Source organism: Psittacula echo (assembly GCF_963264785.1).
Source record: "Psittacula echo genome assembly, chromosome: 1".
Taxonomy (NCBI): domain Eukaryota; kingdom Metazoa; phylum Chordata; class Aves; order Psittaciformes; family Psittacidae; genus Psittacula; species Psittacula echo.
The window spans coordinates 34839685-34983863 of NC_137735.1; the positions used below are offsets into that span (position 1 = coordinate 34839685).

The 144179-nt window shown below is 39.5% G+C and overlaps 4 protein-coding genes across 4 annotated transcripts; all 4 read right to left on the reverse strand.

Moving 5' to 3' along the window:
* Positions 1–20240: 20240 nt before the first annotated feature.
* LOC308226519 (coagulation factor XI-like) lies at positions 20241–38778 on the reverse strand (the record flags this gene model as incomplete). Its single annotated transcript, XM_080628298.1, is given in 18 exon segments — positions 20241–20396; positions 22297–22436; positions 23742–23837; positions 24150–24325; positions 26208–26382; positions 26768–26883; positions 27022–27181; positions 27270–27379; positions 28156–28315; positions 31737–31846; positions 32420–32579; positions 34192–34298; positions 34965–35127; positions 37890–37948; positions 38524–38564; positions 38684–38712; positions 38715–38730; positions 38734–38778. Coding segments are annotated over 18 exon segments (2019 nt in total).
* Positions 38779–44761: 5983 nt separating this feature from the next.
* Positions 44762–58395, reverse strand: CYP4V2 (cytochrome P450 family 4 subfamily V member 2; the record flags this gene model as incomplete). The annotated part of the gene is made up of 11 exons (XM_080631994.1): positions 44762–44937; positions 46552–46731; positions 46888–47022; positions 47374–47476; positions 48943–49134; positions 50795–50921; positions 52599–52668; positions 53108–53298; positions 54572–54657; positions 55530–55642; positions 58185–58395. 11 exons carry the CDS (start codon positions 58393–58395, stop codon positions 44762–44764), a joined length of 1584 nt encoding a protein of 527 aa, XP_080488120.1.
* A 4023-nt stretch (positions 58396–62418) lies between these two features.
* Positions 62419–93389, reverse strand: FAM149A (family with sequence similarity 149 member A; the record flags this gene model as incomplete). The annotated part of the gene is given in 15 exon segments (XM_080636400.1): positions 62419–62478; positions 62480–62484; positions 63286–63369; positions 64305–64449; positions 65220–65340; positions 65661–65888; positions 66094–66194; positions 69460–69614; positions 71116–71306; positions 72776–72952; positions 73124–73249; positions 74478–74620; positions 75781–75913; positions 76677–76787; positions 93076–93389. Coding segments are annotated over 15 exon segments (2094 nt in total).
* Positions 93390–97035: 3646 nt separating this feature from the next.
* On the reverse strand, positions 97036–104711 carry TLR3 (toll like receptor 3; the record flags this gene model as incomplete). Its single annotated transcript, XM_080635643.1, is given in 6 exon segments — positions 97036–97264; positions 97939–99758; positions 101396–101587; positions 103007–103455; positions 104520–104595; positions 104598–104711. Coding segments are annotated over 6 exon segments (2865 nt in total). The 5' UTR covers positions 104697–104711.
* Between the last annotated feature and the right edge of the window lie 39468 nt (positions 104712–144179).

Sequence of the window (144179 nt, forward strand, 5' to 3'; positions counted from 1 at the left end):
ATTATAGCCAAAAAGCTGTCTATTAATAAATGCACAGGATGCATCCCACCACAACAGTGACCTACTATTTTCAGTTTTTGCAGCCTGAATCACAGGTGTCTCAATATTTGGTGTTCCTTTGAAAGCTGGAGTCCTGGTATGAGAACTGCTGCCATAAAAACAGTGCACAAGTAGTGCCTAGCATTTAGAGTTACCATGTAAAAATATAAACACAAGCATTAAAAAGATTGCAAATTAAGCAAATTCAAAAGGAAAAAAAAAAAAAAAAAAAAAAAAAAAGTAGTATTTTGAAACTAACCTCAGTATTTTGGTGTTATTTTTCCACTGTTGTAAGAAATGAAAAAATCATCTGCCCTATTTTCAGCCTGCCTTAATCTGCCATTCTGTAGGATTATGAAAAAGTGCCTCATTTTAAGTGGTATCCTTGAAAGTCATGCTTATTCAAGCTAAAGTTTTCTACCCTAGTAATCAAGGACTTCCTACATGCCTGAGAGTGTCTTCAGGAAATTTGGTGCTTTCAAGTTAAAACAGATTCCAGAAACATCAAAGAAGTCGAGAAAGGAAGAAAAGTCTTTTTTTCATATATATTATTCCTGTCATTGTCCATTAAGATTTGATTAAGAAACAAACAAAGAATTCGTATATTTTAAATTTGTAACTGTCTGCTTCTTCCACTATTAGAGAAAGAAACCTAGGAACCCAAGGAGTGATAGACAGTAAAAAGGAAAGGAAGTCTGAGTTTTCTGGATATATATGCAACTAGATAACTGGGTGAACTACTCCTTTTTAAGTAAACATGCTTAATTGTAATTGGGATATGATCCCACATTTGTCAAATAAAATGTGAATTCATTAGTTGAAGGACAGCTTTTTGTACTGTGTAGCTGAGGAAGATTCAAATAGACTAATTGTGCATTCCATAATTCCCAGGGATTTGTAGGGGAAACTGATATCTAAATAGTGAGAATTAAATTACCATACTTAGAATTGCCATTTGGGTTTCTATCTCATATGATCAGAAAGACTTTGGAAAAAAGCTGGCAGCTTATCTCATGGTCTTCAGATGCAAGAACTCTGACTTCATTTACAAAAACGAACATTCATATAAGCAAACACAAACCCAAAACCTCATATACATATAGGACCTCTTTTCCAGAGCTTCTTGCAGCTGCTCTTTGTCCATGGGTCTTATGAGACAGAAAGAACAACAGCTAACACACATATAGTCCATTGCTTGTTCTGAAAAACCTTGGGTTAGGATTTTATGCATTTTTTGGTTCATGTAGATTTATATAACAATGACAAAATAAAACAAGTAGATCCTTTGGAATCACTTTGATTTCCAGTAGTGGCATCCAGTAGGCTTTGTATTATCATTTATATCTCTTCTTATCATGTTGATGCTATCCTGGGTTCAGCAGCAGCAGTCAGTTTTTCTCCTTCTTAGTAGCTGGTGCAGGGCCGTGTTTTTGACTTTCGGCCCAGGAATAATACTGATAAAGCTGATGTTTTCAGTTGCTGGTCAGAATGTTTACCCTGACCAAGGACTTTGTGAGTCTCATGCTGTGCCAGGGAAGAAGGGAAGCCGGGAGGAAGCAGGGACAGGACACCTGACCCAAACTAGCCAAAGAGGTATTCCATACCACAGCACGTCATGCCCGGGATGTAGAACGGAGAGTCCCCGGAAGGGCTGGAACTCTGCGGGGTGGGGGTGAGGTACCGGTTGGTGAGTGGTTGTATTCTCTTCCCTTGTTATTTCACTTATCATTATTATTATTGGTGGTAGCAGTAGTGATTTGTGTTGTACCTTAGTTACTGGACTGTTTTTATCTCAACCCGTGGGAGTTGCATTCTTTCGATTCTCCTCCCCGTCCCTCCAGGAGCGGAGGGAAGAAAGGTGGGGGGGGAAGTAGACTGCGTGGTTCTAATTTATGGCCTGGGCTTAAACCACGACAGATGCTAGAAAAGGGAAGGTAATTCAGCGCTTACACTGCCTGTACAAATGTCACCAGGATGTCAGATAAGCTGCAATCCGTAGGATTGTGTAGAGGAGGAGAGATCAGGAGAGAAAGATGCCAGACTTTTTAAAAAGGTGCACATGATTGCCCCTGCAGTTCTTCTGGGAAAGAAGTTATTCAAAAGGATTTTCTTTTTTAGCACTATAGCAATGGAGTTTTCTTAAAAAAAAAACCCTCTTTGGAGCACTGTGAAAAGATGGGGACTTTCTGACAAGAAACATGATTCATGTTTAAAATTATGATGTGATTTCCAAAGCTGAAATATGCAGGTGGATCTGGTTGGCTTCTAGGGAGAAAAAGGGGGATAAATGAGACACAGATAGGAACATATTATGGCAAAAGCATATCCCTCACAAAAAAAAAGAACTGCAAGAGAGAGGGGGAATTATTTTCACTGAGAAAAATAGACAACCGTAAGATGCAGCATACCTTTAAGTTACAACTTATATGTCTGTTACTACATTTCTTCAAGTATTTATTTACAATCATTTGCCGTGAAAAGTAGTAAGGATCCCCAAAAGCTTCAAAAACCTTTTGGAAAAAGATCTCAAAAAGTTAACAGTATAAATAAGCCATCCAAAATTGGTAGGTATTTAAAACTTAATCTGGTATTAATGTATAGTGAATTGAAGAAAGTTTCCCAGATTCAAATAGTTTAAAGACCAATAGCAGGTCTTTTTTCAGGTCTTTTTACGGAGATGGTTATTTCCAAGGCATTTTTCAAAGGACAATAGTTTTAAACATGACATTACAGCAGCCCTAAAAACACTATTCAAAATGTAGTTTTTAAGAATATAGAATGAGAATGCCTGTGTGATTAATTTTTCCAGACTAAGCCACCATCCCAGTAAAGTTTAAAAGGTAATCACCTGATAACTCACACAGTCTTGTAACCAGATAAATCCTTAGGATTTCCTTCTATTACTATGAATGTTACTTTTCTGAATTGTATTATTAATTATCTTTAAGCATGCATAGTGAAATTTATTCATCAAAAGCCCTCAAAAATATCCATGCTTCACAATTTTTTGTTCTAAAACTAATTTCAGTCTTGCTGAATCTTGTGAAATTGTTAGAAGTCCCGTAATTATTTTTTTATTTCTCTTTATCACACAAACTTCTTTAGGCATAAGAATATGTAAATGATATGCCTATAAAGTAAATATTATATCAGAGCCAAGGGACCCACAAGCACTTCCAAGCTCCCACACTTTGGAAGCACAGCACAGATTCAGACTATGTCAGGATGAGACCTGTGGACCAACCATTCCCCTCCTACCTGCTCAAAACGTGGTCCTCATCTCAGGTCCAAGGTCTCTCTGTCTTATTCAATGTTTCTTCACGTTTTTGAATATGAGGAAGTCTTGACATATGCATCATTATGTTTAATGAGGCATTAAACCTCAGAAAAGTTTTTAACAGTCATCCCATCCACTGAAGTTAGGTTTTCAGAGGAGATGGCTGTCTGAAGTTAGGTTTTCGGAGAAGATGGCTGTCCTGGGTCAGATATATGAAATACCTTGGTGAGATGTGGAGACTTTGAGCTAATTCTTTTTATCCAGAAGTTATACCATATCTAGTGAAGTGTTTAGCATTGATTTTTAAAGCTTATTTCAGAGTAGTACCCTGGTGAAATTGAGCTGGTTCAGTCAGGCACCTAGCTATCGACATAAACTTCGTAATTTCTAAAGGCAGAGTTCAGCCTTTGGAATGTGTATCTGAGGACTCATGCTATATCATCCAGGAATGGATTTAATTAATTCTTCTCTGAATTCTTAAAAATGTTTCTTGCACTTAAATGTACTGCAACAGCTAACAAATGTTCATTCAGTTAAATGAACATCCAACTTCCTCAGCCAACACAGACAAGGTCAGATGAAAGACAGAAGCTCTGCTGAATAAGTAATGATGAAAGTTCATGTGCTGAGAAAGATAACTGATAAACTACAGATAATTGAAAAGAGACGCTTATCAAGCACAGCTCATGGTTACTTGTGTAGGCAGTGGGGAAGGTTCTACGTTGTAGGCATACTGGTGCAGTGCAATTTAGCATCATGAATAAGCATCCAAGCTCTGAATAAGCACCAAAATAAGCAAGTGAGAATTCTGTTGCATCAGGAGTGTGCTGAATAGAGACTAATTAGCCTTGCTATTTAGTGAAACTAATTTACTCTGGAAGAGAGCTTAATTGCTCCTGGCCCCCAGGGGGGCCCTTTGCAGCACACTGGACAGCCCATGGCACCAACCAGACATTTCAGCTCACATAGACCTGTCTCAGGGATCATTTACAGTAACACAGACTGCAGCCCTCTCCTGTAATACAGCAGAGCTTTCATAAATTATTATGTTGATGCCACTTTGCAGCATAGAGAAGATATAGGATAATATGCTGCAGAGAGCAGCTCTGGCCTCACTAAAGGTAGAGGTGACCAACTCTCTGGCTTGAATAAGGCCAGAATTTCCCTTTCCTTATAGTGAGTCCCAAGCTGTTCAACTCGGCATCAGCTACTTTTATAGTCATTAGACTTTACCTCTGAATTCACTCCAGCTGGAATGTTCTGCTTAATACATATGGATCATCTCAGTCACATCTGAAGTGCTCTGACTCTTTGGGTTGAGAGGCCACAACATTCATTTCTTTCTTATGACATCTCAAGGCTGGCTTTCAGACAAGAAATAAAAGGAAAATTCTTCAAAAGAAACTTCAAATAAAAGGTAGATGAGGAGAATGAAAATGTAGCCCTGGCTGAAATGTAACTGAGGCAGTTCAAGTTGGCATCTGTATATTTTGAAAAAGTGCCAGAGTAACCACAGGCGGTGGTGCTCCTTATTGTGTTTCCTTGAATGCTGAACTTCCATCAGCAAAGTACAATTTGTACCACTACTCTTTCATTTTCTCTCTGCATTATATATGTTTATATATTAACTTAAGGTTATTATATAGCTGATGGACAGAGTCAGGCCTCTGTATTTTTTCTTTTTTTAAAGTATTGCTTTTTCTTGTGCTTATGGAACAGTTAGAAGTCCGAAAGTCTGCAGTACTTCATCTTCTCATTTTGCTTGCCTTATTGTATGTTTGCATACTTCAACTGCCAAACTGTATTTAGCCCTCACAGACTATCTCCATTCTTTATTCCCATCAGTAATTTTTTTTTTTTTTTTTTTTTTGCTTAAGCTCTTTCATCTATCTTCCCTTGAGCCATAAATTTTAATCTTTTCTGCAGTTTAAAATTGTACTGGAAGGGCAAATATTTCTACAGGTACTGCTTAACATCAGCATCCCGTTCCTTCTAACTCTGTCCCTGATATCAAAGAGGTCTGCCAACCTCCCATTTTATCTTTAAGAAATAATTATTCCAGCAGATACTTGTTCAATCCTCTCAGACAAAATTTTTTGCTATACTGTTTACTGTCTCCATAAACTCATATGATAGCGGGTAAGCAACTGAGCCTTTCATGTATAAAGATAACTTTGATTTTAAAAATGGTCTTTGAGTTAAGGGTTCTAGTGCAGGAGATGAAGTGATGATAAATAAAAGTGTAGAAGTTCGAAAGGTTATTTAATGTAGCTGTCTAGGCTTATATTCTTACAACTGCATGCAATATATAGAGGAGGAATTTATCAGAGACCACAATGGCTTAAGAATCCTATTTACTAAATAAAAACTATGTGGTCAAAGCTGAGACCTAACAGACACACTGAAAATCTGACTTTCCACGTACATCACTCAGGTTTTTTTTCTTTTTCTATAAGTCAGTTGTCAATAGCATCACCATCTGCAACTTCTGTGCCTCAGGTGAGAGCTGTTCACAAGCAGGATGTAAGGCAAGCAAGAAGCCTGCTCCCATCTCTGAGTAGGTGCTTCATAGTCCAGTATTAAGAAATTTTTAGCATTTATAACAGCCATGTTGTGGTTGAAAATTCAGGGTTTCTTGTTACCCCTGAGAGGGCTCATATGCATGCATGATGAGCTTACTTGAGACTTGTGGATACAGCCAGAAAAATAAATATATAAGTAATAATGGAAATTTGCCAAGGTGGATTCAAAACAAGTTTTTTATAGCATTTTCAAAATGTTAACTATTTCCTGCACTAGGAAATACACAGTCAGGTGTTCCTTGTTCAGTAAAATGGACACAATAAAAAAAATATAATTTATGAATCAAAACATTACCATTTCTTTTTGCTTACAGTCTTTGTAGAAGAAAATCTGCATTTAATCATAAGAAAAAACTGAGCAACATCAAAATTTAAAAAGAATGATTCATTAAAAAAAATTAGTTTTACAATGGTTTGATCTATCCAGTGGCCTGAAAAAATTGACATTTCTTAAAATAAAACTGAGCTCAAGTGTTAAGAAAACCAACTTCATATAAAATTAATATTTTCTTAATATACATAATGAAAATGTCATAAACTTCTGATTAACAATGTTTCCAGTCAAAAAATAAAGAACATCCAAAAATCCACTTTGTTTTATGCTTACCTTCTGCCCCACTAGCCTAACCACAGAACACAACAGCAAAGCTCATATAATACCTTATTTAGAAGAGTTACCAAGTACACTAATTCAATTATCATCTCTCCAAGTACTTAGTCTTTACTTAGAGATTTTTTTTCTGTGTGCTTCTCATGTGCTTACAAATTTAACAGGTAGTGTTTCAAAGCAAAAGTTGTCCATAGATGTTACAAAGCTGGCTGGGCTATGCATTCATTCTACAAATTGCAATAACTCCTTTTACTGTCTTTACCATGCTTAGAAAAGCCTTTTGATTCATGGGTAATGTTTCATACACTAAACATTAATGAAATGGAAAATTAAATTACCCCAACCAGTGAAAATACCTGTTGACTGTACATTACAAAGAAGATGAATAAACAATGCTGAACAAAGCAGCAGATCTATTACTTACAAAACTGATCACAGCATCTGAAACACAAGTTCACTATTCATCTCTGATATATATTTCAGTAAAGTGGCAGCAGCTGATTTAATATTGATAGTTTAATGTACATTCTTATGCTATTTTCTGAAAAATAATAAAAATATGAGGACTAGTTATTTCATGCAAAAGATGCCAACACATGCACATGAAGAACTTGTTCATTATCCCCTACATTCATCTGTCACTTCTCTTTTATCGTAGTAGAAATAATCCATTTCACTACAGAATTGCCTATTTTATAATAGCCTAGAAAATTTAATTCATTTCTTTTTTTCCTCCTATCTATCTTAAGGAAACATAATTGTACCTCTATTTGAAACATCATCTTTAACTCATCAAAAGCCCTTCACTGCCCATTCAGCTGTCCTTAAAATGTTTTTCAATGCTTTACCTAGAGATGAACAAAACAAGAATCAGATTGATAAGAGTTAGAGAAGTGAGCTGTACTCAAAGAGTGCCCATCAGTACCCATCAGGTCCAGACATAGATTTCTTCAAATATGGGGGAATTTCCAGCATGTGACGTCAAATCCAACAGTTAAGCTTAGTCCATTCATAATGATTGGTTATCCTGTAACCACTTGGTACTACTAAGAAATTGCATTCTTAACAGCATACTAAATCCTTTCCATTAAGTTCACAGGATATAATCTAGATGTTTGGTTGAATATATTAAACATCATGTGTTAGATATGTTATTATAAAATAGAATCATAGAATCATAGAATAGTTAGGGTTGGAAAGGACCTTAAGATCATCTAGTTCCAACCCACCTGCCATGGATAGGGAAACCTCACACTAAACCATGCCACCCAAGGCTTCGTCCAACCTGACCTTGAACACTGCCAGGGATGGAGCATTCACAGCCTTCCTGGGCAACCCATTCCAGTGCCTCACCACCCTAACAGTAAAGAATTTCTTCTTTATAAGCAATCTAAACTTCGCTTGTTTAAGTTTTAACTCATTACTGAGGTAACCTTTTGCACTGCATCAAAATATGCACCAAAAAACCTGGCTGTTTTGGTGCCACATATGTCTGCAAGTAATAAGGTTCTGAAAGCAACTCATTGAAAAATAAATGTCTCACTCACCAGGAAGGCGTGAGCCATTTTGCCATGGGTATCCCCTGTGGTCAGACAATGCATTTAGGAAACATGAGTTATCTCTCTATAATCTTGTCTGCCCTAAAGTATTGTAGATGGTCATCACAGTGTCATAAGTTGTCATGGTTTAAGCCCACTTGGCAACCCAGAACCACACAGCCACTCACTCACTCCCCCTTCCTCCCCCTGACTCCTGGAGGGATGGGGAGGAGAATCGAAAGAACGTAACTCCCACGAGTTGAGATAAGAACAGTCCAGTAACTAAGGTATAACACAAAACCACTGCTGCTGCCAACAATAATAATAATGATAAGGGAAATAACAAGGGGAGAGAACACAACCACTCACCACCCACTGACAGATACCCAGCCCGACCCGAGCAGTGATCTAACCCTTCCAGGTAACTGCCCCCAGTTTATATAGTGGGCATGACGTGCTGTGGTATGGAATACCTCTTTGGCTAGTTTGGGTCAGGTGTCCTGTCTCTGCTTCCTCCCGGCTTCCCCTCCTCCCTGGCAGAGCATGAGACTCACAAAGTCCTTGGTCAGAGTAAATATTACTGAGCAGCAACTAAAAACATCAGTGTTATCAGTATTGTTCCCAGGCTAGAAGTCAAAAACACGGCCCTGCACCAGCTACTAAGAAGGAGAAAAATGACTGCTACTGCTGAACCCAGGACACATATGTGAAAAATACAATTTAGAGTCTCTCCATCAAAGCACAGAAACAGCAGCTGAAAACATTCCTATAATTACCTAATGATAAAACAGTGTTGTTATTTACTCTGGAGACTTCTTCCAGCCAGGCTAGAGCAAAGAAGTGTAGAGAGGCATCATAAGTGATAGTCTTGAAGCAAAGAAAGAGTAACAGATGTGCTTCAAATAATCAGCTTTTTCAAATCCCAATTTTAATTGCAAGATTACCCTTACATATCTCTTTTCCACGTATGCTACTCTCAACGTAATTTTATGTATCTGTATTTCTGGATAGTGTTGATAGAGTTCATCTGTGGTACAGAAACGTAGCGCCAAGCACTGGCATATCATCTGTGGCCTGCCTATTGAGGCTGCTCTCAAGTTTAGAGTATTTCAGCATTGTACATTGACCTTGAAGAAACCGATGCCAGTGACAAATCATTTACGAAGTTCTGTGTTATATCTAAAAGGGAATGCCAGAAGTTCAGGTCAGATTTTGCTGAATTTAAGTTCTGATGGAACATTTAACCTACATTTTCAGTTCAGGAGATTTGCCCTTCATCTTGTCTTAAGTTTTACATAGTATTGTCAGTGCCACACACGTGACAGGTGAGAGTCAGATCTCTGAAAATAATGGAAAAAAGCTTTAATATCAAGAGAATTTTTGTCCAGAAAAACTGCTTTCAAATACTGATGGTAGCTTGTAAGTCTCTAGGATGGCCATAGGTCATGTTTCTCAGCTTTTTTCTCTGCATCCACAGGAGACAGAAATGTACTTTCTATGTACAAAGGTGACCTTCCCACCCAGACCTATGCATCTAGCAGCTGCAGCTTTCAAACAAATCTCAAATACAAGACATTCTGTAGAAAATGAAAAAATAATACTGAGTACAAAATCTGTAAGTCATTATCAACTGTATTTACAAAGACCCTATGAGTTATTTATTTTACCAATGTTTTTTTCATTAGGTAACACTGGGAAGCTAACAAAGATGTGTTTCCATTGTATTATGCACAGTAATCTAAAAGTACAGAAGCAACAGAAAGAGTTGCAAAATAAGTGATTTTTCTTGTTGTTTAGTGAATAAAAATACTCCAAACTAAAGTTCTGCTACCACCTTGAGAAGGTTTTCTACTTTTTCATTGCATGCCTCCATAACCCAAGATAAATTTCCATTTACTTATTATCATACTGAAAAAAATCTTGTAGGCGAAAGCGGAGGCACCACAAATGCACATTCAAAATGTGTTGCCAGTCCAGCTAAACAATTTAACAGCTTAATAATCCATGTTCCAATTAACACAGAGAAGCTTCATTAATAACACAGGAAAAAATGCTGTAGAAAGAAAATAGGTCTTCTCTATCGTAATCTTTTTCTCTGGTGTGTGTTTGCCTTTCCCATGTCCCCTTGAGTCCTAAGGTCAATGGTTTCAGGCTTTCTTGAGAGGCTTTCAAGGGGAATAGGGTGGATGGGTGTTGTGTGTACAGCAACCATCAGCTTCACCAGTCCTTCACGAGGAGGAGAGTATGATGTTCATGGCGGGGATCCCAAAGATCCACTTCAAGTTATCTTTTTATTCTTTTTATCATAGTCTGCTTCTTTCATTTTGCTTCCCAGCTGAAGTTTGAAAGATGCCTCCTCAGCGCTTTTATCCCAAGCAGCTGTTGTTTGTTACACACTGGTTCCCTAGGGTTCTTTGGCTCTTACTGCATACAGTTTTGAATTGCTCAAGCTACAAGAAGTCAGAGAGTAGTCACTGACCACTGTATAGCTGTTAAACCAAGCTACAACCAGCTCAGGCCCAGTCATTTACTGAGCTAGCACAACTAACTCATGTCTTTATATTAGTCATGTTTAGGTCTATACTATCTTCTCCTTCTTCTTTATTCTTTTCACTTTATTATGATTTTAAATGGACTTGAGTTTTCTGGAAGAACAAAATTGCAGGGAAGGAAAATAAGTCCATAATAAAAAATTTTGTTTTCTGCAGGAGAATTGAAGGACTAAACCAGCTAAAGAATGGGCGAGAAAAATAAACACACAGATATTCTTCTGATGATATTTCAAGTTCAAAAAGACACACGTATTACAGAAAAAAACCCCAAACCCGTTATTTTGTATCATTGTTGATGATCACAATCAGCAGCTGGAAGGAATATTGTTCAGTCTACCTCCCCTTTGTAGGCAGAGCCATTTATACCACAGTGTAACCTAGCCCTAAATACTTCCATTGATGGAAGTTCCACATTATTCTCAACTGCCCCCTGCTTCACTCTTTTTACCCCAGTGAGTTTTTCTCAGCATCTTTCTTGCTTTAACTTAAGGCTATTATTTCTTCTTTAATTCACAAATATCTCTAAGGTTTTGGTTTGTTCACTGATGCGCATAAAGACCATCTCCTTCCTAACTGGTGCAAGTTTTACTAAGATCATGAAGAATTTTGAAGCAATAGAGTTGTAGTGAAAGGGCAAGATATTATTTACCTTTCTGCTTCTTGAGAACCTGTAGTACTTGGGACATAATTTGGCATGGTCCACTTTGGCTGTGTCCCAAGCAAATGCTGGAGACTAACAATTCAGATTGTCGTCTCTACCCAATGGCAGGACAGGGACATGAGCAATTTACCTATTTTAAACAATCTCACTATGGATTTTTCCAGACATGAAAATCTGGCAAAGGAATTCTTAACAGCTAGGTATATTTTTGGTGGTAAGAACTGGTTATATATTATTAAAATACTGCTTAAGTTTGCTTTTGACTGCAAAACACGGTAGTGTGTGAGGTCCAAGCTCACAGCTCACGCAGCTGAGGTTTCCCCCAACACTGTCTCCCCCAGTTCTGTGATTCAGGGCCAGACAAGTGCACTGTGCCCAAGCTGGCCTCAAGCCAAAGCACCCCAGAGTAAGCAGATGTGCTCAGGGCCTTGACTGTGGCTTTCAGTGCTTTTGATGCCTATTTATTAAAATGTGAAATACTGTGGGGTTCCATAGGCAGAGAACTGTGGCCAAATAGCACTTGTCCTGCCATGTGTTCATGTCCTGCTGTCTCGTAATTTTCCTGTGCCATGCAGAAAAGTGGAGCTAAACATATCTGCTGTCTTTAAACTCTCAGAGTTCTACAAATGAAGATGCTAATTTAATTATTTACTGTTATTTATTGCTATAGGAATGAAAATATCCTTCTTAGATGTACTAATCACACTTACTCTAATCAAAGCTATACTAGAAAAGGTTCATTTCCCTGCATTTCCCATAGCTTTCAAACATAAAACAAATTAGAGCAAAAGTGCCACCTAGTGAGAAAACTACTGAAAGTTATTTTAGAATTCATGAAAATGCTTTTATTTTTCCCTGAAATTTTAGCTGAACATGCAGAGAATGTTAAAGAAACCAGAGGCTTACTGAAAGCCATACAAACCTTTCTGTAGATAAGCAGAACAACTTTACTCCAAAGAAATATACAACCTTTTTATTCCTGTTTTTCATGTTTATAGTTATTTCGGTGCTTCCACAAGCCCATTCTGCCCATCTTAAACTTCTAGACTCTTTGAAGTCTAAAGTTTTGGATTATATGTGTACTCATCCAATATGAATTATGTGTTTTATTAACTATTCACCACAGTTCTTCCAACAAGAGAGGTATTACGTTAATGTCATCAAGTCATCAGCAGCCAAATCCCAGGAAGCCCAGAAGAAAGAAGCAGCTCTAAATCTGACATACCTTTGTCTTTTCCCTTCTATATCTTCTCCCCATCCCCCATGGGGTGCTCCTCACTGGTCCTCCCTCCTTCCCCAATCACATTGGGTGATCTTTTGAGTATATTTTGTTCCTTACTCAAACTGTTTGGCACAACTTCAAAACCAAAATGCTCACGCTTACAGTTCTTCAATGGTGAACCATGTAGAGAAGAAAGGTGTTACTCATGGAGCAGAAACGCAAAAGCTTCAGGAGTGCTATAGATGGTATTTGTGTAGAAAGAACCTTTCCATAAGCAGCACTCAACCAACAGGAATGACTAAAAAAGTGATGCTGTACTAGGAACAAGCCTCAGGGAAGCTACATCACCCATTAACATCCAAAAATAGTGGTTTCTAGTGATTTCTCAAATTTAGTGGAAATAGTAATTTCCTCAGATCTCCTAAGATAAGCACAATCATACCATTCTACACAACTGCCCTTGCCTGTTCGGAAAAACCAAGCAATTTGATTATATTTCAATAAACTCAAGGGAGATTTTTAAAAGGTACCTCTATATGTCTTTGTGTCTCTGTATGTGTGTGTGTGTTTGTGTGTATAAATTACTATAGCAAGTGTAGCAAATTCTATTGACTCATTTTCAAATCTTAAGATCCGCTTTAAAACTATAGGCTGCTGCTGGGTGAAAGCCATGTAAAAATCCTCTCTGTGGTGAATTTGTACACTTACAACCCTTTAGATTTAAATCATTGACCAAGTTTGAGAGTAAGACTAGAGGCAGTCTCACTTAGGCTCTGTTGGGACTTTAGAAAGCAACGGGTCTATTCTGAACCTCATGACTCAACAGGAAGATTTCCTTATTCCCAGCATCTCTTCCATTAGACATACACTGTTGACCAACTCTGAGACTAAGATTGGACTCAGTTGCACCTAAGCTCCACCAGAAATTTCAAAAGCAGTGGGGTCCACTCTGAACCTCATGACTCAGTGGGAGGGTCTCCCTTACCGTTTCACACCTTCAGTTTCTATATACGTAATTTTAGCTTGATTTTACCTTGATTTCCCTTTGGTCCATTCCGTTAGGCAGAAATCATTGACCAAGTCTGAGGCTATGACTAGACCTACTGCACTAAGGCTTCATCAGGAGTTTAGAAAGCAAGGGGGTCTATTTTGAAACTCATGACTCAGTGGGAGGTCTCCTTTACACTTCCGTGCTTTGGTCTCTGTATTAGTCATTTTAGCTTGATTTCATGTCAATTTGCCTTTGTATGTATCATCCATAAGTACTAGGGTGAATCTTAGAATCATAGAATAGTAAGGGTTGGAAAGGACCTTAAGATCACCTAGTTCCAACCCCCTGCCATGGGCAGGGACACATCACACTAAACCATGTCACACAAGGCTCTGTCAAACCTGGCCATGAACACCGCCAGGGATGAAGCATTCACAACTTCCCTTGCCAGCTCATTCCAGTGCCTCACCACCCTTACAGTAAAGAACTTCCTCCTTATATCCAATGTAAACTTCCCCTGATTAAGTTTTAACCCTTACCCCTTGTCCAGTCCCTAATGAAGAGTCCCTCCCTGGCATCCTTATAGGCCCCCTTCAGATACTGGAAGACTGCTATGAGGTCTCCATGCAGCTTTCTCTTCTGCAAGATGAGCAGCCCTTGCCCCCATCCCCTGATCATCCTCATGGCCCTCCTCTGGACTTGCTCCAACAGTTCCATGTCTTTTTTATGCTGAGGACACCAGAACTGCACACAATACTCCAAGTGAGATCTCACGAGAGCAGAGTAGAGGGGCAGGATCACCTCCTTCGACCTGCTGGTCACGCTCCTTTTGATGCAGCCCAGGATACAGTTGGCTTTCTGAGCTGCGAGCGCACACTGAAGCCGGCTCGTATTAAGTTTCTCATTGACCAACACCCCGGAGTCCTTCTCCTCAGGGCTGCTCTGAATCTCTTCTCTGCCCAACCTGTAGCTGTGCCTGGGATTGCTCCGACCCAGGTGTAGGACCTTGCACTTGGCATGGTTAATCTTGCCATTGAACTCTTAAGTCACGCATTTATAAAATCATACTAAAACTACCATTGCTAATACCTTTGATGATCATTCTTTGAGCAGTCCTAAGCTACTCTCCTAGTGACAAGTTGGTGTAGTTGGCAGGATGGCAGGTGATATCACTGATTACTTATAAAAGCATGGAATAATTCCAAGCCCCAGATTCTCAGAATAATGGGCGCATGATAACTGGCATGATTGGAAAGCTGCGGAAGAACAGATCTGAGAGAAGAAACAGAAGGCAGAAAGGCAGCCAAATTATTACTATCTTTGTAAATGGGGCAGCTGCAGAAACAGTTACAGGAAGAAGAAAGAACTAACGCTGGAAGAAAAGCTTGTATGATGCTCATGAGCCTCCCAGTTCCCCTAACATTGTACAGATTAGGAATTGAATTGTGAAGAATGGGATGGAACATAAGAGGTGACCCCAACAATAGCAAACTGTGGGAAAATGATTCTTTGTTTACCTCAGATTCTGCTCAGTATGAGGTTAGACCAATACAAGCAAAATACATTCTGATTCCACCTGGACCTCAGTGACAACTGGTAATATTCCTAAATAGGTGTGGGAGCACAAATTTCAGTATTAACACAAGAGGACATCAAGATGCTGGGTGTACAATCTGGACATCAAAGAGTTAAAAACGCTGGCGTAAACAGGGCAAGTGTTACCTGCCAAACTGCAAAAGATGATTTATGGCTCCCAGCATGAAGTGCATGTCATCTGCTTGCTTCATGGTCAAAGGTCACAACGGAAATAACTTGGCTGTTCTTGAACAGCCGAACCTGGCACCTTCCTGAAGGCAGCATGTGGTTCTTTGGTTCCAAAGTTGACCTTAATCCTAATGAAAACTGGGAGGCGATGATACACCTGCTCCACGCAGCACCTGCACTCTCTGATTCAAAGATTACTAATGTACCACAATGCTCAATTTCTGCTGCATCATGAAATGGAATTTCTGAAGTCATAGCTGATTTGGAGAAATGACAAATCATCTCCAGAGCCCAATCTTCATATTAACTCACCAGTCTGGCCAGTCCGAAAACAGAATGGGAGATGGTGACCTACAATTGATTACTAGTGCTTAAATGCCAACACAGCCCCACTAACAGCTGCAGTATCCAATATTGCTACCCTAACAGCCACACTACAGCAACTACAAGCAGCCACACACCCAAGGATGGCAGCACTAGATGTAAAACGTATGCTTTATATGATCCTCTTACAAGAGGAGGATAAAAGAAAATTTACTTTTACTTGGGACTGTATACAATATACCTTTAACAAACTTCCACAGGCCTATAAACATTCACGCACAATTGCTCATGCTGCAATTGCTGAACTTCTACAAACAGTCTCACTTCCTTAGAATATGAAACTGTACCAACGTATAAATGATATTCTAGTTGGAGGAGGTTCCTGAAACCTAAGGGAAGCAGCAACAGCAGTGTGGCAAGCACTCCATAAAGCACAAGTTGAGATCCCATCTGAAAAATACAAGGAATCAAGAAGAGAAGTAAAATTTTTAGGTACTAGGTGAATTGAAGTTAACGCAGCAATTCCACCAGACACCCTAAGTGAAATAGAAGACCTGCAAATGCCCCAGTCTAGGAAAGAAATACAACAAATTACAACAGTTAATGGGAACTATAGGATACTGGAGGAGACACACACCTCCATTTTTTTTGTAATAGCTTGCCTACTATAGTCACTTTTATGAAAGGGAAAACCATGGAAATGGAAGCCAGAACACAAAGAAGCAGTCAAGACCCCAAACCACTAACTTCACAATACACTGTACATGTCCTCTGGGGGCAAAATTGAGCAAAGAGGTGACTGGGAGACAAAATCTGCCAGTTTGTAAAATCAGTGGGAAAAGGAGTGGAATTACAGTCATGAGGCTGAGAATTTCGACTGGTACATCCATGCAGAGCCACAAATCATAGCAGAGGTGTGTGGCAATAAGCTCAAGTCTGAGCGCAGCACATTCATGTTAACGGCAGCTTTGTGCTTCAGACAACTCTACAACTTATTAGCACACAGAGTTAGATAGCCTGTTTCTGCACCATACTTCATTAATCTTCAGATCCTGGGATATGGTTGCGTGAACCTGGAAGGGGTGTCTAGATGCTCCATCACGTTTTTAGTTCCAGGTGCCCAGATGATCACCTACAATTTGGGCTGGTCTTTCTTCCACTTGCACTGATTTCTGTTGTTTCTTCCAACTCTTCTCTCAATAACTTACTTCAGCTTTAGTTCTTATCATCTCCTCCCAATCTTTTCTTGTAAGACCTATGCATATAGTACTCTTCCTTTGGTGTCATCATCTGCCCTTCCTGGTCTTTACAAACAAACCAGCTAACAAAAAACTGGGAACTGAGTCAAAATTGGCTAATATCACACTGTGATGTGAAAGAATATCAAGTGTATGAAGGGTGACTACAGAAAGTGAAAGAAAAAAACCATTGACAACTGTAAAAGCCTAACTTCTCCATGTTTCCCATTTCCATGGTAGGTAGCACAAGAAGTACTAGAATTAAACTGCAGGAAAGACTATTTAAGTCAGTGACAAGGGAAAACTTTGTAGTGGTAAAGATCACTGAGCACTGGAATAGCTTGTACAAGGTGACTGTAGAACCTCTGTTGCTAGAAGCTGGAGAAACTCTAGTCATGAATAGCATAGGGGTTCTTGATTGTGCATGAGAGCAGGATGGTGCACTACTTAATCTCTAAAGACCTTCTCTATATTACTTTTCCAGGATCCTTTGAAAATTAAGAAACATTAAGAAGATGCAAAACAAGTGTTTTGCGTCTCCACTGCATAGGTCTCACAAGAACAAGTCTTGTAACATATAACACTCCACAGTAACTCTAATATGTCTATATATACTTATAACATGACTTACAACACAAAGACCACATGAAAAGAAGTAATTTACTATTCAGCAAATGCTTGACTAGAAACATGTAATGCTTAATATGTGCTATTATTGTTCAAAGATGCAAAATAATATTGGCCTCAATTTGAGGTGGAAATGCATTTTTAATACATCATAAAGCAGATATTTCATCTAAAAAAAAGAACGAGCAATAGTTTTCCAAAGAATTTTCTATACATACTGGAAATTTGGCATTCACATTTTAATTTAACTGCATGAGTTCTCCTACTATGAAGACCACCACCATGAATTATTTTCATTCCATCCAGTTCCTTATTTTTCAGCACTTAAGATGCATTTTTCATGACAGCAGATTAATGATTTTTCACAGAACAACTAAAACTTTCCCCAGGAACAGCTGTTTCCTTTTACATATTGCTGTCATGAGGTATACCTCTGAGAAACAAGAGGGAGCTCCAGAGGCCTACAAAACATTGCTGAGCTGCCATTCCTCTTCATTGCTCCAATAGCCAAAACTTGAAAAGCTGCAGAAAACAAAACAAAAACAAACAACAAAAAGAAAAACACACACACACACACACAACAAAAAAAAAAAAGGAAATAAAAAGAAGGGAAGATGGGGAAAAAGAGGGGGAAGAAAAAAGCATATGCATGCTGCGTGCATTTCAAAAAGAACCTGACAGCATTATTATGAGAAAGCATTAAAGGTTATCAGTTTGACATTGGATATGCACTTTTGGCAAATATACAGCTTGAGTATTGGCAGACAGATATTTCGGATGGTCTCCTGATGATTCTTCTTTAGGGAGTTTCAGTCTCTGTTTTCATACTGAAGCAATTCCTTTGTTTCTCCCGCAGTCATTTTTCAGCTCTATTCCTTCCCCATGAGGACAGAACCACATTTGAATGTCAGGAATCTTTCTTCTTTTGCTGTGTTGTTTTTGGATTTGGTTGGTTTTTTTTCTTTTTCCTATTCTTTCTCAGTCTCTTATTTGACTCTCTAGGTTTTTGACAGCATGTCTGATGTTTGCTGATATTTTAAACCAGTTGTGGATTAAACAGGGCATGGGAAGGATGTCAGCTCCCACCTTTATCTCCTGTTCTGCTTCTGTAGTGCCAGTGAAAGGTCCCAGCACAGTGATAAGCCCTCCCTCTCCCCCTTGATCCAATCCCCACACCGCATGTCAGACTTTGCCTGTTGGCTTTCTGAACACCCACAGCCTGCACTGGGATTCCCAAAGCGGGAGATGTTCAGCACTGCACACGACTTTCTGATGCAATCCCCCATCCTCAGGAGCCTAATGTAGGGTGGAGGGAAGGCAGGGCCCTTCTTTCCGAAGACATGCCTGCAGCAGCACCATTCCCTCTCCCCTCCTGGTACACTTAGACTGTTTTTATCCCTGCTTTAAATTTTGATTCTTTAAAAACAAACAAACAAAACCAAACCCCAAGCCTCTGAATGCAGCTTTGGAATTTCAAGTGTGTTGTTGGCTGAGGTCAGCTTAGTACTGCACACCCTGAGAAGCGCTCTGGCCCCAGGGGCTCTTTGGGCAGTTAGGCACAAAAACAACTGTTTGTAAGCTTGTAGTTGTGAAATTACATTTTTTCTCGATGTTATTTGCAAATAAAGCATCAAAAGGTAAACTGAGAAGTCATTTTCAGCAGCTTGATTGCTTTCTCCCATAAGTTTTATACGTTTAATTTCTATTACCTCATTTACTTGTAAAGCCACTCCTGCTCTTTATCTCCACAACATATCCCGGGTGGCTGTGTGGCAATCATGAATAGTGCTCTAGAACACAGTTTCAGCAATTCATGTAATGTAGATGATTAGGAAACAAGCTCATTAAGACTGGCAAAGACAATGCCATATCCTGCACCTACCTTTCTGATACAGTGTGAAATGCTGCTTCTTTCTATTGGAAAGTAATAAATTTTTAACTGCTGTTTCTCACTGTTAATTTTGGCCACAAATAATGTTTGCTACTTGACACAAAATAAGGAGAAAGGATAAAAGGAAAAAAAGAGACAAAGGAAAAGGAGAAAGCTGTTTCTTTAATAAAGGACAGCTAGGGATCTGGAAAATAAAAATATCTTGTGCTAAAGAGCAATGACATATGATGTCCCTAAAGGGGATGATTCTCTTGTTGACTTTCTGGATATACTGCTCCAAGGGAATTAGACCCACATTATCATTCTTGCCACAGAAGTTTTCACAGATGTTAGAATAATATAAGTGAAAGACAGCGCTATTACCATACTTGCAAAATTGTTGCTGAAGAGCTTGCCTAGGCCTCTGCTTTTGTTTTCTCAGTTAGTACTGGCATGTTTTTGGTGAATTCCATAAAGAAGCAAGGTTTATACAACTGTATAGACATCTTCATGGCTCATCTTCCTTTCTGCAAGCCCCTTAGTAACTTTGTAACCAATTGTCCCATTTCAGCCAAATTCAGACAAGGGAGAGAAATCTCTATTACTGTGTCCAAAAGTCAGAAGCAGTTTCCAGCTCCTAGGTCCATACATGCCCTGCAAACTCTTCTAATCCCATTTTACGCTAGCAAGGACAGAAGAAACCTATAGTTCAGATATATGGGGTTTTTTCCCCTGCCGAATCAGTGACCACAGAGTTTATTTTTATTACTGCTTTTTATTCAATAAAGTCAAAGTTAATTCATTCCTGCTTTTCTAGTTTTTCAGTCAAATCTTTTACATTCCAGGCTAACAAGAAATACCATTTAAAAAATGTTAATACACTTCATCACATTGCTGCTTATTTTTCCACACTACCTCCCGTTGAGCCAGTCGATCACTCCCATGTTATGTAGTTTTTTCTAAAATCCAGTCTGAATAATCAGCAACTTTTGTGTAGACACCTGGCTGCCTGCGGCGAGCGCATCCTTCGCCCCAGCTGGTGATGCCCACCAGATACCACACCTCCTCATGCTTGCATGACAGCGGCCCTCCTGAATCCCCCTGTGCCAGAGCAGAAAAAGACAGAGAACACAAGGAAGAGCACTCCTCAATATTTCTCTCTCACAGAAAGTCTTAATTAAAATCAGTATCATTCAATGTAAACACCAGCATACCTGCCTAGATTTCAGTCACTTTTCCTTAAGACTAATTGAAACAGTACTGACTCATTTTTTCTGTTTTTCTAGTAAATTGACTCCTAAATACTTTCCAGTTCTTGCAAAAAATTTCCACTTTCCATCAAAGGTTCAAAACTACCTTTTATTTTTTTCTTTATTTGTTTTAATTTATCTACATACACTGATTTAAAACCCAATGAATACTACATGCACAAGTGAGAAATACAATAAACTTGCCAATGTTTTCTCTTACGACCCTGGTTGCAGTATACAACCTGGTTGTAGTTGTCTGTGTGGCTTATCTTGTTTGAGAGACTCTGTCTGTCAAACAGAGGCAGAGTTTGGTTTTGCCTTTATAAAGTTAAGGCAACTTCTCCTCTTTTGCCTTAATAAAGTTAAGGCAACTTTTTACCAAAACGCCAATGTATATATTTGAGATCCATCATCTTTCTGCATATAAGGTGTCTCTGAAAACAATGAACAGATTCCCTCATCCACACCATGCTCAGCAAGTCAAGTGTCTCTTCTTTAGGGCCTTACTAGAAACTGACCTGCTGGCCCCAAACGACCATTTGCAAGGTCCAGGAACACATGTTATTCCTTTTTTCATGAATTTCAGTGTATGATATATGAAAGAATTAGTCCATACAAATTTCATAGCTCTACAAGCCTACAAGTAGCGTGTACCGCCCTTCTAAGAAAAAGGCAGAAGGATCAGTTATGAAGACGTAACTGGGAAGGAGCCAAATTATTCCTACCTAAGGAGGAGTGAATCTACAGGATTTACAGTGAATCTACAGAATCTGGAGTGAATCTACAGAATCTCTCTTTGAGAGACTCTGTCTCTCAAAAGATAAAACACCTCTCTCTCTTCCTTTTCCTATTCCTAACTGATCTTTCTGAACATAACATAATGCTCAGTATAGGTGGTATGAGTTGTTGAGACAATAGCAAGTGTGTTATTTTTATAAAGCAGCATCTCCATGTTCTAGTACAATGCATCACATAAAGAAAGCTTAACTGGCATAGAGAAAAAATTACTTCCCACATCAAAGTATTTTCGCTCCTAATTACCCAATACCAACTACAGTAACAGTAACATTTTAACATAAAAATGTTAACTGTCAAACGCTTCAAGTGAAAATACTGTATCAGCAGAGAATTCAGTCTTACTAATCAGACTATCTTTTCTTGCATAAATTAACTCAGAATATTGGAATTAATGGAATTGCATGAATTTACACCTGAGCAGAGAATTCAGATCACTAAACTCATGCTGCTGTGCCATTTTGAACTCTAATAATGAGCAGACCTGTCTGTTGTCTTTAGTGTTCCATTCCCCATGCATTTTAGTAGCATAGCTAGCATCCTCCCTTCTGGTTTGTGCACAGTGGATGCCTTAAAATAAGCTTTCATGTACTGTATTTCATATCAAGTAAAAAAAACCAGTTTGAATTGGAGAAATGCTTTGAGATACTATACTTGCTTTCTTTGGATTTCTGATACTCCAAAGGAATACTGGCTTATTCCCGAAATAGATGAGATATATCTATACACATTCAGACTTTTTTATCTATAGAATCTATCCACCATGATTTCAACATCACATAAGAAATGTTTTCCATATACATTAATTTTCAGTGCTTTTGACATGCAAAAGTGACAAGTTAATTACAAGCTCTATTGATAACCATATTTTTTCTAATGATAATTAAAAAATCACAGTATTCAGTTATATATTTGAATAAATAGTTGGAATATATGACTATATACTGCCTCATTACCTTACAAGCATCCCTTCCACCTTCATCATAGCCAGCACAGATCACTTTGTCCCCTATTCTGTGTTTTCGGTACCTTGCCTGGCATTCTTCTTTTGACATGAGGGGAACAGTAGCCTTCTGAAGAATATCTTGTACACGACCTGCGGAATAGGAGGTATAAACAGAGAAATATTTGCTTCTAACAAAATTAAATTTTAAACTAAACTCTAGAAATCCCCATACAGTGATATTGCAAAGTTGGAGGCCATTGATTTTAGAGCGTTGTTAGAGGTTCATGACACTGATTTTCCTTTTTTTGTGTTACTAAACAATGTGAGCTGTCTGGTAATTTGAATGATTTCGTAATGCCTTTTTACGACTCATGTCTGAGCAAACTTCAGAATTCCTCTGTGATTTGCAGTGAATCCTTGTATGAGTATGGCTTTCAGGACAGTGGCCCTTGGAGCATTGTCATCAAAAGTATTGCTTTGTGTTACTAACAATTATTTCTTAGTAATGTGTCACAATAGACTTGGAATCTCTCATTTGCCAAATCGGTGCCGCTCCATGCCCTAGTAGTTTACAGGATGGAGAAATTTGCAGGTAGAGTAAATAACAGTATTTTAGAGCATCCTATTCTTAGAAATTAACAGAAAAAACCAGCCTATATGATATCTCCCTAAATTTGTTTGATTTCATATTGGACTCTAACCTTCAAATAGGAAGGTGTATAAAGGAAAGAACTCTGTTTAAATAGGTGTGTGTATATATATATACACTACACACGTAAAAATATAAATAAATACATGCAAAAACATACTTTGATAATTAACAGTTGTTTGGCCTACCTCCATGTAAAATCAGAGGAGTTGAAATCCCATGTACTACCAAAAAATCAAAGTTATTGGCATTGTTTATAATCAACCTTCAGAATCATAAAAGCAACATACTTCAATCTGCAATTTCTAAAGTCATATGAATACAATCAGCGTAAAAAAAGAGAAGCATGGGTTATGCACAAACTGTAATTCAAAACCTTACAGTACAATGATAAGACTGTTGGCTTTTTTCAGCTGGGAGCATTCCAGATATATTCTGGTCTTTGCCAGTAGATTAAGATAGAACCTCAGAAAAAGTATTTGAGGGTTGTACAAGATATGCTTAAGGTTGCATTCTTACACATTCCAAATTATTGTATCAATTTATAAAATCCAATTTCTGTGTCAGAACGTGGAGTTATTTAACGGTAACTTCATCTTTCATGTATGTTTTATGATGTCTTAATAGAAGTACAGTCTAATTAATTATATTACAGTGTTAGCCAGATAGCAATAATGCTACCCAAGAACATGTAGCATTTTCTTTAACAAAAGAACATAGGTTTCCTTCTTTTTTTTTTTTTTTAAAAAAAAGGGGGTGTGAATTTTGCAAGTAAAAGAACTCAGTGTTTAAATATTTATCTGTACCTTTTTCTTTTCTGTAACCCCATCCAATTACCCAACAGTCAGCATAAAGTACGTTAGTGTCTTCTTTCGATGGCAGGCAAATAGGCAGTTGAAGATCTAAAACACAATAGAAATATTAGTTTGACCAGCAAAGGCAACTGCAACATTAAGGTTTTGTGGGCAACCTACACAGTCCCTGAAGATAGGCTGCATATTATGCTTTGTTCCTTGCACTACATATCATTCTAGTAAATAAATATAAATAAAAGCCACCCATTTTCTTTTCAAAGCCAAAAGAATGAGATTCTCCTCAAACCCCAGCAACTGCACGTTAACGGAAGCCAGCCCAGGCATCATGCACATCCATACCAATGCCAGCCCTGTGTGACCCTGCACATTTTCAGAATTCCTCTGAAATACACTACATACCAGTAAAATTCATAGGCTTATCAAGTTTCATTAAAGCAATGTCATATCCAGTCTGTGCGTATTTATACTGAGGATGAACAATAATCTCTTCCACTTTGAAGAAGGGCGTATCCGCATTTATTTCAGATTGTTTTAAAATACCAGCATAAACACGCCAAATGTTGGGATTCTCAAGACTGAGGGAAAAAGACAAACAGTCAGTCTGTGGCAGAAGACTTGCACTGATTTAGAGTTTGCGTGCAGATGCCAACATCTTCCCTTATTCCTGAGTGTGCAGTGAACAGCACTGAGGTTACTGTTTCAATTCTTTATTTTCATACTCTCAAAATAAAAAAAAAGAAAGGTTTGCTTTGTCCATCCCCTCCACTTCTTTCTGTTCCTCTCACTATTCATATTTTCATTCGCACATCAGCTTTCTCCTTTATGTTCAGACTCTCATTGTCCTGATCTTTCTTCATCCTCTTTGCCCTTCTGCCTTCTTTTATTTTCTCTTTTTCTCCTCTCATATATATATATACTTATGCACACACATACACATAGATATATGTACTATTTTGAAGGGCATAATGCAAACCCTGAAGTAATACATGAGATTCTTTCTTTCATTCCAACACAATAGCTTTTTTAGTAATGAAAACAGGGTTGGGAATAAAAATTCAAGTAGAGTCTATCCTGACAGTTATTTGTTAGGAAAATTACTCTAGCCAAGTAAATATAAAGCGTAACATCATAGATCTGTATGACAAGTTCCAGGTAATCTTTGTGGTTCTGACTTTACTTTTTGAGTAAGTTTAAGGGCTATTTCACTGTGATATTCTACCATCAAGGCTACCTAGAATTTTTGGTATATGCAATAAAGAGGATGCAAAACTTATCTTAAACTTTCAAAAATTTTTGAAGATTTTATGTACACATTTATAAATATCAGTTAGGCTTGATACTTTACAATTAACAAAGTCTATTTTTTATTTTTTCTTTTGCAAACATGTCTTCTATCTTTACCTTTTATAGTACTGGTAACTTCTACACTGGATAGCAGGTAGAGAATATTTTTTATACAGGGTTTTTTAGAAACTTCCACAAAGTTTGCCACTGGAGGCAAAGTATTGGCAATACCATCATGGGTAACATACTACACTGTATAAGTAAAAATACCAAATTTTGGACCAGATTGCTGGGTTAACATCCTCTTCGAAGCATTTTATCTGTTACCTACCCCTTCTCTCCCTATCAGACTGCATTATAGCTTTACACCTTTTATTCTGTAAATGACAGGATAATCTAGTTTACAGGTGATGACGATCTAACAAAGTAAATTAATCATCTGCATAACAAATCATATCTTCACAAGTAATTTCATGACCCAAATTTGATGGTAATTCAATTAACAATACAGACTATACTCATCAATGCTAAAATCTGTGTTAAAAATAGGTTATTAACTGACTGATTGATAGATTTTAGGAAAAAATAAGTACCCAATCAACCAACCATCCAACCAAAAACACTGTTAAAGGAAATCCAGAACAATTGGAATCTGGATATTTCATATAATGCAGATGGGTAGCTCAGGTACCAGAATAAGGCTAATTGGACCCCCATAGAGATTTGTGTCCTGATCAAATCAGTTAACTTGCACCCTGCTGTTGAAGCTATCAGATTGGTACCATTTCTCAAGTGTCATGGAGAAACCTCTGAGATAAGTAATTTGAAGTTTATGAAACGGAATAACCTAACAATAGATTTTTCAGTATTACAGTAAGAAGCCTATATCACATGAGAATGTCTAAGTTTCCATAGGTTTCTGATATCTGCTTTAGAATTTCATCTATATTCATTAAAATAATTTAGCATCAGGAGTAGAGTACTATTTTACAAAGGGAGTTCCAGTTACATTAAGGATATTAATATTTTACCTTAGAAGTTCACTTTTGGTTGCATTAAAACAGTTTATTTTATTCTAGTCCTCATTTTTATCTTTCTGAAAGGTAGATCTCAGCTGATCTCATGCTGGATGGCATTTTGGAGTTTATTTGTACATTTACACTTAGGCCTCACCTCATGATGCAGTGAGCAGCTGTAAGAATCCACTGGCTGCTGATGATAGAGCCCCCGCAGAGGTGTCTCTGACGAGACAACTTCACATGCAGGCTAACTTGCCACGGCCATTCACCAGGAACAGAGTCTGTTCCTCCAACAATCCTAATAGTTCTTGCAGAATGCTGCATACACACTAGAGAAATAATTGAAAACTTTGCTTAAAGATAATTTGCACTCACCAATAAAAAATGAAGACTGCTGCTGATCCCTGAAGAAGGATCAATCTTTTGCAAAGAAAGTGATACCTGATGCAGTTTAAAACCTTTAGGACATTTATTATCATAAAGTCTACTGAAACCAAGTTCAAAGTGTTATCGTTATCATTTAAAATGTGCAGACCTAGCCAATGTCACATTTTCAGAGTCCTCTTTAACTTTACAAGGCATCTCACTGGGACACTGCAACCAATTCACTTAAAAAAGAACAACAAAAACCAAATCAACAAAAAAGAGGCTTTGGCCTCCTGTAATGACGTCAGTTAAGCACTGTCTCTTTTACATGAAAGAAATTTTACTTACCAGTACTGGCCTTTTTTTTACATAACCTTAGTGAATATCCAGAGATCCTTCCTGGCCCATGTACTATTTCCACTGGAGAGCCATTCGAGGACATTTTTAGGTGACACTCACACTTTCTGCCAACGAATTCATGCAAAAATTCCATTTGTACTTTTTTTCTTTTCATGTGGAACACACGCGTCCCCATTGCACATTGCAAGTCTGTGCAATGATTATTTCAGCAATCTTTGAACATTTTAAAAGATATATCTCACCTTTCCTCATTGCATGCATCTTGGAGGGGATAGTAGGTAAAAAACTGGCAGCGGATCACATCTGTGCAAGCCTGCTGACAGGCTCTGTGTCCTTTAGTGTAAGTGACATTGAGTTCATCTCCCAAAAAGTTCATATGCATGTAAGTGCGAGAATTGCAGGCTGTAAGAATGAGAGCATTCCAAGCATCAGAAAGTCTATCAATTTGATTAATTCAAAATTAGTATTTTTATTGTAATTTATTGTTTACCAGGAAATGATCTTCTGCAGTTTAGGAGACCAAAGCCTGATACAGCATTCTCTCGTGAAATAAGCGCCTCTGGTATACCACTTGTTGATGTCTTCAGAAGGCAAAGATTTCTAAAATGGAATTCTTTTTATAATAACTAAATCTGTTCTCACATTCTGAAATTCATTGTTTAAGTACTGGTAAGGAAACATTCTTTCTTAAATGTGTTTTTTTCTCCCAAGTCTCTATATGTTAAAGTATTTCATATGAAAATGCATTCAATTAAGTTCACTAGTTTACACTAAATTGAGGGGGCTTTTGCAGTTTTGTGAAATGGCAGATGACTGTACTACTAAAGGTTGTACAACGTTTACACAAATGTAGAAGTGGTGATTTTAGGTGGTACATGCCATCGCACTTTTACCTCTCCCTGAAACTCCTTTGAAATTTTATGCTTCTGTTTTGTGTAGAATGTAGATTTTTTACCTATGTTCACTACTAAGTACGAAAGAAGAAAGCTCGATAGAAATATTATTAAACCTGTTAACTTTATCAAAAATCTTTTCAAGTAAATAATACTGCTGGGAAACCAGATGACTTTTCTGTTAACTTCACAAAATTCAGCTTTAAGTCATTAAAGCAATCACTGTTTCTTTGATGTGTATAATTCTTTTCAGATTAGCACTAGATATGCAGCTCTTCCCTGATCACACTGGAGAACAGATTAAATGCCCACAGAAAATTATAAACTTATAAATCCAAAACCTAAAAAACTGTGCTTTACCGAAAATAACCTTTTAACAAAACATTCCACAGGTATAAAGAAAACAGTGGTTAAGAAAAAGACTATATGGATGGGTTTTTTTTAAAGTCTACTTAGAAATTTAAAGTTAGATATCATACTCACCTTTGTGACTTTATTTGCCATTCCCTGGTAAAGAATGTAAAGAACAAGCACTTTGGAAAATATGTACAAATAGTTTGGCAGACAGAGATATCTGGAGTGAAGAAACTTGTAATATTCATTCCTGAAAATTCTTGACCTTCAAAAATGTCCATTTGACAGTCTGTATAAAACAAGAACAAAATATGAAAATTCCAAACATTTCATTGTGTCATCAGAAGATTAAGGCTTACAGATTATTAATTTCAATCCTTAGTCACATCTTCCTTCCTTTGTGACTGATAAGCTAGAAAAATAACACCATATTTTAACCAAAAATTATTTCTCAAGAACATTTTTGAGTGTGAAAACTCATGGAGAGGACTGCTGAGTGGGGATAAGGTTCATATAGAGAAGAGGAGAAATCACAAAGTCACAGAATGGGTTAGGTTGGAAGGGACGTTAAAGATCTTCTAATTCCAACACCCCTGCCCTGAGCAGGGACACCTTTCACTAGACCACATTGCTCAAAGCCTTGTCCAACCTGGCTTTTAACACCACCAGGGATGCGGCAGCCACAGCTTCTATGGGCAACCTGTGCTAGTGGCTCACCACCCTCACAGTGAGGAATTTCTTCCTTATAGCTAACGTAAATCTACCCTTTTTCAGACAGAATACAGATTTGTTGATCTAATAGGGAATACTTTCAGTTAGGAGCAGTGGAGATCAGCGTATAAATTCACAGTTAGGAACAAATCGTTGTAATCTAGGCAAAGCCTAAATAATTAAGGTAATGGGTATATCTAAAAGGATCATGAGAAGATTAGAAGAAAAATAATGAGATTATCATTTTAACACTTTATTTAATGTTATTTGAAAAGTAGGCAGAATGAGCAGGAGTAATGTAGTCTACCCTCTGACATTACCAAAATAACAAAGCAGAGGCTTGGCAGGATAATTCACACAACCAGACTATATAGCAGCTACAGAAAATGCTAGCATGTTTAGAAAGAGAAAAATGAGTTGCCTCCTCCAATGACATACTTGAAGTCTTAGCTAAAATCCCAGTGGAACAATGAAAAGAGGATAAAAAAGGAAGCACCAACATGGAGGATGTTTCTTGAAACTATCAAGCTGTCAGGACAGTAAAACAATATAATTATCCAAACACAAAACTATGGCAGCAGAGAACTTCAGCCATACAGAAATTACAGTAGACAAGACAGCACTTCCCAAATACTGGGAACATCTTACAACAAAAAGGGAAAAAGAGTAAAAAGGAAGGTAGAGCTTAATGTGGCTCCTGTTAATTTGGTGATGTTTTCAAAAAACATAAGTATGGAAGGACAACAACACTGGACAGTAATTACACAATAAAAACAGGAAAAAAGATCAGGACACTAGAAAATAAGGGTCAATGAATTCTGAGAATTAGTAGGTAAGATGCCATGTGTTAAGGGGAAATTGAAATCAGGAGAATGAATAGTTTCTAAAGGAAATTATATTTAAAGCATAAATATGGATCCAGAAGTTCAGGGAGCTAACCCATGATCTCAGTGGTTATGTTCAGTGATTGCTTGTTCAATATTCAGTGAACTCAAGGAATGTACTTTGAAAGAACAGAAATACAGATGTGCAATAGCATGTGTGTTTAAGGACAAAATCAGAAAGGCAAAGGCACAAAATGAAAAGCCAGATAGGAGGGAGCAAACTGTTGAAACACAGAATGCCATTCAGTTAGCAGTAAGAAAGGAGCTCAGGTTTTGCTCAGGGGAGATTGAAAGCTAATGGCGAACGGCACAAGAAAGGCTAAAGAGCTACCTTTTCTTAACTTTGTCCTCTTCATGAAAACAAACTACACTTAGATGGTCGACAATATTAGTGTTACTGAGCAGAGGAGAGAGGGCATGGCAAACCAGGAAACAAATATCCCATATTGATGATTTCAGTGGCCTTAGAATCTGACTGAAGTAATCTCTAATATTTTTGGTATAATTTAACTTCTGGTGTTTACAGAGGACTGCTGTGATTCCATAAGCTTTGATAGGAGAAATGTCTTGTTTTGAAATGAGGACACTAGAACATAAATGACATAGGACTAGTCAGCCTAAATAGAGTCAGAAAAAAACCTAGAATTATTTAAATAAACTCATTTCAGATATTTGCAACACAACAAGGCAGAAGGCAGCATTGAGATTTAATGACTGCATTTGATAAATTTCTATCTGGATAAGTATAAGTGATCTGCCTTGGATTAGGACAGATGACCTCTTGATCCAATAGTACTATGTATGCTTCTATGATCCCATGGTTTATTCCTTCTCTTTCTCTCCTCTTGCCTTTCTCTCTAGACATAGAAAGCAAAGAAAGACTGGTAGGAACAAGACTGACCTCCATGTACTTTCAAGAACCCTAATTTAATTTGTGACGAATCATTACTGCTTTATCATCATTGTCATAAACCATAAACATCTTCAGTAATGTCTCAAATGGCTTTCGATTTCTTTTTTTTATCTTAAAATCATATTGTTTGTGCATATGCCACAGTTCTCTGATTCCTCTCAAAGCCAGTGAGCGGTAATCTCCTGTGATTTTTCTTTTGACCACAAATACATGTCTTTCTAGTATATCTTTAATCAAGAGTTTAGAAAAAGACCTAATCTTCCCTCCATGCTCTCTCATATATATAGCGAGGGAATAGTTAATTTGTTTTCTTCTCCTTACAAACCTTTTTCTTTCTTTTATCATTCTTCACACTTAAAGAAAAATGAAGTGTCTTCATTGTTAAGATCTGAACAAAACTACTTTTTTGATAGTTTCCAAGGTTTATTCCTGCAGTATGACTAACAGAATTTGAAGGAAATGTATTGATATAGAAAAAAAGATGCAGTGTCTACAAAATGTGATTTATATGGAAGAAATGGATTATCTGTGAGATAAAATAAGGCTATATCGAGCAGAACATCATCATCATTAAGAAGGGAAAATACCACACAGCAAGGCAAGGTGGAGGTAGATTTTCTTTTTTTAAAGGTGTTTAAATAGTGAATAAGAAGGTATAATACACAATGTTTGATCTTACACTTGAGAGTTTTGCCTGAGTGATGATTGCAGGAACAAGCACAAACACTGCTTTCATTACAAATCATCCGCAAAACACAGATGCATCCCTCTGTATTGGCCAGTTGTATTAGAAAGCTGCAGGTCTTCATTAACAATTTCAAAGTACGTACAAGATATACAAACAGAATTTAGAGAGCTTTATAGTCTTCTGATCTTTGACTTTGATGAGACTTTATCTTTCATTTTTGTATCCATGTTACAAAGATAACATGTAATTTCATCAAGTTAATCTTATGAAAGAATTCTTTAGATCTTCAAAGCAGAGAGCTGTTTGTGTAAGACAAATGATAAAATGGGAAAATAAAAAAGATCTGAGCCTCCTTTGTGCCTGAGAATATTAACTATATTTGCAACAATAAGTTTATATTGGAATGATTTTACATAATGAAACATTTATACAAAGGACAAATGTCAGAGAGAGACTGCACCTTGTCATCCACAACCCTTAAAACTAAACTGAATCAGAGATTTTAAATAGTTACCTATTTCAGAAAGCTGGCATGGTTTTAAAGAGAATCCAGACACAACCTCATCAAGCACCTTTATGCTGGTTGGAGTTCCTACACTGGTATGTTTCAAGAAGCATTTTTTACTGAGTGACAAAGAATAAAAAAAGTGGTAAGACAGCAGGCCATCTTCCTTGCTCTACACCATCCTCCTGGCCCCATAATTCCACGTGCATGTTCTGGCCATAAACCAGAGCAATCTCTATTCTCCACAACAAACTTCAAATGAGGAACAGAACTAGCTGAACAATGCTTAACTTTTAAAATTGTTCAGATAAACAGCTCAAATATAGGTCTGATAAAAATGAAAGAATGTCTCTGGCTGTTCTGATAGTTTTCTTTTCGGAGCAATAAACACAGCAAGTTTTAACGGACCAACAGAGTTGCACACCTAGCAATGTAATCTGCATGTAAGTATCTCCAAAAGATTTTGATTTTATTCAGTGCTATGATAATGAAGTTTGTCTTTCTCACCAATGGAAAATGAAAGTTCATTTACTTCAGATATTTTCCTGTCTGTAAGTCTGAAAAAACATTGCAAGGATGACAAGTCAGGAGAAATAATTTTCTTGAATAAATTCTCACACCTTAGACTGCTCTGAAATCTACACTACCAAAGCACAGCACTGCCTAAGGAAAGGGATCAAACTTGTGCTTACCGAAAGCTTGCATCATGAAATGTTTCTGAGGCATATGTAAAAAAATGACAACGATTGTCATTGGTACATCTTTTTTGACACTGTTGATAGCTGTCAGTCATAGTAACATCATGAATTTGCCCTTCCATATCCAGTCCTATGTGGACATCTGGACTGCAAGCTGTGGAAAAAAAAGAGAGACCAAGTTCTGATAACATGCTTCTGTTCTCCTCCCCAACCTGCATCCCAAGCTGCCCAAAAGATAGAAGTTCATATGACATAGCCCTCACAATCCAGATTCCACCTCCCATGCTCACTTCAGTTACATCATATTTCACATATCCTTTTGGTAACAAAATCAGAAGTGTAGGTACAGTATGGTACTGCATGTCAGAGGGAAAAAACAGCAGACTTTGACAGCGCCTCTGCCTACATGAAAGAGGAGCTCTGATAGCTACGGCTGAGACCAATATGGCATTAAGCAAAACAAGAACTCGGGATTAATACTAAAACATACTTTCTCATTTCTTAATTCATAGAGCAGTTTAAAGGTGAATTCTGCTATCATAAACAACAGACATCTCCCATTTGAGTCAGAAGATGTAATTTACACTCTACAGAGGGAGAATAGGGTCTGTGGGGTTTGAAATAGCTTTCTCCCCATGTCGGATGCATGTGTTGCATCATGGTCAGTGGAGTCTCCTTACAGAGCACAAGTTAGCCGAACACTGGAGGTATTTTTAAACATATATGGGTAGATTTCCCTTTTAGCGACATTAATCTGATTCTAGAGTAACTCCAGTGATATCAATTTGTCTATATAGCATAACAAATAACATCCCATTGAAATCTATTTTGCTGGGCCAAAGCTACTCACAAATATGAATGTGACAGGATGTTGGCAGGAAAAAGCTTTTAAAAGTCCTGACTGCTCCGAAAGGCAAGTGGCCAGAAGAAGCAAGCACAACTGATTTGTCAATAGCTGCAATAGAGAACTTGCATAAAGAAAGACCCATTTAACCCTGCAATATTGAGGTGTTATACTTATAAAACTGAAGAATTAGCTTGACACCCATGAGACACTATTTGGTCTCAAAGTCAGAAACTGAATAAATGCATTCTTATTCTGTTTTTCTGCAGTATCACGCTATGCTTGGTACTGCAGATAAAAGCTTAAAGCTGATCTTCTCTTAATGACATCATTATGTAGGTAGAAATTTAAAATATATTTAAAACAAGGCATTTAATAGGCTTTATATACTCCTGCTGGTAACTTGCAGGTATGGCATGCTGACACTAAGACTGTGCATAGCACACATACACCAAAAGATTGAGCTGCTAATAAATTATTGCACAGAATCATGAAGGTAACAATAGCACTTTGTGACTGTGCAATTCTGCTTTGCTGGACGTCTGCTCTACAAAGCTGTAAAGCAGGACACCATGAGCAGCTTGCTGGAGTTGAATTGTAGTGGTCAATTAATCTTTAGAACTGGAGCTACTAGTTAAAGCACGTGCTCCCATCTGCCTCTAGCAAATGAAGCAGTGACCCCAGGAGCATAATTTCCCTGTTACCTTTTCTGGGGATCCTTGGTGGTGGATAATTGGGGCTGAAGGGTGAAACCAGTAGAAGATTTTGTAAGCTGTGTTTGAAAGAGATCTAGCAAAGAACATAACAAAATACTGCTTGGCTGCTTTCCTGACTGTATTCCTGCTTTCAAAACATTAATTTTCTGATATCTGCTATATGATAGAAAGCATAAAATACATAAACATGAATAACCATATCTTACCACTAATTTGGACGTCACACTGTTTTAAAGAATGTCCAGAGATAGCTCCTTCCATATCCACTTTTGGCAGCATTTCTGTTTCACTGTCTTTCAAATAGCAGGAAAACCTGTGTTTTAAAATGCAGGAATTCATAGCTTTTGCAGTACAGCACAGACTTTCATAATTGGTACTCAGATGAAATGCAGACTGCCCAATATCCCTCAATGCTAAAGATTAGACAAGTACAGTTTGGAGAAAGATAGGGTAGAGCTGCATCTGCTTTGTTGGCACTAGTGGTAGGTGAGTTTACTCAGCGTATGTGAGAGCTCCAAGAGGTGTCATTAAAGCCAGAAGCAGCTCCCAGGTTTTGGAGGACAGAAATGCAGTGGCCATAGAGAGAGACGACAGCCTCATCCTCTCAGGCTGCTGAAGTTCTTTATTATTTGAAAAAAATGCTAGAGAGAGAAAGTGGGATACAGGAGCAAGGATCACTGGAGATACGAAATGGCTCACATTGTTCCCCAACAATAAACACATGGCACAGAGGAGGAAGTGCACAGTCAGTTTTGTTTCCTTGAAACGGCTGGTATGTGAGTGTGAAAGATTGGGCATTACCACAATTTATCTTTTGAATTTAAGCAAATACTCTTTTAGATCACCAGTTTTAAAGACACATGACATTGTTTTCCATGGCAATCCTTTACCTTTCCCTGTGTGCCTGTGTTCTGTCAAAACATTACCAAGTTCCTAAACTTGGAGACCAGCACAAGCCATGTGAATATGAACATTCTACCTTTTTTCAGGATCCTTAGTCCATGTTGCTGGCAAATAGGTGAAGAGCAGACAGGTGGGATGGAAAGTACACACTACTTGGCAGAAATTGGCACTTGGTGTAAAAACTGTAGTGAGGTCTTCTCCTTGGAAGTATGTATCTTCATAGATCTGAGTCACACATTCTGATACAGAATAAGAAAATATGTACATTATAAGAGATTAGAGACCCAGAGTTCACCAGGAGAGGGAGAAGCCACTGATCCTTTTTATCATTGACCTTGCTTTTAAGACACTCCAGCAGAAGAGGGTGAGGATGAGTAGCACAGTTCCTTTGAGTCTTATCTTTGTCTTATTCACTCTGTCTATATTCCTGAGGAAATAAAGCTCTCTGAGGTGTCTCCCCTCTGTTCCCTGCCTTGTATCCAATACTGGAACAAGGCAGCTTGAGCCAAGGCAGAAGCCAGAGCAGCAGGATGTGCCACAAGGCAGATCTGCGTGGCAGAGAGGAAGAGACCTTCTCATGGCAGATCTCAGGAGGAGCAGAAGCTCTCCTTAGAGAAACCAATACGGAGCACCATTAAAAGGAATACCAGAAGGAGGCACAGAGACCAAAAAAGAATCAGCAAGTTGCATGTCCTATTTTGTTTAGGGATGGTCTGAGACCAGAGTCCCAGGCAGTGCTACTGTTCAGAGTTTCAGTGGCTCCCAGCATTTGTGTACCTTCTGCTCCCTGATATCCACCCTGAACCCACTCTGACTTGTTTCACAATAAAGAAAATGCTGTTACAGGAGTGGTATCTCAGGAACTGTCCAGAATAAAAATGAGCCCAACTACTACCTTGCATCTACAGGAACTCATCATCAAGCTCTTATTAGACTCTATAATGAAATCCACTCTTGCTGCAGAGCCATACACTGAAGATACCTAAACAGCAACCTGTTCCTATTTTTCAAACTGAAGGTATTTGCAAGATCTCCATATTAAAACACACAGGAGGGCTGGTTTTCCAGAGGAGCCCACTCTCTTCTCGTATTTTGCCCTCCAAAGGGGTAGCAAATTGGCAAATATGTCAATTTTTATTCCTTTATTTACAAAAGTGTTTTTCCTTAGCTAAATGATAAAGAGAAAATCCTGTATTTTTACAGAATGGGAGGACACCCAACTGAAAGCATTTTATTTAGCTGCTTAATCTGTTACTACAAAGTGATTCTACTTTATCAAAGGCTGTTTGAAATGAAAACAAATGGAACAATCATATTGGATTTTACAGTTTTAAAATATAACAAGCCAATTTTATTTGTTAATGTGATTATAAACTAGATTTAGGTAATTCTATGTTTCCCGTACATGTGTAAAATAAGTAATTTACCTAAAAAAAAGAATTATTAGGCATATGTGGAAGATACACTAATATATTTAAAGATTTCTTGTTAATACAAAATTTGCATTTTATATGCTTCAAAATTTTCTGGTGTCTGTACTTTGAGGATCTTTCTCTAAAAATCTGTATTTATTGGTCTCAGTAGAGTTTCTTCACCCAACTTTGTCATTAACAGAAAAGCATTTTCTGTTAGAAAACTCTAAGTGAATTTTAAAGTCAAAAGAAAATAATATTGCAATTGTTTGCTTTATCAGACGTTTTGTATCTTATTTACCTTCTCCTAGTATAAATTAACACCAAAAAATATTTATTTACACTGTAAAACTATGTAAAACTGTAAGTTCTGAAAACTGTAATTTAATAAAATTATGTTTCCTAGGCCTCAGAAATGTTCCAAACTTTTAGTTTTGCTGAGATTTTAAGCCATATAAAACATTTCCTTAAATAATACTACATTTATCAAACGGAATTTGCTACAAAGCTGTTATCAAATTGTCCTCCAAGAAAACAGTTAATACATTACTGAACACAAACTTGTGCTAGGCCTGAGTCAGAATTTATCAGCTCAGCACATGGAACTTCAGGGAAATGCAAGGCAATTTTGTAGTTTGATTTTTGCTAACTGAACAAAGTAAATCATTAACACAGATTGACGTTGAAAAACAGACACAATCACTGATGTTCCAGTGTATCAAGAGAATTTAAAAAGTCCCCAACATTTACAATAAAACAACTGGTTCGGGAGTTATTCACGCGTGCTGCAATCGTCTTTCAAGCATGATGGTACGTAGGTGTTTATTAGGTACTTTTTACATCCTTAATTTCACACAAGCAGAATGTGTGAATAAGACTCAAGTGTGGTGGGGTTTGTTTGTTTAAAAAATATAAAAAGGGCTGTTGGCTCTGAAGCTCTGTTGGCTGCTGTCCCCCAGGGAGGTGGCTGGGCTGAGTGCATCACTCCTGCCTCCTACCCCGAGGGCAGCCTCTGGGGAAAGGGCTAAGGTTCCTCTGCAGCCAGGAAGAGGCAGCCATTTTACCCCAGCACTGCCACGGCAGCCTGCAACAGCCAACACACATTACTGCAAAACTTCAGAGAGCTGTAATTTGTGCTTGGGGGAACCAGGTTAGTGCAAAGTCTGTCGAGAAGTATGGGACACCACCCCACCTCCTGCACACCCATCTACTGCAAACGGCTCTCTTCCTATGCTGCTGCCAAAGCTGCTAATCTTGCTGTTGGCTGTAGGACACTGAACATCACACCAAATTCACAGCTATGAGCTGGATGCAGTCTCAGTCTGACAAAGAAAATCACCTATAGCATGGCCCCATGCATGCTAGGTGAGGTTACAGCATGAGGGGTGAACAGGGCAATGTCAGTAAAGCCCTGTTATAACATTCCATTAAAGCAACAGGGTTATGTGAGTTACCCAAACTTGACTGAGCACAACCCAGCAGAATCAAGACAGCTCTTGGATGACCATACTGTAGTTACTCATCATCTCCCCCTCTAGAAGAGTTGCATTACTCTGTGTGCCTATCTTAAGAATTATATATTTACTTACCACTGTAAACGGAAGCAAGTAAGAAAATGAAATAAAAAGTCTGATACATCCCAATCATCCTAAAAAACACAAAATCATTCTTTAGGATTCGTTCAATAAAGAATGTATAATTAGTTTTATAAAGTACCACAAGGCATATCACTGATTTACACTTGTACTTAATGCCATTAATTCAAAATGACATTGAGAATTACAAATTACAGCTGTGATATGCAGTCGAGTGGTATCTAAAGTAACTTATAAGAGAAAAAAAAGCTTATTTTTACTATGGTTTCAAGCAAAGCTTATAGGCACTCAGAGAATTTCTGCTTTGTTTTACAGCTGAATATTTATTCTTGCTTAGACTGGGAACAATATTCCAACAAAATGCCATTATTAATCCTGACTCTGTCCTGTTAGTTAAGTGGGTACTATTATCAATACAGCAAACAAATAACTTGCACTCACTGCTTCTGGTATATGTTATATGAATTTTAAACCTTTTCTTTTCTTCGTACGCTGCAATTAAGTTACCAAAGAATCAAATAAATTAACCACAGAACACAACCCATAAACCGATCAATGTACACTGTCTTCCGGCTATGAAAACCTTCCACTGAATATCACTTGCGAAGTTGCAATAATGATTACATACCTGAACATACAGCAGGTCTGGATGAATGGATAAAGCTTATGATTTAAAAAAAAAAAAAAAAAAGAAGTCAACACTTTATGTTAAATATAACTATGCCTGCAGTGCTAACTTATCTTTAATGTTTACTTTGAATGGGTACTCTTTCTGTCAATATTGTTACTGACCTTGGGCCATTTTCAAAGCATACATATCCAGACTGCACTGAAATCAATGCCCAGGTTTCACATCAGCTGAAGATCTGCCTCTTGATGACATTTGAAAATAAAAGGAAATCCCTGGGTCTGAACAGCCAGAGTATCTGCTACTAGCGCAAGAACCTAAATAAACAGGGAATGAGATCTCAAGAGTAAATCCTGAGCTGGGGCAGGGGGAAATCTGCATGAAATCTGTAAGACTGGTGACTCAGACCCAAACAAATGACACCATTAAGAAACTTCTGTAACCAAGGACAGAATCATCACCTATGTTTTCTTACTGTAACACCATTTTCTAGATACATTCTCTTGGCAAAAAGAGATAGCTATATTCTTCAATTATGTATTTTTTGCTGTCTTTTCTTTCTCAAATTCTTATTCCTCCTTTTCAATACTCTGCAGAGATTATCCCATCTACATCTTCCAAATAGTTTTACTGTGGTCCTTTCTATGCTTCTAAGAGCATCTTGAGTCTGCTGAAAGTCCATGACTTGTGAGCCAGCAAGGTCCTCAGCTCCTCCTTACGGAGGAACTGTCTCAAAGAAAGTCTTCATACTCTCCTGTGTATCAATTTGCTTTGTTCTGACATGCTTGTAGGAGAGGACTCAAATATTTTCAGTGCAGCAGCTTTCATTTCTATGTGCTGTTTTCTGTTTTAATGCGTAACAGTGACAACGGAGAGTGCTAGAAGGCTTTAATGCAAGACACGTTAATAGTTTATTCCTGTACCATGAAATGTCTTGAGACTAAGATGCCTGTACAGCTCTCACATTCAGCTCTGAAGAGGAGCTTTTCCATTGGCCGTGACGTGTTTATCATGGGAGTACAGTTCTGGGTGAGAGCTCCAGTCAACATGACTGAAATCTTCCTGTGCAACCACAGGTATGTCACTTAGTGTCTCTTTTCTCATCTGTAAAATGATGATAATCTTTTACAGCTCTGTAAAAATCATCACTTTTACTTCAAATTACAGAATTTTCATAATCATGAAAGTAATCACAAAACCTACCATGTATATTTATAGATGAAACAAGCTGAACTTTCATGTTTGTGCTTCTCAACCTGCACTATTATTCGATTAAAATATTTTTTTTTCCTTATTTTGTGTCTGTGCATTTCACTTGGTGACACAAAGGGATCAGAAATTCTCTCCAAGGACTTTTACTTCATTTTCATTTCTCATCCAGGCTTTCCAGCTCAGCTATAAGGAAGTGTTATCCCAGTTCAATACTGTTTTATTAATAAACAAAACCCCAAGAAAACTCCAACCTCAAACTTCCGGAAAAGTAAGGTATGCAGTTCAAATCTGCAGAAGAAACAGGGCAGATTTGTCATCAATTTCAGCAAGATCATGTGTCTCATCATACAATATGCGGTCATACCCATTCTTCAGAAGCTTCTGTAAGATTTCATTTCTATAATACATTATCTCTGTTCTAGAAATGTCTCAGGAAAAGGAATCTTTTGGTGATGCCTTTTTGTTTCATAAGCAAACTAGTGTGGGGGGAGAAAGACAAAAAAGACTTTCTTAGAGTAGTAGTTCTCAGTTAGGTATCACACTCCTTCAAAAAGTCTAAATCATTTTAACTGCACCTATATGCACATCAGCTGGATTTGAAAATCTGAGAACTAAGGAAGCAATGCTATTCAAAGACAATCGTAATAAGCACACTCATGTTGGAAAATAAATGCATTTTCTCTCAGAGGGCCTGCTACTCACTTGACAAACACTTCCCTGTCTACACAGCTGCACTGCTGCTCAGATCAGCAGAGCTCTGCTTGTGTATGGAGACAAGAATGTGTTACAAACTCTAAGTTAATGAACTAATTACTCTTTATGATATTATAGGACATATTTACTACATGGCAAATTATAAAATATGCTGAGACAGATTCTTAGCTGGTATCATTTTTCTGAGTTTCATTGAAATCCAAAGAGATTACACGATTTAAACTAGGAGAACAGCTAAAAATTCAAATTGCATAGAATACAAAAATTATTTAACATTCTTTAGGCTCATAAAGGCTCCACACATAAGATTACTGTTGTCTGAATTCCCTCATTAGGTTCATTTAGCTATCAATAATATTCTGGCATCCAAATCAGGATATTGTAATTAAGAGTCAGTAATTCAGATGGCAGAGTTAAAAGAAGAGCTTATCAAAACACTGATAAAATGGAAACATTTTTTGATGATGCAAGTGCAAAATATAGATCAATCATCTGAAAGAAAAAGGATTGCTTGTTTCTGCTTTGAATATTTCATTTTGACTTGGCATTTAAAAACAAAACAAAACCTGCTTCAGCTTAAGATGTCACCAAGTTCTTCAAGATTAAATCTCCCTGGCAGTGTAATTACCTACTAGATTGATACTGCTTTCTGCCTATTCCCACTGTGATTTATGCAAAATCTCATTCATCTGCAAAGGTGTCAGAAATTAATGAATTGTTTCACCTCAGAAAAAGAATAAATGGATGTTACTCTGAGTCAGGTCTAATTCTGCCTCATAAAACAAAATCCCACATCTCTTAATGGCAATCCTATTCAAAAAGCAGCTTCAACATGGGAGGTAAATCTACTTTCTGTGATGAGATACCTGACAATCACAACATGGAACAAGAGGAAGAGCATCTCATAGGGCATGAGGGAAGGAAGCGACCAGCAAGGCAAGAACAACACAGGGTTTCATTTTGATATGGCTTTGTGGACATCCTTCCATTTGAAAGAAGATGCTATAATAATATGAACCTAGTTCTGAATGCAGTAGGAAAACCAAACAAACAAACAAACAAACAAAAAAAACACAACCCAAAAATCCAAAAAAAAAACACTCAACAAACCAAATAGTCTAAAGCATTCTCTGTGTATCTTTAATTCTCCATGGTTATAATTATGTTCATAACAAAGAACAGAGTGAAATAATACTGCTAAAACAAGTTCTAGAAATTAAATCTTGATCTTTCCTTTTTACAATCAACAACCTGGAACCTTTTCATCTAAGTCCAGATGACACTGTCTGAGTGAAGAATCCACTCTCTCACTAAGCCAGTCTTCTTGTGTTTGACTTAATTCCACCCAAAATGGCTGCAAAAAGATGTTGAATAAGTTAGTGATTTGTAGGAAGTGCTGGATTGCACATTGTACTGAAATAAAAGAAGTATTGTAGTTCTATATCCTGCAATTACATGTCAATAATAGTCTTGCTAGAAATACAGCCCAGAAATAACTACACACCAGATGTCAAATAAAATCAATCCAGACAAAATTCAGGATGATATTAATATTTATATATTTTTATATATTTATATTTTTATATATTTATATATATAAAAAAAGACAGTTGCAAATATTAAGCAACAAATCACTGTGGGTTTTTTGCTTGGTTTTGCAAAAGGGCTTCATTTTTTTGTTATAAACAGATAATCACATTAACTGCACAAGGCCTTGCTGCTTTGTAGCTAAAACACGTGCTGCTGGTTACTGTTAGACACTAGAGAAGACAGAACGTTTCAATGAAGGGTCTAGTGTCTGGACCACGTCCTGTAAATTGTCAAACAGTAACACTTGAGCAAGTTCTATATGAACAGGGATCCCAGCCTGGACTTAGGTCTGCAGGTTTGGGCATACTGACTGCCTCTCTTTGCCCAAAATCATTTGATTTTTCAATGAACACTTTCCATCACCACAAGCTACACTCCAGGCATGGATCAGAAAAGCCCATCTATTGAGCAAAAGATGGAGTTATACTTGGGAAATAACTCCCATTTTCAGAAGAATCTGATTTTTTTTTTTTTTTCTTGTAGAAAGTGAGTTAGTTTAATTTTTAATCCATGCAAACTATGAGAATTATCTTCCAAATATGACCTGACTACGAACTGGGGTAGGGGTAGTACTATCCTGGAAGGTTTGGCAGGGGATGGCACCAGTACTACTTTTAGAAAGGAAAGTGGGGTAGGATTCTTCAAAGGCTCTTTGAGTCTTTTACCTACTGGAAGAGAAGTATCAGTCAGATGACATGTAAGATCACGTATGTAGGGACCTACTACTAACACCTATACACGAGTGTTTTGTCTTCAGCATGAGGATTAAATTCAGAAAGGCAAATACCTAGTAAGCACTAGTAGTCCATCTCCTGCATGTGTCTCAAACATGTAGCTTTCAGAGCCCAAAAAGCAGTTTGTGTAAAGATGGCTAGAAACCTCTAGTGCCTCTGGGGCAGCCCTGGAGACACGTTCAAGCAACACCACCCCAGAGGTCAGACAGGGCGTTTGTTGTCAATTTTCTTCATAAGGTCTGTAACCCATGATCCAGAAACACTCACACACTCTATTTCATCATCCCAGTACAAAGTTGTGTTCTTTCTGTCACCATGGAACAGGGATCTTTAGCCTTTTGAGACAAGGCTATCAACTTCTTACAGCAAGGCACTCATATTTCAGAAACAAAGTCAGCACCACCCCATGATTAGCATCGAGATTACCTTATATGAACCATTACTCAGGAGTAATATTTGGGTTTAGAGTTCAAAGGTGTCCTGGCTTCAGCTTTAACAGTTATTTTTCTCCCTCTTAGTAGCTGGTGCAGTGCTGTGTTTTTGACTTTAGCCTGGGAACAGTGCTGATAACACACTGATGTTTTCAGTTGTTGCTAAGTAATGCTTACTTAGCTTAGTAATGCTTACTTACTGTTTAGTCTCATGCTCTGCCAGTGAGGAGGGGCAAAAGAAGCCGGGAGGTAGCAGAGACAGGACACCTGACCCGAACTAACCAAAGGGGTGTTCCATACCACAGCACATCATCCCCAGTGTATAAACTGGGGGGAGTTACCCAGAAGGCCCAGACCACTGCTCAGGTCAGGCTGGGTATCAGGTGGGGGATGGTGAGTAACTGTATTGTGCATCACTTGTGTTTTTTGGTTTTTCCCTTTCTCCATTTAGTTTATATTCTCTCCCCTTGTTGTTTCCCTTATCATTATTATTATTGGTTGTAGTAGTAGTGGTTTTGTGTTATACCTTAGTTACTGGACTGTTCTTATATCAGTCATGGAGAGTCTGCTCTCCAGCTGTGTGGATTGTTGCAGATTTTGACCTGTCCTGACGATACAGTCAGAAACATTCGCAGGTGCTTCATTCCATCATTGTAATTCCTTTTTAGCATCAATTAGCAAGAAATTCTCTGTGTTGCCTTCAGGACCACAGAAGGCAAAAGCAGACTGGCACATTGTTTCAGCTTTAACTAACCCAGTAAAATCTGGTCAACTGATCACCCTGGAGGAACTGATGATTAGAAATAATTACCCATCATTAATTTACCTGCACCCAGACGTGTGATTTTTACAGATACAATTTCATTCCATATTGATGCATAGAAGGAGTTTATTTTCAAATTTGTAATAATATAGTGTTTCTGTCGACAAGAAATCTTGTCTGTAATTTGCACACTATTTCATGGTATGATTATACAGATTAATGCTTATGGTACACTTTCTTAAAAAATAATTCAGAGCACTCAATGCTTAAGAACTACTGTAAATGCTTCAAAAGAGAAGTGAAACTATCAGAGATGTCTGTTCTGTTTTCATAGATGCAGTCATCACCAAAACAGATAAGCAAAATTTGCCAAGTGGAAGAATTGTTTGCTTCTGTCCTTCAGAATCAAAGAACCCTGAACAGTATTACAAAGGCTTGAGACTATCAGTTACCTCACAAATATTATAGAATATAACCAGATCACTTCATCACACTCATTACTGGGACTACCATAATTTAAAGTTTTTTGCACTCTTCTAATAAAGTAGTTTAATTTGAGTAGATAAGGCCCTGAGATTTGACATTTAAATACTTGCACTACAAAGATGAATATTAAGTTCATATGAACTAGAGAAGTAGAGCAATTTAAGGCTATTACATTTTCACTAATGAAACAATCAGTAATGACTTTAGTTTCAACAAATTGCTGGACTGCCATCAAAATACCAAATTTAAAAACATTTCTCAGCCTAGAGTTTGTAAGTTTTTAGAAAAATAAAATCTTGAATTTTCTCTCATTCTGATCCCGCATTTTGCCTCCTCTTCAGCTTAATCCAGATGCCATTATTTGGGCGAAGAATCAGTCCTCCAGTTACACCAAGCTCTTCCGGCTTTTGACATGATTCCACCCAAAAGCGTCGCAAGATGAGAGCTAGAAGAGCTTTCTCCTCCATTTGTGCAAAACGCTGACCTACAAATTACAGGGTAGTAAAAAAATAAAGATGCTATTGTTGGGTTGTATCAACAGTTGCTGCATTTGCATGCTCACAATGATACCCCATGGAACACAGAAGAGCAGGAACTGTGCCTTGAGAACAGAACTTGATTTAGGTCAAAACTGGATGCTCAATCTAGTACTTTTACCTGCATGACAACTCTGGCTTTCCTAGCACAATTCACAGCCCACCTTCCTTCCCAAAGTACACAGAACTCAAACAACACAGAGTCAACACTTTACATGGAACTAATACAAAACACAGCCTTGTCATGTCTCTTGGATGGACTTGATAGGAGGGAATGGATGACAGGAGAAGATGCAGGAGAGGATACAGCACAGGGACTGTGAGAAGAGACAAATCCATATTTGCAGAGGAGCAAAGGAGATACAACTCCAACAGAATGACAGACATACCTTCCTTCAATGAACACTTAAGCATCACACACATCAGTGACTTGGTAACACAGAGGGCAAAGTTCATTTTACACTTCAGAGAAAGGTGGAGAAGGAAAAGGGAAAACAGAGAAATGTGAGGGAAAGCAAACAGTGTCACTATAATCCAGTCAGCTCATTTAAACTACACTGAAAATAGGATCAGGACACAAAACTCAGTGCTCAAAACTTTTTCTGTTCTCCCCTCTGTATAAGATGTACAGATGGGTATCTGTACAATTGTACACAGTGATTTATTTCTGCAATTATATTAGTGAATCATGTCTCCTGCACATGTTCCTGTACACCCAGGAACTAGACATGTAAAATTAGACTCCTCTTTGAAACATGGGAAAATCTAGTCTGCTGGTTTTATGGGAAGAGTACCTACTCCCAATAAGACTAATTAAAAATAAACTAACAAACTCCAACAACTCCACCCCCCAAAAAAAGATAACAAATAAAACCAAAAAACCAGAAGAAATCAGATTTCTTGTTTTGGAAGTAGCATGACAATTGCTGAATGTTCCCCACCTGCACTTAAGATCAGTGAAAGGAACAGTCTTTTTATGTGTTCTGCTATATTAATAACAATGCCCCTACTCTGAGCTCAGCCAAATGCCAAGTATCTCAGTGCCACCTGATGAGCTAACAAGTTCTAGGATGCCAGCAAAAACACCAGAGCAACAATGGCGTAAGAAAGAGGGAAAGAATACATCAGTTGCAGACTGTACCTTTGGGACACCCAGCTGAGAACATGAGATAAACAGATGAGTTGTTTACAGAGCAAAGCACGCACAGGAGATCTGCCTTCCCTCACTCTGTCTTGCAGGCACTGAGAATCAGAAATTTGGAAGCAATCCTATCCTAACACAGGAGCCCATTAACATGCTGCCAGGCTGCATAGGCAGTGAGTGTCTATCATCATGATAGACATTGGCCCTGGGAAGAAAGGAAACCCTGAGGAAGAATCAATGTGGCAGCTCAAGCACCATGCTTGCAGGGGAGACACTGCCCAGAATGTGGGGCGGAGCTGAAGCAGCAGCTTCGGGGAGAACAGGACATGAGCAGCAGGCATATCAAAACTTACATTTCTCATACACATGCTGCTGCCAGTTACCATGCTACACACAGCGTTTCCTCTTCAGTACATACCAATGCAGTTCCTGGGACCAGCTGAGAAGGGCACATAAGCATATGGGTGCCTTCCCTTGCAATTTTCAGGCAAGAATCGCTCAGGCTTGAATTCCTCTGGGTCAGGGAAGATCTCAGGGTCTCTATGCAAGGCATAAGTTATAACAACAACATTTGTGCCTTTTGGTATTTGATATCCTCCTAAAGAGAAAAGGAAAAGGGTTAAAACAACAGCAAATAAGTGACTTTCTATACACAACAGCACAATGAAAAATAAAACAATGCTGCCATTTACTTGGGAAACACTTTGGGTTGATGCTAGCAGGATAGGACTGGCAGACTCAGGACACTACTTACTAATAGAGCAATCCTCTCTCAAGGCACGGGCAAACAGCGGAACTGAAGGGAAGAGCCGAAGGGATTCTTTCAAAACACACTCAAGGTATCGAAGCTCCTTCAAATCGTCCATTGTAACAGGACGCTCAGTGTTGCCTGTCCAAAAAGAAATAACGGGATGAACAAGACCAAAAATCCCCATTTTTGGTCCAACAAACTCATCCCAGCTCCCTCCAGGAACTTTCATCATGCACCAAGACTACATAGAAGAAGGTGCTACACATTGACTAAACATGCATGCTTTGCCCCAAGGACATAAGGTTGGTTGTACTCTCCTACAGACCTTCTGGCATGCATCCCAATCACCTCTGGCTATTGAAAGCTCCAGAAGTGCCACAAGGCATGTTCCTACCTCCCCTTCTATATCTAGGCTTATAATGTATCACATCCCCACTCAGAAATGCAACCACCATCACAACCACAATGAAGGGGGAAACCAAAACATACCAAACACCTCATCCAGTTCTTTGTGAACCTTCTTCTGGGCTTCAGGATTACGTCCGAGTAAGTACAGGGCCCAATTCATACCAGCTGCTGTTGTATCATGGCCCTAGAGGTCCAGATTTACAAAAAGACATTCACTTCAACACCATTCCTGTGCACAAGTAAGTTTTGTAAATATGTACATATGCAAGCAGTAAATGATAGACAGTGACAACTATTACTTCCATGACCACGAAAAAAAAGACCAAAACTCTACCCAACATGCTGATTATCAGGATGTAAGACAACCCATGATTCTGTCAGGCTGAAAACTGAACAAAAGGGAAAAGTGCTGAAATAACCCAAGCAAATGAACCTCTCCTCTACCTTCCAGAAGTTGCATGAACCATCAGGATATCTACAAAATGAAACAGATGTATATGCACCTTTTGATTACTGAGGGGCCAATGACTACCACAAGGGAAATACAATGGACACAATCTGTAACCTTCACAAATTATCCAAAAGAGGGTCTAATGAGACACAGTACCGTGACCGTAGGAGGGAATACTTTTTCATCTCCTATGAAAAGGGGATCAGCTACTACTGTTCTCAGCACCTCATGAAAACTTGGAAACAAAGGGAAGGGGAAGCAAGAAAACAAAACTAAACAAACACCAAAACAAATAAACAAACACACACAAAAAAACCAAACAAACCCCCAAACCAACCAACAAACAAACAATCAAACAAAACCTCCCCCCCAAAAAAAAACGGGAACAAAAAAGGGAAAAGTTGACCAAAAAAGGGATTTTGGTTCTAAAAAGGTGGACTTGCTGGGAAGTTCAAGATGCTTCACCTCTTCAAAGTCCAGCTAGAGAGTAGTACAGGAATGTTAAGATATAACCTAGAGAAGCTTTCTTCCCATCAGCAGTAATACGTCTCTGAATTAAGGTTTTCTGAGATGGAATGCAGGTCCACATAATGGAGGTTTGTGGAAGACTTGTGAAAGTCTTGTTTAGATCCTTCACTAGACAGGGAACCAGACGTGGGAAGACAGTACACCAATCCACAGCTGATGACAGAACCAGGAGGTTACAGTCAACTTGGCAAGGGACAAGTGTGAGGAGAACTGATAAAATGCAAGGCAAAACACTAAAACCATTTAGAGCTCTCTTTCACATTAATAAGGTTTGTAACAGGAGCTGAGAGCCCATGGCCCACGTCAGCTATTAAGCTCTCACTACTTACCTGCTATCATGAGTACAGCCTGCTCACACAGGCAGGGCCTGCCACATATATATTGTCCAACATTTTGCCAGGGTACTGGATCAAATGTTTCTATCCTTCAGTAGTTTCTGTCCTACAGAGATTTCCTCTTAGGCTTCCAGGGTTAAAATTGCTTCATACTAAAAGCAACCTCCTGAACTAAGGAAGAGTCACTACCTGCAAATGGTGAACCTCAGGATCTCAGGTTCTGGGGAGAGACGAAAAAAAGGAAAAAAAAAAAAGGGAAAAAAACCCCCGAGGCAAAAACCCCCACAAACAAACAACCCCCCTCCCAACCAACAAACCAATGGGTTCCTTGGGTACCTCAAACATGAAAGTATCCACTTCCTCACGAATATCATTGTAGTCCAACTTCTTCCCTTCATCATCTGTTGCATTCAGCAGCATGTCTAGGAAAGCTTTTCTCTTTCTGGACCCACTTTCTTCACAGCTGCCATTAGTATCATGTTTCTTTTGCTTGGCATTTTCAAGTTCTGCAACTTTTTCTGCAATGACCTGAGATTAGAACCATTAAATTGGATACGATGCATGCAGCACATGTGCAGTTTACATCACACAGGTTTGTCCTAACCTTGAACAGCTTTTGTGAGACTAAGAAAATAGATAGTCAAACCATGCAAACAACTCATTGATCACCAAGAAGTGCAAACACATCCAGAAAATCTGGAAAAAGCCAGTTGTGAAGGCCAACATTACTGACAGCAAATCACAACACATCACCATGATTTGAACAGACTTACCATGAAGAAGACAGTCTTTATCCAATAACTAAGGAAAGGATGACAGACTGAAGAGAAGCCAGGACACTCCACAACCCTACATCCGGACTACACATAGCATAGCTGGAACTACTATACTAATGCTTCTCAAATTTTCTTCAGTATGACAGTAATGCTTGAGCTTCCCTTTTTAGGTTGAAACACAGCCTCAGTGACAGAGATTTCACGCTGTCACCACCATTGTAACAGCAAAACAAAACCCTTCAATAAACTGGTATTGCTCTCAGCAACTACAACATAATTTAAAAATAAAGGCTGTAGAGTATGTAATTCTATTGAAAGAAAGCACTGAACAGAAAAAAAATTACTGTTATATACACACACATTGTTTCCCTCACTGAATGTATACATATGAAGACGCATCTGAACCACCTTTTGTCTCAGTGATACATTAGGTGATGTTATTACTTACTGCTCCCTTGTCTTCCAAGGGATATTATTATTTACTGCTCCCAAATTTTCTAAGATTTGGCTTCTTATATCCAGTGCACCAGCCCATCATGGAAAAAAAGCAAGTGTTACCTTCAGTCCCTTTATGAACCTCTCTTGTGCCACACTGCTGTAATTCCCATTAAAAAGAAGCAAAACATGAACTACTCAAAAACAATGCAATGTGGATCATTATATGTAGTGAAAATTCAGATATTATTTCCTTTGTTGTGGGCATTGATAAAATGACATTGTGGGATACACACATCTCTTTCAGGGAAAGCAGCTTCTCTGGTAAGATTTTAACAGTAGATTTCGGAAGGCAACCACTGGCAAGAATAGCATGGGAATTAATTGGTGAGAGAAAGGAGTGTTACATGCACAGTCCAATATGGTGATAGAATGCTGCATTTTATGCCAAGTCAGTGATATATGCTTAATGGTTTCTGTGTCAAAGCATCTTACTGCTGATGTGGGGACTTCCATGTGTTCTCAGCAGTTCTCCAAATAGGGGAAAATGAATACAGACTTCAATTTCTAAGAGCTGGACCAAGTGGTATTACCACACAGAACCTTATGCTTACTGCTACAGACCTGGCAGTGAGCTGTTGCAGGCAATTCAGTTGTGGAGGATCTGGGGCAGAAAAAGAGTTTAATGAATACATGTTGTTTGTTTTGGTTGTCAAGGACCTGCAAGTCCTGTTACTCCCTTGGAGTTGTATACTCCTTTGCTTAAATACAACAGAGCCTCTGACAGCGAAGTCAGCTGTTGTCTTCTTTTCAGGGAATTCCTCAGCATCCAAACAGAGAGAGTGTTCTCCCTTTAATATATGCATATTAAGGGGGCTGAGCCTCACCATCATTTAGAAACTCTACTGAGTGCAAGTCTTCATTCCAACAGCTAAAATGTACCATTAAAAAAATAAAAATAAAAAAAAAATCTATACTGTATCTGTAAAATTGTGAAGGATCTTGAGGTTCTTCTCATGCTCTCTTCCTTCCTTGAACAGCGAATATACAAGATCAGGCCAAAGCCACGGGCTCATCTGTCGCTGTTGGATTAGATCACTCATCCTAGGGACACAATAATTACATCATGTAACATTCCTTGACCAATAAAAAAAACCCCAAACCCAAATTTACAGCACACTTTCAAGAACAACAACAACAAAAAAGTTCTACTTCCCCCAGTGAAGTGTAGCTTAACATATTGTGTGGGTTTAAACCCATTCATCTGAAGGGAAGGCTGTTCATATTTGTTTCCTGATTTTAATTGTCATCTGTCCCAGCATCACCATGATTTATATTGTTATGCATTGATCTCTGAGAGTGTGCTCTCAGTTGGAATCCTCCAGTGAAACAGACATCTTCAGCTCTCCAGTTCAGTCCTACTCCACATCAGTAAAGCATTGACCATGATGAAAAAGATACATACATCCTGAAAATACTACTCATGTCAGGGAGGGTTCCAAAATATCTGCCCAAGACCTCAAACAGCCCTCTGAAAGCATTATATTTCTACTTGACTGTCCAGACAATACATATGCCAAACAGCAAATGGAAAGTACTTAAAGAACATGAAAATTCAAGTATGCTCAAATAGAACTGGAGTACATTTGGAAGGGCGGACTGTCATTGCTATTCAGCTCTTGCACATACTTTTGGCTACAGAAAGAGACTTTGAGGAGTAATTATTAAATTTAGGCCAACTTTGGGCCCACTTGCGGTACAGTTTGGGAAAGACCAAGCAATCGATGACAATTAAACCCTCTAATTCCACCTCTTTTTTGTTATACACCTGTCCCAACAAGCCCCATCAAAGTCTAGGGGTGAGATCATAGAATTACTTAGGTTGCGAAAGACTTTTAAGGTCATCCAACCTTTAGGAGTCCAACTATTAACTTAGCACTGCCAAGTCCACCACTAAACCATGTTTCTAAGTGCCTCACCTACACTTCTTTAAAGTACCTGCAGGGATGGTGACTCAACCACTTCCCTGGGCAGCCCGTTCCAGTGCTTGACAACCTTTTCAGGGAAGAAATTCTTCCTAGCTTCCAATCTAAACCTCACCAGCACAATTTGAGGCCATTTCCTCCTGTCCTATTGCTTGCTACCTGTGAGATGACCCACTTCACAACCTCCTTTCAGGTAGTTGTAAAGAACAATTATATCTCCCCTACTGTCTGACTCTTTTTCTCCAGGCTAAACAACCCCAGTTCCCTCAGCTGCTCCTCATAAGACTTACGCTCTAGACCTTTCATCAGCTTTGTCGCCCTTCTTTGGATATGCTCCAGCACCCCAATGTCTGTCTTGTAGTGAGGGGTCCCAAAATGAACACAGCATTCAAGGTGCAGCCTCACCAATGCCGAGTACAGGGGGATGATTACTGCCCTGCTCCTGCTGGCCACATTGTTTGTGACACAGTCCAGGATGCTGTTGGCCTTCTCCGCTGCCTGGGCACAAGCTGGCTCATGTTCATCTGTCAATCAGCACAGGAAGATAAGGGGAGTGGTAGTAGTAGTTTTTGAGTGTTTCATTTATTTCAGGATTGGGATATTTACTGAGACTTGAGGGTATGAACTCAATGTTGCCCCTGTGTACCAGCTTGTACTGAAATATAGTGCATTTTACTGAGGCTTGGGGCATTTTTGTGGGAGAACTGAGTTTGTGGCTCACAGCAGATGAACTCTTGACATCAGAAGCATCAACTCCAGCCCAACTACAAAGCAGCCAAGGAAAATGTCCATTTACCTGTAGATAGCACGAACATAATCAGAATCCTTATTCTCCTGAGCGCCGACATTCTTGCCCATTGCTGTTTCTGGGAGGAGGAAATCATCAATGGTTCATGAGTACAAAGTGGAATGCACAGTCCCTGTACACAATAAGCTACTACTGCTCTCAGGTTCTGATAGTCACCACTTTGTCCTTTGAGCAGGTGAATGCACATATCCCTTTCCAGGTAATGAGCTTGCTTTATATTTACATTCCCAGGAACTCTGATCCTCAACACAACCTCACTTCTGACTGCTACCTCTGCCCCGCCCATCCCACAAACTCACCTGCTCAGATGCACACAAGACACCCTAGGGAAAAGGATGGCCTTAGGAGGACAGAAATTCATTCACACAATGTGCAGCAACATTCCTTTTCAACCGCCTCCTCACACAACACATGAGGCACAGCTGTATTCATGAGTCCCTGCATCATTCACAGCCTCACTGAATAATAACTGATAATGATAACTGAAGAGGACTTACCACAGATGATATCAAGGGCACACAGAGTGATGTCCAGAAAGACATCAAATGGTTCCTTGTCAACATGTTTCTCAAGTTTCTCCAATAAAATAGCTCCTTGTTCATTCATAACCTCAAGAAAGTCAGTTAAGATTGCAAAGTGGAATGTGGGAGTTATCATCTTCCTCCGCAATCGCCACTTGTCTCCGGTGCTGCAAAATTAACAAGGAGAAGGAAAGGTTAAAAACTCCAAGGCAAAAATAAAATCATCATCATCACAGGAAGTATACGGTAAAAACTGCAGCCTGAAACACATTCACAGACAGACATCCTGTAGATTGCTCTTCAAGTTGTCCATAGCACTTCCTAGAATAGAAATATTTCTTGCTCCAGCTCTCTCCAAAGCACAAACTACCATTTCTACAGCTGCTCTCAACAAAAAGAGATGTCAACAAGCCCTCAAGCAATACAGCCTTTGGTTGCTCAGTGTATAGGCTCTTTTCTATAGAAGAATGGAGTAGAAGCCATCTATAGGACAAACCAGCTATTTAGGATGAAGACCTCAACTAATTGCATTGTCTTTGTGAATCACCACCCATGCAGATCTTCATCCACTCACCAGGAAATGAGGATTGCAGAGAACTAAAGTAGTCCACAGACATTACCCAAATGACTGCCTCAAGGTCTGGTTCCTTTATATCATAGTCCGATTGCAAAGCACAAGGAGTTCACTTCTGAGGGCCCCAAACTGGCAACAAAGCTCCACTGCTAACAGGAGGACCTTGACCTTCTCATAGAAACATAGAAGAGGCACAAAGGCATCAGAAGCACTCTACACTTGCCTTGCTGACTCTTTAATATCTGCATCACCCAGACCAAACCCTACTTGACCATCCCAAGACCAGAGGATGACAAACCCTTACATCACTGCTCCTTCCTTTCTTCACTCCTGACTTGCACTCTCACCCAGGCTCACCTCTTACAAGCCTCCACTTCATGAGGGAAATGAAGGACAGAGTTAAGATATTCCCCCATCTGACCCCAAAGTATCACCAATCTCAGGCCCATCCTACTGGTTTGCAGTGCCACCAGTTGAGATAAGAAATGCACACAGTCACAGTTCTGCCACAGTCCAACCACTTCATGTACATCACAACATTCAAAACATCCAGCCCATAGCACTGCAGATTAAATGACACCATTTGCCATAGGATACAACCTCCCAAAATCCACATTCATTTCAAACCTCTGGACAAAACACAACAATGGCCAAATTTGCCAAGAAACACATTATGCCAAAAGATTTTTATATCAGACATTAGCTTCTAAAGAGAAATCAAGACCACCACAAGGAATAAGAGTTCTACAGGTATCATCTTCATCTCTGTCCAGAGATACACAGAGCATTCCTGCCACCAAGTCCTCTTACTGTCATATACCCTGCAGATTCCAAAAGGATACCAAGACGCCTGCAATTCACGATACCTTGTCAGAAGTCCAGTGCCCAGCCAAGGCTGCAGGAATCTGTACATGTATGATTTTTCAATATGCTTCGAGCTGCTCAGAATGACCTGTTGGGGGAAAAAAAAAAAAAAAATGAGAAAAGCTAAAAAACATTGCTTGCTAGATGGAAAGAGATTTCTGCAGCTAAGATTACTTCACATAAACTCAGCTCCTCCATAGAAATGCCCCAAGCCTCAGTAAAATGCACTATATTTCAGTACAAGCTGGTACACAGGGGCAACATTGAGTTCACACCCTCAAGTCTCAGTAAATATCCCAGTCCTGAGAAACAAATTAAACACTTGAAAACTACTACTCCCAGTCCCCTTATCTTCCTGAAGAAGATAAATTTGTGTTAAAGCCACAGGCAGAGCTCAGAGAAAACCTAACGGTTTTTAGCCTTAACCAAGCTCACAAGAAGTACCATCTTTTCAATAAACACTCCAACAAAGAAACAACTCTATCTTCCCAGTTCAGAGACAATCATTGTCATAACAAAACTAACAACTATATTTCATGCCATCAAGGCAGACCCACCAAGTTCTAATGCAGCTAGACACAAGGTGCTGCAACCTGCATTTCATAATGCTCTATCCCGGTATCAGTGGTCCAATCTTCCCTGGTGGTTGCTTCTCTGTTCTCATCTTGAGAGCAGAAGCTTTCACACAAAGCTGAAGGAGACGCTTCTTCATATAAAACCTAGTGAGTTTGTGCTTTCATTTGCTGGCCATCTTCAGTATTTATTTTTTCTATGGCTAGACTTTTTCTACCCTTCCACTTTCACCCTTTCTCTAGCACTGGGTCAATGACCATCTCAAGTAAAATCAGTCCAAGAACTTTTTTTTTCTTTTTTGCAAAAATTACATTGAGACAATAGAAACTGACAGTTTGGACACTGCTTTGCGTGTTAGTAGAATAGACAGGAGACTAGCACACTCACCTCCACACTGTCAGGGTGATACAAAACCATGACAGGCAATGGTCCTATCCAAAGTTTCAGCAATGGCCAGCTCCTGAACTCTTCAACATAAGTTTGTAGCTGTTTAAAAAAACCTGGAATGAAAAAAGCAGATTAGAATTTTTTTTAAAGGTTTTGCTGAATAAGCAGGACTTGTGTAATGAACTGTTTTTTACCATATGCCCTGTAATTATGTTTTTATTGTAGTTTTATCTTGCTACTACGACCAAGCAGTGTATTTTGTACCTAGCTATCAGCTCTGTTGGAGAAGTGTTTCTTTATAGCTGCACCTTTGAAAGCACTCTACTCTAGAGAAACCCCTCCTAGCTGTAGATAAGGCATCTTGATTTAAGCAGTCTCCAAGAACTGTAGCATGGGCCTTCTGTATTGCAATGCTCTTCATAACAGTTAAGAGACAAATCAAACTTTATCAAGGCTATGCTTAGGTTTTGGCTTATCTGACACTAGCCAAAATGCTAAGACACTTCTTTACTTTCCAAATACAGCATCAAGCCTTTTCCCACCTGAAGCCTCACTGTCAGGTACCACATCTGTGGTGCACATATAAGTGATGTCATGCACAGTAGTGGCAGAGCACTGCACAGAAATCAGTATCACTTGAAATGTCCAGTTTCTGATAGCTGGACTCCAGAAGAAAATCTTTGGAGCCCTTACACCAGCTTTAGACAGCTGGCTGCTCCAACTTAAACTCCACTCTTGTCCTTTTAGAAACCTTATTGAGCGTAAAGTGGGCCACTTATAGGGCCACTGTGGTTTTGGCAATTCAGATGTTCCCACCTTTAAGGGCACAGACTCACATGATTATTAACACTACAGTTCACCTGAGACATACCACTGCTACCCAGCCACGAGCTGGACTTCATACCAGTGAGATCAGCAATCCTGCCAGTTCTCCACCCACGTTATTATCCACTTATCCAGTCTACATCTTGTCCGTTTAACTATACCAAAAGCATGGGAGGTGGTATAAAAGATCTTGTTGAATCAAATTCAACAAGATCCCTTGCCCACAGATCCAGCTATCTTATCGCAGAGGGCAACCACATTCACTTTGCAATTATAGAGGAGGTGGCAGCTATCAGGATGTTCAAGGATTAAACATGCCTTTACCTTTCCAGAAACCACATTAAACAATACATGACTCCTTCTAAGGCCTCTGCAGAGCTGAAAAGTCAAAGGTTCCCCCCAAAAATGGAAAAAAGCCTAGTTTCCTAATAGATACCCAAAAAGCAGTCCCTAGTTATAGGTAAAGTTCTAATTACATCTCCTCCAAAAGGCTTAAGACTGTCAGATTATTTTGCTGTTTTTAAAACATTTTCCCTAACATCAGCATAATTAAAATATCACAATTTCACAGCTTTTTTCTACCTATATCAATAAATAAAATTGCCATCAGATGAAAACTCATTTTTCTTTCTGCTAAAAAACCTTCTCCTTTTTTCTAAAACCTATACTTCTTAATTGCTACGTATTTAATTGAAAATATTCTAACCCACAAACTCACTCATTTTTACATAACAAAAGGAGAACAAAGACAGGTGGTTATGGACTTAACTGAAGGACAGAGGCTATGCAACTCCTGCTAGCAAAGGAGATGACAGACTTCATACAACATAAAAGTTTCCACCAAATTGCTTTTTGGAGAGAGAAGCAATGGGTGTTTTTTTTGTTGTGCATGCCCATGCTGTACTTGTCCTTGGCTTTGCCGAGTTCCCGTGTTCCAGCTGCTTTCTCTTATGGCAGCATACCTGGAGGTATGGCACAGCCAGCAATGCATGTGCACAGAGCAGACCCTTATACACAGGCATCACAAAACACACCCAGAAGAATCTGCTGGTCTACTAACAGCACAGCCAGAGCCACTTTCACACCACAGACTCCTCAAGGAATATGCTCCTGTGCAAAACCAAGTACCAAATGAAAAAAAGAACATGTAACTCATTTGAGCTCTCTCAAACATCTGGCAAAAAGAAGGTACCGTTGATCAGTGCAAGAACAGAAAGGTTTGCTTTTGAGGGATGTACTGCAAATACTCAGCAAGTTCTTTTGCTTCTAATGCAGAAAGCTGAGGCATAACTAATTCTGAAACTGACCCAGCAATTCAGCATGCTAAAGTCCCTCACGCATGCTCACTTCAAAGAAGATAATTATTTAAAGAAGTATTTTTTCCTTTGCAAGCTAAATATTCATTTGGATCGCAGCCATAGGTACACAGTACTCTGCGCTGTGAAACAGCACTTTCTGAGAGAGCACAGCGCATTCTTCCCTGTCAGAAAAACAAACTCCACAGCATTCATACTCCACCCCACTGAGTCCAGCATCAGCATCTGGAAGCCACATTTAGACTGAACCTCCAGCTAATCTTTGACTGGTAACAACCCCACATTTATGCAGCATATCTCCTTTCCCTTCCCATTGCTCACTTTTCACACAGCTCCTCTGTTCAGGTTGCCCAAAGGCCCAGAGACACCTAAAGGCAATGGCACACACTACAACCACCCCAAGCCAGCCACGCTGCAATCACCCAAGCACCTCACCAGCACTGGCTCCTCCAGCAAAGCCCCACACAGTTCAGGGCCCTTCCCATACCTGGGCTACGGCATGAGCTGCCCTTACCTTCTCCCTTCCGCTCCATGAGCAGAGCATTTCCCAGCACAGGATAGCAGGGGCTGATACCTGGTATCGGCTTCAGCACCCACCATCGCCTCCAGTAATCCATCAGGGATGGCAGGGAGCTCACAGCCACAACTGCCGACAGCAGAGCAATGACCCCAGCCCCCAACTGCAGCAGCTGGGGTCCTCCTCCAGCTCCCTGCATGACCTCCATCACCCACTCCCAGCCTCCTGCTGCAATCCTTGATCCCTACAAGGGAACGAATGATGCTGGTACTCCCATACTCGACTTTGCCTTTACCCAGCTGAGTGTGCCAGGACCAAGGCACCAGAGCAGGAGGTGGAGCTGTCACACAGGTCCTGAGGGCAGCTTCCTGCCAGGAAAATAAACAAAGATCTAAAGGACACTTTGTGTGGAGAGGCTGCCTGCAAGCACTGCCTGACAGCGGAACAGCACAGGGAATCATGCTGTCTCCCTGCCCTCACTCACTTCTATTTCCCCTGCCCTCACTCAGTTCCCCTGACTCAAGTGAAGAATGAGGAAGTTCTTTGCAGGCCTGTGCAATGTCACAGAAAGAAAAGACACAAACTGCTGTCAAGAGAAAAAAAAACATCTTTTTGCTGCTTTGGGAAGGATGGGTTTTCTCAACATCGTGTCTCTACATCTGTTTTCAGGTGTGCAGGGCACACCATTTTGCCATACAGAACTGCTCCAGTGATCTTCAACATGATGCCTGAAGGGTTTCAAGTGCTTCAGATGGGGAGTACCTTCCCTCAGTTGGGTGGATGGCTGCAATGGTTTGCACAAACCATAGCCCGTACAGACCCACAATCAAGAGCAGCACTGCAAAGCATGCTCATGCTTCGTGGGTCAAAGAGCCTTTACTGATTTCACTGTTGAATGCTCAGTCACAGGCTAAAGGATGTCAGTAACACAACTGGTGGCACCAGCACCTGTGCCACAACTTGCAAAGTGCCTGGGCAGTAATGCCATACACACCATAGGCCCTGCTGCCCTTCCTGCTTCAGGAGGATCCAGGCTGCTGATTGCCTGATCTTCAAAGCCAACAATGCTCAAAAAACCCTTGTGACCAAACAGAAGTTTGGTGAAAAGACACAATGGCTTCATTCCCTGAATACACCACAGAAGTTTCTTACAGCCACTGTCATGTTTCTGCCATCTGCTTTGTACCAAAACTGACTGCACTGAATGCACTGGCATTTTTAGGAAACCAACAGCAACCACCTTAAGGTAAGAAACACAGAGAAAGCTCAGAACATCAGAAGCTAAGGAACGGCTAATGATCCTTGGCAGCAGAGGGGGAGTAAATTTTGGCACTTTGTTCCTGCAATTTCCCAGCAAACACTTCATCATAAATACTGTTGCAATTTTTTGCAATGTAAACAGCTGGAAATTAACTCTGTCATTCTTGCTGTTATTTGTAATGGTTTATGACAGAAAGCAGCAGATACATACCCTGTCTTGCTAACACATAAGTAAGCTATGTGCCATCAGTCCCCTCTTTTGTTCAGGTGACATCTCAGGAAGGAAGCATGCATGCAGGATTAAGAGGCTCACCTTTTGTAGAGATCAACTGAGTAATTATGCTTTCTTCGTTATAGAAAACCTTGCAGTTTGTTGCCTTCATGAAGCTGATAACTAGATGAAGTTGTTAATTATGATTCTGAGTCAAAATCTGTGTTTCTAACTGCTCATTACTCCTTCTGTAGGAAAAAAAATTAGGAACAGTGAAATAGCAGGGACAGGGTGGAAAGCCACAGGGAAAGCAGTAGGGAACATATCAGAACAAACATTGCAAAATCCCGTCAGCAGTTGGCAGTGGTAATGCTGATAACAAAAGGCAGCAACTGTACTGGAATGAGATACCCAAGAAAGAAGAAATGAGAGGTCTGGTATATGTGAGGCCTAATTACATCACTGAGACTTGCAATCATTATGAGCCTTGGAGGATGTTCTGTAGGAGAGAAGTTTTCTACCAGATTGTGATTAGCATTTCTTTTTCAGATGGAGAGCTACTTGCTCAGTGTTGAATTTCAGTTTGTGAATCTTTGCTTTTATAAATGCATTTAACAGAACAAATCTGTTTTTACTCAGCCTTTCACCTAAGTGGAAAGCCTACCTGCCCATACCAACAGAAGGCATGCATTCTGTCAGGCTATATCAGTCCACAGGCACAATGGCAACACAGACTTCTGCTGGTCCCTAGAATGCACATCTGGATTCTTTGATAAGGAAATCAACAAAGTCTTCATCACCAGCAAGAAAAACAAAGACCTAAAGCAAGGCTAAAATTAATCTTATACAACACAAGAACAAAAGAACAAACACATTCTGAAAAACTGTGATGTGCTCTTTACATTAGTTTTTTGCTCCAGCCAAGGCAAACCATGTTATCATCCCTTGCAAAACACACAGCATCCGCACTAAGCAAGAATAACCAGCCGCTAACTTAGCAATCACATTTAATTTGCAGTTAGGAAGGGTTTTTCTTAGGAACATGATTAAACTTTCTACATGATTTACTTGCACTGAAAAAGAAGTGCCAGACGATGAACAACTCTTCACTGTGTAGTCCCACTTCTGCCATTACAGAACCAAACCACTGCATATTCTTCATTTAGTCCACAATGTAATAAGTGCCATGGATGTTAAGCAACACATTTTGCTCATGTTCCTCTGCATTTTTGTCAACACATAGTACAGGCGGGAGCACTCATGAGAGCAAAAGTGTATTTTGGACAAACCGCTGAAGATGACGGTGCGAATTTCAAACACGTTATCTTGAAGAAACTGCATCAGACTGACCTGCAACTGTATGAAATCAACCTGCAACTTCAAAGCAAAAGCATTCGGCTTTCTCAGATACTATACCATAATATCACCAGTGAGTAAACTTAGCATAGCCGAAGAAAAATACTAAGCCAAGAAAGTAATTTAAAAATGCTTTCATTTACTCAAAAGAATGCAGCACTTGATGACCATTTACAAAAAACAGAACTCTGATTAACAGTACAGAAATAAACTATACATTACAAATGCTTTTCCTTGCATTATGAGTGCTTGAAAATTCCTAAAAAGCAGTGAGGAGAACTGGTATTAGTTCCCAAGCAGAAGAAACTGTTCCTGTTCTTAACTGCACAATTTGAGCAAATAATTGTTTCTTCTCCTCCCTTTCCCTTTCAACAGCTCTTAAACACATCTTAAACTGCTGTCTTTCTGATGGACAGAGGAATCCCTGACTGTGAATGCACTCAGCGCTGTTAGCCAGGGACCTGATCAGGGCTGTGATCTCTGGGCAGAATGCAATCCCAGTCTCCTCTTTGATCATCCTGTCTGGGTCTACACAAATAGTTATAACATAATGCTTTCATCAGTTAAGTACATATTTTCGTGTTAAAACTTTGAAGGCTTGGATATTTCAAAATATGATTAATTTGCCCAGTAACAGTCACTATTTTATATGGAATCTCAAGAAGTGGAAACAGTCTTACCAACTTGTCAGTATGCAGGTTCAATTGCTCAGCATCTACAAGTATGTTTGGCCTAGCAGGGAAAACATTACTTCCTATAAACAAAGTTTATCCCAGCTGTTCCCACAGTTAACTGACAATTGGAACAGCATAAGTACAAGCAATGAATTAATATCATCTCAAAAGAATTAAAGGAAGGAGAAAAATTTGGGATAGACAACATTTACAAGAGAGCAACTGCAGTAAGTGGACAGACTGAAAAATGGAGTAATGCTAAAACAGAAGTTAAGATAATATACTGCAAACTCCTGTTTAAAAGTATATATTTTATGTATGACTGATATTTGGATAGACTAGAACGTCTTGAACAGTGAGGAAACATGAAAAAAGTGGGAACAGGACTTCATGGTCTGAACATGACTTATTTGCTTCTATGGGAAGAATAACAATTCCCTAAGGAAGGACAGAAAAAGGAGGAATGCCTGAGAAGAAAGTGCAGCAGTAGCAGCATCTTGACACTGCAGAGTGGACACCTCAACCATTTATTTCATTTTGCTCTGATTTTTAATCTAACCTCTGGTCAGACAACTTTCAAAGAAGGCAATGCAGGCATCCCGAGGACTGAAAGGCTCAGCAGAAACCAGCATACTGCACATGTTCTTTGTTACACAAGATACTAGCTGGCAAATTTAGCAGTTCAATCTTCCATTCAGTGAAGAAAGGTTCTGTTTCTTCCTAAAATGGGTTAAGAAGCAGTCTGAAATCTCTTCCTTGAGGTTGGAGGATTTATCTGAAAGGATCTGTGCTAATGCTGTAAGCCTAGAAAAGATAAAATATTGTTTGTTAATTGTGGCAGAATCTGAAAGATGCTCCAAGATTGCATAAGAGATACTTCTATCAGCCTGCTTAGCTCAATGTTTGCTAACTCACCCTTATTCTTACATTTTCTATAATTATGCAAATCATATAATTGTTTAAACTTAAGGAACTTCCAAACAAATAAAAATTACATACAAGCACTCAAATATCTCAGGAACTTGCTAGTCAGCTTTATTGTAACCATGGAACGAAATTAACCACACAGGACTGCTTTCTTTTTCAGTGTTATAAATGAAAGTTGCAAATCAGTATTTATTTTCTCATTTTTCTACTTATGATAAAAATGCAAATTTTCAGTTTCATTTTATCCCACATTAAAAAGTTGACTCAGTGAATTTATATGGGGCCTAAAATAAAATTTATGTCATTAAACAGTTCTAACATGTATCCAAGTTGCTATCCTAGCAGCTGCAAAACATCTAGCCTGTGTACCACATACTCTTCCCATAACTGTAAATATGCTGAAATCTTTAAAAAAATATATATACTAAGATGAGGAGGAATCCTTTATCTTGCACATCATAAGAATGAAACAAAGATTTGCAGGATTCCTAACAGTCAGAGTAGGGCTGTCTCATACAAGTAAGAAGGAACTTGAAAAACAAACTCAAAAGGTCTTGCGCAAAGCACACCTGTTGTTCTTTGATGCCAAGATGGCTCTCCCTGAGCACTTCTTGACTGTATGATGGGTTAATAGGTTTTGCTGGCCTTTTGCCTTCCAAGCAGTTCTTACTTTGCCTGCCTATTAAAAATCTTTGACCTGTCCCTCTGTGGTTAGCAAAATCCATGGGAGTCAGTGATCTCTTCTGAGGTGTGCCTGTCTGTAAAAAGGAAAGACATATGTCCTGAATTCAGCAACAGCAGTCATTTTTCTCCTTCTTAGTAGCTGGTGCAGGGCTGTGGTTTTGACTTTCGGCCTGGGAACAGCACTGCTAACACTGATGTTTTTAGTTGCTGCTCAGTAATGTTTACTCTGACCAAGGACTTTCTGAGTCTCATGCTCTGCCAGGGAGGAGGGGAAGCCAGGAGGAAGCAGGGACAGGACACCTGATCCAAACTAGCCAAAGAGGTATTCCATACCACAGCACGTCATGCCCAGGATGTAGAACTGGGGGCAGTTACCGAGAAGGGCTGGATCACTGACAGGGTCAGGCCGGGTACTGGTCGACGGGTGGTGAGCGGTTGTATTCTCTTCCCTTGTTATTTCCCTTATCATTATTATTATTGGTGGCAGCAGTAGTGATTTGTGTTATACCTTAGTTACTGAACTGCTCTTATCTCAACCTTTGGGAGTTACATTCTTTCGATTCTCCTCCCCATCCCTCCAGGAGCTGGAGGAGGAAGAGAGGGGAGTGAGTGAATGGCTGCATGGCACTGAGTTACTGGCTGAGCTTAAACCATGACAACATACTAACGTTTATCTGCTGAAATAATTTGATTACAGTTTTTATGACCAAGTCCAGCAGTCGTACCAAGCTGCAAAGCTCTAAACAGTAGTAAAACTGCACACTTCTAGTGCATAGACAACCTCAAAGGAACTGTTTGATGCATTAGACTTGAAAAAATCTCTTCCTCAGACACTAATCCTGCTTCTCAAGGTCCCACACCCTCCCAAAGCCTTTTAACATTCTCCTCTCTACAAGCAGTAGGAATCCCTCTACATCAAAAATCAGGAGAGAACCAGTAAATGAGATCTTCTGTAGACTAACAGTGGGCATGAATGGAAGCTTCTTCAGTTTTCCATGTCCCTACTTGCATTGGAACATACCCTGAATGTGTGAGTTGTGTTGGGCCTTGAAAATCGATCAGTAACAACAGTTCTTTCTCTGAGTGGCCGTAGCTCTGTACTGACAGGCACTGCACTTGACACTCTGCTACGAGCATATCGTCCTCGATGCTGAGAGAATTAAAAAGAGCATTAAAAGAATGAAGCAATTGAATTGGTTATAATAATAATTTTTCTGTTGCCAAGCAAAACAAACAAACAAAAAATCAAACCCACAAAAGAAGAAGAAAAACATGCTTTCACTAACTGAAAGCACCAATTTAAGGTAATTTAAGGATATTCATGTTTTGTATCAGATTTGAGTGTTCCCTAATGCTAGTTTATAATTCCCAAAGATTTCTATTAATTAAAATAGTAGATGTTACACATGTCTTAATTCAAAATATTACTCAAAATAATTAAAAAAATTATTATTATATATCAACATGCCAATTTATTATTTCCCTATCCTTCAAAAATAAATATCAATCAGATTTATCTTTTTTTCCAGTTGGCATCCTTTTCTACTTCAGTCAGCGTAATTTTCTACTTCTTATAACCTAACATTAGTGAATAAAACACTGAAAAAAGGTAACCAGCCAACCAGATAGTAGCCTTGCACTTATTTGCCTCTGGATTTTTCACATACTTCTTTTTTAAACCAGATTTTTCTGTTGTCAGAGAAAAGTCTTTCCACCATGATGTGTTTGTGACCTGAGGTTTTAAAATGGCTTCTCTTGCATTCTAATAGTAACCCAATGCAACTCACATAAGCATGTTAAGACCATGTATTATGAACCAATACAACCTGTAAAACTGCTCATTTCAACCAGTGACAGAGAGCAATTTATTTCCAAATAGCTTGAAGTTCATCACAAGTACAAAAAACAAACACAACTTACAGAGTTCTGTTGCAGTCGAGGTACTGAAAGACATTTTTCAACAGCCTCCGAGTTTATTGGAGGTAACTTGTTCTGGGTGGTAGGTGCACAAGCAGAAGATAAACGATCCGAGCCAGCATCCCTACAGAATTTAAAGGATTCCTGTTTTAGGAAAATTCATATTCAAGACTTCTTTCCTGAAGTAATATGAAACTATTAAGCAGTACATTACTTTATGGAGCTGAGCTACAGAAAGTAACAGTACTTGATACAGCAACAAAACAAAAAAAGCAACAAATGCCTCTCCTCAAAAAACACTGTTCTGCTTGCTTTCTTTTCCTTTCTGAATTCTAGAATCAATAATAAATCTCAGGTTAGTTCTCAAGTATTTTGCAAAAATCCTTCACTGGTGATATTTCAGTAAAGTTCTGAAGAAGGCAAAGAATAAAACGAAAAACTCACAATTTAGTCCCCCTAAGGATTTCATCATTGTATATATTAGGAGCTTTTGAGGAGAGTTGGTCAGAAGTGAGAGAAGGTAACCTACAATGGCTTGGTAGCTTCCTAGAAGGTGCCAGCAGTATCCGAGATGATAAGAGAACATTGTTATGAGCAATTCTCCCCAACCTAGCGTGCACTGAATTTGGAGCACTGGAGCCAATGCTATGCTGTTTGCCTTCTTGCTCATTCCTAGGGAAAAAAAGAAGGACAAGATATGGAATCAGGATTAAGGAGAAAAAGAATATTTCTTAATGCAGTATCATCGCAACCTCTACAAATCATTATCACATCAGTGATACGCGCAAAGGAGATTATTGCCTTTTCATAATGGCAAAACATTTTCTACATAATACGAATTATGCTGCATTTTGAAAATGTCAATATCAACACCTACTGTATTTTTTCTACTGTGGCAACATGTCTCTGTTGGAGTGGTTTTGCTTGAATTGTCATCACACCATTCAAATCACTAAAGTTGCTGGAGAAACGGTGAACCTAGTAAAAGTACCAAATAACCATTAATCTTTACCTTCTTTGAAATAAGACCTCAAAAAGCACATAGTTAGGAGATACTTTACTTGTTTCTTAGAAAAGTTTATGTTAAGATGGTTTTGCAGAATTCTCAATAGTAGAGGAGTTATATACATAGTTTTGCTTATTTTAAACAGATTTCTACAAACAGAACTTGGATAATTTAGTTACTGAATTGCAACTCAATTTGCAATATAAGTTTCAGTTGGAGATGAGTCTGATTTTCCAAAGTACAAAATAGGAGCCAGGGGACAAAAAGAGGAGACAACAAGCAGGACAAAAAGGGGCATTTTATCACTATACACATGAGCTTCCACAAAGAGAGTGAACTGGTGCATGTACTGCAGAGTCCCCTTTTACAAGAGGCAAAGGAAATAAAAAGGAATGAGAGTCTGAAGCTTGCACGGTTGCGAGTAAATGTCGTTGTGGGGGATTTTAATTTCCCTGGTGTTTGCTGGAAGGACTACACAGCAACCCAGCCACAGTCCAGGAGGTTCCTCCAGTGTATGGATGATAAGTTCCTCATGCAAATGGTGGATGAGCCAACCAGGAGAGGAGCGCTGCTGGATCTCATCCTCACTAACAAGGAAGGGCTGGTAGAAGCAGTAAAGGTTGAGGGCTGCCTTGGTTGCAGCGACCACAAGATGGTGGAATTCAGGATCTTGTGTGGTAGGACCAGTACAATAGCAAGTAGAATTGCAACCCTGGACTTCAGCAGGGCAAACTTTGGCCTTTTCAAGCAATTGCTAGAGGATATCCCATGGGCAAGGCTGCTTGAAGGTAAAGGGGCCCAAGATAGTTGGTTGGCATTCAAGAATTGCTTATTCCGAGCTCAAGAGCAGAGCATCCCGACACGTAGGAAGTCAAGGAAGAGGGCCAGGAGACCTGCGTGGCTAAATAAGGAACTGCTGGGTATGCTCAAGTGGAAGAGGAGAGTTTATAGGTCATGGAAGGAGGGGCTGGCCACTTGGGAGGAATATAAGGCTGCTGCTAGAGGATGTAGGAAGGCAGCTAGGATGGCTAAGGCCTCCTTAGAATTAAATCTGGCCAGAGGGGTCAAGGACAACAGAAAGAGCTTTTTCAAATACATAGCTGATAAAACTAACACCAGAGACAAGGTTGGCCCACTGGTGAATGGGATGGCTGCCCTGGTGACAGAAGATACAGAGATGGCAGAGTTACTGAATGCCTTCTTTGTCTCTGTCTACTCTGCTGGAGGCAGTCCTGAAGAGCCCTGTACTCCTGAGACCTCAGATGAAGTCAGGTCAATGGAGCAGTTTGCCTTAGTCAATGAGGAATGGGTTAGAGACCAGTTGAGCAATCTGGACATCCATAAATCCATGGGTCCAGATGGGATGCACCCGCGGGTGCTGAGGGAACTGGCAGAAGTCATTGCTAGACCACTCTCCATCATCTTTACCAAGTCTTGGGAAACGGGAGAGGTGCCTGAGGACTGGAGGAAAGCAGATGTCACTCCAGTCTTCAAAAGGGGCAAGAAGGAGGACCCGGGTAACTATAAACCGGTCAGCCTCACCTCCATCCCTGGGAAAGTGATGGAACACCTTATCCTTGATGCCATCTTAAGGCATGTCAAGGATAAGAGGATTATGAGGGGCAGTCAACATGGCTTTACCAAGGGGAAGTCATGCTTGACCAACCTCATAGCCTTTTATGAGGAAATAACACGGTGGATGGATGATGGCAGAGCGGTGGACGTGGTCTACCTTGACTTCAGCAAAGCATTTGACACAGTCTCCCACAGTATCCTCATAGCTAAATTGAGGAAGTGTGGTCTGGATGATCAGGTAGTGAGGTGGACCGCGAACTGGCTGAAGGAGAGAAGCCAGAGAGTTGTAGTCTATGGGGCGGAGTCTAGTTGGAGGCCTGTATCTAGTGGAGTGCCTCAAGGGTCAGTATTGGGACCAGTATTATTTAATATATTCATCAATGATTTAGATGAGGGAATTGAGTGTACTGTCAGCAAGTTTGCTGATGACACTAAGCTGGGAGGAGTGGCTGACACGCCAGAAGGCTGTGCTGCCATCCAGCGGGACCTGGACAGGCTGGAGAGTTGGGCAGGGAGAAACTTGATGAAATATAACAAGGGAAAGTGTAGAGTCCTGCATCTGGGCAGGAACAACCCCAGGTTCCAATATAGGTTGGGGAACGACCTGTTAGAGAGCAGTGTAGGGGAGAGGGACCTGGGGGTCCTAGTGGATGGCAGGATGACCATGAGCCAACACTGTGCCCTTGTGGCCAAGAAGGCCAACGGCATCCTGGGGTGTATTAGAAGGGGGGTGGTCAGTAGGTCGAGAGAGGTCCTCCTTCCCCTCTACTCTGCCCTGGTGAGACCGCATCTGGAATATTGTGTCCAGTTCTGGGCCCCTCAGTTCAAGAAGGACAGGGACCTGCTGGAGAGAGTCCAGCGCAGGGCAACTAAGATGATTAAGGGAGTGGAGCATCTCCCTTATGAGGAAAGGCTGAGGGAGCTGGGTCTCTATAGTTTGGAGAAGAGGAGACTGAGGGGTGACCTTATTAGTGTATATAAATATATAAAGGGGGAGTGTCACGAGGATGGAGCCAGGCTCTTCTCAGTGGCAAACAATGATAGGACAAGGGGTAATGGGTACAAACTGGAACACAAGAGGTTCCACTTAAACTTAAGAAGAAACTTCTTCTCAGTGAGGGTGATGGAACACTGGAACAGGCTGCCCAGGGGGGTTGTGGAGTCTCCTTCTCTGGAGACATTCAAAACCCGCCTGGACACATTCCTGTGTAACCTCATCTAGGTGTTCCTGCTCTGGCAGGGGGATTGGACTAGATGATCTTTTGAGGTCCCTTCCAATCTCTAACATACTGTGATACTGTGTGATACTTCAGGTTGCAACTTCACATCCTGCAGCCCAGGGAAGAGCCTGATTTGTTTTCTTGATTCTACCAAGAGGAAATGACTGGACCACAGTAAAATCAGAATTATTTTCAAAGGAGGAGAATACAATCTAACAAGTGGGTTTTGTAAACCAACTTCAGCAATATCTTAGTGGTAAATGGCACCTTTAAGAACCACCAAAAATGACGTGATAGTAAACAAGAAATGCACATTTAATGAACACTAAAAAAAAACAGGAAAGGAAAAAAGGAGTGCCTTTTCTGTCTTCAGCCAGGACTGTTGAAGGTCAGCAGAAAGGAGAACACCATTACCTGCAAAGTTATTTTTTTTGATTTTTACCTGTGAGGAAACAAAATGAGATCCAAAGGATACACTTCGTGCTTCAGAGCCTCTGGAAAGAGGAACATTCCCAGCATCTGCCGTAGTACGAACAACTGGCAAATGTGGCAGCTTTGCTGTAACAGCTTTCAGTTTTTCCGGCGGTTTGTCACACTCTGAACAACAGCATAAAAAAAAAAAAAAAATAAAAATAGAGAGAATAAAAGGTATTTGGTATGTTTACAAGCCATCTTTTCTTGGGATTCAAACATTACACTTTACAGTAAATAAAGACTTTCATATAGTTTTAAGTTTCCATGTTACTTAAAAACCTAACATAAATTATGTTTTTCTGAAAGCATTTCCATTTGTTTATGCAACACTCTGACACTGACAAACAAGATGGTTTATACAGGTAGAGTTGGAGAGGTGTGTTTTTTTAAGAAAATGTTGCTAAGACTCTAGGAATGTTATCTTTAAATTCCCAAAGGCTTTTTTTTTTTTAAGCAGGAAGCAAAAAAATTATATATATATATACTTTCATATATATAAATATATATATAAAGCCTATTGATGCTAATCTTTGTTTGACAGCAGCTACACAGCTTCATTATGGGTATATACTACCATCGTCTTCCCACTATAAACCCAAACTCTTTCACATTCCTAGATGAAATACTTTGGTTAGCTATCAATTTGTCATAAGTTTATGCCCTTCATGAAGATAAAAGGGCACACCTATTATTGCTGAACTATCATCCCTAAACTATCCTCCCTATACTATAATATTGTGCTAAGCAATCCACCTGTTGTGTGAAAAGCCCTTTGGTATTTCAGTAACACCTGAAACGTTCAGTTCTGACACTGCAAGTATTCTGAGAAATTTTGCCGTTTCTCACTTTGTTGTAGACTCACATTTTAGGTTGAGTGTTCCTTACATTTGAGGTAATTTCCAAAACCTACCCCTAGATAAACTTGTTACTGTCCTTTCAAAATACATAGAAACAAGAACTGAAATTGCGCTCAGCTTCCAAGTGAAACACACACATACTGAATAGAATTTCACTTCTAGTCAATTTTCCTAGCTTTTTCTTTTCCTCTCTGCAGTCTGCTAGAATGCAAAAACATAAAATTATACGCATCACCATTTCTTCATCCTATATTAAACTCCACACTGTCAGCAGGACTATCTCTTTTTAACAATCTGACTACGTAAGGGTTTTTTTTATTAGCAGAGCTCAAACAACAAGGACTAGAATACTTTGATTCCTATGTTCCAGATTCAGATCACGCCATCAGTGATCCCTTGCCAACAGCATCAATTTGCATCCTGAGCGAGCAATTCAGATTTTAAACATGCTCTCCTGCAATTAAGCTCTTTCAGTCTGTATTCTTCCCTTTCTTACACCTCTCATACAAAACTACCTGAAAACTAGCAGGTATGTTTGTATTTTAGGTGTGTACGTGTGTGTGTGTGTGTGTGTGTGTGTGTGAGTGAGTGAGCACACCCATGGCAAGTTATTATGTATCTTATAGTGCTCTACTACCAATACGGTTATCCTAAAATACTCAGATTTCCCAAGCTTTATTTACGACAGAGCTGGTGGGAGTGGCAGAGGCAGCAAGGAAATCACTTTTCTGAGTTAAACAAATACCATATCTGAAAATATCAAATACCTGTGACATTAGTGTCCCAATTTTTTTTAATCAGTTCCTCCAATATTCCAATTATATTGCTCCAGATGCAATCAAAAACTTCAGAAGCCACAGCATCTCTGATACAGGCATTGGGAGAAATGGGGGGAATGCCACGTTTACTCCTCTTCTCAGCAAGACGCATTTTCTTTTGTTCCCAACTCTCATCATCACTAATAAAGAAAGCAAATTCAAATGAATTTTCTTCCCTTCCTTCTAATACACCAAGTGAATAGAAACATATATATGGAAGAAGAGCCAGTCAGACGTAGATAACAAAAAAAATCAAGTTCAACCACACAGAGCACCTATGGGAGCAGAACTTATTGAATAAATGTAATGATTTGTTTTCTTTTGCTTGCAGGTGAAAAATTAAAAAATTCAGCCAGGACATTACAACAAAAAGGTCTGCAGGTCTAGAAGGAACAGCTTTATACTTGGCACTTAGTCATTTGAGACTAAATCCTATGCTTTTAACCACAACTTAAGGGAACCACAGTCTGCTGCAGTTAGTAGATGGACTATCACATAGAATTATTTCTTTGTTTACCTCATCCTGTGTAACTGCACACATCTGCAACACTCTACCACTGATCAAAGGCTAACAACTTTAAAGGATTTCTGTGGACTGCAAAGAATAGCAGAGCCCATAGCCTTATGCTTACCTACTTCCCTCCCACACTGTGTGGACACTTACATTTTTACTTTCTTCCCCTCCCTCCCTAGGGAAGCAAAGTGTAGTGACATTTCCTAACTTGATCTTCTAATACACCTCTCAGGAAGAAAATTTTAACCTTTTTCTTCTTTTAATGCCCTTTGTTTGGTTGGTTTTTTTTTTGTTTTTTTTTTTTGAGATTACGAAGATTATCCTTAAACCCAAACCCAAACCCAAATCCTTTCCAAAAAAGGCAGCCACCCAGGCTCCCCCTTTCAAAAACAGGACTGAAAGGATCTCAGTCTGGTTCTTCTGTTTTTCACAACAACCATGTATTTTAGCACAAAAAGCTCTGCTTTGTGATCCACTAAGTCCTACCGAAGTTTCTCCCTCATAAAGGTGTTTTAGAAAGCAGCACATTACGGTCTTTCATCCACCCATTAGCCTATTTGCTGGAACATTCAATAAGCTCACAGGAAAATTGGGTTGCACTGTGAAGGGGACAGTTCCACGATTCCTGTCACCCACAAGAAAGCTCTAAATGCAAGTTGTATCCTGCACCTCTCCTCACAAAGCTGTTATACACTGCACAGAAAGAATTTAATATTCATTAGGACTGACAATGAGAGCACGTACAGTGTAATGAACCTAAACAACCTGGTACTCAAGGCACTTACTTGAGGTGAACGGATTCCTTCATTCTACTCTCCATCTTAAAAATCAGATAGTAATTTTATTGAATCTCCATGCACAAAACACCTCAAAACAACTAGTGGTTAAGACACATTCCTCTTACATGGGAGATGCGAATTTTGAACCACTAGAAAGACAACATACCTATCTTCTTCCTGCCCAGTGAGTGCTACCAAACACAAGGACAGAAGGAACTGTATCTTACAGAGGAGAAACATAGCTTATGAACACCGACTGGGTTCACTGGTAAGTTTTTCATTATATTCTTAAAAAATACATATATCTGTTATTTACAGCTCCTTGTTGTCAAAAGCAAGATATTCTTCTATTTTTCCATCCATATCATAGATTTCTTCTTCCAGGAACGAATACATGGCTGAGTCAGAGGCAGAAATCCCAGTGGAACTTGAATCCAGTGATTTATGTAGTGGAGATGCTGTTGGGATCAGTTTAGAACCTGAAATGCAGAGCCTGAAAAAACATCAATAAAATGAAAATTAAATATTCAAAGAAATAAGAAAGTGCATTTTTAGTTATACTGAAATACATAATTTCAGTATAGTTTCAGTAATACAAAAGTAATATTTGTACATATTTCTGAAGAGGGTAAACCAAAATGAAGACTTTAAAAAGTGGACATACTCCTTTATGTTACTAGTACATTCACAAAGGGCAGGTAAACACTTAGTATCCACATGGGCATCACTTCTGCTCTGAAAATGCTGAAAGCCTTCATCCTTTGGCAACAGGAGCTGCTTTCCTAGAACCCTGAATAGAGAGAGCAAGTGATATCTTCAATGAAAATTCATTCCATATACAAATACCAAGAATAAAAATACCTGCAAACAGTAACCAATTCCCCTTTTACATCCCTTAGTATCAAATGACACAGAGCTCCCAGATTTCTTCAGTTCATTCTCAACCTCTTGGACTTTAGATTTGAATCAGAAAATCATAAATATAGAGAATCACTTAGAAATTCCCCTCAGTGAAAATACTCTAAAAATCCAGTGAAATGACTTAGTATTTTGAATTAATTACAAAGCACAAAAACCTGTCTCCATTTTATGCATGTTCTGTTAATTTTTACAGTATCTAAACAAGGCAAAGCATTAAGCCATGCTTTGCTTAATGAAGATTGTGAAGATTGCCACAGATTTATCACTTCTTTCTTGTCCTCGACAAAATGTGACAAACTTTGTTAGTTGATTTTAATTTATATTTACTAGTAACAAGCCTCTGCAAATTGTCTAAAAGCATTCCATAGCTTACTGACAGCATTCCTTCTAATGATGTTAAACTACTGACAGACATGCAGATCTATGTTTAGATCTATGCTATCTATAGCTTAGAGTCACCGCATCTCAAAGAGTGACATGACATCATTTATGACGGCAGGACAGTACAACACAGTGCAGCATTGACTGCTGACCCTGTGTTACATGAAGCAGTCATCAGACTACATATCTATGCAAAACAATTGTAATTAATCATGTATGCATCCTTATATCTGTTCAATTAGTTATTGTCAGGTTAATATCACACTTGGTTTTACATTGATTTACACTGCCTAGGAAGACATTACAGCTGTGCAGTATATGTGAAGCACGTGGTCACCTTCGTTGTTCATTTCTTTTTAGATCAGTAACAGAATTAATACTGAATGTCTTGGAATTTCACAGTTATGTTTTGACCTACAGTAAAAACAAGTGTTTTTTTTTTTTTTTACAAGAGGTATTCTTTATTTAGAAAAAGTTATTATGAAAATGGTGCATTACTGTTTTCTCTTTATATCCTGTTGAAGTATCCTTGCCTGCAATCATTGTGTTAAGCAAAAACCAGATCATTACCTGCTAGTGCACCACCACCCAGACTTACTGTGTAACTATGGCACAGCTCAGAGAAGTGTTGCTGATGCCATACATCAAGAGCAATTCATAAGAGGTTACCCCAAAAATTCAAATTAGAGTGATAGACCAGCAAGAAGCTTCATTACCTTAGATGAGGAAACTGTTCAACCCAGTCTGCACATTCTGCCTGCAGGCTCTCAGTTTCGGAGGTCACTTTTCCTTCAAATAGCATTTCATCAATCTCCCAAAATAACTGATGCACTCTCTGTGTGTTGGCTTTATCAAATTCCTACATATTATAAAATTCATAGTTGTTAGCAAATATGCATATTTACTAAAAAAATCCACAATATTTAAAGAACAGGACAACCTGGAGCTGAGCATCTCAGAATGGATCTTCAGACTACCTTCTTCGGACACGCTATATACCACAGTGCAAACAAAAAAATCCCAAATAGCTGGCTTGAGGCTGGCAAAAGCCGTAATTGGAAAAATGGCCTTCCACACCATTTCACTGAAGCTATGACTCAGTGCAACCAGAAACAGGTGAGTGCAGTGGCATATTAAAAGAGCAGAGGAGCACCTCAGTAAGGACCCAAGCACTTAGCTGAGGGTTCCTCAGCTGGGGCACTGGTTAGAACTCTGTTTGCCACTTAGATACTTTAATATGCTGAAAAAAAGTGGTAACACTCAGGGCCCAAATCATATCTATTTCCTTCCAGCTGAGGGCCCCCACCACTTCAGGCTACAGAAGGAATCACACCAAAACGAATAGGAAAGTAAGTCTCCTGGAGGGCTGGCAGGAACAGGTAGGGTCAGTAAACTATGCAAAAGGTATGACAGAATTATCACTACCAGCCATGGATGGCTTTTTAAAATGAAAGTGGCAGCAACTGCAATGCTTTTGGATTTATTCAACATTGCCTGCCTGAACCATGTATGCCTCAGAGGTCAGCCTCCATAACAGGGTCTAACCTTTTCCTGCATCATCTATGAAGCAGAACTGAGCTTAGGTAAGAGCTAAATACATACTGATACTGGGACATTTACATTCATGTTCATGAATGTACTTTGTGACTCAAAGCACCGAGAATAATTCAGTTTAAACATTGCCACGATTATACAGTATTTGAAAGCACTGTATTTTATCACTTTATTATACTCAGAAACCTAAGCCTACCTTCTTTGGTAAGACAACTTTGTTTTCCTCAGATTTCATAATTTTACATTTTTATTCCATTTTCCTTTGTTACACACCAGCTGCACAGATACCAATGTGCAAATAAAACTAGTTTTTAAAAAATATTCAATTAACACAATCACTAGGCTATTATGACTGAAAGTGGTTAGCTTCTACAGGAGAGGTGCTGCAAGTCCATTTTCTGCAAAAAAATTGATCTTTTCTACAATATTTACAGAAAGAGTATTGCAAAAGTTTCTGTGACGTACGTCATCCCTCCAGGAGTAAGCTGAACTTCTTTCAGTAGACAAACCAGTAGTATAGCTCTTTATTCCAGACCAAGAATTACTCAGCTCTGTGGGTGTTGTACAACCACTAGATGTAATTGACGAAAGTGTTTCACTGTGAAAAGACAACAAATTAAAATGAAGAACACAATGGCTTTCAATATAAACATTCTGAAAATAATGCAACTGATCACATAAATGGACAGTGACATATAATCATAGAATGCTTTGGGTTGGAAGGGACCTTAAAGATCATCTACTCCCAACTGCCCAGTTCAGCCAATGGGCACATGAAAAACTACACGTTAAAGATAACATAAGCCTTCTTAACTCCATTAGAAGCTATCACAAGAAAAATTTTACAAAACTGAACACAACATCTCTACAAATGTTCCAGTGAGGACTGAGTTATATGTCGATATGCAATGTCTTTTATGCTGTTAGACCTGGTGTACTTTAAGCCTTGTGCTCCAGAACACTAGCTCTCAGAAAGATCTACCTGGTCTCTGCCAGCTACCACCAATCCTCGGATGCAATGAAAGCAAGGGCGGTCAGATGTGCGGGCCAGGCAAATCCTAACCGGTGCCAACTGGAATAAAACCTCTTGAAAGTTAACTGACCCGCAACTCTGGTGAGCATGATTTGCATTCAATCACGAAGTCCGACTTCCCCTCCAGCCTTAATCAGTGCTCTTTACTATACTCTAGAAATACGCAAATCCATAACAAACCAGGAGTAAAGTTCACACCCTCTAAACAATGGGTTAGGTCAACCTGCATTATACCCTATAATAGTTGTTATCTGTAAGAATGATCTTTAAATACCTATTTAAGCCAAGAGTCCTTTAAGGAAGTACTATTTCAGGAGTGAATGCATACCAAGTATAATTGTTGATGGCTTCCTGCACATTTCTCGCAAAAACTGCTGGGAGAGATTCTCCACTTTTTCCAGAAAGACACTGATTTGTGGAACCTCTGGACAGGCCCCTCCTATAAACACATAAACACATCATTCCATAATATAAAATAAGGTTAACTCACACCTCCACTGGAGAAAAAAGAATAGACAACACTCTGTTGAATTTTTCTATCCTATCCATCAACATAAATATTTGCTTGAAACACACTGCCTTGTTTTAAAATAGTTTTTATTTACCTTATTTACATAAGTATTTTTTGGGGGGAGAAAAAAAATACTTGAGACTTCTTTTACTCCACAGGCATCTTCCTTCAATTCTGTGGTTTAAAATTTGCCTGAATCACACACAAATGCAGCAGCACCTCGCTATTGCAGGAAGGGAGCAAAGGCAAAACTCAGCAATTGTCCATACAGCAGATAGGTATTTTGGTACGTGTTTCTGTTCAGTCATTAACATAGAGTCCACTTTCTCACATGTTTCTCTACATAAAAAGAAGTTTCAGATATGGTGCCGAGCAGACAGTGGTCTTTACTAAAACTATGAACTCTCAACTTGGCTGTTTTAAGAGAACCCAGATACTAGTATATCAGGAAACACAGGCATAGTCTCAGTATGTTTACAAGCCACAAAGCATCAGCTTCCCCAGTAGCAAAGACTCCTTAACACTGTCTCAAAAACCAAGCCACAAACTTTCTAGTATTATGCCTTTCCAGCATAAGAAACACTGGAACTTGTCTTTTTTACTTCTCCAAATACCTGAACACATGCTCAAAATTTAAAACCATCTCTTACAAACCACATGGATGAATATTAAGATACAGTAAGGCTCAGGAATGCCTGCACTTCTATTACTAGCCTAAAAAGAATACCTTTTAATGAAGGAACTTTTTTTTAATGGAAATTCTTTATAATCACACGTATCTACCATCCCACTAAATTCTGTTATTAACATGTTAAACCCACCTCTTCAGAATATACACTGTCAAATAGATGTGTCAAAGTGTAGCTCAGAAACACTTTCACAGCAACAGATCGCTTCAGCTGTGGAAGTTCCTATTTTTACCCCATAAAATCCTCAGGTCATAACTGTGACTAGCAGCATGACTGCATCGAAGTACATTTGTGAATGAGTAACTGTAAGGAAACAGTTCACAGTTCAAGAGTTTTCCCAGTTTCTTTAGCCAAGAAATGTAGACTGGCCCTGCAACGCTTAGGACTGCTCTGTTTTCTTCCTATCTCTTCTGATACTTATCTTGACTTTACACAGAATACTGTATACATACGTCAAATCTAACTCTCCACTCAATGGACCACATCACCACTTCTCATCAGGGGAGATCCTGAATTGCAAATTCTTGGAGGCTGGTCCAACGGCAGTAGAAAGCATCTCTATGTGTTTGCTCTAAATTTCTTCCCTATTCCCTAGGCACCTGCTTTTGGCCACCATCAGCACTCTAGTTATTTGCCTGTGCAAGAAGTCTTTCTTTTTGTATTCCAGCTTTCCATTTACTTGACAGACTTTTGGCAGCCCAAGCTAACTGACTGGATCTCCTGTATCTATAAGGCTTTCTGACTTCTCAAAAAGCACTGAGTGGGGGGGTTTCATGGCCTTGAGGGAAATCTGAACCTACAAACATGGGGGGGGGGAGAGGGGGGAAGAAAAAGAAAAAAAATTCATGGACTTCCTCTGTCCATTACATATAATCCACATGCATTATATGTAATGGCATAATACATGACATGAGATGGAGAAAACTGCCACATGGTGCCCCTGCATGCCGTGGTACTACTCCCCCTGACTCCTTAGACCACATGCGGTAAGATGAGCCAGGAAACAATAGCAATGAAATAAAGCAAACAAGAAAACCCCTCCCAGCACATCCATAGCACGCTTCTCCAGCGCTGGCAAACAAAGGCCAGGGACGGCAGCCCTAGGCGAGGTCTCCGCAATTGCAGGCACCAAATGATGACGGTACAAATAATAACGTTGTCAGCCCATACCCCCGCAGTGCTCCAGCTGCCCAGGAGGGCCGGCGAGCCGGGACCCGCCCCTCCCCGCGGCACGACACATCGCCCCTCCAGCCTTGTCGCCCGCACTCACCCCACGACGAGGAGTCCCCGGTCGCTGCTGCAACCTTGCCGGCCAGCGCCCCGCGAGCAGTGCATCGGGGGGCCCCGGGGGCGGCGCGGCGAGAGCCCCGGGCGGCCCCTCGCACCGCCCCGGCCTTCTGCGGCGCAGCGAGGAGGCGGCCCGGCACCTCCCGGCCCTGGCCCTGGCCCCGCCGCTTCGGGGCGGCTCTGCAGTTGACTTCCCCCCCAACCGCTCTCCAGCCGCCCAAGGGCTGCCGACACAAAAGGGCGCCCACGAAAATTAAGCCCCAGCCTGAACGGAAGAGGTGCACATCTTCCCCCACTGTCGCCTCCCAAACCGCAGCCATAAAAGGCTCTGTTTAGGATCTTTGTGCCCTGATACAGTTATATAGTGCTGGACAACTGAATAAAGAATTTCCACTGCTAATTGAGTTCTCAGAACTATCCCTGCGCAAATCACCGATCTCCCGGAGCACAGGTGACAGGGCAAAGCACAGGCTGCCAGCTGCAGATTTACACCTGACCATTCACCTCTAGCTCAAGTACGCAAATCCTGGTGTGTACATATTTTGCCGATAGCCGCTCTCAGAGGAGGAAGTACATTTACTCATAAGCAAGAAGAAAATAAAAGTATTCTTACAGAGAAAGAAGAAAGGCAACATTAGAAATGATGAAAATTAAGACTGAAAAAAACCACAGCATATGAAACCGCTCATTAGAGGAAAAACAACCAACAACATTCAAAAGATATTTAAAGTTTCATAACCAAACAAAATACTACTCACTAAGAAAGGTGTATGGAAAATGACTACACATTTTTCCTGTGACATTTAAAGAATTCTCGCCAAACATAGCTTTAAAAAAAATAAAAATCCACATTCTTGTGATCCAAACATCAAGAAAGATTTTATTTTTACACATGTTGTAACAACTCTCTGTCCTTAGCAAGCATTCTTCTGTAAGAGTGTTTGTCCGACATCCCATATACACACAGAAAAAAAGCATAGTTCCTTGTCAAGATACACATATCCAACAAGAGCTAGAACAGCATGTCCAGGTTAAGAAAGCACAATCATAGCTTCTAAATCACTGCACATATATATGTTTGTGGAACCTCCTGGACTGATTATGCCCTGCTGTGCTGTCCCTTTTAACAGATATCAGGGTGGTTAAAGTCCCCCATGAGGACCAGGGCTTCTCAATGCAAGGCTGCACCTCTCTGTTTATAGAGGGCCTCATCCACTCAGTTTTCCTGGTCTGGTGGTCTGTAGCAGACCCACACTGTAATGTCCCCTGTGCCTCCTGGCCATTTAATCCTGACCCATAAGCTCCTGGTTGGCTCCTCCTCCATCCTCAGGCAGAGTTCCATGCACTCCGGCTGGTCACTGACATTGAGAACAACATCCCCTCCTCATCTACCCTGCCTGTCCTTCATGAAGAGCCTATATCCTTCCATTTCAACATTCCAGTCACAGGAAACATTCCACCACATCTCCATGATGCCAATGAGATCATAGGCCTGTAGGTGTGTGCATTGTCTAACTCCTTTTGTTCAGGAGCCATGCTATGTGTGTTCGCATAGAGGCATTTAAGTTGGGCCCCAATGAAGGCAATCTACTGGCTGGAGTGGCGAGAATTCCTTTGTACTGCTGTTCAGGTGCCCTCCTGCTAACCTGTGATCCCTCTCCAGGCTCTGGGCATCTCTCACTGACACTGGCATCAAACTGGTAGAAGCAGGATGAATTCAGGTTGCTGTCCCCAAAAACTTCAGTTTAAAGCCCTCTTCACCATCTTGGCAAATCGAAGGGGAAATCCTGCCTGACCAATTTGGTGGCCTTCTATGAGGGGGCTACAGAACTGATGGACAGGGGCAGAGCAGTTGACATCATCTACCTGGACTTGTGCAAAGCATTCAACACTGTCCCACAGGACATCCTTGTCTCTAAATTGGAGAGACATCAATTTGATGGGTGGACCACTTGGTGGATAAAGAACTGGCTGGATGGCCGCACGCAAAGAGTTGTGGTCAACGGCTCATTGTCCAGCTGGAGACCGGTAACAAGTGGTGTCCTTCAGGGATCGGTGTTGGGACCGGTCTTGTTCAACATCTTTGTCGGTGACATGGACAGTGGGATTGAGTGTGCCCTCAGCAAGTTTGCCGATGACACCAAGCTGTGTGGTTCGGTTGATACGCCGGAGGGAAGGGATGCCATCCAGAGGGACCCTGACACGCTTGTGAGGTGGGCTGATGTCAACCTGATGAAGTTTAACCATGCCAAGTGCAAAGTCCTCCACCTGGATCGGAGCAATCTGAGGCACAGCTACAGGTTGGGCAGAGAAGAGATTCAGAGCAGCCCTGCAGAGAAGGACTTGGGGGTGTTGGTTGACGAGAAATTTAACATGAGCCACCAGTGTGCGCTCGCAGCCCAGAAAGCCAACCGTATCCTGGGCTACATCAAAAGGAGCGTGACCAGCAGGTCAAAGGAGGTGATCCTGCCCCTCTACTCTGCTCTCGTGAGACCTCACTTGGAGTATTGTGTGCAGTTCTGGTGTCCTCAACATAAAAAGGACATGGCACTGTCCAGAGGAGGGCCACAAGGATAATCAGGGGGCTGGAGCACCTCCCATATGAAGATAGGCTGAGAAGGTTGGGGCTGTTCAGCCTGGAGAAGAGAAGGCTGCGTGGAGACCTCATAGCAGCCTTCCAGTATCTGAAGGGGGCCTATAAGGATGCTGGAGAGGGACTCTTCATTAGGGACTGTAGTGATAGGACAAGGGGTAACGGGTTAAACAGGGGAAGTTTAGATTGGATATAAGGAAGAAATTCTTTACTGAGAGGGTGGTGAGGCACTAGAATGGGTTGCCCAGGGAAGTTGTGAATGCTCCATCCCTGGCAGTGTTGAAGGCCTTGGGTGACATGGTTTAGTGTGAGGTGTCCCTGCCCATGTCAGGGAGGTTGGAACTAGATGATCTTAAGGTCCTTTCCAACCCTAACTCCTCTATGATTCTATGACCAAGCACATTCACAATGCAGACAAATGGAAGTGAAAAGAAGAATGAAACCCTGTCCTTTTCCTAAATCCCAAAAGCTTGTGAGACAGCCATTTCCAATAGCAGTTTATCAATAAAGAGGCACATTATATAAGTGTGTTTAAACTGGTTCTACTGTACGTAATTTGTTTCCTTTAAAAACCAACATTCACAGCATGGAGTTAATGCACAAAAATAATGCTCTAGTAGGCTGAATAAACCTCAGTCAAACTGTTGAGCATGCTGCTTATTTCAGACTGCTCCAAAGCATTACAACTCCTTTTGAAAGAGAAAATAATAGCCTGAAAACAACTGTGTCAAATGAAACAATGTGTCAAACTAAAGGAAAATACAAGGCTGCTTATAAGTTTGAATAATGTGAAAATAGACTGAAATATAGAGCAAAACAAGAACATAAAACACGGAGAAGGCCTGAGCATATGAATCAGCAATGTGTCTTCAGTTGGATTTTAAGATGTTTGCTTTGCATTTATTTATTGCAAAGGGGCATGGGAGAAGTACAGCCTTGTGGACAGTAGAAGCCTAACATTTGGCCCATGTTACATTTAAATATTCACCACAAAAAAATATTTTTTTCTTTTCCCCCTCTTTCCTGAAGCAACACTTAGTTGCTTAGATCAAAAAGGGATAAACATAATAAGCCAGCTAAGCATAGAGGTTTCACAGTTGCATTTAAAAGTCAAACTATGCTACAGAATTGTTTATACCATCAACCTCAGAATGCTGTCCAGAAGTAAGAGTCTTTTTTTCTACATTAGGAAGAAGAGAAGAAGAGGGCATCAGATCCAAGAAAAAGTAGACTAAACAAGAAGGAAAAGTGAGTCTGTATGGACAAAATGCTTAATAAAAAAAGTATTAGAGCTTCAGGTTTCCTTTTCCATTACAAGTCAGGAAAAGCTCAGGAAAAACATATCTCATCACACATGAAGGCATAAAATCAATTAAAGAGAGAAGTTCCAGGCTTAGGAGAACACAAAGTCAAGAGAAATCATGGGTATGGAAGGAGAAACGTTTTGAGATTAATTGAAAAAGGGGAAAAAAAAAAAAAAAAAGAATGAGGATATGGAACAGGAGACCTGACTGACCATCGCCTTGAGTGGGGTTTTAAAGACAAAGAACTTGAACGTGGTACGCAAGGTCAGAGTTCTGAAGAGAGATAGGACATATCACATCATCAGTAGCAGATTATTTTCACACCTAATTTGAAATGTAATTACAAAACCAATAAAATATAAGATCTCTCTAGCACAAATGTACACATCTGTGGGAAGAAATTGGTTTTGAATTCACACCACCCGTTCTTACACTGGTTCAGGACAACTACCATGGGATCCCCTCTCTCATTCTTCTTTGAACTGATACAACACACAGAAGTTGTTACACTACAAACCCAGCCTGTTTGATACTCCTCTGTAAAGCTTACTCCCAACACACCTCTCGAGAGCATTTTCATGGATGTAAATAGGCCATTCCTTGTCACTATTTTGTTCAATATCAGAATGTACAAACTTCACTACAAATGACAGTTATCGCCACTGCACAAAAGAACCTTTCCACATGTCCCCCAGCTCCATCTGTGGAGCAATGAAGAAACAGACATGACATGTCTACTTTCTGTATCAACAATAAATATTCCATGCACAATGCCACATTGCAGTTGAATATTTATTTATACCACAGAAAGTACAAAGTTCATAGGAAATACACACATCCTTTTCCCTCTAGGTCAGGTCCAACTTGATTGCAGTCAACCATGGCACATACTCGGTGTACTGTTTGACAAAACATATTTTTTGAACAGACATAGGAGGTCTTGAAGAAGGTAAGAGAACTTTTACCCTCTTGTAATAACTTAAATGAACACAAACTGCCAAGTATGAGAGACAGTATTGAACATCACTGCCGAATCCCAGAGAAGGTGTATCTGAGGACACTGCTGTAACAACAGTGCTCAGAGGAGAGCATACTTAGATGTGATTAATACAACAGCACTGAATTCTTCCTTCAGCAGTGTGGCCCTCTGATGAGACAGATCCAGTGACTTTTACAGCTGTTTAAAGCAGTTAGTTTGGCTCAGCCTTTAATTACTTATTGCAGCAATACAAAGGAAATCAAGGTAGACGACAATGCCTGTTTCTGCTTACAATACCTATTCCTCAGCTTTCTCAAAGTCAGCTGTGGCATATCTTTAAAAGCCATCCCTGGAATAGTTTAGCTGAGGTAACGCCAGTAGGTGCACAGTAAATGAAGCAGAATCATGAGAAATTCAATAGATCTTTCGATTGCCTTCTGCAGAAAATTATTTGAAGACAGCTGTAATATCTGTTTGGTCTGTTTGCTTAGAAATGACATGGTTCAATGAGGGGAAGAAAAAAATATCTGCCTTGGAAGGTGGTATAGCAAACATTTACCTTCTAAGCTTCTAGGAAAAAATCTTTAACATTATTATTACTGAACATACCAGAGGCTTGACAGCTTGCAAAGATACACCCAAAAAAGTGATAGCATATGTCTTTGTTGATGTGTCACTCTAGCCTCAGAGATTATTTTCACTTTTTTATCTATCAATAAGCATTGTCAAAACCATTTCAGTGCTTTCAGTCACCTTGGTCATTGGTCTGTGAAGTACTGACTTTACCTGAAGCTTGAAAATATGAATCTTTATCAGAGTTTTTCTATTGTTATTATTTAATCATACCACCTGTTTAGGTCCTTTTTCAGAAATGGCACGTTATATCTCTGAAGCTATATACAGCTTACTGATGCTTTGATAATTAGACTACCTAGGAGCACTTATACAGTTGAACTGTTACTGAGTGTTATTAGTGAGGTGACAATCTCCAATCTGTCTAAATTAATATAAATTGCCACAATGTAAATTTTCATCTTTTGTAGTTAAACATCTTCCTAAACATTCATAAAAGCCACATTTGGTTCAAAAGGAAGACAGCCTTAGAACACACTTCCTTCAGCTCCAGAGGGGAGGTAATCTTGAAAGACTTTGCCAAACGAATATCATCGCTCACCAGTGCAACACAGCTGATCAACAGACATCCTCATTATCTCATGGTAACACTGCAATGACTATGGTCAAGGTAGGCAAATGATCTCCAGGAAGACTATGATTTGATCTTAGTTTTGGGGAACAATTGAATAATGGCAAGACAAAAAAAAAAAAAAAAAATGAAAGAAAAAGTGGAGTAAGCGAAAACCAGGACATTATTTTTAATACAATAACATGACCCTAGGCCCACTGTAGGAGAGGATCTGGTTCGAGACCATCTTAAAAACCTAAACGTACACAAGTCCATGGGACCTGACGAAATCCATCCGCGGGTCCTGAAGGAGCTGGCGAATGAAGTTGCTAAGCCACTGGCCATCATATTTGAATAATCATGGCAGTCAGGTGAAGTTCCCGACGACTGGAAGAAGGGAAATATAATCCCCATTTTCAAGATGGGGAAAATGGATGACCCGGGGAATTACAGACCAGTCAGTCTCACCTGTGTGCCTGGCAAACTCTTGGAGCAGATTCTCCTGGAAGGCATGCTAAGGCACACGAAAAACAAGGAGGTGGTTGGTGGCAACCAGCATGGCTTCACTAAGGGGAAATCCTGCCTGACCAATTTGGTGGCCTTCTATGATGGGGCTACGAAACTGATGGACAGGGGCAGAGCAGTTGACATCATCTACCTGGACTTGTGCAAAGTTTTCGACACCGTCCCACAGGACATCCTTGTCTCTAAATTGGAGAGACATCAATTTGATGGGTGGACCACTTGGTGGATAAAGAACTGGCTGGATGGCTGCACGCAAAGAGTTGTGGTCAATGGCTCGATGTCCGGCTGGAGACCGGTAACGAGTGGTGTCCTTCAGGGATCGGTGTTGGGACCGGTCTTGTTCAACATCTTTGTCGGTGACATGGACAGTGGGATTGAGTGTGCCCTCAGCAAGTTTGCTGATGACACCAAGCTGTGTGGTTCGCTTGATACGCCGGAGGGAAGGGATGCCATCCAGAGGGACCTCGACACACTTGTGAGGTGGGTTGATGCCAACCTTATGAAGTTTAACCATGCCAAGTGCAAGGTCCTACACCTGGGTCAGAGCAATCCCAGGCACAGCTACAGGTTGGGCAGAGAAGAGATTCAGAGCAGCCCTGCAGAGAAGGACTTGGGGATATTGGTCGATATAAAAATGAACATGAGCCACCAGTGTGCGCTCACAGCCCAGAAAGCCAACCGTATCCTGGGCTGCATCAAAAGGAACGTGACCAGCAGGTCGAAGGAGGTGATCCTGCCCCTCTACTCTGCTCTCGTGAGACCTCACTTGGAGTACTGTGTGCAGTTCTGGTGTCCTCAACATAAAAAGGACATGGAAGTGTTGGAACATGTCCAGAGGAGGGCCACGAGGATGATCAGGGGACTGGAGCACCTCCCATATGGAGACAGGCTGAGAAAGTTGGGGCTGTTCAGCCTGGAGAAGAGAAGGCTGCGTGGAGACCTCATAGCAGCCTTCCAGTATCTGAAGGGGGCCTACAAGGATGCTGGGGAGGGACTCTTCATCAGGGACTGTAGTGACAGGACAAGGGGGTAATGGGTTCAAACTTGAACAGGGGAAGTTTAGATTGGATATAAGGAAGAAATTCTTTACTGAGAGGGTGGTGAGGCACTGGAATGGGTTGCCCAGGGAGTTTGTGAATGCTCCATCCTTGGTGGTGTTCAAGGCCAGGTTGGATGAGGCCTTGGGTGACATGGTTTAGTGTGAGGTGTTGCTGCCCATGGCAGGGGGGTTGGAACTAGATGATCTTAAGGTCCTTTCCAACCCTTAACTATTCTATGATTCTATGATTCTGTGTACATACGACACAGCATTTTAGGTGGATATTTTTACTACATACACTGAAGTGGAATGCTTACTAGTAGGCATTTTCATACTGAATCCTGAAATAGATGCAACGCTTCTGCAACCACGATCTGTGTTGAATTCTGCTCCTTCCTTTACAAGGCAGAGTAACAATAAACTGTTCTAAAGGTAGGCTTATTCATATATAGTCATTTTACTTTTCTGCAAATTTTGAACACATTTCAAAATTATAAAGCTTTTAAGGTGGCATAAGCTTGCTCAGTATTATATATTTTGGTTTTAAATCTATTTCTAAACATGGTTCACTGTGGAAATGTAAACTGAAATATAATACTCAAGTTCTAGGGAACAGAAACAATTTCTGAGTGCAAGATATGCATGTTAAGTACTTTTTCTATTTATAGAAGTAAATCTGACTTTTTAATATAAATTAGAATTATCTTTAAGAAAAATACTATCACCTTAATTAACTGCAATATTAAAGAATGCTAATTAGTGTCTTAGAGAAGGTGTTTTATTTCTTTGGATCTGATAGGAGGCATTTACTGCTGCCAGATCAAGTGTCTGAACACACAGGGAGGGTGTAGCACCCTAACAAAACACTTGGAAGTGGTCCACAAGACTTTCCTTGTATAATCTTGTTACTGATGTACATTTGGAAATTCAATTAATACCTTTTTATAACAGATTTCTTTCATCAGCGTAACATCAGAGATCATAACAGGTTTTCTTCTGTTCATTAACCTCTGAAGAAAATTGGACATATAATAAATAATTCATAACAGAAACAAAACTTTCTCCTCTCTGAACACCGAATTAAAAAAAAAAAAAAAAAAAAAAGAAATAAAAAAGGTCTTTGAAATGTTGCACAGCAACAGCTGTGCAGTACAGAGTGAAGAATGCAAGTGTGGAGACCTTAGTCTGTATATGCTGAGGTGTACTAAGTAACTTTCTCCTTCCTCTAGGACAACAGACACCCCTGGCTGGAGATGTCAAAATGTCACATCATGTCTACGAAGCTTCTGTAATCTGAGGACATGAAACTTCTTCTCTACCCTTTCTATAGCATGACTTCCATGGTGGTGGATTGGAAGAAAGGCACTACTGGGGAAAAAAAAGAAACAACCTCTCATCTGTCCCACAACCTCAACCACTTTCCTCAAAAAAACAAAACAACACAACAAAAACCCCAAAATATTTAAGGCTTGCTTTGCCTTTCATAAAAAAATACCCTTTCTGTTGAAATTTCCAGATTTCTTGATCTTTAAAATCACTACGCTTTCCACAAAGTAACATGAACTATCTATCTGCCTGCTTACACTATGAACAACTTGAATTTCAAGCAATGAAGTTGTTCAACAGTCCCAGTTTTAAATACCTTAAAGAATTCTGCAGTGAGGTCAAGACACTGAGTTTATAATGTTAAAAAGATAATCAGCACATCTAGGCTGTTCTTTAAACAACCAGAACTGTACTTTAGCTTATGTTGACTTAAACCACCAGATAATGCTCAATAGTCTATTTCATCTGCCAGGTTGCCATTAACATTTAGTATCAAACATCAGCAGGTGCTCCAATACTCTGCCAAAATATTACATGGCAGAATCCTTTCCCTCCAACTCTGTAGCCATAAGCAACCAAAATAAGGATACAATTGAAGTGCTGCCTGTACTGTATACACATCCCTTCCAGTGCTTATCTCAAGTACTAAACAATCTTGCAATAAATTTCCAGAGCAACACATCCTTATTCCAGTGTTTTTCTTTCACGCCAGGAAGCATTAAAGAGCATATTTCACATATTTTAAAGCACAAGTGCTCAGTATGTAAATATACTGAAAGAGGTGTATCAACCAGAGCAGAGGGATTACACACCGATGATGGGCAGTGTTTAATTAGATAATCTCTTGCTACACATCCACAAGAATTCCCTCATGCATACTGCCAATTTCTGATTATTAGGAAGAGCCATAGAGTCACCGTGCTAATCGTCTATTCCTTGCTGGCTGAAGCCTCTGGGACACAATGCCACTACATCAACCAGCAGCTAATAAGCTTTCACCTCATGTTAGCATCTATGAACTGAATAAACATGCACTGCAGCATTTAAGCTCTGTGTCCCTACACAGGTCAACAGAGAAAGGCATTTAACATACAAAGAAAAAACCCAGAAAAGTACAGGATGATGTACACTTTACTGTCAGGTTATAGAAAGATAATAAAGGAAGAAAATTTTAAGGGTTAAACAATTCATTAAAACCTCTGGTGGTTGTTGATATAACATCATGATTTTGGATAGCAAATAAAAATACAGTAATCAATCAATACAGAGGAATCTATAAGGCTAAGGGAGGAGATATTTTAAAAACTCTTAGTAGTTCAGCACAACTAGTCAGGAGAGGTAAGAGTAAGGGTGTAAAACCTATCAGTCATTCAGAAAGTGTTATGAAAGGCAATAAGCAGAAGAAAGAGGGGAAACAGCATGAAAATGAGAGGAAACCAATGGAGAGAACATGAAAGGCACTAGAAATACATTGTAAAATAGAAAGCAAGACAAAAAGGCTGGGTTCTTTGTGTCATGTGCCATAATAACCTGTAATAAACAATCCACAGGGATTCAGGCTTCGGTGCAGAAAAGTTCCCATTATGCTTTACTTTTGCACTGCTTAGGTAGCTGGGGCACATTTTGGAGAGTAACAAGTACAGGCTATGGTAGCCATGTGATAATGTGCGATAGAACTTGGTTAATCTTAACATACATAATCCCGTATTTTTTACTGACTTCCAAAGTACCATGTCAAATTAAAATTCTACTCTAAGCTCTTTTACACTTATTTGCAATGAAAAAAATAAACTGCATTACTACATTTACTCTTTTAGATCACTACAACAATGGAAATGAGCAGCTAAGTAACACTGTAATGCTCTATCTAGGTTAGTATGTATTTACAGCATGAAAGAGATCTATTGCTTTTAGTGGTTAAAACAGGAGACAGAGAATCTGAGTTTCCACTCTCTTCTGCAGCTCATCAAGTTACTCATGCCCATAGTTTCAAAGTTAATCATTTAGAAGGCCAAAACTTGAGCTACCAAGAAATAAAAGCTGGCAGAAGACAGTGACATTTTTACATCACAGATAAAGCTACACATCTTGTGCCAAGTTCACAAACACATTTTCCATGTGTTAGAATTATCCTGAAAATGGGGAGCAGTGCAATTAATTTCTACAAACTATTACCCACTCCTAAACCATATAACTTAAACCTCATCCCGATGTACCTTTAGGTCAGATAAGGGCTGTTATCTCCTTTAGTTATTGCAAGATCTTAGGATTGCAATAATAATGTTTCTTAGAAAAGGAAACTATGTATCTTGGTGTCCTCAGCATACTGTGGTAAGTGTAGCATAAGTTATCATACTATTCTCCCAAAGAATTCCATGACTTATATAGCAGAATATGTTTTTTCAAGCAGTAATAAATGTGGATTTTTTTTTTCTCCATTTGAAGAGATTTATTCACTATCACACCTTCAATTTGATTAGACAGATATGAAATCATTATGTAAATAAGCTGTAAAAGTGAAATCATACAGTATTGCTGTAGCTTAGCCCTACAGAGTACTAGGACCAGTTGTTGGTAGTTGCAGAGCACAGAAAATTGAGAATGTATGGGAAAGATAAGAAGAAACCAGTGTCACATTTTCAACTACTTGGCACTTTCAGTGTACTTTAATTGCTTGTCTGCACCTAAGAAGAAAAGAAGAAAATAGTAAGATATAAAACAGATCCTTTCATCTTAACCAATTACTCTTCGTTAAATTGCTGTGAAGGAAAGTACACGGGCTACTGATAATGTCTTCTGAAACATTTTAAACAGCAATAACACTTGTCACAGAGGAACTTTGGATAAGCAAAAGCCTCCTACATATTACTATCAACAACATAATATCATATTCTGTAACTCACAAATTCAAATCTGAACTCAAGGCAACGAATACTAAAGTTTTCAATATTTAATTAAGATGCTTGTTCTAAAAGCTTAAGTGAAACCATCTAATTAAAAAATGCTAATGTGGAGGTGTAGACTTTCCTTGTCAAAGTAATGTATCTTATTCCTCCTTCTACATCCTTCTGGTTTGGTTTTGTTTGTTTGTTTGTTTGCTTTTTTGAGACAGACAATACCTTATCAGAATAAGCTCAAGTGCTATAAATAAAATATCTGAAATGCCACCATGCATACAAAAGTATAACAGTTAAAGGATAATTAGGGGATAGCAGTTACAAGTGGTTTAATATTAAGGCAAAATAAGCATTTTGTTGCACACAACCATTTTTAATGTGTATAGTTTATTCTTCATCCCAATAAAATCAGTTAGTTTGTCCTAAGAGTGAATTTAATTTTTTTTTTTTTTTTTAAATGATAAAAGTTATTAGCACTTCAACAGGAATACCAGCTCATACAGCATTGCACTGGGCTTTATTTTCAGTACTAATAAAAGAAACAACTAGTGGGAAATTATAGGCAAACAATACTGATTCAGTTCTAGTATTGTTCATATCAATATTGTTCATGTCAAAAACATTCTAAATAGAATTCTGTCAATACACTGCAAACCAGATTAACCTCCCTATTCCAGCAAGGCTTCTCTACACAAATGCAGGAAAGTTTAAGCCTTTTAAGCCTGAAGGAGCTTACAATTTCTTCTGAAACAAAACCAAAGACATTAGATGGGAGTAGGGGGAAATAAAAGAAGTACATCAGTGAGGGTTTGTGTTCCTACTTGTATTATTTTCACAGTGTTACATAGCTTAGTTATCTAGCAATTATAATATTTCAATTAATTTACTATTTGCTAAAATAAATTTATATTTAGATAAAAGTATGTATTTAAAAATGCGTATTGTCAATAGTTATCTTGGAAAAAACATTCACAAAACTATCAAAAGCACCTTTACGTGATGTTGACATTGTGACCAGTAGTTACAGTCCAGAAAGCAACCCTGAAGTAGTGATCATGGATTTAATATACAGCCAAAGCTACCAGCAAAACACTCTATCACAACAGGAAGGATTCCGAGACAGAACTGCAAAGTACCCCTTGAAAACAGTAGGTCCGTTTAAACAGGCATAAAAGAATCTATTTTTTTTCTCCAAAAGAGAGCAGGCAGTGACTTTCAAGACACTGTAGCTTCTAAAGCTTACAGAAGCAAACACTACTAGCACATTCAAAAACAGATCAGCCACATTCACAGATATTAGGCTCATAAGCTGATTCTAAAAGGACTGAATAGGTGCTTGCCTTCTAACATACCTTCTACATTGCCTTCTAACTTCGAATGACCGTGAATGCTGGCGAATAAGCACAGTTTCCCTGACAGAGAAGAGCAAGACTGACTTTCATGTCATAACATGTAAATATTACGCTATGTGGAACATATTAAAAATACAGATTATAAAATCCATCTGAGAGTTTAACAGTGTTATTAAAGATTTTTCAGCCCTGACGATTTAAAAACCTAATTTCCCAAAACATATTCATTCCCATCAACACCTGGCAGATTAATGTTTTTCTGATTATCAGCAATGTCAAAGACAAGCATTGTAAAGTTCAAGAGGCAGCAACTGAATGTTCATGTATGGTAACCTTATTTCACTCCACCAATACAATAATACAAATATTAGCTCACTTTAATAAGCTATTCTGCTTTAAGAAGCCACTTTCTGCTTTACTATACCTTTGCTTTAGCAAAATAACTGAATCCTACAGCACCCATACTTACCACACTTCTTCTATCTTCATCAAAACTTAAACGGTCCCAAGGTGTAGCTTGAAGATTAAACAGAGGCATCCGAAGTTTCATACCCGTTATTTTTACAAGGCAGTGGCTGAAATGTTTGCTTTGATGCACAGCTGCAGCCTCGGAACAGGCTTTGCTACAACTCCTACACTTGTTTGAGGTACCTTTATCGGTCCTACAGAAGCTCGGCACTCGCTGCGCTCCCCCTGCCCGGTCCCTCCTGCAAGCCCGAGGCGCTGCGCCCCTCGGAACCGGGCTCTGAGCTCCACTCCCCCAGCATACAGCCGCCCGCTTTCCAAGCGCGACACTGAGCACATTTCAGCTCCTTGCTTCTTCCAGGCACCGAAAACAACTCCCGTGCAATCCATCACTTTGCTCTTGGAGGTGCGCCTTCCTACCTTCAGCATACCCCTGAGGGAAGGAAACTCCAGCACAGGGAGATGTTCAGTACCTCTCAGGACACGCAGAGGCAGAAAAGGCTGAATGAAACCCCAGGGGAGGGGGGCGCGCACACACAGTCACCACCACCCCCCCATGTTTCAGGAGCGCACTCACGCAGGGCGCTGCTGACTGCCGGCCGTCTCCCGGCCGTCACTCTCTTCCTCCATCGCCACCTCCTCCCCGATATCAGGCAGAGTGATGAGCACGGCCTTGGCGCCCGCCCTGCCCCCGGGCTCCTTGTCCGTCGTGGCAGGGGCCGGGCGCGGAGGACGGCTGCCCTCTCCCCCCGACGGCACCGCCCTGCCCGGACCGCAGCCGCTGGACAGGGGGCGCCGGCTGGGGCCCGGCGGGGCGCGGGACCCAGGCGTGGCCGGGGAGCGGCGCAGCTTGGCAAGCAGGGCACCCAGCTCCAGCGCCGCCACCTTCATGGCCCGGGCGAGCGGTAGCCCCTTCCCGCCGCAGCAGGCCCGGGCGAGGCGGGCGCAGGCCCTCTCGGCAGGAGCTGCCTGGCCCGGCGAGCGTTGCTAGGCTAAACAAACCCCGCCGAGGCACGCGCCGCCCTTGGTGCACCGCGCAGGCCAGCCCCATGAGCCGAGTCGCGTGGAAGCACTGGGCAGAAACCTGTCTGTTAGCGAACGAAATAAAATGTGGCATTTTCCCTTTCTTTAACATCTGCCGGGTCCATAGGGCCCTGCTTCACAGCCTTCATGCATTTGCATGCAGAAAGAGTTTAAGAAAAATGAGAACCCAGATGGACCCAATCCAGCACACCTCTTCACAGCACACGTGACATCAAGTAGGGGACTGAGATTTGAAACTGGGACAAACTGAAGTAAGTTCTGATCAAACCTGATGGGATAGGTCCACATAAACCTAACAGCAGCACAATCTGCATTTATTCCTCACCATACCAAAAAGCCTTGGCTGAGCCACAGTGAAAGTAGCATAATTGAGCACATTGGTGTAGTGCATTTATTTCAGCTGCAGCCCTGAAGCAACCCTGCATTAAGACCTGGAAAAGAACCTATTATGATCGTCACTGGGTAACTTGTTCATTACTCCCCACTATTCAAGAACCATGGAACTAGTCAGGTTCTACCCCAAATCTACAGACTTGAGCATTCTGCCTCACTCAAGTGCTTTAGATATTCTGCTTTCAGTACAGATGATTCCTCTTTAATTCTAGGTAATCTCTTTAACACTACAAATTTGGAAACATTTTTCATTCATCTGGTATCCAATTCCTCAGCAAATCAGGGTAATGTAGTCTGATGCTGCCCGCTGCAGTGAAACTACCCAGCTAAGATATAGTCTGTTAATCTTGAAAGCATTTACAACTCTTGCCATGGTAAGCCCATTTATTTACTCTCAATAATACTGTCAGACAAATGTACAGGAGCAGAGCAGAAGTAGGTAACTTTCAGACAAACAGGGAAAAATTATATGAAAATTCTATTTCAAGTACAATTGATGATTACCATTGGCCCTGTGTTTATTCCTTTTGCCTTGTTTTAAAACATTAGTCTAATCCCCATTTTGAGCCTTTACAATGTTGAGGGTTTTTTTTTTTCTGTTGTAAAATATTTTAAACTGAATGTATTTCTGAATTAAATAACTGAATTAAAATAACTGCCTAGAATGCATCATTATGTTTTACTATTTAAAAATTATTTTCAGTCATCAGCAAGTACTCTTAGTTTGTATTCTTAGTCATATTACAAAACTAAGCATTCATAACATGGGATTTTTTTCTCTGTTCTGAAGCCATCTTTGGGGACATTTGTTGTAACAAGAAAAATCTTTATAGAATTTAGCAAAGCTGTCATTTGTCAGGTGTTAAGGGCCATAAAAGACTATTTGATAGTCTAGTCTGTCTCCTTTTATCACATTTGACCTCAACATTTTTCCATGCTTCTACTGCATCTTAGTGTAATTTTTAATACCCATGTGAATGGCTAACATTTTCTAAACAATTTATATCGCTGTGGAATGAGAAATTCTGCTGCTATGTGTCCTTACAGATTTAAGAAACATAGGAACCCGTTCACATTAGTCTTTAAATAAGAGGAAGAACGACTGACACGGTGTATACCTGGCACAACATCCTTACCAACTTGCCTCCTCGCCTTTCATGGCCTGAGCATGAAGAAAGAATTTGTCACTTCCTCTGAAAAGGTCAGAAAGATGAGATGAAAGCACCACAATGGAGATAATCCTATTACTGTAATTAGGGAATCATCATCTATCGCTTCAACTGTAAACAAAGCCTTTTCTGTTTTCACTCAGGACTTACTCAGCAAGTGAAGACAAGTCTACACACCCTTCATTCTTCTGGTGTGTGCAAAATTTATTTCATTATTTTTCTCATTTACATTTTTTATCATCGTGGGACACACAACCCTATTAAAACCAAAAGTTTTTCATCTATGCATATAACAAGCAATGAGAAAAGCTGCTCACAATGATAAGTATTGAACTGTCTGAAAGCTGTTTTCTAAAAAAGTAAAGCAGCATTCTTGGAACAATGATGGTATTGAAACTGATGAGGGAAATGCTAGGGGGGGGAAAGGCAATTTAAATACCTTACTGAGATACTGAAGAATCACACGCTTACTAAAAGTGTTTTATAAGGTCCTTGGAGCAGCAATTACATATTAACAAAAACATACAAATGACTGTCTAGTGTCTAATTTACAATAAATTGTGCTCAAAACTCCATAAAATTACAACAAGTCTCAAACATCAGAAACATCCTTTCAGAGCACACTTGTCTGGTGCTCAGCTCTCTCCAAATGAAGATACTAGACCATGTGCTTGAACCTTAATGCTTTGGCAATTGCCAACTAGCCTATGTTTTTGTAAAGTATGTTAAGAAAAAAACAAACTAGATTACTATATAAGAAATTAAACAACAGAATTCTGATTTCTTTACAATTTTCTTTTTAGCTATCAAGGGCAAAACCATATACAATCATAAAGAAAAAGGAAAAAAAAAAAATGAAATTAATCTGCTTTCGAAGTTTTTCTGCTACTCTACCTGTAGTCACAATAATATTCCTGATCAGGTTTAAAACTGTTTCTTTTGCAGCGGGAGTAACAGTTCACCAGTAACAAAGTTTTTGGTAATGAAATTGCAGTAGCACCTCCTTCTCCACATAGTTGTCTTTTAGTTATGCTACAGAAATACCTGTGCCTTTAGTCAGTTCATACAGCTCTGCCCTTAGCCATGTTTCACATTGATTTCAAGTTCTATTTAAAGGCTCACATATAATTTTACATGCATTCTAAGAATTAAGGTGACATCTCTCACTATGAATGTCTTTCTGCCAGCTCTCTGAAAATCAGTAGGGAAGAGTAAATTTTTTTAAAATCATACCACATTGATTAAATTAGTTGACTCATTAGTCAGAAAATTTGGTTTTGACTGTCACCAGTACCAGCCGCACCCAGGAAGCATAAACAATCTTTCATGCATGTTGTGACCAGGCTGCTCACAGGATCAAGTGGCTTTCTCTTAAAACAAAAGCTTTAAAACTCACTTTGAAACTCCGCTGTGTTCCTTGGTTTCAACTACAGAAATATTTGTCCATGTTACTCACTGTGCTTCAGAAGGAATGCTTTCAAATTTTAATTTTACTGAATCTCCCCTTGTTTTATGAAAGCAAGCAGCAGTGTCCACCTACCTTCTACACAGAACTTGCTATTTTATCATTGTGTTGTGTTTTGCATATCCCTTTAAAGTAGAGAGTCTATAACTTTGTTACTCTTCATTGATGGACAGTTTTCCTAGCACTTCAGCCACTCTCACTGCTTTTCAGAATTTGCATCACACGGTTGATGCACAGGCTGAAATGATAATCAATCATGATGTCACTTCAGGTGATTGACACTGCAGGTCAATTAAAATATCAACAAAACCATAACTCTATACAAGTAAATTTAAATTATAGTGGCTCATACATATCTTTCCAGCATGAGAAACTTTTTCAGGTCGTCTTGAAGGCTTATTAATTTTCCAAGGATAGAAAATATGCAATAACATGACCCCATAATTCAAATCCATATTGTCAAAATTCAGTGCACTTTACTACTAGATTTGAGTGCCATCACTAATTTCTGATTAAATGCACTGACTCGTTCTTTCTGGGCTGGCCAGTTCAAGATGCAGCGAGATCTGAACATTCCTCTTCTCAGGCGAAGTGCATGATACAACTTGTAATCTTCGATATCATGAAAAAAGATCAATATGATGGAGTCACGACTTTGTTCAATAGCTTGCTGAAGAGCATGATACACCTTAAAACTGAAGCAAAAATAAGATAAAGACATTTTCTTTCATATGGAGGGAAAAATGACAAACAGTTCTTTTAATAGCCCACATATTACGTGAGCACATTGCAAACTCAAAAGACTGGACTCAAATAGGGGTATAATGCCTATTCTGTGACATATAATTGTCATTACTTATTTTAAATGAGTTACCTTCTAACTAAGGAAAAAAAAATAATCCTCTAAAAATATTACCTAAATCTACTGTCTTGATATAGCCTTGTTTAGCAAAGTGCCTTTCTTTTCGAGATCGCTACGTAAGAAAGGTGAAAAGACTCACTTAAAGGCAAATAAAAATCATCTTTGGATGCTAATGATCTCACTCATTATTGCTCTATTTCAAACATGTAATTCTAAGGAAAGAAGTCTGCTTGATTGTTTGGAAAAATAAAATAAACACCACCATTGACTACGAGATTCAAATTTCCACTAGGGTACATTCGGAGCAATTAACTTCATTAACTTGGGAATTTTTCTTAAATTATGATATATTAAGTAAATATATTGAAGTAGAACTTGCATGGTATTTTAAATTAAATAGTATTTTTTGATTAAACTACAAAAAGCAAAAAAGATTTGCCTGTTAAAAAAAAAAAAAATCTGTTAAGAAATTTTCCCCTTACATATCGGATTGTATATCTTACTCACTTTTTGCACCAGGGATCCTGTAAGAGGTGTTCAGTCACAACAAAAATAATCTTCCTGCTCATTTTTATACTGTTAATTGTGGCTTCAATTTTAGATATGCCTGCTTCGAAGTCCCGTTCTTCTAAACAAAAGCTAATTCGAAAGTTTTCTTCCAGAGACATGAAATTCTTAGACACCCAATTTTTGTCCTGCCTTGCATGAATGATGTAGGCATCATAATCAAACTCTTCTTGTTGTCTGTCAAGTTCTTCAAAACCAAGTATTCGACTTACTAAAATATTCCAGTAGAAAGCTATTCTCCACCCTTCAAAATGGATGATAAGAACAATAAAAATGAATAGTGTCACAACAGTGGCAGTAATCACAAACAGAAGTTTAAATGGGGCACTGTCTTTGCAGGCTGAGCTGTCAAAATGCAACACCAGACTACCATGGTATTTAGGGGGAGTGTTGCAAATGTACTGGGATTGCAATGCAGGTATATATGCTTGGGTCACATTAAGCCAGTCAGCAAACCAAGCAATGCTTTCACAGGTGCAATCAAATGGATTGGAATCCATCTCCAGAATTCTCAGGCTCTTGAAAGCTGGGCCAAATACTTTTTCTTCAACTGAGGTTATCAGATTTTTCTGAAGGTTCAATGAGTTCAGAGAGGCTTGGTCATCAAACAGGCTTGCTGGGAGCAAATCCAAATTATTCGATCCTAAATCCAAGTTTTTTAATTGAAACAGACCCTTGAAAACCTGAACTGGAATCTCATCGAGCCCATTTGATTTTAAATTAAGAATATGCAAGTTGGGAAGATTTTTTAAAAAAAGAACAGGGCCGCCTGGATTTGCATGTTTCCAAAGTCGGGCTAAATTATTGTGCTGCAAATCCAGAATGTAAAGTTTGTGAAGTCCATCAAACAAATCTTCTTTCATGTTTGCTATATTGTTATTGCTGATATCCAGGACAGTCAAATTTCGTAGAGGATGAAAAGGCGAAGGAGAAAATGCCAGATTACTGCAGCCTACCTTTCTCATCATCAGTTTTCTAAGGCTTGGGACAAAAATAAATGATTCACTTTGCAAATCCAGTTTTTTATTGTAGGAAAGATAAATATCTTGTATATTATTGAGACCTTTAAATTCATGACCTTCGAGCTCTTGACTAATTTCATTAAGACCAAGATCAAGAATTTTTAGGTGTCCCAAGGAGGAAAATGCCCCACTTTCTATTGTAGATATTCTTGTTTTTGTGAGGTTGAGAACCTGCAGACTGGAATTAGCAAGTGATGAAAATGTTTTATTAGTTATTCTTTGTAAGTTTATGTTGCAGTTACAGAGACTCAAATACTTCAGGTTGTTCAGACCTGTAAACATATTAGGAGTTATTCCTGCAAAATTGTTATTATCCATTATAAGGTACTCAAGGTGGTGTAACCAATGGAAGGAAAAATCTTCAATTTTCCCATTAACTGAATTTATCAGATTCAGCTGTTTGAGGCTGGATAATCCATAAAATAAACGTGAAGATACATGAATATTATTATGCTTCAGGTTTAAGTATTGTAAACTTGAGAACCACTGAAATGAGTCATCTTCTATCATAGACAGAGAATTTTGGGAAAGGTTTAAAACTGTAAGATTTGTTCTATGCAATCCCTGGAAAGTTGACTTGCCAATGTATGAAAGTTTAACATGGCTCAGTGAGAGGTTCTGAATCGCTGTGTTTGATAATTCTGTGCAAAGTTTCTTTGTGCAATTTTCACCAAGGTCGACATTGTTCAGTATGAGGCCAAACAGGTTTCCAATTGCATGTAAACATCCTGTGTCAAACTGAAAGAAAAAAGAGTTTTGACCTAAACAAGGGGATTATATAAGAAAGTTGACCCACAAAGCCAAAATTTTGACAAATTTTCAAACAAGATTTTCAAGTAGAATATAACTGCTACACTCAGATTTTTTCCATGGCCACATTCAGACAAACGCTTCTTGGAGTCTATACTTCGTGTAACAATAGTTCTAAAATTGTAACATTATTATCATAATAGTAGTAGTACTCTTTTGGAAGAAGACTGAAAGGTGCTTAGTGAGATGCAAATTAACTGCAATTTTGTACCCAACTGCTAAAATTCTTTCACTAGAAATATCTTAGAAGCTGAGATAATGTCTTTCTTCAGCTTTCTTTTATTGGTATTTGCTAAGGATACCAACATACTAGTGCAAAACCAGATATACTGTAAAAAAGTTATTTAGACCTTCAGACAGCCAAGAAGAAACCTAGTTTCTTTGTGTATGCAGAAGCTACACTCTAGGAATGTGATACTATACATTTGCTTCCACAATACAAATATCAAGGCTCCATCATGGTGCTGGCTCCTCATCTTGGTTCAGGTATCAGCTCAATGATTAAATATTCCAATTGTCAGAGTAATTCAAATGCATAAGGCTGCTTTTCAGACAGCAATATTGTAAAGTCAGAGCAGCTTAAACAAGCATAAAATAGCACTGCCCAAGAAAGAAGCAGTCCCATCTACTTCTCCACATGCCTTACCCTTGTGCTAATATGGCCGTACATGCAGTCACATGGTGCACCAGAGAGAACCAGCCTGACTGCAAGCTAACCAAGCCAAAAAATCTATAGAATTTCCCCAGTGATTCAGTGCATAGCCTCATTAAGCTTGTACCAGAAAGAGGAAGGGATGAAGAGGCCCAAGGGAAAGAGGACACCTCTAAGCAGTGGTACAAGCTAATGCCACTTTAAGATAGTCTTGTAATTTCAATGTACATGTTCTTTAAAGATCAATCAACTGGAAGAAAGAAATAAAAAACTCACACAAAAACCCAAATGCAAGCAATTTCAATGCAAATTCAGTATTCATATGCTGAGGATCAATCAGTTTAGAACAGCAACACTTATCATTCTTCAAAGAATCATTGTAATGCTGAGAAGCAGGTCAGAAAGAATAGTGAGCTAGATGGCAGAGACTTCTACCCACTTCTTTTTTTTTGAAGGAGTGAGTATTATTTCTCTGTGGTACCCAGAAGAGAACATTCATTTGTGCCCGTGATTAACTAGGAAGTGAGACCTATATTGCATAATTAGCCTTGCAAATACTGCACTTTTTCGCTACTTAGAAAGTAGATCATCTGTTCACCTACAGCACATACAAAATAAACAAAGCTGTTGCATAGAAAATACCTGGTAAGGGTTCACAGAGCTACTTGATCTAGCACTTGCTTGAGACCTCTGATATACATGGAACCAGCTCTTACTGATTTCAGTGGGAGAAAAATAATTATGTGTATCACTACTAGAGGTCAGGAGTAGTGCTGTATACAACAGAATGGTTTTATCTTTGACATCAGCAGATCAATAATGTAATGTAGATGCCATAGAATTATAAAGAATAAATCAGGATAGTTCCATTTTATACTTACATCTGTTGAATTTCTGTTGAAATGCTTCCTACCTCTTTCAGTGGATTTGATGACAAATCAAGGCTGTTCAATGAGGTGTTGCTAAGAAAACTGAAATCATCCTTTCTTAACTGAGTGATTTGATTGCCATCCAACATGAGCTCACGAAGGTTCTTCAATTGTTGCTGCAATCCTAAATTTGCTGACTTCAAAAAATTATGAGACAGGTCCAAAATATTCAAGTTCTGGGGAGAAGATGCAGACAGGAAAGTATAAAATTATTTTTATTTTATATAATACAAAACCATTTTGAAATATTGTATTAGAGTCTTATTGATTAGAAATTAGTTGCAATACTATAGTTAAGGTAAGTTTGTAATAGACAAATGGCAGCTTTCAAGCTTCCTGCAGGAAGAAGCCTTCTGTATCTTCCACATCTGTAACTTTCATTGTGTTCATGGTCTTAGCCTCCTAAAATATCCATTGCAAACAAAAAAAATTACTTTATCTAAAATTCCTTAACTCTCAGAAAGCCCTCCTGCTCCAGATACAATAATAAAAGCAAGGCCTAAGCTGGCTGCAGTTACAACTACTACAGCATTTAACCTTGTGTGCCACCCTCACTGTGGTCCACCCTTGCAAACAAAAGTGAGGAAGGTGAAGAGTGCAGAGCAGACTGCAGAGATCAGTGTTGTACACATTGTAATACTGCAGTTTATGCCCAGGTGCAGACTCCTTCTGCACCTGCAGAGGCAGAGATGCTACTTCAAAGGTGACTCCACAGAATGTGCCTTGATGTGCCCCAAGCCTGGCCTCTATCAGTAACAGGGCAGCAACAAAGTGAGGAAGGCCAGAACTTCACTTCTGTTCCCAGCACAAAAGCTGGCTGTAGTCATTTATATTAGGTTGAGAGTCAGGAGTCCTACCATGTAAGCAAGTATATTTTATGTAACTGAACTGGAATATTGAGTTTAGCAGAAAAGTTCAAAACAACATGCACACTCATTAGAACATTGTACAACATTTACAATCTACACATTGTCTCTGTTTTCTTCTTTTTCTTAGGCCCTTCCTTTCACATGATTCCCCCCTGGTGCCAAGACAATGGAACAGTCTTTTCCTGCCTCATGTGCTGGTCCCTTAACCTCATAGATGCCATAGAGAAGATTATTGAACCACATGTAAACTGCAAGGAAAAACAAAAGTAGAGTAAAAGTTTTTAGTCTTTCTCAGTCCCTGCAGCCCTGGGAGACAGCACATTCAGCCCAAGCACTGAATGCTGCTTCATGTCTGAGAAATTACACCTTGACCTTGAGAACTTAGGCTAACTATCATTTTTAGACCTCAGGCAACTCAAATTCCACACCAGCCCCTTTGATCTATGCATCATCTGCTGCTGCTATTAGCACAAATCCTTTATGGAGAGGTCCCTCAATGAGATGCAAGAGGGAAATGGGGATGGAGAGCATAAGGATGGCTGAGACTCCAGTGTGGTCTAACACAAGAAGCCACTAGGCCTTTTCTTTAGAAAAACAGTGAAGGAAGATTACATGCTGGGTATTTTCAGATGCAAATAGGCAGCTGTTCTGTACACACACTGGAAAATACAGTAAATTCCTCATTTAAACTTTATTTACACAAAAAGATGCATTTCTAAAGCTTACCTCCAGGGTTTTGAAAGGATCATTTTTTATATCTATTCTGTTATATCCTAGATTGAGCTCAGTCAGGTTGGTGCAGAAAGCAAAGGCTCTGTCAGGGAGCTTATACAACTCATTATGTTCTAACTTCAGAATCTGCAACAAGGGCACAGTTTGGCACAATTCTGGTTGCAGTTTAGAGATGGTGTTGTAGCCTGCATTCAGGTAAACCAGCTGGTTGTACTTGGTCAGATTTGCAGGACCTAGCTGTCTTAGCTGATTATGAGAAATGTCCAAACCCGTTATATTGTTTGGGAGATCAGAAGGAATTTGAGAAAGCTTCAGGTGTCTGCAGTCAGCCATTTCATCTCGGATCTGACATTGCTTTCCAAATGACACACACAGCAGGAAGACATAGACCAGTCTGACAGATAAGCTGCTCCACCAAAGAACAGCACTTCTCATTGTTTTATCTGCAAAGGCAAAATGAACACAGTGCAAGTCACAATCATTTTGACACAACTTATATCTCAAACTGAAGGTTAAGCAAGCCAGGCTCAAACCCCACATAGTTTTATACTGAACAAACAGTGTTTTTCACCCATAAAGTAGCTTCTATAAGTGCCCCACTGCAATACAGGCTGTAGAAGGGAATTCAACCTTACTAGACTTCACAGGAAACTAGAAGAACCTCTCAAAAAAAGTGACTCCCAGGAATATGAGCTTCCTTAATTCTGCAGTTCACATTTTCGCTTGCTTGGAGGCTATGTTTAATTAACACGATCTTGCTTTGAGTACTTTACATTACTGATCACTAGCAAACAATGAGGCATGAAATCAAACCAGCAGATTTGTACAGAAAAAGAAAAATCCTTCTGAACTGATGTCTTTTAAAGAGAAGCATTTTTACTACTGTAACGAAACACTCTGAGGAACTGACATTGCAACCTACAGCCAAACAGGTGTTTAGCAGGTCAGACCCCAGCACAGTCTGTCTCTGCAGGTGACCTGCCTTTTCAGAAGGCATGCATTAGGGCTGCTCCAGTGACAAAAAGCCACATTACAGTGGCCAGAGGGGAACTTTGTGAGTGCATCTGTGGGAGCAACCTGGTCACCTACAGAGAAACACCAGTAAAATCCAGTGGGAGTGGGGATACAAGCAAGTGAAAGAGGGACCTAAAGCATTGCAAAGGCATACAAAAAGGACTGCAAAACACAATTTATAACAAACATTAATGAAAAATTAATTCCCTGCTGGGCACTGCTTGTGGGCCTGACCTATCTCCTGCAGCTCACACAGGCTGGCTTTCCACTCATCTGCCACTAACAAACAAGGAAGGGGAGGGGACAGCAAGTGACTGAACCTGATGGTCCTGCACAGCCTAGCCTATACTATAGCCACTGCTGAACTTGGCACCCATGTCCCTGTAGCTGAGGAAAATAAAGTACCTCTTGTCCTGCCTCATTCCTTTGCACCCCCGCTGCTGGAAGAGGTAAGGAAAACAAAGGGGTTGTTTTTCTGTAACAAAATCTTTACCTCTGGCCTGCATCCTTCTGAGGGTTTGATTTAGAGAGATCAGGTAGCTGCCAGGTTCCTTGGCCAGGTCATCTTTGAGTTTGAAAAGTACAAGAAACCTACTGCACAAACACAAACCGAGTTCTTTGGCTGACTTCCAGTGAAGCCTGAAGGGCTGCCTTTTTCTGCATTTTTCATTCCAGAAAGTCTGGAGTCAGACTAGGTGTTTCATGCTTTGGTTGAGGATCCAGTGAGGAAAGCACACACCCATTATCAGACAAAGGACATATTTAAAAGCATAATATTTAACAGGCAAAAGAAAGAATGGCAGTTTTAATGTTAGGAGTAGGAACTTTAAAAAAAATGGAGAATTTAACTGTGGAGCCTATGATATCTCTGAGGGAGGAACAATTCCATTTGACCTATATCAGCCATTGGAATCATCTCCCCAGGGAAGTGGTGGATTTCCCAGCACTGGACGTTTCTATGGTTCAGCTGGACAGGGTGCTGGCACATTAATCTAGGTCATGCTTTGCTAAGAAAGACTGGAAAAGATGATCCTTGAGGACCCCTCCAATGTGGTAAAATTCTATATTGCCTTTTTATTCTAAAATTCTATATTGCCTTTTTTAAAAAACCACAAAAATACCACCTGCCAGCTGGGGACACTACATCCAGGCACAAGCACCAAAGCACAAACATTAAGCAGCAGTGATATGACTTTGCTAACTTTCAAATTAAGAGAAATCCAAGACCAAGGAAGTTGTCCAAACTTGCCTTTGTACCTCCAATATTCTCATTTATTACCAAGAAGTGAAGAATGGCTTCCACTTACCACTGTGGGCTTTCTCTCCTTCGGTTTGGAGGCATCGAGGCACTGCACAAGTCTCTCAGCACTGAGAAACGATGAGGAAACAATCTGCCCAGAGCCGAAAGAAGTGAAACCGAAAGCAGGGACAGAGCACCATTCCGCGGGAAACCAGGGAGAGCAGCGGAACCAGTAGGGTGAGCGGGATGAGCATACCCTGAACAGTGCCAGCAGCATCGTCCTCCCTTCCGCAATGCATTTCCCTGACCTGAAATGTGTCAGAGGTGCTGAGGTTGAGATCGCTCCTCCTAAGCTCAGAGTTGAGATAATCACTTGTGATGTGCTGGCAGAAACGAATTTAAGCGCACAAATGTGTCACGGGTGAGCATCACACAATCCTGCTTATAACTCGATTTCAGTTTACTCCTAGCTAATTCCTGTGTCTCCAAAAATAATTGGGGATATATCGCAAAAGCAGATACACCAACTGACAGACTACTGACAGAGGAATATTACACTTTTGTTGTAGAAACAAAGCACCAACAAGTTCCTACAGAGCCACATGTAGGATTCCCTTATTAAATTCCCTTTTTAAAAGAGCATTTGTTCATGTGAAAGAGTAATATATTACATTTTTAGGATAGATAATAAAATATTTTCTATTGCATTAAAAATAAGAAATTGCTCTTAAAAGTCCAAGTAAAACTTTTAGGTACAACTTTTAGTTTTGTCTCCTTTCCATACAGTTTGTGAATTCACACATCCTGCTCTCCTAGGGACCTGACCATAACTTTCCTGGAGGTGAATTCCTCCGTATCTGACTTCCTCAGTATGTGCCAAAAGGTGCTACTACTTCAATTACATTGCCAGTGATGAATCCTCTGCAAAGCTCATCCAGCTGCAGTTAGGACATACCAACACCACTGAGTTTACTGCATTTTTAGGTACTCCTGAGTGGACAGCGGGTAGCTGGAGACTCACCCAGAAAAGAGTAAACTTGGCCTCTAATTCTTCATTCAAAGCATTTGAAATTACAGCATGCAGCCTTGTGTTAACCACCTGCCCATCAGGAGCTCTGGGGAGGGACACTGGGCTGGTTTCTAATCCTATATCCCATTAAATCTGGGACTACTGACAGAATTGCTGGGAGTCCAGGGAGGTAGGCTGGCTACACAAAAAGGTAAGGGCCCTTACTTCCTGCTCCTGCTTTCTGAATTCTTTCAGCAACTGTTTAATATAAATTAATATTTATTCTTGGAGTTAGGACACTGAAACTGAGACCAAGCTCCTTTGGAGATGAAAGGCTCTAAAGCCTGTTTCATTCCCATTTCACAATTAAACCTTGATCATCCCTTTCACCTTGCTATGGGAAGAGCAAATTTCTGTTCCATGCTGCCCTGTGTGCTTCTGCACTGAACAAGGTCTTTCATCAGAAGCACAGCCACCTGAATTCACATTCAGTTACTTTTCAGTTACTAATCAGAGGAGGATTTTCCCTTTGTGTCATGTAACTCTGCTGCTTGGGAACAGAAGAAATCACAATGATGATAAAGAGGCATAATAATTAACAACCTTTGCAGATCATTATTCCAGCCTAGCAATACTGTCAGGTGTTTCGCCACTGCCCTGCACTATACTCATACTGCAGATAAACTGTGCTGTTTGATTTCACCTCACGGTTTATTCTCTCTCAAACCTCTTTTCCCTATACATATAGTGAACTATTAGGAAGCTGGAGTTGTTTCAGGCATAATGGAGGAAAACCATCTGATGCTAGTGAAGCTGCTAATTTTATCAGTAGTGCCTTTCCAGCTCTTCTAGCTTGGGGAGACAAGGGCACAAGGGTGCTCAAAAGCTCCTCTGTTGCGGAGCACCTGCACTGGGGTTAAGAACATTTATTTTATTACAGAAAATTTCAAAGCAACAAAGCTTTGCACTTTGCAGTATGATTTACAAGAAACAGCGGATACTACTGTGCAAGGTAGACTTCAGGGAAATACAACCAGTGCAAGTTTAGCAAGTGCAATATTTCTGAGGCTGAGGACAAAGTGGACACATCAGTGCTTATTTCAAGTTGTAGGAAATCATAACAGGTTCTCAAGTTGCTGTAACTGCACTTTAAATTTAAATTTCTGTTTTCAAGTGCTGGAAAGAACATGGCAACTCATAATGGAGGGAAAAGTCAAGCAATCCACATGTCTAGAGAATGATTTAAGCAAAAAACAGTGCAAAACTAGGCAATGCTCCCACATCATGGTCAAGGAATGAGTGAGTTGGTTCTGAATGGTGGCAAAAGACAGGCAAAATTCTGGAGATGTAGCCATTTCACATACATCTTTAACAGAGGCATAACCAGTTGCTGCACAGACCTACTTTAAGATTATCCAGGCTATAAGCGCAAAAGGGTGGGGACATAAGTGCAATATCTCATGGAACACTCCCAAAGCAAACATGTCACCAAAACTTAGCTTAGTAAAAAAGCAAAAAGAAAGTCTACTGATCTTAACCTGATCTTCAGATACAAACAAGTGTATTAATTTAGCACATGGCTAATCCGTCTTCAGTGGTTTTGCAAACTGCAAGTCAGACTGTAAGGAGACATTTCCTGTTATTACTGAATGGTGAAAGTGCCATATGTTGTGGTTTGATTCAGACATCCCATGCAAACAGAATTTAAAGATACCTGGAGACAGATACCTTTAAAGATATCAGAACAAAGGAAGCAGGAAAGAGCAGAACTGAACAGTTAAGATCTGAGGCAAGTCTTTATGAAGGACAACCTGCAACATCAAGGTAACTAGAAGGGAGAATAGCATGGCAGAATTAGCTTGTATCTACCTCCTGAAAGTGAAGAATAGATACTGCTGCTGTGTTGTGATTACATGAATTCAGACAAGTTTAATTGTGCTGTTGAAGAATCTAATAGGTCAGGTACATTTTGGGTATGATAGTTCCTTTAAGACTGCTCACTCATTACTGCTAATTTACAGGTTGTGAAAACTGAATTACAACACAAGGTTTTTGTGGACACAGAAGTAGAAAAGGGCATCTGAAGACTGACAGTGCTGAGGCGAACTATGCTCATTAGCATTCTCCCAGACCTCTGAGTGCTCAAAGACAGAAGAATTTGCTTCCATGCATTTCTTCAGCAAGAAGAAGGATGCATCACTACCAGTACATATGCTATATTAATGCCTTTGCTTTCCATCCAGGAAATTCTAATCCCAAAGAAAGAACCCTGGAGCTGGAGAAATGAGCAGTCACTTTGAAGTTAACCTTTTAGTCAGGGTTAGAGAGAGTAAAAATTCTTCATTATTTAAACTTTTTTTTCTTTTAAAGAGGAATCACAATGTTTCATGTTTACATCACTGAATTTAAGTGTATATATGTATATATTTTGCTATTAAATGTTCTAGCTTTTTACACACTGAAGTAGTAAAAAGGCTGGAATTTAGGACATGGGTATTCTTGTGTTGTGGAAATATTTTGTTAGCAATTTCTACCTCTAAGAACTTTCCCTAAAAGGCGACAATCTTCCTTCTTAAAATCTTGTTCTTATCCAGCTTTCACAGTTAAGCATGAACATTAAATATTTTTGATTTGCAGTAGTTTCTAGTTCCCAGCATCTCCCAACAGTATTTAATTGTCTGGTTTCAGAATCCCTTCCTTTTTTTGCTGTTCCCCCTTTTTCTGGCACGTTTTCATGTTTGTTTTCACCATATATTTCGCACAGAAAATCTATATCCCAATGCAGATCATATACAACTGCCCTCACACCAAGTGATTTCACTATGAACACATCAAAGTTCAATGATAAAGTAGAAATGCCAGCATTTGATTTACACTCATGCTAGTGACACAGATAGCAAACACTAGTACAAGTCTACAACTCTTAGAAATATTTTCCTGTTAAAGACTATGCTTTAGGCAATGTAATCTCTAGCTTCTAAAGGTAAGATGTATTTAAAAGAATCACAGCTGCATTTGATCTTTCCATTTACTAAAATTTTTATTCAGCTATATCCAGCATTTTTTTGCATTGCATCTTTTCCTCAGTAGTCACTCTGGCCTGAAAGCCCTACATACTCAGATCCACCTCAAGCCCACAAATGGTAAGATGCACAGAAGCTAATAAACATGCAAACACACCCACATGGTCCACCCGTTTTAGTTCTTCATCCCAAGAAATATTTGGCTGTGCTGACAACTGGCTTCAAATTCAAAATTGCTTCTTTGCAATGGCCCCTGGTACATCTCTTGTCCACACCTATTCTCTGTTGTCTCTGTGTGCAAACAGTGGCAAAAAGTTATTCTTCTGGTTATTTTTTCTCACCAAAATAAATATATTTTCAACCCTATCAAACTTCAGTGATATGAAAGGAGAGCACATCAGCTGCCAGGCAATAAAAGTTTTTAAGGTGTATCACAACAGCCACATACACACAAGTTGCTGCACCTAACTTAACTTAAAAGTACCAGAAAAATCATGAACATGCTTCTAAATGCAGTGAATAGTCATTGAGAGCCTTCTAGAAATATCACTGCTTATGTGTTACCAGTGGACCTCAGACAAATGATCCTATTTCTGTGTATTCTGCCTAATGGTGTGGGATTTTTTGCAAAGCTTTGTTTTATTGTGAAGGATCCAAGGTTAGGTATGCATTACTACCAACAAGGGTTTTTTTTTTCAAAAAACTTGTCTTAGATTAACTGAAATTGTATTGTGTTTCTTTCAGTAGCTATAGCTCTTGGTTTGCTTAGAAGGATAGCCGAAGAAAATGTAACAGTGTCTAGAAAAACATATGTTCTTGGGGAACAACTACTTGAACAAAGCTTTTGAGGAAGAAATACCAAATTATCTCAACTTTCAGATCTAATGTCGATGGGTAAAAATGACCCATATATTCTAAATGTAACAAACATAACAAAAAAAGATAAAGCTGAATAAAATTATGGGACAAAATAACATGATTCAGTGTTGTTGAGACAAAACTTCTGTTCTACTGGTGTTTTAAATTTCAGTTTTTCATTCTGAATTGGAGTGAACCCAACAAGCCATTTGAATCCAGTCAACAGGTCTTTTAGGCCATTGTCAACAGTGCCATTATGTGGCTCACCCTCTTTACAAGAGGAGCAGTGACAGTTAGGAACACATTCAGAGAGAAGGAAAACAAGAAAGATCAATCATATCTGATATCAAAACTGTCAGGTTTTAACTATAACCTTGTCAGATTAAAATCTGAGGACTGGTTCCGAATACCAGCACATTAGATTGTTACTAAATTCATCTGCAAAGATTAAACATCTTGCTGTTATTCAAAGATTGAGATTGTGAAAGGTTTTATCTATAAATAAAGTATGAAACAGTATCTTTCAATTCCTTCTTCTAGCCAGAACAAAGGCAAAAAATAGAGAAGTAGGTTTTATTGTAACTAGCTAAAAATAAAAACACAAAACCCACAAACCCCCAGTTGATCCACATTTTCAATGTTATTTAATTTATAAGGCAAGTTTTATGTAAGTATTGGAAATAATGCTATTTTTGGCAGCAATTATATCTACAAAAAGCTAAAATCCAAGAAAACATTTTATAAACAAAATGTAAAGCCTTTTCAATTCAATTCAATGCCTTGAAATTAGAGAAAATTGCAGCTTTCTCTCTGTTGCACTAAATGCATTCCCTACGGTCAGTTTCCTTTTACCTACAGCTTAATGCTTTGAGCATACAAAACACATTTGGAAATATTATTTTGCAAATACAAACAGGCATTTGCATATAAATGGTACGATCCCACCCGTTGCAATAGCCATGCTGATAAAGGCATTTAATTACCTTATGCCCCAGTCATATGTGTGGGGAATTTAACAGAATAAGAGTATGACATTCAGACTGATTTGCATTAGGTAAAGTTGAAACTGAAGAATAATATTAAGGAAGTATGGATCACCGCTCTGTTCAGCACAACTAAAACAGCATGCCTGTAACGTTGGAAACTGGTTATCAGTTGGGTTTCTATATGCTCAAGTATCAGGATTTACCTGAGGATAATATATAACTGGGAAGAAAAGCCCAAAAGAAATATTCCAGTGTGTTGTGCACCTACACAAATAATGGAAAGTAAGATGTAAAAATTATACACTTCAAATACAGGTCTTCACTCTAGTAATGAGACTTGACCCCAGGGAGACAGAAACCTAGGAAGCATAAGGACCAGGGATCAGCATGGAGCTTATAGAAGAATCCCATCTAAGACTGCCATCTTGCCTTACAGCAGGTTATGTTGGCTGAATTCTCACCTAATTTTCCAGAAGTAAGGATTTATCATTCACTGCTAGTAGCACAGGGAATATGCAAGATGACTCAACAATGAAGGACACGACAAGGACTATTTAAATGTGTATAATGAATTGTTAATACCCATTTGAAACTTTGTGTTATGCAACCGATTGCTGATCATTGTTAATTTAAAAAGATACTGACAGCCAGAGAGATTCTGCAAGAAATGATTTCACATTCTGCAAAGAACCCTGCCAAGCCACACAGCCAAATAAAACAGACTGACAGTCCACATCATTGAGATCTACTTCCTGCTTTTACAGACTGTTCAAAAACAGTCTAGATCAGGAGGATCTGTGGAACATCTGCACAGGCCACTGTCACAGACCACAAAACATCACCCACAGGGTAATGAACTTAAAACCTGTAGTACAAATAGAAAAAAAACAGAGTATTACACAGGAAAAGTACAGGAATGATAACACTGACAGTGGCAGCAGCCTGCAATAAAATGAAATTTGTTATGGGACTGGGCCATCTACAACATGTACCAGACAAAGAAGGGCAAAAAAGCCAACTGATCACCACATTAGCCTGGAGCATATGTGAATGGTATACTCCAGCCTGATACCTGAGCAGACTTAACATAATGAAAGCAGTGCATCTTGTCTGAACACCAGGAGTAACAAAGGTACAGCCCTAATGCTCAGTTAGAAGTAAAACATTCCTCTCCGAAGTGAAATGAGAAGATCCCATATCCTGAAATCAATTTAGTATACAGATGTTAAGACCCAGGAACTGAAGAAAGAAGGCATCAGATTCCTTAGCTCTGAACAATTGCCTTACATGCCTTCAGTAAATACTAAAGCTCACTGGCAGGGAAGACAGATTTGATTGTATATGGTACTACATGGTCAAATACCTAAGTAAATACTGAATAGGTTCATTGACATTCCTTTTAGCTTTTGCGACCAATGACTATTAGTCACTGCCTTATTGTGATCAACAGCTGATGTAAAACCAGATTGCTACAAACATAATGTATCCAGAATATTTTTAAATGTTTTTACATTGCATTATTTTGCAACTGACCTAATAGCAGAACTTTGAGAAATATTATACGTTAGGTATTTTGATTAAAAGAAAGTTAAGGGAAATGCATTAAATCACCAATTCATCTTTTCTACATAAGACAGTAAAATCATTTGAAAAGCGCCGAATTGTTATCAGTACCATTTTTTGTCCCCTAAATAAAGCTTTTTATAACAGAAATTGTGACATTTTATTAGATTTTGAATAGACTGCATCTAAGTATCAGGTTAGCTATTGCACGTATTCATCAAGCCATAACATTTGTCAGGGTTTTGTACATGCAATAAATTACCACCAGATGTCAGCATTAACTTTCTGCGAAATGAAATGAACCCGTTAGTTTCTGTTTACGGCTCCGTACAAAGCCATGAAGTAGGTCATGCAGTCCGAAGTTCCTTAAGGGAAACGTTTAACTTAAGAGACCGATTCTGTAACTGGTTCGGGATCAGGGCATACAGCTGCCACAGGGCTGCCACACCTGAATTTGTTAAACTAAATTTAGAATTACGGAGAAATTCCACATTCATATCCTTAATAACTGAACATTTAATGCATATAAAATGAACCACTTTATTCTGCTTCAGATAAGAAAAAGCCAAGCCCACAGCTTTGTAGAATCTGATATATGTACTGCAATCACTACTCATAAGCCTGCTGCTGCTGCTGCTGAATTTACCGGGGTTTTATCAAAATAACATAAGGAGTAGCATACGGCGCTAACTGCATTTTAGCAGCTTTATAATAAAGTAATTCCTACAAAATTCAGACTTGCATCATTATGACAGAGATACCTGGCAAACATGGCTTATTACTCCTAGTATTCAAGCCTTAACCTTTCTGAAGGCTGCCCACAAATTATTTATCATTAGATTTCTTTTCTGGTGGCTGATTCATTAAAATTCGGGGGGGGTGGGGGTGGGGGGAGGCGGGGAACAAACCACCAAACAAGCAGAAAGCTGCAAGCACTTGAAACTTTTTTGGCAACTGACAGGTATCTGAGAACTTCTATCCTGATTCAGTTAAGTGTGTCTTCCATCTCAGTACTTTCCTTACTGCCATGAGGATACATGCCTTACTAAAATGCCTTTGACCTGGTTTTCCTTTCTGAACTCTTGTGCTTATTTGTAGAAGCAGGCAGGTCTGAACACCAAATATGAAAGTCCACACTGTAGGAATACTGGTACTGGAATCTAGACTTTTACACTGCTTTTCAAACCAAGTTATGAAATTGATTCATACATGGTAATGAGTTGTTTTGAATTTGCAGAATCGGTAGTGAAACATTTTTGGACATAGGTTTTAAGACACATTTCTGTATTTAAGAGGAGATAGATTGAAGGGAGCAATAGTGAATAATTTTGGTTTAATACTTTTGTCCCAAACAATGTAAGCAGGAGATTCATGCTATTAGTTTGCTTGCAGCTGAGTGGAAGAGCAAAGTGTGCTGCAAATAGAATGGAGATCAGAATAAATTCTATCCTTTGATATTCCCCTACAGTTTTAGTCTGAGCAGGCTTTCTTACTAACTTTTATCATTTTCCTTGTCCTATACATGGAGGTGAAACTTGGTTTTAATTTTCAGAAAAAACTTGGGCATCTGCAGATAAAATTTACTGCATATTGTCAGCTGCATTTGTGCATGCAATCAGAAATCAACAGCCTAGAATCTCACTAGCTTTTCAGATCAGATCTTACTATGACATTTTTGCCACCTGTATTGAAAATTAACTGACCATGGAGTTTATAGCCTTAGCAGCTTCCTTAAGCAGATTGTTGTACTGATTATTTCCTCCATTCTCTCCTGTTCCATTGAAATGGCTGTTACAGGCAGTCGGGTGTTGTTAAATTCAGTCTTTCAGCAAAGACAGTATCTGAATTTATATAGCACCTCACAACCTTAAACACTAGGCATTAGTGTTGGTTGAAAGATTTTAATCTGAAATGTAAAAACATCTGCAAAAGATCCAGAGGGCAGGTTCTATAGTCCTTGACTTGAAGAACACTTCAAGGTGTGCAAGAGCACTGCACTAGTTTACTGAGTTACAGTAGTTGGCCATACTTAAGCAAAACTGTTTGAATCAAATGGTGCTCCTTTGAGCTACATTGTTTAATCTCCGTATCATTTGTGCTGCCAAGGCCATTACTGTAGATATTCTGGAAACAACAGGGAAGAGACAACAAATTCTTCAAATTGCAAATAAAATTACTTGTATCGGGAAGCAAGACAATTCACAGTACATTTCTCTAACTTGTCTACCTTGTAGATCAAGTCAGAGGTGAACAGCAAAAAATAAAAAAAATGAGGGAGACAGACAAACTATTGACAAAAACAAAGGATTTCAAATCTTCTTTTAATTGTCTATTAAGTCACCTGGATCATTTTTGCTGCAAATAGTTATCAGCAATAAAAGGACAAATTTCACTGAATGTAGGGCTTTCGAGTTTTATACCTTGAGATAATGTCTGTTTTCAATAGGTAACTTAGCGTAAAAGTTGAACAAGTGCAAAAAAGAAGCTGCTGCAGAGAAGCATATTTCACCAGTACTGCTGATTGCAACCATTATGTATGCATGATTTGTATTTCCAGAAAACCTGAACTTGGCTTTAAATTGACCTTACCTCAAAAATAAAACTTTGGGGGTAAGAAACCCTTATTAGTTTTGCATATTAGTCCAATTAAGTTGACAACTGGAAGCTCCAACCCAAATATGACAGCTAATGACCTTTCCTCCAAACAAATAGAGATTTTTTTTAAGAAAAGAATTATTCTTGAAGCCATAGCCTGAAACACAAAACAAGCAAGAAAGCTGTGAATCAGGAACACCAAATATGCAGAACATTTTTTAATGTTTTTTTCTGTTTCAAAACTTCTCATATGTTTTTTAATTATCTCATGCCTCCTGTTAGAGAGACCTGTTTGTGTATTCTCAGAGCAACTATTCAAAAGCAATTTCTCTCCATTGAAGCCATGCTCCTCACAATATTGACAAGGTCAGTGAGGTCCACAGGAAGTCATTTGCTGAGTAAGTGGTAGTCATGCAATATACAGCTGCTTGGATGAATGGTTTTAATTTACAGCACATTCTTTTCAAGATGCTAACCTGTTTTAAGGCAAAACACCTGAATTATTCCATCATTTTTTTCATCCGCTCCGTAAGCAAGACTGTTACCCAGATTTTTAACATCAGACACAAACAAGATTGTGTTTTTATATACCTCATGAACTAAAATAGGATGTAATGCTCACTTTACATAATTACAGCCACTTCTCATTTTTGTCACACCTAATATGAGATGAAGAAACAAGATATCACAGCTCTGAAAGCAGTTCAGGGATATAATTGGATGAGTGTTACTGCTGCTGCACAAAAAGGATCTTGTTAATTATTTGGTTCCAGAGTAGATCATGGCTCTTTAAAAACACTTATAGTGAGTATTAGAACACTGTTCTCTGCCAGTTACCTTGCCTTATTTCAGAGAGGTTTTACATCACAGCTTTAAAAGTTGACAAGGGGAAGAAAGAAGGTCAAAGGATATCAAAAAGTGATTTGTTCTCTTAAGCAAATACAATATTGTGCGCACAAATCCATTCCTGTACATCACAGAAGGGTTCTCTAATAAAGTTATCATATTATTCATTAATATTTAAAAAAAATTCCAGCATACTGATCTGTGGTATGTTCTCAGCCTGCTCTTCTGCAGTTAAGAAAAAGGTCCAAAGTTCATAGGGGAGGGCTTGTAAGCAGCTCACAAACAACATACTTCAAATTCCTTTCTTTTGTAGCAGGAGTGCAAAACTACAGTTGAATAATTAAGCTATTGAACTAGGATTTATGCCAAAAAGACTAATTTGTAAGCTGTGCCCAAAGTGTCTGGGTTTGAAGTGATTTGCATATTTCTTCCTCTGTTATTCTAGGAATGCTATGGGAAACTTGCCACCCCAGGTCTCAGCAGTAGGTTTCTCATGCATACCTTTCCAAACTTGTCTTTGAAAACATGAAAGTAACGAGTGTGACAAGCATCAATGCTATATTTGTATAGCTTATGAACACAGGTATTCATGAAACAGGAAGTTAACTTGCAATTTCTCACAATATACAATGAGATTCTATTTATCTGGGTTACATTAAAAATTAATCTTAATGATTTATGCAAAAGCATAAAGGCCGTGATAAACATAAGTAATGAAAGACAGCCAAATATTTATTTGCTAAGATAAAGAACAGACTTTACAGCTGTGAATTAGGAAATAGTGATGACACTGCACAGAATGCAGGGCAGCCCTGGGCATTCCCGTGCACATACTTGTTACTTAATACTTTAGTGCAAAGCCTGCGCTCCTAGCTGGAACTGAGCAAAAAATAGAATTTGGCTGTGACACTTCAGTATTCACATTATATTCCTTATTTCATTGCATAATAAATTCATTAATTTAATCATGGGAAGCCATTAAGCTATTAACTTAAATCACTCATCCATATGAAATTACTTTTAAATGCTAGTTTAAGGAATGCACATAAATTATGGCAGAAGAGTTCACTTAGATCAAGTCAAACGATAATGAATGAGAAAACTAATGCAATGCAGTGGGTATTCAGGTTCAGTAAGAGACAAGCAAACAAGCTAGGTACTACAGACAGTTGTGGATATAACATTTTTTACTGCAGTGTACACATCCAGATATATTTTCTTCCTGGGTCTGATGTTTTATGACTTGGTTTTTTTTGTTTCTGTCATACTTCTTTATTTCTAGTATGAGCCATTATGTTTGTATCCCTTACCATGATCAAAGCAGAATCCTTTGGAAAGAAAGTGGAAAATGGGTTCCTTTACTAAGGGGCAACTGAGCATGCCTAATGGAAAAAGGGCTCAGGACACTGCAGATTGTACAACCGTATCAGAGGCCCTACCAACATTCAATGCCGTCTCACTGTACTTGCCTGCCAAGCACCAGAGGCAGTGAACCTCTCCAGCACCCATGAGTGTGATGGGGAATGGATGCAGTCACCTTTGGCAAGCTCGAGACATGCTTAAAGAGACCCCTGCCATCACTCCTATTAACTATAAACCTTATTATGCTGTAACAAACCCTGCTATAATCACCAGTAATCAAAAGGTATGGAACCCAGGACAATATCCTTAACCTCAGAGCAGAGCGGCTTTAAGACAGCGTGCTTATAACTAATATAAATATAGCCCATTAATTTGTTAAAAATGAGAAAGCTTCTACCTCTGCATTTAAACCACTGCTTGAACATTTCAATTTTCCTGTTACCCTTGGTATACTTGACTTCAGAATGTCTAGAAAAGATGCTTTCACTGAGGTTACTGACACCATGTTTGCCTTCAGATGACAGAGGCACATAACAGAATCAAATTATTTGCTTCTTGTACATTGTTTTACAGATTTTTGTTGGACTGCAGTGAAGTGGCTTCATTTTTATCGATCAGCAAGTTTTTCCACAGGAATAGCTACTTAAACTTTCAGTACTTTTGTCAATGTGTAACCCACTGAAAAGAATGAAAAGAATGTAGAGCCTTAGATAAGAACAGTCATCCCATTTCTTAATACCAATGCAGCTATATTAAGTCTTCTCCATCTATCCAAGATTCCTGTGCAAATCTGACATCACAGTATCACAGTATCACAGTATGTTAGAGATTGGAAGGGACCTCAAAAGATCATCTAGTCCAATCCCCCTGCCAGAGCAGGAACACCTAGATGAGGTTACACAGGAAGGTGTCCAGGCGGGTTTTGAATGCCTCCAGAGAAGGAGACTCCACAACCTCCCTGGGCAGCCTGTTCCAGTGTTCCGTCACCCTCACTGAGAAGAAGTTTCTTCTCAAGTTTAAGTGGAACCTCTTGTGTTCCAGTTTGTACCCATTACCCCTTGTCCTATCATTGTTTGCCACTGAGAAGAGCCTGGCTCCATCCTCGTGACACTCCCCCTTTATATATTTATGTACACTAAGAAGGTCCCCCCTCACTCTCCTCTTCTCCAAACTATAGAGACCCAGCTCCCTCAGCCTTTCCCCATAAGGGAGATGCTCCACTCCCTTAATCATCTTAGTTGCCCTGCGCTGGACTCTCTCCAGCAGTTCCCTGTCCTTCTTGAACTGAGGGGCCCAGAACTGGACACAATATTCCAGATGCGGTCTCACCAGGGCAGAGTAGAGGGGGAGGAGGACCTCTCTCGACCTACTGACCACCCCCCTTCTAATACACCCCAGGATGCCATTGGCCTTCTTGGCCACAAGGGCACAGTGTTGGCTCATGGTCATCCTGCCGTCCACTAGGACCCCCAGGTCCCTCTCCCCTACACTACTCTCTAACAGGTCGTTCCCCAACCTATACTGGAACCTGGGGTTGTTCCTGCCCAGATGCAGGACTCTACACTTTCCCTTGTTATATTTCATCAAGTTTCTCCCTGCCCAACTCTCCAGCCTATCCAGGTCTCGCTGGATGGCAGCACAGCCTTCTGGCGTGTCAGCCACTCCTCCCAGCTTAGTGTCATCAGCAAACTTGCTGACAGTACACTCAATTCCCTCATCTAAACCGTTGATGAATATATTAAATAATACTGGTCCCAATACTGACCCTTGAGGCACTCCACTAGATACAGGCCTCCAACTAGACTCCGCCCCATAGACTACAACTCTCTGGCTTCTCTCCTTCAACCAGTTCACAGTCCACCTCACTACCTGATCATCCAGACCACACTTCCTCAATTTAGCTATGAGGATACTGTGGGAGACTGTGTCAAATGCTTTGCTGAAGTCAAGGTAGACCACGTCCACCGCTCTGCCATCATCCATCCACAATGTTATTTCCTCATAAAAGGCTATGAGGTTGGTCAAGCATGACTTCCCCTCGGTAAAGCCATGTTGACTGCCCCTCATAATCCTCTTATCCTTGACATGCCTTAAGATGGCATCAAGGATAAGGTGTTCCATCACTTTCCCAGGGATGGAGGTGAGGCTGACCGGTCTATAGTTACCCGGGTCCTCCTTCTTGCCCTTTTTGAAGACTGGAGTGACATTTGCTTTCCTCCAGTCCTCAGGCACCTCTCCCGTTTCCCAAGACTTGGTAAAGATGATGGAGAGTGGTCTAGCAATGACTTCCGCCAGTTCCCTCAGCACCCGCGGGTGCATCCCATCTGGACCCAGACATTGCAAAAAACACGTACTCTGCAGCATGTGCAACCTGCTTAACTACCTGGCTTTTAAACTCAACTTTCATTTTGATACTAGATGCTTTTTCAATGACATATAGCAAAGAATGCTTTCACTTATGATTATAAAGCAACTTATGTTTTTTTTTTCATACTAAACAAAATGAAACACTACACTGTATCAAGCATTAGTAAAGGGGAAAAAACTTCTATAGATGCACTTACATAAGAACAATTTTCAGCAGGCCTAAGTACAAATATAGGAAGCAAAGAGGAATAGTGACATTCCAACTATTATTCAGACTGAAAGTATAGCCCAACCTCATGACCAACAGCTATATGAAACAACCAAGCTGTTCTGAAGGAAAAAGTCTAAATACAACATACGTCATTCCACTAGCAGCCTGGAAAGAGAACATGATTATACAAAAGTTTAAGGAACTTTTTATAAAGTTATATAATTTCATATGCTGTTTAACACAGCAAATTAACCTTTGCAGTCAATCATAACTGGAAAGAGTACTTAGGGCATACCCAACCAATGTACTTCTGGTTGTTCAAAGCTTTGTTTGGAAGCAGACACCCTACATAAGAAACTGATTTTAGATATCCTAACAAGGACATCTTTCTCTGGGGGAGAAGGAATTTTAAGGGTGGTGTTTGTGCAAATATAACCTTTGCAGAAGCCAGAAGCTCCTCATATGGGTCAGAAAGAAGTAGTCAAAGATGACTGCTTGAATGGATTTTTCCAGGGTCAAGGCAAGAATCCAACAGTAGATAGCACCAATGCCACCCACCTACAGCACTGCATAAAGGTTCAGAAAATAATCTCTCTGGAAGAGACATTCAGTTAAAAACTACCAGCCTTCACATGAAAACTGTATTTTCTAGAAAGTAATAGGCAAACACATGTCAAAATTAGGACAAAGTGACTTCTTCTAAGTCTGTATAAACATATTTTACATCTGAACATACCCCACAACCTTTGACTTAAGGTTGTGGTATAGTTGGCAAGGCCATGATCTGTTTTTCTGTTTCTCATAATCTGGCCCAAATCCAATCCATTTTGCCAAAGATAAATTCAAAGAAAAATAGGTTTTCAATAAAAGTACTTTTTAAGGCTAATCCTGACAAACCAACATGTTCCAACAGACATGCAAAAGTTCTACAGCTGAAGAGGAATAACCCAATGTACTCAAACACACAGGATGCCATTTGGATGGAAAGTGGCATGGCAGGAAAAAACCCGAAGGTGCTCATGGAAAACAAGTTGACCAGAAGCCAGAAATGCATGTGTGCAGCAAAAAAGCTAACACCTTGGGTTGTATTAGCTAGCAGGTTAATGGAGGTGGTTCTCTCCCTACACTCAGTACTGCTGAGACCACATCTGGACCACTGTGCACAATCCTGGACTCCCTGGGTACAAGGCAGATATAGACATACCAGAGCAAGATCAGTGGAAGCAATTAAGGGATTGGAGTTTTCATATGAGAGGCTGAAAGGACTCTAATTGTTCAGCCTGGAGAACAGAACAATTAGGGAGGATTGCTGTGTGCCTAAGTGTCTGATGGGAGGGTATAAGGAATTTTAGCTAGACTCTTCTCAGGGGTACGCAGCAAAAGCATGAGGTAGAGAACACAAACTAAAATACTGGAAACTGTTCAAACAAAAATGTTTTTACACTTCAAGTGATGAAACACAGGAAAGGGTTGCTCAAAGGTTGTAAAGCCTTCACCCTTGGAAATTACTCAAGACCAGACTGGACATGGCCCATATTAACCTGCCCTAGGTGACCCTCCTTTGTGCGGAGGTTTGACTAAATAGTCTCCAGAGGTCTCTTCCTTCATTCTCAACTATTTTATGGTTTTACAAAGAATCAATGAGACATCACATCATTCATGTCAAAGAGCTCATGCCAACCTACTTTTCTTTTAATGAATTTTCACTTGGTCACATCTCGGAGTCTAATTAAAGGAAAGCACCTAATGTACTACAGTGAAAACTAGTTTCAAGCCTCCCTTCACATTATATACAGTACTGGAAAACATTCAGTGATAATGTCAGAAAGTCATGAGCCTTAACTGCAGATCTTTATACAGTGCTAATGGGAAACCGAAACACCCTGTGTCAAGAGCGTGCATTTAGTCAGTGTAGACTATGTGGTACTGCAGCAGACTAAAAAGAATTGGTGCAGAGAGGCAAGCTACCTCTGTATATTCAAATTCAGATTTTAAGCATAGTTGGTCATATTCCCGAAGGAACAATGTATAATTGTTCCTTTGAGATCAAGGGTGAACATCTGCTCTAAAGGAGCATGACAGTTTGCTGTAACCCATTTGTATTGTACTGTCTTGGTGATCTAGAGTGGAAAAATAAATACTCCTCCCAGTGCCTGTCAGTAGGTAAGAATTAAAAATGTGATCTAGAGTATGGTATTCCTTGTTTCACAGAGTCCTATTTAGGCTAGAAGAGGGAATAAGTTATATAGTACTGGCATTTCATTAGTCTGAGATGTTAAAGAGATGCTGAAATGAGGGCTTTTGTTGATTATTCTCTCAGTCAGAAATTCTGGGTCCAGATTACTTTGCCTAGAACAGCTTCTGATCCTTGGACATTGCTGCGAGTGCAAATGCCTGAATTCATTAACATTCTGTGACTTATAGTGTCCATCATATAGGGATCTTCAAACTCATGAATAAAGAAATAAAATTTTTAAGAACATACAAGTTAACATCATTAAAAGAAAGTAACTGCTGTAATATTCTTGCTTTAAAAGCTTTTGCACTAGAAAAAGGTGAGGGGTTTTTTTTCCACTGTCATTTCTCTCATCGTTTTAGCATTCAACTAAAATACAGGGAAAATGATACTATATATATAAAACCCATGAAATTAATATATGTAAATCAACATTAGAGAATTAGGAGACTCCTTGATTTTTATTACTTTTAGTAGGTGAAACTGAAAATTTAGATCCTTTTTAGGCTGCAAATGTATTCAAATATATTATGTGCAATACCTTTGACACTCATCTTCTTATGCCCATTATATATCATGAATGATGCACATATGGAGAAAAGTAGGACATGATCATGTGACTGAATGAAATTCTCTATACTGGCAAAGCAAAAAAACTCAGGAGCTTTAGACACCTGACTTTTCAATGAAAATAACCATATTTACTATAGACTTTTCCTTACTCACAAATGCTTTTATTCTTTCTGAAGAAAGTGATAAAGTAACTCCTTCATAGGCAACCATACTATGATGTCTTTGTCAAATTTTTATCTCTGACCAGTCTACCACAGAGAACTAAGCAGCCAGCATGCACATAAGAAACCTAACAGCTGTTTTCAGTCCTAGAGCTGGGACATCTCCTGTTCCATCTTCTCTGAGCTGATATTAGCTATTGACTCTGTATGCTGGACCTGGAAATAAAAATAGAGGAAATAGAGCTTTCCTTGGGGCTCTGATGATCTAGAACTTTATGAGTTCTCTAGCACATGAAAAACCTCATTTCAAATGATTGGCAGTATTGACCAGGCTGACAATACTTACTGAGCAAAAGAAAATTAAAACAATTCTATTTATCCAACATATACAGCATGCTGCAAGCAATGATATGACAGCCACTCAAAGAAAACATTGCAAGACTCCTTTACAACAAAACCTGGAAACAGGATGGCAACAGCTCCCTATCCAATACTTTATTGTATTGTAAAGGCTCAACAGAGCCCTATTTGAATCAATGGAGGTTATACCTCTTTACATCAGCAAAGGATCTGGCTGCAATGACTTAGTGATCAACAGCAGTTCAAGTATATTCTAAAGAACTTGTTTGTTTTACATTCTTCTGACTTTGAAAAACATTCAGTTCCTGTATAAAAACTTGCACTGTGCTGGAACATGGATCTGCTTGCAAGAGGCGACTCATTCTTTTGTTGGGGACGGCATTAAAAGTAAAGGAAACAGGACTTAAGTTAGAATGGAAATAAATACACTGGCAGACAGGACTAAAAGCCTCACTGGTGTCACACTATTAAGTCTTAGAAAATTACTCTATCATTCTCCTGCTTGAGCCTAAGATTCTTTCCTTTCTTCTCAATCTCACTTTCTGGACATTATCCAGCTTAATTGATTCACCTCTCAACTTGTAGCCTCGGTCAATCTTTAGAAAAACAAACTCTTTGGATTTTTTTTCCTTTCTTCTCGTTGCCAAGGATTCTGTTTAAAAAGCATGCTTGCTTGACTTTCAGGAATTTGCACCAATATAGAATAGCGATGAGTTACAGCATGTTCAAGAAATGTGCACACTTCCAAGCACAGAAAGACATGTGCTTGAATGACCAACAATGCAGCTATAGTATCATGGTGCACATATTGCACCATTTACTTTTTATCTGTAAGAAGGTTTATAAATATTTAGTTATATTGCTTTGAAACCAACCCATATCCTAATAAGCCTGACAAATGTTTCAGTATGTGTTATCAAGTACAAAATTACAAACCAGGTGGATATAATGTCTGGAAAATTGTCAAATTTCTCCTTAAAAACAATACTTCAGAGGATTTCAGTAGAAGTAATTTTTCATGCTAATCCTCACAGTAACTAGGGATGCTGTGAAACATTAACTCTCAAGGTCATGTCTATGTATTTCATATTCAAAACTTCTCATTAAACATAAGCATAAATCAGACTTTCAATCTTTTGGGAAAAGGGGTTATAAACCAAAAGAAATTGAGAGACAAGCAGTTTTCCTTCAATTTTGACCTAGGACAGCAACCTGTGCCTTCTACAAAGAAGGATGATCTTATGCATCACACTTGGCTAGGTTTTCTCCCCACGTCTTCTCCTAGAACTATTCTTCCCTATATAAATTTTTCCAACAGGAATGCCTTGGCCTTGAACATCCTAGGACTCTGGACACAGCTTGAAATTAGATTGATATCCTCATCAGCCATTATTTTATTTCTGCTTACAGTGCTAGTTTGGCTCTCAGACTTTCTTCCTTGCCATTCAAACACATCCTGAAGAATGAAATCTGTTGCAAAAATCTTTTCAACTTCTTAAAGTTAGCATTTTATCCTGAAAATTCTCAGAAAACACCCCATTACATATTTTAATTACAGACTTCCATGCCGAGATTCAAAATGCTGCTACAAGGTACCTGGTGAAGTTTGGTTTTCAGTGCAGTTTCTCCAATCACTCTAATATGTGAGCAGTGTCACCCAGGCTAAATTTCACTACCAGACTGTGGTTTAGTGCTCCCTGCTGTCCGGCTTTCAGCCTCTAGGTATGTCCAATAGGACTTGCTAGGCTTATGGATTTAAGTGAAAGACATTGGCGGCTTCCTTGGCTTTAAGACTTCTTCTCACCTTCATTAGTGTAACAGTCCTTTCCCAGACATCTATCTCTTTGTAATCCTGATAAAGAATAATGTTTTTAGTTTATGGTGCTATTCAGACACTGATACTCAAACAGACTTCTGTTGGGTTAGAAGCAGGTTGAAAAAAAAAAATGGTTCAGAATAACACTCTGAACAGGAAGTTTTTAACAGTAGTTATTTCACTGTCAGGTGTGTATAAACTCCCCACCTGCTCCTCACCCCAAGAGTATTGTGAAGGCACTTTCCCTTATTGTGAACACAGTTTTAATGTAATAAAGGAGTTTTATGAGGGCATCCAACTTCCTGCCAAATTTGCCATTTATGGAGACCGGAGTAATATACCTCAGTTTGTCTCCCATCATGACGCAAACTACTAGGTAGGTACAATAGGCATAATACTTTTCAGAAGTGGTGTACTTACTGCACAGATCACAAAACTTTTGGTCTTCATTTGGTCTTCCTTTGCTCTTTGGCAACTTCCTTTTGGTCGTTGTCAGGGTAAGACAACCAACACTTTCTCAAAATGGCAGTTGAAGATAAGCAGCTGCCATTAGAATATTGATTTGGCCTATGGCTCATTGCTTTGCCAGGCCTAGAAATTCCTGGCTGGTCCCAAGTAGGGTGCAGACCAGGTGAACTGCCTTGGTAGCCTGAAATACGGCCTACAGACTATTATGTCACTATATTTATGCACGTTTAATGTTATTCAAGGAGTACAACCAAACATCTGTGCTTAGGTAAAGCCTGATAAAAGTGAACTAAATCTTTCACATTCTGCTGTCTTCACAGCTTTTGTATTTTTCCACTAGCCAAACTACAATACTCCAGATTTTAGTACTAAAGCCTAGAAAGAAGCTTTTGCTTTCCATTACTCTTCAGGCACTTCAATTTCTCATTCTAAAATAGCATCTGCCAAACTCAGTGTTGTGCAAAAAAAAAAAAAAACCAAACAAAAAACAAACCCAAACCAGCAAAGTTTCCTATCCAAAACATATGAATGCAAATTTACTCAGTTGTCATATTTTGCCTGCTACTTCTATCTTTGCAGATGATTACATTTCATTCATAACTTCATTCAGAGTGCTTAATGTCAGATCAAATCTTCCCTAAGAAGAGTTTTCATGGAAACAGATTTCTGATGCATAAAGATATACATTACAGGGTATCTCAGCCTACCAGAACTTCCTATACTTGCGTTTTTTTTACTCAGGGAATTACAGACCAGCCAGTCTCACCTGTGTGCCTGGCAAAATCTTGGAGTAGATTCTCCTGGAAGGCATGCTAAGGCACATGAAAAACAACAAGGCTGGTGGTGACAGCCAGCATGGCTTCACTAAGGGAAAATCCTGCCTGACCAATTTGGTGGCCTTCTATGATGGGGCTACGAAACTGATGGACAGGGGCAGAGCAGTTGATGTCATCTACCTGGACCTGTGCAAAGCGTTCGACACTGTCCCACAGGACATCCTTGTCTCTAAATTGGAGAAACATCAATTTGATAGGTGGACCACTCAGGGATAAAGAACTGGCTGGATGGCCTCACACAAAGAGTTGTGGTCAATGAGTCAGTGTCCAGCTGGAGACCAGTAATGGGTGGTGTCCCTCAGGAACTGGTGTTGGGACCGGTCTTGTTCAACAATTTTGTCCGTGACATGGACAGTGGGATTGAGTATGCCCTCAGCAAGTTTGCCTATGACACCAAGTTGTGTGGTTCAGTTGATATGCTGGAGGGAAGGGATGCCATCCAGAGGGACCTCGACACGCTTGTGAGGTGGGCTGATGTCAACCTGATGAAGTTTAACCTTGCCAAATGCAAGGTCCTACACCAGGGCCAGAGCAATCCCAGGCACAGCTACAGGTTGGGCAGAGAAGAGATTCAGAGCAGCCCTGCAGAGAAGGACTTGGGGGTGTTGGTCGACAAAAAAATGAACATGAGCCGGCTTCAGTGTGCGCTTGCAGCCCAGAAAGCCAACCGTATCCTGGGCTGCATCAAAAGGAACGTGACCAGCAGGTCGAAGGAGGTGATCCTTCCTCTCTACTCTGCTCTCGTGAGACCTCACTTGGAGTATTGTGTGCAGTTCTGATGTCCTCAACATAAAAAGGACATGGAACTGTTGGAACAAGTCCAGAGGAGAGCCATGAGGATGATCCGGGGGCTGGAGCACCTCCCGTATGAAGAGAGGCTGAGAAAGTTGGGGCTGTTCAGCCTAGAGAAGTGAAAGCTGCGTGGAGACCTCATAGCAACCTTCCAGTATCTGAAGGGGGCCCATAGGGATATTTGGAGGGGCTCTTCATCAGGCCTGTAGTGACAGGAGAAGAGCTAACGGGTTCAAACTTAAACAGGGTAAGTTTAGGTTAGATATAAGCAAGAAGCTCTCCGCTGTGAGGTTAGTGAGGCACTGGAATGGGTTGCCCAGGGAGGTTGTGAATGCTCCATCCTTGGCGGTGTTCAAGGCCGAGTTTGACAGAGCCTTGGGTGGCATGGTTTAGTGTGGGGGTGGAACTAGATGATCTTAAGGTCCTTTCCAACCCTAACTATTCTATGATTCTAAGTTTCAGGGTTTTTAACTACATCCAGAAGCAAGTCTTAAGAACTGTTTTATTTAGCAAAATCCATCCTAGTTCTCATTGTGTAGATTACTTCAAAAATAAGTCAAAACACTTTGAAAAAAGCTAAAACAGCTTTGAAGCAAGCCATTGTGAACAACACTTAACCTGGTTTTGTTCTGTGCCAACAATAATTCTGGAAAATATTTTGAGATATTTTTAATATATTCAGCTGTGTATTAGATAATAACTTAAGATACCATTCTCAAATGATACTGTGAGTCATGGGCTAAGGGCATGCTTCATAGAATTGAAAGAGTCCAATATGGAAGCCCCTCTATGTTTTCTAAAGAAAGCAAATGTAGCTGCTAAATTGCGTTAAGATGAGGACAAGAGGTAAAATTCTAATGTAACTCATCACAAAAAAAGAATAACTAAAAGTATCCTATTATTCTTTAATGGGACATTTGCAAGCCACCATTCAAGATTAATCCATCATCAACAGAAAGGTTTTATTGAGACTAGCACTTAGAGCAAAGTCACCTTTATCTTGCACGGTGAGAAGGTCAACTGGTATCACCACCAGTTACTCATGTTTTTAGTCTAAAAATCCCTGAACCCTGTTGTCAAGTACCACATTTTTAGATATACTTCAGCAAAACACAGCACTCCAACTGTTAAGCAAACATTAAGTCTGTTTTAGGCTTTACCCTGTCTTTCAAAGGCAATGTACAACTGAAGTGGTCCCGGTAAAGAAAAGGGACAGAACATAAAGGCTGAGTCAGTGTATTCTTTCCTCACCTTTTCCCCCTTGTATACTTCCGGTTTCTCTCTTATTATTGTTCACACTAAGTCACAGCTAATAGCAGAGAGAAGAAAAGGAATCTGGAATTCTAGGCAAAGGGTCCATTGCTTTCTAAACATGTAACTAAATACATTCTACAGGTTTTATCTGTAGTTGTAACACATCACTGCATCCTCCCTTTCTGTTACGAAACTTACACAAAAATATTATTTAATTGCAATGTAAAGATCTTTAATCAAGTACAAACACTTGTAACTGAACACCAAATTTAGTGTCTCATTTGTAGATTCTATTGGCTCATGAAGTCCTGTAAATACTGAAAGGTCAGGCTAGCAAAAATGTCACAGTGCAATACCATCAGTCATTGCTCTTTACAGGAGTCACTAATTGTGGTACAGAAAGGCCAAGCTGAAAGTAATATATGGTAAGTTTGAAGTCAATCTTCCTTTTCATCCAAATGCTGCTAAAAGATTAGGTAGAATAGAACACATGGGACTTTTCAGTTAAAATAGAAGATGCCCAAATACAGCTTTCTATGGAAGCTATATTACTGTACATGTAAAGAATGTCAAAGCCTACATTATCTAACTCGGAAAGGATGCTTTTAACCTTTTTGGTATCAACAAAACCAAAAAAAACAGCTTCAGAGAGGGACAAAACAGAGCCTACTTTCCCCAGAAGAATAATAAGAATATGTGCTGCTTTGAGAAGGAAAGACACCTTTGAAAGATGGTAAAGATTTCTAAATTGTCTCAAAAAGTTTAAAAGATGCTCTCTACACATTATGCTTCATCCTAGCCACAGTATAAATGTAAAAGCTCCTATGTTTTTTGCTAGGGCAGGATAAAGGGGTATTTGTTGCAAACCATTGATTGCTATTTAGGAACAGACTAAGAAGGCATTTGAGCATCTATAGCACTACTTATTTACCTTACTTCTGAACTGTTCACCAAGACAGGACTGCTGATGGCAGCAATATCTTCTTTTCCTAAGTTCCTCTTGCTGTGGTTCCAATTGAGTTATTCACAGACTGCTATCTTCCTAACCGGCAAGGGTAGACTCAACAGCTGTCTCACAGCTTTCTACCTGACTCAGTTAAACCCTCGAGAATATAATGAAGGCAACAAAAATGTTCACTCTGCTACTTTTTAGATATAAAACTTTGGATGAGGAAAGCAATCCGTTCCCATAAAAAACCCCAAACAACTCAGTTAAGCAAAACCATTGCATATCTTCCACTGACTGCTGGATCATGAACTGTATCTGCAGCCACAAAAGTTGCCTGAGTAGATATATGAGTGCAGACGTACTCACAGACCTACTGTATCAGCAAAACTACCGTAGCAATTGCAGCTCCCAGAAGCACTACCTTAAGGCATTCAAGATAAAGCTGTTTTTGTGGGAACAGAAATTTAGCAGTACGTGCCAATATCACAGCAGTTTAGAGTGCGCAACACTGTGCAGAATCAAGCTTAACACCTCACAGAACAGTTCTCTCTTTCAAAAAACTGGGTCAGTACCTGCAATTCAGAATCCAGGCCTACAAACACAGCACAGCTGCGAGAAGCATTCAAAATAGTACTGTTAAGATAAGAACACTGATGTTAATTTCTTAAAAATCAGTGATTGTAACAGTAGACAGATCACATTCTTACCTATTGCTGCAGCATACTTTCATAATTATGTCTAAGAGAATTCTAAGCAGTCAAGAAAAGTAACTTACTGTAAAACAAAATTATCTTTAAAGGTAACATAACAGCATACACAGTATCTTTGAAAACCAACATATCCAGACAATTATGGGTTGCATCTTTCAACATAAAGATACTTTGTAATGATTCCTCCAGTGTTATTATTGTTAGTAGGTTTTCAGAAGGATGAACTTACATCTCAAGTAAAAAGAACATAGGAGTTAGAGTACCACACTTACTTATCAGATTTTTCTCCTTCTATTCATTTCAACTTTTGCCCACCACCTCTTTCTTCTACACCAAAAAAATTTCGATGTTAATCAGTGACCTTTGCCCTGGCTGTGAATATCACAAGTATAAAAGTGTGCTTGGCACAGTGTGCAATATTTGGAGTGAACGTAATTTCATACCAATCAAGTTAAATTATAACCCAGACTAGCCTCAGTCGAAATTCTAAAAAGACCACCAGCATTAGACAGAACAAATTCAGGGATCCCTAAACTGGGAATTACAGCCAGACACCAGTAGAGCCTTCCAGGCACCACAAGGACTCACAGCTTCACAGAATCAGCTTGCAAATCCTAACTGCTCAAGTTCATCTTCCTGGTTCCATCTGGATGTGGCCTAAAGACAACAGCAAAGAGAAATACCTTTTGAGTTGAAGAGACCGAAAACAGGTAGGTGCTGAAAGATGCGATATAGATGGACAATGTGGAGTTTTGCTAGGCAGTAATAAAGTAGAGAAGAATGGGAAGGAGAAATGACAAATCCAAGTGTAATAGTCCTTAAAACAGGTGTTCTGAAGCAGGAAATCAGAAGAGAACAGTCAGAGTAGAAGCTAAAGCCTGAGGTGGGCTACAGTAATTTCCTGTGAACTTGTTTTAAAGAGGGGCTCAAGTGGATGAAAGAGTCCAGAGAAAGCTGCCTCAGTTTAAGAGGCAGCTAAGAAAAGCAGTACTGAAAAAGCTCATAGAGGGTAACATAACATGGGATGCTAGCTACTGCTAAGTTTGCTGCTTGCTTTACTTCTCCCTCAAAATAAACCTAAAATGTGGGAAAGGCAGGTGGGAAGTTAACCACTCCTTAGTAAGAAGATAAAGCACAGAAGTTCAAGTCCTCCTGCAGCTTATGCCATCATTACAGGCATCTGCCACTCGCAGGCAAGGATCCATTCACCACTTATCCCCACTTTCTGGAAAGGCCTTTTCTCAAGATGAGCAACCCCTTGTCCCCTTCCAACATAAATCACAGCCCTCATCATATTCCTGCTGCCTACAAGGCCCACACTGAAAATGCAAGTTGCCCAAAGACAGTGGACACTCCAGGATAAGGTTTTCTCCTTCCCCCACAGAACACGCCCTTTTGCATAGCTACAAGCCTCCCCATATCTCACCTCACAATCCCCTGCAACCTCTAGACAAGGCTCTGCCCGAAACATCCCCAGCCCTCTACCTGAGGGTCCCTTTTCATAGGACTACAAGCCTGCTCAAACAGAAAGCCTTCAAGCTTCTGAACACCACTGCCATCACACCATAGCCACAGCAAGTGGAAGCTGTGCACTGGCATTCACACGGGGACAAGGCTTTCGCATAATGATTCTCTCCTCACAACCACAATGGCACATGAAGCACTATGCTTGTGAACACCATTGCCAGTGCAGGCTCCAAATTCCCTCCTCTCCCTCAGATATATGCACAGTTCTTAGGGAAAGACTTGGTCTTTCACAGATGGTCCCCTGTTGAGAGTATAAGCTCCTGCAAACACTACTCCCTTCACTCCTACTGCCAGTGCTGCAACACATTCCTGCTACCTATGTCATCTTCACAGAATGTGGAAGCTACATACAGGCTTATGCCCTACCTAGGGCTGGTCACTCATCTCCAAAGGGCCATTTTTCACAAGATTACAAGCCTGCTCAAACATAAGGCACTTAACTCATGGGTAAGGACACCCCACATAACAAGTCCTCTTTTGGAAGAGAAACACACCCAAGCATGAGGCACTTAGCTCATGAATATCATCACTGCACTCTTCTGCCACCCCCACCACCCTCATACCATATGGAAGCTGCACACATGCATGTGAGAGTCTTACGGAAGACTGCTGCCCCCCTCAACACCCCCTCCCACAACTCTCTCACAAGACCACAGGCCTGCCTGAATACCTCACATCATGAACCCATGCTACCACAGCACACTTCACCTTGCAACTCCCTAAAGCATCTGCTCCTTCTGGGCAAATCTTCTCCCCCCCAACCTTACCTTTTTCCAGAGACTGCAAGCCCGCGCAAATACCTCTCATACAGGGCACTTTGCTAATAAACACTAACAGCGCTGCACATTCCTGCCAGCCCTACTGCCCTCACAGACCTTGTAACAGTCACACAGGCATCTGCCCCTCCTTGGGGAGTCCAACCTTTCCTGCGGTGGACACTTTCATCGTACAAGCCCATATAAACTATTTACTTTGTAAACATCATTGCCGCCAAACTCCTGCCACTTCCACAAATGGCAGCAGCACACAGGCTTCTGCCCTCCACCCCAGCTAGGACTCCAATCCCTGCAAAAAGTCCCTTCTGCTGACATGAGGCCACCCAAACATGAGACATTCAACCCAAAAATACATATGCCTGTTGACCCCATCACCCCCACAGCACATACAAGTCACACGGGCATCTGCCGCTCCTAGGCAAGGCTCTCCCTGTCACCCAAGCAGTTCCTGTCTTGGGAGACTAAGCTCATCCAAACACCTCTTGAACTTGAGGAACTTCGCTTGGAAACGTCTTCTGCCCCACACACACTCCCTCAATCTACCTTCTTCTTCCCCTCCCCCAAAACTGCACACCTTTCCTGCCATCCTTCAGCGGACATTTTCTCCACAAATGCACAAGTCCGTTTCAGACAGTAAGCACTCAGGCTCTCCTACTGGTCCCACAGCAACTGGAAACTGCTCACAAGTATATGTCACTCTCATGCAAGGCTGCACTCCCCACCAACAATTTACTTCCCATAAGAGTGCAAGTGTGCACCAAAGCTAGTCCCTTAGTACCTTATGAATACCACCTGTGACACCCACACAAGCATCTGCCAATCCTTAAGAATTCTGCCCCACTCCCACTGCACATCACTTGTCCTTAGGCTGCAAGTTCCCCTCAAAGACAAGGCTTTTAAGCTCATAAAGGTAATTGCTACCACACACTACTCCTTTTCATGTCCTTTTCACAGCTATGAAAGCTGCACACACGCACTATCCCTCACTGGGACTCTACACCCTGTCCAGGAGTGTTCCTTTTAAAAAGGCAATGAGCTTTCTGGACAAAGGGGATTTAGACACTCCTGCCACCTTCAAAGCAAACAAACTGCTTATCAGGTACCTGCTTCTGTCCAGCAAAACACTGCTGCCTCACAAGCTCCTCTTCACAAGACTATATTCCCCACCAGCACGTAGCACTTAATTTAGAAACCCACTGCATAACCAAATACATTCTGCAGCACACAGAAGCTGTTCACAGGTGTGTACCATACTCAGCGTTTTTCCCCACCTTCTCTTCTACAACTCCAACACATTACAAGCTGCTTACAAGCTGCTGTCACCACCACACACTCTTGCCTCTTGCATCACACTCACCACTCCTAGACAAAGCTCCCTTTCTCCATTCCCTTTTATTAATACTGTAACTTCACAGTTTACTTCGCCTGTGAAAACCATCACACCCTCCTGCCACCCCCACAGCAAACTCAGGTCATGCACAGGTCCCTACTCTAGATAACATCTTCCACCCTTCCCCCTAACACATGTCCATGCCAATGACTCCCAACAAGAGCACCTCAGCTCAAGAACGCAAGCCCTCCATCACACTGTTTCTGCCAGCACCACTCCCAAAGTGGAGTACCACGCCTGGGAAAGGCTCCTCCTACCACAGGACACTTCTTGCAAGAATCCTAACTGCCAAGACACCTCCCAGAACCAGGGCATGCTGTTTGTGAGCACACTGCACAGTTCCTCTACCTCACCGCCATCACAGCATGCAGGAGATACCCACATGCATCTGTGCCTTATACCAGCTCCCACAGGGTCCCTGCCATAATCCCAACTGCAATCCTGCACCTTTCTGTCATTACTATAACCTTGCCCAAATACAAATCTGCCACTTTCCCAGCAGAGGCAGAGCTCTAAGGCACCCACCAAGACTGGACACAGCTCTCCTCCACAATAAATTCCTTTTTTGCGTTATTACAAAGCCTTTTTAAGGCACATCAGCTCCCAACACAAGGGCCTTTGCTCATACACACCATCACTATTACACACTCTTCTACCAGCATGAAGGCTCCTTATACCTTAAGGTACTTACAGAAGGCCCAAAGCCACCTAGACAATTGCCATACACAAAGCATTCAAGTTGTGAGCAGCGCCACAAGCTTCCGGCTCCCTATCACACCCTCCCCCAACTACTCCCCACAATGAATCTCCCTCTTGACAGCCCTTGGCAAGGCCACTGACAATGGTACCATACTCAGCCTCAAAGACCAGCCCTACCACCCAGCTGTGTTGCTGTAATAGATACCTCTGTGTGGGGCTTGACTTCTCTCCCTACGTTTCTGGGAGGACCACGAACCACCTCAGATCTGCCCCAGGAGCAGGTGCGCGCACGGCAGCCTGCCCCTTCGTGGCCGCCCCCTGCTGGCAGCCACTGCTGCTTGTGCTGACATGGTGGCGAAGGGTGTCCGTCATCTTCTGGTGAGTTTTCCACCTCAGGGAGCTTTTGCTGTTATGCGACGTGGTTTTATTTGTGCGGGGTGTTTTATGTTTAGTACAGTATGAAGTCTATGATGTTTTTACTTAAAAATGGTTTGGGTTGGCTCTCCCAACTATGTATGTGAAAACGCAGACCAACTATTTCTGGCAAAAAATTGTTTATGGTTGTTGGAGAGATGCTTCTTGTAGCTACCTTAGTCTTACAACCCTATGACTATAGGTCTGATCTAATTTAAAATCATAATTAAACCCCTTTTCATGTTTGGTTGTTTTTTGTTTTGTTTTGCTTTTTTCCCCATGGTTAATTCCCAATCTTAATGTCCAAATTGTTGAAGACATTGAGGAGCTGTTTGAATGCAAAATATTTTATGTAGGGCTTTTTGTTGTTTCTTTCTAGGTACACAGTTGCAGATTAACTGTAGTTACAAAAAACATGAGAAGTGATGTAACTTTATTCTCAGCTGTTCTTGGGGCACTAATGATTAATTCTTAATGTTTCACACCTCCCCCTTAAAATTTTTAATATAGGCTTGAGAACTTTAGAGCAGAATGAGTAGCTCTTTGATGACTGCTAGTAAGCTGTTGTTTTACTAGGTGTGATAATAGCTATAAGGAAGCAATCAGGATACACAGTAAAAGCTTGTTTGTAGGAGTATTTTATCTTACTTCTTAGAAAGATTCCAGCACTGCTTTACTTTACAGCTTGTTTCTTCTTGTTAAGTTTCTGACCGTTTCTTTAGCATTCATTTTAGAAAGCATTCATTTTTTAACCTTTTACTGTTTTCTTAAAAATTTGAATCTAGTAACAAACTGAGGGCTAATATTATGAGGATCTTAAATATGGAGAAAGATAACATACAGCTGTTTTTTTGGGATAAAGAGCCACCCGTTTCTATAACCTAACTGTATTCTTTCTGCAACATGAAGGAAGTGAGCTTTCGGTATCTTTAAGGAAAGGTCAATTACCTTAAATGCTACAGAAATTGAATTTCTTAGTGACAACTTAGTGAGTGTTAAAACAGAGCACCTGTTCTAGTCTACCAATAAGCAGAGCATTTAACTTGGCAATATTTGTTCCTTATGGAAATGAGTTTAACTGTTCACTGTAATATCTGCTCAAATAATGCACAAGTTCCAGAGCACTAGTAGCTATGAAACCTTGTTTTCAAATCATAAAATCTCAGGACATTGTGACTGAATGGTATGACTGAATGGTAGGTGTGAATAGAAGTTTTGCTGTTGCTAAAAGTGAATTCTGCGGTGGGAATAAGGCAAGATTGTTTCTGCCCAGTTTCCCCCTATTTCCTGGTTTTCGTGTTATGCAGCTGTGTGATTTTTACCTTTTTTTTTTTTTTTTTTTTTACCACACTTTCCTAATTATGTTGTTGATGAGCTTGAATAGAGTCTTGTTTTTCCTTAGGAGGGAAAGCCTTATGAATGAAAAGTTAAATATATACCATATTGAGTTTTTAAATTGCTTGCCTTGGTAATTTGCCATCTACTTAACTTTCAAATGCTTTACTGAAGTCAGTCATTGAGAAATTACTTTGTGCATTTTCATTTCAGTGCTGAATTGTATTAGTGATAGAAGTTTTGAGCTGGGCTGAGAACATAGTCAAGATGTCTTTTTTATTAAAAAAGCAAATGTGGCTTGCAAGCTTACTACTGAGGACCAGAACTGCTTCAGTATATCTTCCAGACTTTTCCCAAGTTTTTTTTATTGCTGTCATAATATTGGATTAAAGACAGCAGAGTCTAATAAAGTACCACTAATTGGATGCTTACCAAAATACAGTAATTCAAATACTGAAGAAAAACTTTGCACATAACAAGACTAGGCTTCACACTAATTAGAACATACTCCTAATAACACCACTGTTATCTGTCAAGAAATAGTCAAAGTTGTAGTAAGAGCTACAGTTGACTTGATCCTGAATAAACCATCCATAGACAGAGTTTAGTTTTGCTGCTATGAACTAGCTGTCTATTCTGTGGCAAATGTGTTCTAAGAACTAGCTGACTATTGCTAGTAAAGTGCTCTTAGTGCCTGTGGCTGTTGAGTAGCTGAGAGAACACTTTATGCATTTGTGGTGCTTATAACGAAAGTGAGAGAAAACGAGCAGAGCACTAACTCTTTCACTGTGGCAAGTTTGAAAATGTGAGGTATGCTCGGATTATAAACTAAGGTAGAAGTGAACCATCTCCACTGATCTGTACATAACTCCTCCACTTCATGCTGCTGGGCAAGGCATGAGAATGTAGCCTATTTATTATGAAGTAGCTAAACCCAAGTGGAGAGGAGAAGGAGCTGGAGTTATTTGCACAGTCTTATTGGCCTAAGGCTAGAGGGGAGTTTGCTTTTCAGGCAAATCATGTCAACTTTGGCAGAGGTACAGAACTTGAATTTCTGGAGAAAGTCTTAAATCTTTAATATTTTAATTTCTGAGGAAACAGTGAGCTGTTTCAATGCAGATTTGGTGGATGTGTAAAAATACCAAGCCAATCAAATACCATCTAGATGCCAAGCTAAACTGTAGTTAAAACCACATCTACTGCAAGAAATGTAAAAATGACCTTTCAGAAAACAACTGATATGTGAAAAGCCTCTGTAGTAGCACTTAGAGTAGGTATTTTTAGATATTTCTGGGTGTATGTGGCTTAACTGAAGATTCTCTAACTCTTAACTGGGAATTCAGTAAAGAGAGAATCTAACTGATTCAGTCATGCTGCTATAACAAAGTTAACTAGCTGCCTGCTTTGCACTTCTTGGGGCTATAGTCCTGGAGTACAACCCACAAGGTGGATTTGGAGACAACAAGGATTAAAACTACAGTGGTAAAATAATTCCAAGTTCGATGTGATACAATATAAAGTTACTGTTAGTCTTGGAATCTGCTGTAGTATCTGCTAACAGGTAAAGTTGGAGACAAAACCAAACTTTGCAGTCCTGGTAGTCCACTTCTGTTTAATAATGCAACTAAACATTACAAATAATACCTTCTAATATACTGCTTTCGTTAATCCCTTCTTTTGAACGTCACCTGTATTCTAGGAACTTTCCATTTAAGATATTGTTAGGGAAAGAAGAGGTGGAACAGTTTTCCTGCTCCTTATTTGGGAAGTACAGTTCTGAGCAAAAGAAATGCCACATATCTTTTGTAGTATAAATGGTGTTTCAACACAACTGGCCACAGGCCTTAGCTGACTTACTGCCAAGGTGCTCTTGACTGGGATGAAGTGCTACAAGTAGTGTATCTGCTGTTCCTGTAGTTATTCACTCTGCAGTTGTATTCCTTGTTAACTCCAGCGTACTTTTTCTTTTATTCCTTGTTAACTCCAGGGTATTTTTTCACCCCAAAGCTCTGGGTGATAAGGGAAAACTGATGTAGCAGAAGAAAAGCTGGGAGCAGAGCAAGTGTCAGGTCTGGCACTTCTGGCATGTGAGTTGAGAGGTAAAGATGCTTCTGAAGCAGGGCACAGTTTTACTCTACTTTCTATTCCAGACTTTTTTCTCCTTTTCCTCTCAGACACAATAACAGCTTGCAAGTCCTTCCAAGGCTCTGTCAAATTTGAAGTAGACAGTGTAGGTATTAGTGTTTTTTCTGCCATAGGCCTTGTGCCTTACAGTACTCAGCTGTGACTAATAATAAATGGTGAGCTATCATGAACAACTAGAAGCTTGTGCAATAGTGTTACTTGAACCAGTGTGCCATTGCCAATATAAACTCAAATATATTTAATATTGTAATTCCCTAGCAGCCATCCAAACTGGCTGGTAGACTCTGAAAGCCCTCTTTATTGTGACTTTGTAAAACCCTGGTATGTTAGATTAAATAAATGGAGGTTGTGCTTTTAAGCTTTTTTAATGGAGATTAAAATCTGTGTCAGCGTTGCTTTCTACAGTGTAGACTTACATAGGCCCACATGTTGTACTTGAATATGCTAATGAGAATGTCTCAGAATAGAGAAAATGGCAGTCCCCTGAAGATATGAGCACCTTTAGGTTTTTTCTTTAATCTCATTCATTGAAGTAGCTGGGTTTTTTTCTGCTGTTTTTCATTTTGACACACTGGATATTAACATAGACCTCTGCTTAAGGATTTGCATTCCAACAGTGTTGAAATCTGTCTGTTACGTGTCCTGTGGTTAAAGTAGAGAAACACTGTATTTAGTAGTAAGGTGCTAGTTCCAGTTGTTAACTTAATTCTCTGAATGGTATGTTCTCTGAAAATAAGTGAGAATGTTTTAGAAGAGCTTGCCATCTAAGAACTACACAGCTCAGTATTTTGTAGCAAAGGGTATGAGAGAACAAACTTGTTTGTGGAACTGAACTTGCAAGAAAAAGCTACAGCAGAGAAAGGAGGTAACTAATTCTCTGTTACAAATGTGCAGGTAAATCTGTCTAAGCTTTCTTGAAGAACAACTGCCTCTTTTCCCCCTAGGTCTGTAGTGCTCCAGGTATTGAAACAGGGCTAGTTCCTGTGCAGAATGGACTCTGCTGTAGGACTGGTGATTCAAATCACAGAAGCATATAGGTGCCACTAGGATTTAGCCTGTTAACACACTAGCTGGGATTTTTCAAGTGCCCTTGAAGTAGCATGTACGTTTTTAAAGGAAAAAAGAGTAGAGCAACAAAAATAGTGCTTCAACTCAGCAACCTACTAACTTCTAATAAGTCTTGCTTTCACTGGAAGCAATTATTTTTTTTTTAACAGCCAAAGCTGCTAGAATCATGTAACACTTGACACTTGGTTTCTATCTTAAAAAAGATTTTCTAGTTTTATGGCTGCACTGAAAATTTGGACCAAAGTGTACACATAAAGGTGGTGCAAAGACTTTCTGGGTTATTGCACACCAGTTATTAACTTGACCTGTTTGGCAAAAGGAAATAGCTGATCTTTGGTTTTAATGTTGAGATTTTGTTTTAATAATGCAAGGAAATTCTGTGGTGGCACATGGTCTTTCTTGTTTCTGCTATCCATGTGTTGTGACTTCAGGGATGTCACTTCCTGTGTGCTTCCAGAGTCTGTTATGATTATAGGCTTCACTTCATGCTGTCCTCCAACCTCTTAAAAAAAAAAAAAAAAAAAAAAAAGCACCAGCTTTCTATGGAACTTTTTAGATTCCTTTTTTACAAGGCAGGTTTAAGAAAAGATCCTGTTCTTGTTTATTGGAACTTTGTGATGAAGATTGGCATAACTTGTCAGAACTCACTTATCAGTTAGCTTAGGCTATTTGCAAACTGGTATATGTATGTCATGCATAGAGAATACCTTTGCCGAAACTTCTAGCATGTGTGAAACTGCTTGAAAAATATCTTTAACTAGAATAATAAAGTAGCAGTGTACCAAAATGAATATACTAGCTCTTTCTGTATTAAAGTTTATGATACGGTGTCTATAAATAAAAATGTCTTTTGTCATGATGTTTTATCATTCTAATGAAGCTTTGAGTCTGACTTTTTCTTCTGGTTCTGTAGATGTTATCTGAACTGTGCATTTTAATTTCACTTAATCTGCTTGCTTTGGCATTATGTGTTTTATCACTGGGGAAGATTCCACTTCGTATTCCGCACTGAAACTTTCTTTACTGAAGAGAAAAGAAAGTGGATATGTAGTCTACCAAACACAGATGTGAAATAGTAATTCTAATCCTCCTTCCCTCTGAGTGCTGATTGAATTTAATGAATTGTACTGCTGCTAGATTTCAGTTCAGTTACTTTTAATCCTGCTGGATGGTTAGAACGTGCCCAGCTATTGTCAGTGTCCTGCAATTGGGAAAACGTAGCCAAAGTTTTAAGTAGGTGTTGGTTGACCTAACACAGCTTTGTTATACACAAATGCACAAGGAAAACTTCAATTATGTAGATTTCTTTAAATAGTTGAGTGTGACTTATAGTTGAATAAAGTGCTTTGTTTAATCTGAAAAAGACAACAAAATAAACAAATTGATCGGTGGACACTAAGTGTTTTCCAGTACAGCAAATGTAGTAAAGATGTGGAAGTTATTTGTGAATTATACATTAAAATAGGTGTTGGGTCATTCACTTTTAGAAATGGAGACATTGAAGAATTTCAGAGCGCCTCAGTCTCACTTTCAAAACTGACATTTACAAGCCCAGAACTTCAGATATTAGATGCTCCCACAAGGTTAAATTGTCCATGTATCTTTCACCTTCATGCTGGGAATCCTTGAAAGTCATTTCCAAGCTGGCTGCAAAACAGGATTTATTTGAGTATAGACATCGAAATTCAGAAAAGTGATTCTGGCAGCCAGAGCTCAGCTGTTACTTGATCTTCAGGTACCTTGAGAACTGGGATTGGTTAGTCTGGAGATTATCAAATGAAGGGAGGAAGGGTTAAAAAAGGATATATGGCTTTTGTGCATACTGAAAAAGCATTTTTGCTTCAGCAAGGCTCAGTACATTAGCACGAATACACACCAAAAACCAAACAGGATTTGTAAATTGTTTCTCTGTCTGAAAGCTGTTTCTCGTGCCTCTGCTCTGAAAGCAGGTTTAACACTGCTGCCTGGTTGAGTGTCTAAACATCCAATTGCCTTCCATAGGGAAAAGTGCATCAAGATGCCTTTGCAAGATAGCCCAGTGGTAAGAATTTACCTTGTGCGTGTTTGTTGAAGCTTTTCTCCCTCTGATATGAGGTTCTTAACCATGTTTCTCACTTCATTCATACTTCCATGCTGTAGCAGGCTGTAAGATGTTTTGGCTGCTTGTTGAGGACTCTTTATGGAGCTGAGAAATATTTCACAGGCAGGAAACAAGGATCTGTACAATAGTGGAGGCTTGAGTCCTGGTTCCTACTCCATTTGTGTACCTAAACCAATGGCTATCATAAATGTTTTTATCATAGCTACTGTGGCAAGAATGAGCTCTTAAAAGGTGTGCTAATAACTGTTGCATGTATGAAGATGAGAATATTAACTGAAGTTTGGATTACACTTTGCACAGGTGACCAAATAGCAATATGTTGCAAAATTTGAAAGGCTTGAGGTTTTGGGGTTTGGTTTAGAGGACCCTCTGAGAACTCTGTATCGGAATACCTAAGGCTTTTAGTGGCAAAATGCTTATTCTCTATAAATGGATTCAAAGTGATGATTTATAATATGCTGATATATAATGCTCATTGGGAGCATTCGCTATATAGTGCAACATCAGGAGAGATCTTTGTTGTTGAAAGTTCTGTATGAAAGCCTGTTAACATCAGGAAACACATTTCTTTCAAAACCTGAAACTGCAAGTTGCATGTTATGTGCATGCCATTAATTACATTGTGTTGGTAATTTTATTTAGTCTTGTAAAATCTAAAATAGATGTAAGAATGCTATTCTTGTTTAAGTGATGCAATTCATAATACCCTTCTAAGATGGATTAGGTAACCTTATTTAACTCTATCCTCTAGAGGTCTCTAATAACCTTAACATATCTGTCATTCCCATCTGTTTTAATTTAAGGCTGATTATGCTAACGTGCCTTAAAACTGGAAACCACCTGACTATTCAATATTGTTTTAAGTAGATACAGCTTATAGTAGTTTCAGAATATAAACACAAAGCTTGCTATTGTGAAGCCATTCATTTTATTAGGCTTGTCCTTGTTTAGTCTACATGTAAGCTTGGAAAGCTGTTAACCTTTTTTGAGAAGCTTTTCTTGGTTTGGAATTTCCCCTCCCCCAAACCATCTCTTGCTAACCTGCTACTGTTCTTGTAACTGCAGGTTTTCTGAATGTGTCCTCTGGGAAATAACTGAGCCCAGCTGAAGGGTAGGGTAGGAACAGTGAGCTCAGCAGCTGTTCTATTGGACTAGCAAGAAGGTGAAAGATGGATGCTTCCCAACAACTGATAGATTTGATAGTGCTTCTTTATTGTGCATGAATGTAACACATATGTAAATGCCTTCTGAGGTAGTAAAGGCTACCAAACAGATCAGAGAAGAAAGGGCAACACTGAAGGGATACAAGCGTATGTTGTGTTATAATCCTATTCAGTATCTGGCAAGCAGACAGCAACATTTCTGTGCTGGGGTGTTCTCATTGCAAAGTGTTGATATTTTCATTACAATTGCATCCTTCATTCAAAATAGAAGAGTTATAAGGATTGCCATAATATCGATGCATTAGGTTAAATGATGCCTTTCAAAGAAGCAATTCTGTTACGTAAACTGTCATTTTTAAATGGCTAAATGATGTGTATTGCTAATTGTTCTTCATTGAGGATTTTATCTCTTGAGATTTAAAATGTAGCTGTAAGAGCTGGCGAATCACAGAAGTCTCTCATTTCTGCTGCTTCTATGACTTGGTTTTGCATATGTTGCTGTGGGACAAGTGGCACTTACTTTAATGTGTAAGCAGAATCAAAAAAACCTGCTGCTGGTGTGAAAAGGCATCTCTTATTATACACTTGTGTATCTACATGAGTGTATTTAAGGACTGTAGATTGCAGACTAATGGCCGAATTGTATCATTTTGAATGCCATCTTTTGTCTGTAGCATCCCTCTATCAGCACAGGTAAGTGTAGTGCATATGAATAAATATGGTACTTTTAAATTGGGGCTGGCATTTCTTGGTATTTTTGGTTTTGCCATGCTGGAAGCAGTAACAATTGTATTTAATGTAAGTGTTCATAAATAAAATGTGAAATATGATTAATTATGTTGAGTCAGTCCAAGCATGCCACATCATGTGGTTGTGGGTAGTGAATATATGTATAAATACAGAAACTGACCACATGTTCTGAAACGATAGGGACAAATCAGAGTTCTGATCTTAGCAAATTTGTTATGACTGCGCCTGCAAAACTCACCTAAGTTTGTATCCTGATACGATATACAGGAATAGGTTGGTTAACTGCTTGTGTTTGTAATTATGTAAACTTTAACTGGTCCGTATTCTTGCCACAGCTCTGGCATCACTGAAGTCCAATGGATGCAGGTTGTACCTTGTGTTACTGGTTGAAACATTTTATGCCAGAAATCCACCAATCACTGGTAGATTTCAAGTTCCAGTTCCCATGCTTTTAAAATCTTGCAAACAAACTAAAGTATTCTCTCTAAAATATAGCCATCCAGTATACAGATAATATGTTCTCAGCTGAACTGTTCAGCACAAACAATTCCATTTATTTCACAGGCAATG